The sequence below is a fragment of the Drosophila virilis genome, chromosome 4 (genome assembly GCF_030788295.1).
Source record: "Drosophila virilis strain 15010-1051.87 chromosome 4, Dvir_AGI_RSII-ME, whole genome shotgun sequence".
Classification (NCBI taxonomy): domain Eukaryota; kingdom Metazoa; phylum Arthropoda; class Insecta; order Diptera; family Drosophilidae; genus Drosophila; species Drosophila virilis.
The window spans coordinates 23528461-23671715 of NC_091546.1; the positions used below are offsets into that span (position 1 = coordinate 23528461).

The following is a 143255-nucleotide window of genomic DNA, read 5'->3' on the forward strand; positions in this document are numbered from 1 at the left end:
AAATGTTATAAAGAAAATATTTAATGTGTTTAAGGTTTGACTTATTGTGTTTTTCCTCTTCACAAGAAAACTTTTTAGTTTTATGTTTTATTTTAAACAAATCTGTTAGCTCAAGACATAATTATTGATAAGGAAAATAATATATAAATATATTCAAGTCAACAAGTAAAACATATTTTCCAAATAAATATATAACATTTGTAAAGGTCAACTCTAATTCAGGAAAAATATTTGTTAAACATTTGAAGCTTTCAGCTTCAATTGTTTGTATAATGCAGGAAACATTAATTCGAGTGCGTACAGCTTATAAAATTTTCTTTCGGATAAAGAATTTACTCATGTGTAAACTTAAGCACATTCTGGCTTATAAATAAATTGCAGATAGATTTTAATAAAGGCATTGGGATATTAATAAACTACTCCGGCATCTATAAAAAAAAACTTTATTTCCGAAAATAATTTGACCAAAGATCAACAATTTGTTGAAAGCTTCACATATGACATAACATTCTAAGCCTGAGAATTAGATAGAAACTTACTCACGGATATCATCTTAATGTCGTTTTTCAGCAATAGTTAAAAAACATTGACCTACTTATTGCCAATACGGCAGTTGATAACTTTTGTGTGCCTGTCAAAAGCAGTTGAATATTGTCAGCTGGCAACGAACATTTATGCACAAAAAAGCACAACAAACAAACAACAAAAAAATATATATCGCGCAAATGTATGCTTCACTTATTTAATAGAGAGCATAATAAATATTACACAAGCGCAGGTGCTGGCTGGCTGCTTCCTTGAGGACGTTTCTCAGACAAAGCCGCATAAAATCTGCTGCATTTTCAGTGTCAACAGCAGTGGCAGCAACTGGTAGCTGCAACATGTTCAAGGCGCCGACAAATCGGCTGCTCATTGTCGGATAATGGATAATGCAACAAAGTGCGTACATGTTTCAATAAACCCAAGCCAAAGTCCATGTAAAAGAACTCGTTTAAATGGTAGTCAGTGTTGTTGTTGTTGTTGAGTTTTTCTTTAAATACCCTTTAAAAGGTATTAGGAATTTGTTGGCGAATGTGCTCACACTGCGTAACTATATATGAAAAATTTTTCAATATATATATATATATGCACATTTTGAACAGAGACATAAGTGTACGTCTCTTATTTCTATGTTAACTAGCTCCTCGGAAATGGATTCTCAACTGATATTGAAGTTGGCCCGATCAGCTGTAATAGGTGTTATGGTTGGTTATAGGTCTTTAGATATGCGAGTTCTCTTATTGAAAAATAAACTATTTTGAAAGCTATCTTTGCTTAACTTACTTTTCTCTAGCCCCAATATTACACAGCTCCCACAGGAACTATAAGTCAACAAATTTGTTTATAATATATACTTAATCAATTTCACTATTCCTATAAAAATGTAACTTGAAAATATTACAAACCCTAATGAGTAAATACCGATCAAAAGTTCAACTCTTTTAAAAAATCGATTTTTTGTGTCTTAAGCCATCTAAAGCTAACATTTTGGAAAAGGAATATGAATATCAGCTGAGTTCATCTATTATATGGGAATAATCAGTTTTATATTGAGCTCTAGCCCTGAAAATAACTTTATTGGTCGAAAGACTTTAATATATATTATAGCTATAGCTCAAATAAGCATATTTAAATCAAAATAATTTATGTTTTATATGCCACATGTTAGAGTATTAATTTCTCGGCATGCGTATCTTTAACTTGAATTTTTCATTTTTAAAACCAAAAGCCATTATATAACGCAATCGCTGCGAATGTAACCCTATAACCTTATTGCCATTAATGCGCTGTGCGTAGCCAGCAATGTTATGTTTAACTGTGTTGTAAGTTCTTGCAGCATTTCTATTAAAGAGTCCGAGGCCCAAGGAGCTGTTTGCCGCAACATGCAGTTAAATAATAGCGACACAGTCGCAGCTGCCAGTCGGCCAGGCGACAAAAGAAACGCGCCGCAAAGTGCGCGTTTTGTATTACGCGCCAAACAAGTCGCAAAACCCTTTCCCTTATACCCGATTCCTATACCATATCCATGACCATGTCGTTGTCCGTGTGGCCACAAGTCAACGCTTTAAATGCTCCATGCTGTTCCGGTCAAATGCTCCAATGCCAAGGGGCATAACCATAACAACGCCGCCAACATTTCGCGTCTCTGAAGGGCGGGGTCTGTGGTGCAAAGCGTTTACTCTCGACATATTTAGAAACCAACTACAATGCAATCCCCTGCCCCGCCTCTAACAACAGATGTATTGCATGTTCTGCTCAATAGAGTTCAAAGGTTGCATTTCGCATATTTCCTGCATTTTTAAAACGCTTAAAGCATTTTTGATTGCTTTAATGTGTAATCGATTACTTAATCGAATAATCGAATTATCTAAGCTAATTCTTTGGTGAACCGAGAATCATGAATGGAATAACTCTTAAAGCATCTATTAATATCTTAATAAAGTAAATAAAAAATATTAAAATAGTTATTTTGTGATAAACGTTGATAACAGCTTATCGACTACTTCGATTAATTGAACATATTTAATTTATTGTTTGGTGATAAACGTCGAAAAAACTAATTTTATTAAGATTTCAGTTTGAATATGATTATTTTATCGCTCCTACGGAATTTATCAGCTGCATAAGTATGTTATCGATTGCCTAATTGATAAATCGAAAACATTAAACTTATTCTTTTATAAAATGAAAAATGGTTTAAGATAAACATGCGTAATTAATCTATAGAGATTTCATTTCAAGAAATATATTCTGGAACTTAATAACTCGTAAGGCATCTATTGAGTTATCGATTTCTTATTCGATTAGTCGAAAATATTGAATTAACATTTTTTATTTATTTTCTTATTTGTTTTATTTTTTTTGCGTAAGTTCTTTAATATAAATGTTTCTTTATGAATACTCCCAGGAATTTATGAACACTTAAGGCAACTATTGACTGTTTAAATGTGTTATCGATTAATCGAAAATATTAGACCAACTTTTTGCTGAAGCGGGCAATATGATAAGCATTGATAGTAGCTGATATTGATTTTAGATGAGAAAATTCAAATGTGACGCAATCTATTTTAATGCAAAAGAGAAACTAATTCAAATAAGTTGAGATTGCAGATAAAAATGACAGAAACACACAAAATCCAGCATAAATAATACGTGATGTTCAACCAGTTAGCCAATTACTGTCAGTTAGACTGTAAATCTAGACAACAAAATGTTATAAGCATAAAAATCGGATGTGTCACAGTAGTCTGTAAATTACAAATCAAAATACGGATATCTAATAATAAGCTGACATTTATTGTCTGACATTCCGCAACAACTAATTTAAAAATCAAACTTCTTAGCTAGACTATTAGTTTTTCAGAGAAAATAAATAATCATTTAATAAAGAAATTGAATTGTAGTTCAATTAAGAATTCAATTAATTTGAAATAATTTATTATCATAATAATTATTTGAAGTTCTGCTTATTGATCAAAAGTTTAGAAGTTTTTCTATTTAGAAGTTTTTCTATTATTATATTGTTTTCATAAGGTCTTCCTAGTTTTTTCTTTTTTAAGCTAATTTACAGGCTTGTTTATTTATGTGTTCATAGGTCTGAAACAATGAATTTTGTCAGTCATTTTTATATCCTGTAAAAATTGAATTTTATACCCTTTAAAATTTGAATTTGTGCAAATGTGTGTGGCAGACATATGAGGCTTAATTAAGCTCAAATTCAAGTCGATTTCACGGTCTATATTATTCCTATCCAACCACAAAGTATTTGAACTTAAAAATAAAAAATATATCTAAAGTAGGAAAGTTTTATATTGCGTTCATACATAGGGACATAGAAACAATTAAATAATTTATGGGGTCACAGATGCTTCCTTCTGCCTGGTACATACATTTGCACAAGTACATTTTGCCCCTTTTGCCAAGTTTGAATGGGTTCAGGATATTAAATTGGTAGATTTTGTTTACGTTTTAGTTAATTAAATATTTATTTAAATAATAATGTAAGCGAATTATCTCATTTATCAGTTTATGCCTTCTTCGAAGATTCTCAACGTATATTTGATCTAATTTATGTTTTCTACAACTATAAGAAATGCTTTTATTTATAATTTATTATACTCTTATTAATTAATTAGAAAAATCAATTAAATGACAACAATTTGGTGCTAATAAAGTAAATCCATACCAAAGTTCAGAAAATTTTCTTATTGTGTATTGCCTATAAAAATTTGGGCTAAGACCAGATAGATTTTAGTTGAACACAATCTTAAACAATCTGCATTGATAAATTCCTACCGAATTCTTTTTGAATTTTTCCAATGATTTGTTTTTATATAAATTACATTTGTGCAATCCGCAAATTGAGCCAGGACAACGAACTAATCCCCAAATTAGGGTATAGCACACACTTTATTAGATAGTTCATAATCATCCAAGTTAATCTGGAATGCATGCTACAAATGTAGTGTGCGGTTATGGAAAGTCGGGCATACCCGACTAGAGCACTCTTAATTGTTGAAATATTAAATGAATGCACTTTGATCCTAGTACTCTGCGGGCAAGATGGACGCGACGCAACTCACTGAGCTGATGGGCAGTCATGATTTCATGCAGCTGCAGCAGCAGTTGCAGCACAACAACAACAACTACAACACCGATGGCCACAATGGACTATCGCCGGAATCGGTGGAGCGCAGCTCGCGGCCCGTGCGACGCGCGACGCGACGCACCTCACAGGTAAGCAGCAAGGCACAGAATGGCGAGCAGGCGGTACAAAGCAATCGATTGACTTGTCCACAGCTAAGCAATAACACCTACGACCTGGAGATGACCGACTCCAGTTCGCAGAGCGACGACACCAGCGGCGGCGGCGGCAGCAGCAACGGCGGCGGCAGCAGCACCAACAACAACAGCAACCAGCTGGGCTGCGCCCAGGGCGGGCAGCGGCCATCGAGTCGCGGGCGGCAGCAGAACGCCACCGCCGGCGCCAGCCTGACGCCCAACAGCGGCGCTAACAACAACAACAACAACAATCGCAGGCGAAAGGGGGCGCTGAATGCGAAGGAGCGAAATCTGCGCCGCTTGGAGTCGAACGAGCGGGAGCGCATGCGCATGCACAGCCTGAACGATGCGTTTCAGTCGCTGCGCGAGGTCATTCCCCATGTGGAGATGGAGCGTCGCCTGTCCAAGATTGAGACACTCACGCTGGCCAAGAATTACATTATCAATCTGACGCACATTATACTCTCCAAGCGCAACGAGGAGGCCGCCGCCATGGAGCTAAATGCAGGCGCCGTAGGCGGTGTCCTCCTTACCGGCCTGACGGCCGAGCCAAATGGCAATAATGGCGGTGCTGCGACCAATGGCGCCACCAATGGACTGTGCTTCGAGGATGCCCTGGCCAGCGGTGGTGCCTATGACTGTGCGCTGCTCGCTGCCAGCGATGGCAGCTTATTGAGTGCGGCAACTGTTGCTGCCACGCCCACAATGCAAACACTGCAGCCGCCGCCGGCGATGCACATGCATGCACAGTCTCAAGTGGATCAGCAGGCGCAACAGCATCTGCCACATCATCATCATCCACAACAGCAGCAGCAGCAGCAGCAGCAGCAGCCGCACGCCCAACAGCAACTGTTGCATGCTCACGCGCATTTGGGCGCCAACATGTTGCTGCCACAACAGCAACAGCAGCAGCAGCAACAGCAGCAGCAGCAACAGCAGCAACAGCAACAGCCGCAGCAGCAACAGCCAACTCTCATACTCAATGGCGGCACCACATTAACGGTGGGTGGTGTCGCTGTCGCTGTTGGCGGTGCGGCGGGCGGCGGCGTTTTTCCGGATGTCAATGATAATTTCGATGAGCCCTTTCGAGAGTTTCTGTAAGCATCGATTGGGCTTCTACTGATGGTCTGTGGTAAAGTGAATATAAGTACACAAATAGAATTTATAGCACATGCCGAGTTAGAGTGGAAAATATAACTAGAGCATAATATTTCAATGTCCTGATCAGAACTTCCACAATAAGAGAAAACCAAACCAAACAAAACAAAAACCAAAAATTAATTAATTAGAATAAACGCTCATAAATCTAAGTGAATTTCAAAGTTATCTAAACTCTACCAAACAGCTTTGCTTCAACGCAGCATAAATGGGAAAACCCATTTTCTCAAGTTACAGTCAATGTTAGCATGCACTTTAACCTGCTGTCAGCAAATGTTTTTCCATTTGTTAAAATGAAAATTCACTTTGAAATGTAACCTGACTGTCAAAATCTAAAAAGTCAACTTTTTAATTATTTCTGTTCAATTTAGCATTTTCTAATTAACTATTTCCACAATTTACCAGGCTTTTGTCAAGAGTTGCCATCTTTGCTTTGCACATCTGGCAACACTGCACTCTTAGAAAATTCCATACAGTGTTTGCAAATTAACTTCGTCTTCAGTTACTTTTTTGCAAAAATATTTAACTTCAATGCAAAAATTAAAACCGAATAGAGCTTGAAAATGATTTCAAAACTGGAACCAAACGAAGAAAATTTTTACAAATTTTACAAAAATCTTATTTGAAGAAAGTTAAAATGAGATTGTCAATTTGAGTTTTAGTCGTATCTACAACGGCAAAATTTGAGAAAATGGGGGGAATTAAACGCTGCTTAATTTGCACTCAAGCAACATTTTTCGAAAAAATAACTAAAATAACGAGATCAAAGTTTTATTCACAACTTATTTAAGTTATAAATTGGTCAATTTCTAAAAGAAAAGACAGTTAACAAATTATGTTCGCTTGTGAAAATTAAATTACTTTTTGTTTTGGCTCTTTCTCAAAAAAAAAAAAAAAATTGTATATTACAAAAAAAAAACCAAGCCGACTGTTGTGGTGCAAATTTCAAGTACATACGCAATTATTCAAAGTTGTTAATATACATATTTACGTACGCATAGTTATTAAAGTTTAGAAATAGCATATTATTAACAAATGTAGTTCAGATAAAACGAAACGGACGAATGGAACACGAATTAGCGACAAAAGTAAATCAAACGAAACGCTTGAATGAAACTGAAAAATTGATTAGCCGACAAGTCGAAGGGCGCGACGAAATTCAATATCTCGTACAAATATATGTTTATATATATATATATATATATATAGAGAGAGAGAGAGAGAGAGAGAACATATACAATTGGCAGCAATAGCAGCAACAAAGACGCAGCATCAATTAACGTTAAATAACGGTACTGGGACTTAAGTAGATGCTGATGGCAAATATGGCGACCCGATGCGACGCCAGGAACAGCAAGTGACGCGTCGTCGCTTAGTTAATTTACCACCCATGATCTTTTAATGCACTTGAAATTTAGTGTTGTTGTAATGGCTCAAACTGCAGGGGGGGCATGTGGGCCATGGGGCATGTGGGCCGTGTGGCAACAAAACAATTAACACACAAAACCGTTGAAAAGGCGCATTCGAACTGACACACTTCCGTTAGACCGTTAGCGACCTTTGGTTAGAAAGAGATGGCACACGGTGACGTGCGTACGGTAAACAGTAATAAAATAACGTTACCCTGTGGGTGGCTTGCGTGCGTGTGTGTGTGTGTGCGTGTGTGTGTGTGTTGGACTTAGCAATAATTAAGTGAAAAATAGTAGTAAGGGTGGCTATTTGTTCGCGTGGATGTCAACTTAAGCTTGTTGATTACGTTTGATTAGTCAAGATTTAGCAAGTTAACTGGGGATTTACAGTTCTAGTGCTAGCGGAAAGCTCAAAGGCGCAAATTCAAACCAATACAACATCATATGATATACAGTTCTCGGCTCATCGAGATCGAATTCAATTCAAATTGAAAATAAGCTAAGACAAAAGTTTAACGATATTTATTCGTAGTGTTAATTTTTAGCAAGCTAAAAACGAAACGAAAACGAAAAACAGGGTTGCATTTGGCTTGTAGATAAAAACCCTCATAACGAGTTATTCTAGTCAAATTCAGTATAACGCATACAAAACCTTTCAAATTGCAATATAGGCGAGTAGTTTAGTTGTGTAGAGAATTATTAAGCTAATGTTATCACACAATGCACGTCTATCAACATATTTAATTATATATAAATATATATATATATATATATTGTATAAATTGTAAAAGAATACTTAAACATCTATTAGTCTCAGTGTACATAAAGTTAAGTCTGGTCTAAATGAGCATTTGGTGTGTACAAGCAACAAAGAAAAAACAAGTACTCGTATGTACATAAATATATACATATATACATATATATACTTGTAGCAGCACTGTATAGAGCATAAAGATATCTAACTGCGCCGGAAATAAAGTTAATTAAATAAAGTCAAAAACTATTAAATAAAAGAGTTTCAATTGTTAAAATATTTAGTCTCATCAAGAGTGAACAAATCATCGGACGAAAGGTAAGTTCTACAGAAAACTGAGTTTACGTACCGTTTTAACCCAAAGATTACTCCCAGCGGAGAGAGAAATCTTTTATTGTTTTTTGTTTTTTAAGATCTTTTGCATGTTTCCATCACACCATTGCATCATGTTTGTTCAGTTTCAGAGCTTTGTTATTTTCAGATTGTGTTTATATTCATATATTTTACGTATTGCTTTTCAAATCAAGCTTTAAGCTTTACATTAACACACAAAAAAAAATAAACAAATAAATTATTTGCAAGCAATTGGCGTGCGGTTTGGCCGCCAGCAAAGAAAACTATCGTCACGTTTTTAAATATCGTGAACAGCTGCAGCGCTGCCACACAGTTAGAAAAGAGTACAAACTTAACGACACATGCGGCAATCATGCGGCATTCGTGTTGCTCACTAAAGCTTATCGTTAACCGCCACAGCTTGAATTTCACAATTGACAAAGTGCTTACAACTAACTGTAAATGAGTTTCAAAAATGTTGCTGTGCTCTTTGAACAGAGCGATGTATGCTTATCTGTTGTCATGAAACAGTAATAGCACATCTTAGCAAGTTTTCAAGTGTTATCGAGCTTGTGACGTCACTCTCTCACTCGCTCTCTTTCTCTCTGTGTATATCTCTTTGCAGTTCATAGGCAAGCCGAGTAACGGACCTGCGCTATGCGCTCCACAACAATAACCAAAACAAGATTTTATGTTTGCGTTTGCATTGTGTTTTTGCGCCTTGCGACAAAAACATCGCGAGCTAAGCCAACGGCTAACGAAAAATCAAGCATTTTCAAAAAGTAGAAAACTAGAAAATTGTGATTAGTTAATTGCAAGCCAAAGTGAGTATAAAAAGTTAATAACAAAAATTTTCTGCATACATAAAAAGAATGCAATTAGACTAAGTGTGTGTTGCCTGTGTGCATATGTATGTGCGTGTCTGTAGAATTGGGTGAAGCGCAGAGGTGGGCTGTCAGAGTGCAGTTATTTCTGCTTTTCAGGTTCACTGCCTGCTTCCGTTCTACTTAGCTGGTCTTTTGTTTGATGCTCCTCTTTTATTTTCTCAAGACGCTGTGAGATTCATTTGAGTCTGTGCACACGTACATAGATTTGTATGTATGTATGTATGTATATGGGTATGTGTGAACCTATGGCAGGCAAACAAGTTATAATAAGAATACAGGAACGTGCAGGTAAAATAAGAAAACAAAAACAGAAGCGACCAATAGTTGCATGTTTTTGTTTGATGCTGATCAAAAATTCCTGTACACGCACACACATGCATTTGTATTTACATATGTACATGCATACATGTTGTATGTTTTAGGTAGTGTGCGTTTGCATTTGCCGCTTGAGTTCGTTACAGTTTGTTAACCTCGGGTGGCTGGCGCTGCAATTGGCATTTGGTCACACTGTGCTCCATTTTTGTGCTATTGCAATTTTACAGTTGTTAACACTTTCGTCTATTACGTTTTAACTTAAAATCTAATCAAAAGCTCCCACTCACACACACACACACACACACACACACACGCATATCACAACGGTCAGCTTGGGGGCAACTGTTTAATGCCCGTTAGCCATGTCTATAGCTAAATTTCCGGAATTAGCCGATGGCACGCAACACAAGTTTGTTGTTATGCCCATGCACACATGCACACATGCACACATGCACGCATGCATGTCTGTTTGTATATGTGTATAATTGCTCCAACATCGCAGCCCACTGACCCCATCAACGTCTCCCATTTGGCACGAAACGCGACCACATCAAATATTCTACAGTGTGTCAAGAACCGATTAAATTGTGCATTGTGCAAATATATTCTCTATTGATGATTATATTAATTAATGAATTAGTTATATTAGATATTCATTAGCATCGACTTGCTGCCTAATATTCGCTTTAGATAGCTTCAAGCACTCCTCTAATGTATTGTCGCATTTTCTAGCTGAATATGCAAATCGAACAGTTTTACTTTCTTAGGCATACATTTGATTGATTACTATAAATAGTCTTATGTCATAGGTCAATCGGTTCTGCGTCACACTCTTATCAAAATAAAGAACTAAAATGTGTAGCACATGTTTGACAGTTGCAAGCCCAGGGTACAGTCCCGCCACAGCATTTCTATTGTCCTGTTTACCTGCGTCAGTTGCGGCAGGTGAACAGCTGAACCTTTTCACTTCCAGTTCCTTTTTAGAACTAATTCAATCAATTCACCCGAATGTCCAGCGTTATTAACTACTTCAGCACCCGTCGCTGACACAGTTTCAGGGCGATCGATTCCGTTACGACTTTCGCTGCGATATTTTGTTTATTCATGTTGCACAGTGGGAAATTATGCCTATTGCGTTGGTCAACTAATTGGAACAGTCACCTTTTCTAATTGAAGAGTTCAAATGAAGGGGTTCGTTGGACAAAACTTGCGTTCTTAACTAATAAAATGCTAAAGGTCAGCGGTGAACATTGCGATATTCTGATTAGGTACAAACATTATATTCATATAGTGTAAATGTAAAAAAAGCGCAGATAAATACAACATTAAGTTGGTTGACTAACAGCAATGAATCAATAATGCCAATGTGCCAGAAATATACATTAGATAATGATGTCTAGATTAAAAATCTTATTAAATTAGAATAATCCACACTTCAATATAGAGCAGAGTTTAAATTGAGTTTTGATTATTCAATTTGAAGCCAAAATAATTCTTAGCGCTCTTTCCATATTTAAAATATTTGGGAATTAATTCTTTTTAATATTAGATTTTGATTTTAATTGTTTCTGACAAACATTTTTCGTTTTTCTCATTTCTCGAGTCTTTCAAGTAAGAACTGAACTTTTGAAAGATAATAAAAATAAACTAACAAATAAGTTGATGAAAAACTCTTTTCGACCAGTTCTTTTAAATCTCTTGAGTCAAAAACCTGCCACTTAAGTCCTACACAGCTGCAAAAGCCGCCACGCTGTCGGCATATTCACATCAACTTGGATCGATTTTTATGACAGTTGCATTGAAAGCCCGTTGCACTCGAAACGGGAACAGCTAACGCGTCCTTGCCACCAAAACAATGCACTCAGCTGCAAGCACAAACACGGCCAACAATTCCATATAATAACAAATAATAATGCCTCAGATCTAGGCCACCCAAAGTGAAAATGGCTAAACACAGGCGGACTCATTTCTATACGGACTTGGCCACTTTTGCCGTGCATTGGAACAGGGGTTGTTGTAGGGTTAATCCGCTGCCAGACGAGGCTAGACAGGTGTGGCAGTTGGCAGGTAGCAGGTGGCAGATGGTGGCAAATAGAGACACCTGGACATCGTTTGGGGCGGGCGACGCTGTGGTTTGCGTGTCTGCCACTGATTTGGGGGTTGACTCCACAACTTTCCCATTCGTTTTGTGCGGTTGACCATCTATCGATTATTTTTTAATTTCAATTTTTTTCCTGCCTTGATAAATATTTTCCTCATATCCTTGCAGTATCTACACGGTAACCAGTGTAAAAGGTTCTGACCAAAAATGGCATCCGGCGGTTTGACATGTGTCAAATATATCACTTTTTTCTGCAATCTGCTTTTCGCGGTAAGTTGGCCATAAAATGATGGGTTTATCGAACTGTGCTAATCTCTGTATATTGCTCCATAGCTTACGGGTCTACTGATCCTAACGGTGGGCACAATAGTGCAGCTGAATTATGCGCATTACTCAAATTTTGTCAGTGATCACATCTGGACAGCGCCCATTATACTCATGGTTGTCGGCGCCGCAGTCGCATTTATCTGTTTCCTGGGCTGCTGTGGCGCTCTTAAGGAGAACAGCTGCATGATACTGAGCTTTGCTATACTGGCTGTTGTAATATTCCTGCTGGAGATTGGTCTTGGCATTGCCGGCTATGTGAAGCACTCGGGCTTGCAGCAGCTGATGGAAACCCAGTTCAATACGACCATGAAGCATTATAGGGAACGTGATGATTATCGTGATGCCTGGACTCTGTTGCAAACGGAATTGGATTGCTGTGGCACCCATGGACCCAACGATTGGGATGGCATTTTTGCCAATAAGACGCTGCCTCCGGCCTGCTGCAAGCTGATCAATCTAAGCGAGGCCAAAGATTGCACCACAATGCATGCCATACAGCAGGGCTGTCTGCAAAAACTGTTAGGCATACTCGATTCCAAGACTTTGATATTGGCCAGCGTGGTGCTCTCCGTGGCAGGCATACAGGTAAGTCAGCGTGCATTTATTATATATTCTTAAGAATTCTTGCTTATCCTTGAATGTCCTATTCTACAGCTGCTCACCATACTCTTCGCCTGCTGTTTGTATCGTTCGTTTCGCCGCAGTTACGATCATGTTTAGGCTGCGCAGCGAGGATCCCATTTATCGATTTTAAAAGACAGCCCTTAGCCTAGTTTGTAGTTTGGTCACATGCATGCGATATAACTCGTTGCCGTCTCTCAAGAAGCTCGTTGATAAGCAGAAGAAGAACAACATATAATACACAAAAATACTCAAAACACAATCACAATCACAATTTATACCTATCATTTATGTCAATCGATAAACACTCACTGTTAACCCAACATTTTCACTTTAAGTTGAAAACTTGTTAATGTTATTTCCTGCTCAGTTGTACTGAGCTCTAAAGATAAGCTATATATCTCAATGGTTTTTACTATTTAAAAACTTATTATTGGATTTGTAATCTTTACAATTTTGTACACTTTTCCACTTAAACGCTCTGTATAAGCATTATGCTTTATTTGAATATATTTCGTTGTATTAGTTAAAATCATAATATTATTTGTATTTCGATTTTATACTCATTCCCATTTGCCAATGCATTGCGCCACCACACATGCTCATATGCAGATCAAAACATTGTAATAACATATATATATATATATAGGTATACTCTACACTATATACCGACTGGTTCGAAATTCATGCATCATTTCATCGTTTTACAAAGTGTCCTTGGAACAATTTTTTATATATGTAGTAATTTTATCGCTTTTCGAATTTTTTATAATGTATATGCGTGTGTCTCAGAGTGTGTGTGCATGTGTGGCTCCCCAAAATAAGAACCCACCATTTGCTAATTGTTTTTATATACCCATATTATTAGAACCAATTTATTATATACATATATATTTACAGAACACTGCATTTTACACACAAACACACAAATATATTAGCAACAGACATACATACCAATATATATACATATATATATATATATTTATGTATACAATGAATATCTATGTGACTTGAAATTGTATTGTAAACAAAAGGAAGCGACAACACATTTGGGAGAATTTTACATATCTTGGTCAACTCCTGAAAAACTGTTTGAATATCGAATTTACAGTTGAAAATCGAACTAATTAAATGATTATAATTAAGAAGCGTGCATATAGAACGCAATTCTAAAAACGACCACACATGAATATTACAATTCAATGTTAGATTATCTGAAATGCAACAACCCATATAAGTAATTGTCTAAAATTGCAAAGCTCAGCACGATTTATTAATATTAATATGCATTTGCAAGTATGTATTTTATAAATGATGTGAGCTGAAAAAATTGTGCAGCACTGAAAAACTTAAGAATCAATAAATGAACAATTGAAAACGTACTACTATGAAGTCTAATATATATATATTTTTTTTCAAAGTTGAGCCAATTAAAATCGAGTTTTGGGGTTTTATGGGGTAATTAGAATTTATTTTGCATATGTTAAAAATTTGAGAATAATGATGATAATAAAATTCACAAATATTAATATATTTTCTGCATGTTTCTTAGTTCGATATAAATGTACTCGAAGTTAGTTTCTTTGCTTTGAAAAATTTTAATATGCACTTAAGATGATTTCTTTTTTTTTTAATTATGAAAGAAATGATGATTAATATACAACTTTAAAGTTTAATGTATGGTAATTTTGTTTTATAATGAACCAAAAATACCAACTAAAATTAAGAAAACAGTTTGGGTTCCTCAATTATATTCCACGATAATTAATAGTTGTAAGAGCACGTAAAATTATACAAATAATTACATTTTATGGCCGGGACTTAGTTAACTGTGATAGTAAGAAATCCCGTATGAATATCAAAGGGCAGGTTTTTCGCTTTGGGCTCTAACAAATTATAAAAATGTTCTCGGCAATATTAATAATTATGGTAAATTTTTACCAAGCTAAATATTTGAGAGATTAGTTTCCTATAGTTTCCTGATCAGTAACATACCACAGAAGGTGGCTAATATTGTGCTCGCTTTACGTGTAAGCGCTTGGAGCGTGGTTGTCCCTAACAATTTGATATGTTGTTTGTTCAATAATAAATAATAAACGAACGTAACAAGCGCCGTCAACTACGCCAACAAATTTGTTAGACACACTGCATCAAATATTAGGAATCGAGTTGCATAGTTTTAAATCTAAATATAATACTAATAACTATATCAAGAAACATATAGTTATATTGTTAATAATGGCACAAGCTGTGGGCGCTGTGGCGCCACGCAAAGAGGTAACCGGTTTGCATCGCATGACACAGAAGGGCCTTCGAGATCTTTGCAAGAAGGACAAGCTATATCAGACGCCGCGTCTGAACGATGTGCTGTATTTGCACTATCAGGGTAAAAACTAAATGAACAGCTGAGTTTACTAAGCCAGTAATAATTAGTTATTAACAATTTACAGGCTATCAATATATTGAATGCCTGGATGAGTACACTGAACTCAAGTGCCTGTGGCTGGAGTGCAATGCCATATCGGAAATCGAGGGTCTGGACAAACAGAGCAAACTCAAGTGTCTCTTTCTTCAAAACAATCTGATCAAACGCATCGAGAATTTGGCTTCGTGTCCCCAATTGGACACACTGAACCTCAGCTCGAATCATATACGCCTGATTGAGAACATTGGCTCCGATATATTGCCTGTTCTGAATACACTTAATATATCGTCCAACTATTTAAAGGACAGCGAAAGTCTGGCACATTTGATCGAATGTAAGACTTTGGCTGTGCTGGATTTGTCAAATAATCGCATAGATGACATACTGGTTGTTAAGATCTTTGAAAAGATGCCCTCCCTGAAAGTTTTGGTGCTGCAGGGCAATCCTGTCGTATCCCGTTTGCCGCAATATCGCAAGACCCTGATTTTGGCCTGTGTGAGTATGAAAAGGAAAAACTGGAGTTCCGAAAGCAGACTCCGTTAGCAGACTTATTACATCTGCTGAATAATATCTGTAACAGCTTATTGAGAATCATTAGATTTTGCTTATATATCTATATATAAACATACCAATGCTTGTAATTCGCAACTGGTTAAAGTCTCGTTAGGGGAACAAGCCGCTGGCAATAGTAAAGTCTGCTGATATTGAAACCGGGCAGCACTTGACAATTCTATACAGAAATAACGCTCTTTACTTGGTTTTTTAATAGAAGTAAAACATTTTTATCTAAATAATCAAATACTTAAGTAAAATTGACCAAGTTTGCGGAATGCAAATTCCGCTGAAACGGAGAAAACAATCTTCTTAATTAATTTAAATAACTATTTTGAAAAATTCCTGTATTTTATCACTCGTAGAAGGAACTAACCTACTTGGACAGTCGACCTGTATTCCCACGTGATCGCGCTTGTGCCGAGGCCTGGTAAAAAAAAAAGCCTTTAAAACATGTTTTATATGCAAGCTACATATACATTTCTGTATCTTAGGAAACGTGAAGGCTATGAGGGCGAACGCAAGGAAAATATGCGCTGGAATCGCGCGGATCGCAAGAAAATGCGTGATAGCGTAAACTGTAAGTTTTTGTATTTGCCGTGAGATCTATTCAGTTACCCTGTTATCCTCTTCCTAGATACCATCAAACTGCGCAATCGTCACCGACCGCCGGACCAACAAGATTCGTTGATTAGCTCAACAGATTCGGAAGCGGAACAGGAAGCCGACAAAGGTGCGGAAAAGACACGTGTAAAAGCCGCGCTAGAATACGGCTGCGTGGATGATATATGGAGTGAAGTATCTGGTGACAATAAGGATAACGATAGCTCTGGTAGCTCGGGCACAGCTGATGAAGCCAGCAACGGTTCGCAAGCAGACGATATAGCTGAACAGTTGAGCAATCGTCAGGCCAAGCCGTTGGAGGGACGTCCCAAGGTGCTATATGAATCACAGCTTGCCGATGCGGTAAATCCAGAGGAGCAACTGGAGGTTACCCCCGAACGAGACGATCAGGAGACACGCACAGGCAAACGTATATACATAGAGGAAGTTAAACTAGAAGAACTTGATGTGGAACGTAAGAGAGCCAGGCTACAGAAGGAGGAAGCGACAAAAGCAGAGAACAAAATAGAGGATTCACAGCTTGAAGAAACCCAAGTGGACGCAAAGCCAACTGAGCTGGAAGAAGCAGGAAAGGAAGAACAGGAAAACAGCGCAATCAACGAAGTGGAAGCTAAGGAATTACCGGAGCTCATCAACGAACCAGATAGCGGCTCGGAAATGGATGAAAACAGCGCAGCGGATCTAGAGAAATCAAGCGAGAAATTAGGCGCCATAGCTTCAAACAATCCTGGCGAACCATCAGCCGAGCAAATCAAACAGGAATGTATAGATCGCATGTACGACTCCTATGGCACGGAAATATTTGCAGAACAGCCCGAGTTCAGCAAGACAATGCTGGCAGAGGGAAACGCCAATAATGAGCTGGAGTCTAAGCTACACACAGAGGAAATGCCCAAGTTGCGGTCGGCGGTTGTAAATAATATAGTCAAGACCAAGGAGCAATTGGAATATGAAGAGGAGTGCGACGAGGCAAATGGTATAGTTGAATATAATATAGAAGAGCTCAGTAACCAACTGGACGAGGACTTGGAAGAGCTGCGGCAGCCGCTTCATCAACTGCGAGGCACGCCAGAAGATCAAGCTAAGGAAACAAGCAGCAGCTCCGATGAGGAGAAAGAAGCGGATAAAAAGAAGTGCATTGAATTGACTACTGTGACGCGTTCGCTACGCATAATAGAGGAGTTTAGCGTGCGCAGGGAACGCATCTGTGAGAACATGAAGGATCAAGAGAAAAGAGCTAAGGACGAGCAGGAAACTAAAGTACTAATAGAAGAGATGGAAGCGGAGAAAAATGAAACAGAGTTGGATGAAATGGATACTGCCTTTGCCAAGGTACTGGATGATTGCACAGATGATGTGCCTAGGCGTGTTTTTGGAGCTGGCTGCGACACGCCCAGCTATGAATGGCGAACGGAGGAGTGCCTGCGTCAATTAACAATCAAAGAGACCCGTAGTGCCCAGGTGCCCAACGAAGATGAGTACCAGATTAAATTACTGAGTTCGGAAACAAGCCACGCACAGGCTGAGCTAATTTGTGAGCAGATGAGTCAAAAGCTGGCGGCGGATGAGGCATCGTTACGCGAGCTATTGCAGGAGCTAGAGGATGAGACAGATGTCCTGTACGACATCACGAGCACTTTGGATGAAGACGACCTCACCAAGGCACCAGAGCCACCCATTGACGAGGTGTGTGCCGCACTCATTGATGAGCTAATCGACGAGCTGCAGTATCAGGAGATAATCAAAGGACAGAATATCAAATGCTTTGATTTCGGACTAATTGAATCGGATGAGGAGTATAGCTACTCGGCAGAACCCAAGACCGAGAAGTTAACGCCGCCGGAGCTGGAGGATCCGGCTAGCGGCAAGTCGCTGCGTGAATGCATAGACGCTTTTGGCGATTTTCTTAGCTCTGTCAGCGAACGTAAGAAACTGAGAAAAGCGGATCGAAAAGCCACAAGCAGCTCGGAGAAGGTGCAAGCGGCCAAAGAACTGCTCAAGTCCAGAATGCTAACGTCCTACAAGGAGGAGACACCCGCGGAGCTAGATACCGAATTGGCCAAGCTAAAGGAGAAAACCAAACGTCGTGTGGCGGCAATGGCAACGCGTTGTTTTGCCAAGCGTGATGACTACGAGGACACACTCGACGTGGTGGACAACAAGCTGGTGATTGTGAAAAAGGATACAGGCAACATAGAGGATCTGCCGCCTCCGCCAGCGCTCATCAGTGACAGCGACAGTGAGAGCGAGAGCGAGTGTACCGATGGAGATGATGATGATGCCTATGACACCGCCGAGGAAACGAATGGAGCCACGACTTCTCGCAGAATGTGGCCAAAAGCAGAACTGGAGCAAATGCGCGCAACTGAAGAGCTGAGTGTGGGCGAGCTCAGGGATGAGGATAGTGTGGTCGATCAGTCTATTGATGAATTTTACTCGCTTGAGGCAAGAGCCGCCTTCAACTCGTTGGACTCGGAGTTTCTGGACAAACTGGATCTGCAAAAGGTGATTGGCAGTGATGGCGAGATAACATTGGAGGGCATGCGCAGCTACGATGAACTAAGGGCTGGCCTAAAATCTGATGACATCCATAAGGAAGAGAATCCCGGTGCACTGGCGACACAGGATGAAATGCTGAAGGATTTAATCGAACGCAAGCGACAGCAGGAGGAACGCGAACGTCAGCAACAAGAGTTGGCGAGTTCGCAGGATTTGGGCGCACTCAAATTGAAAACGAAATCGATTTTGGACAAACTTGGAGACGAGAGTAAAGAGGAACGTACAGCCGGAGCCGAGGCTGGGAAAAATTTGCAAAAACTAATGTGTGATTCGGAAAGACCCAAAGAGCTGCTTGATCCCAAAGAGGAGAGCAACAGCGACCAACAGGAAAATGCACGGGAGTTGCTGGAAGATTTCACTCCAATACAATTAACATTGGGTGGCTGTAAAATATACGAATTAAAAAGCCAGCTGCCTAAAACAGGAAACGGGGAAGAGCCAGGGAAAGATATGGAGGCAACAGCAGAAAAGAAAAGCGATGGGAACGATAAATGTAATTTAGAGCAAGAAGCTTTGAAAATGGAGCCACCCATTAAAGAAGTTATAGAACCACAAATCGATGAATCTATCGAGACGTCCAATGAGAAACCGGAAGACACGCCCAGCGCTGATCCAGAGCCAACAAAAATAGCAACAAATCCCAATGTAAGCATAGATGACGATATTATTTCCGATGCATCCACTGACTATGATTCTGAAGAAGAAATACCCGTTGTTGAGCCGCCAAAGCTGCCCGAGGGTGCGCTCAATGAATTGTTTAGCAATCAGTTTGAAGATGGCCAAAAGTTAGAGCGTGAAAGCGAAGAGGCTTTGCGCAAGCAGCTCTTCAGTTTGCCGCTCAGGGCTTGGACAAGTCAGGAGGAAGACTCCATAAATGAAGAGCAACGTTTGAAAACAGGCAATGAAAAGTCTGAAGCGGAATCAGCTCTAACCACAGATGTGGATGACGAGAGCTCGGAGCTGGAAGCCAAAAAGAGCTCACCAGAACAAACCCAGGTCGTCGAGGAAGACGATACAACAGATACTGAATCGAATGGTGCCATTGGCGAACTGGCACGCAATGCCAAGCGTCAATGGGCTAAAATATCACAGAAGCTAAATGAGTTCATTGCGGCGGATGATATGAAATTGCTGGAAAAGAGTCAATTCAATGAGGACGAAAGTAATGGCGAAGACGACTTTGAACTGGAGGCTAGTCTAAAAAAACTGAATACCATTTATGAAGATTGTGAGACGCAAATTAAGAATTCCAATCTAGACAAATCTATTGATAAAACCGAAACACAGATATGCGCAGAGTCCACTGTTGAGAGCCCAGAGAAGAAATTTAAAGAAAATGCACATGAGAATCTAATACTGGAAGACGTAGAGCTGACTATTCAAGAGGCCGTCGAAGAGTTGCCTCAGTTAACAGAAAATCTAAAAGAAAAACTTAATGAAAATAAAAATCGAATACTAGAGGACGTAGAGCTGACTATTCAAGAGGTTGGCATAGAACTGCCTCAGCCAGCTGATGAGAAATCAATACTAGAGGACGTAGAGCTGACTATTCAAGAGTCTGCCAAAGAGTTTTCCCAGTTAACTGAAAATCTAAAAGAAAAACTAATTCCAGAGGACGTAGAGCTGACTATACAAGAGGCTGTCGAAGAGTTGCCTCAGTCAGTTGAGAATCCGTCCAAGCCCATTATAAGATTAGATTATTTTGAAGCTATTGAACCAGATAATGTTGTTGCTGATTTCGATACAAATACAGAGCTCAAGACCGAAGAGATCGAGTGTAACCTGGAGATCCTAAATGATGATGGCGATGCAGTCGTGCAGGAGGTCAGTGTGAATGCACAAGTGACCTACGAGCTTAAATAATAAATTTTGTTTGAGTTTATGTTCAATTACAATTGCATCATTAATTTGTCTTTTAATCATGTCTACAATTTGCACATTTTATACAATACCCATCACCACGTGTAAGAACACTTTTGAACCCATTGATAACATCGGGAGAAGTTCAAAATCGAGAACCGGTTTAAACCGACTTAAAATTCTAGTACATAGCAATTAATAAAAAAAAAAAACAAAAAAAAAGTATATGCATGATTTATAAATATATTATGTCTGATAGATTAGAGGGACTGTATGTTTATTTTGCTAGTTCGATCGCCTATATAAATTGGCACATCCTGAGTTGCTTGAAACCGGTTTGGCATAGCGTGCTAACCGGATTTTTGCTTTGTTTTGATGACAGCCGAGGGCACTCGAACAAGTTATCGGCGAAAACTTATCAGTTCAAAAAAAAAATGTAGCACCTCCCAGAACACCAGCGAGCAGCCGAAGATTGCGTGTTCAGTTTATTGGACCCTACTGTATTATGAATATGTACATATGCATAATTGTATAACAGAGCATAGCACCATCTATATATATATATATATATGTGTGTATTATATTCAACTGACAACAGCTATCAGCTAAGAACTCTTAGGGGGGTCATCTATTATATTCTTGGAAACCTGTTTATTCAAACATTTCAAGAACTTGCCAAGTTCAGTTATACTCAAGATAATGCCAGCTGCCTATTATCGAACCAGTTTTTACCAGTTTGATTTCCAAATTTTATTATGATCATTCGTCATTTCATAATCTTATCTAGATCACACTCTTAAGCGGTCTGCAGCGGAACTTGGGGGGGTAAAGTAGGTCAGTGGTGAAAACGTTCAATGTCCAAGTTATCGGTCAAGTAATCATTTCGGTAGTTTGGACGGAATTCCGTCTTATGTAAGCCCACTTAGACGTTTACAGTTTTGATAGAATATTTTCATTAATGTTTGAGAAACAAGTACGTGAGTAGCGAACCTGATAAATATCGATTTTCAACAACTGTTTTTTTGAGAATATCTTGAAAATGCAGTCACAATTGTGTTGTTTAGGTTCTCGTCTAGTAAAAACTCAAATATATATTATTTATTAAGGTTATCTTTATATTTTGATGGTTGCAGTAAGATTTCTATAAACTGAAGCTTCTGCTTTAATCTGAATGAATATACATACATATATACTATAAAAGCAAGGTGCATATGGTGTTGCTCTTATCGTCAAATTGAATAGTTTCTGCGAATTTCTTAAAATTGTATATATAAATAAATTCCATGACCGAAGTGGACACTAGTTATATATCCTTGTCGAGATACATTAATTATATAGATTATATAAATTTATGCTCTAAATATTAAACAATTACAATGCAAAATGTGTAACATAATTATTTGCTTGACTTAAATGCAAACTTAAATTCAGATCGACATTTTTAGGTATATAACGAGCCGAATTGCATAAGCACAATCAGATAGGTGACCATGGCCGTAAAAATCTATGAAAATCAAATTATTAATTGGATAATTTAACGCATACATAGACTACTAAGCGACCTACCGACATTAGCAGGCTATAGTCAATATCCATAAAGCCCTCGGCGCTAATGATCAAGGCATCCTGTTCCACCTGCATGGCGAACTCGGCCAGGACTGCATTGTATGCCAAAGTTGGCGGTATGGCTTGGCATTGGGCAGCACAGGCCAGACCACGCACATGGCTGCCTATGAGCATGTGCTACAAGTTGATTATTAGACAGAGGTAAAAGGAGATTCATGTATTCACCTGTCGCTTGCAGTACTCGCCGCAACGGCAGAAGGTGAAGAGCAATATGAGCAGCGGCAAAAAGGTCGAGCAGGTCATGTAGATGAAAACAAAGCTATAGATCTCAGTGAGAACCAGCAGCGACCAATATATATTAACGATGCTGTCCAGAAACATAACAACAAAGATGCAGACAATCGACCAGCCAAACAGGCTATTATAAAGTTCAAATAAACGATATAGCTCCATGTAGGCACGCTTCAGGCTCAACAAATACTCCAAGGAGCACATTTGCTCAAATTTAACATTCAACTGCGATTGGGCGCCCAGCATACGATAGCTGTGCACCGCCTGCAGACGCTGATCCAATAGCTCCACATGATAGCCAAGGAGATCTGCATAGAGCAGCAGCAGCAGGCACTGAACACGATTGATGAATACGGCGCCCAGGGAGAACCAAAAGTAGCCAATATAATCAAAGTGTAGCACCACATATACAGATGGAAAGAGTGACACAAAATTGATAATGCCTAGCACAAAATACTTGACATATCTGGTCAAGGGCCAATCCTTAACTGGCTGCTGTAATTCGCACTGAAAACGCAATCTCAGGCACTTTAACTGCAGACAGAATTCGTAGTATCTTTTATGCTGGCACATCACTTGCAGTTCGACAACTGTTCAGAGAGAAAATTCATTAAATTGCATATACATATATGTATATATATTGACTATAAGGTTGGGACTGATACACGCCTGACATGGTCACAATCTGTGAGATGAACACAGTGCAGCTCACCAGCATCGATACCAGTAAATCACCTTCTGGCGAGGCAAAGAATACTATATAGAAAGCCACTCCGATGTTCAGAAATATTATGACAATCGTATAGATCCTTTGCAGCCGCTGCTGTGGCTCTTTCTCGGACCACGGCACCAGACCCAAGATGGCAAAGTATTTTAAGTATCGCTGCAGAGCGTAAAGCATGTTCAGTTCCGAAAGTGTGAATGGATACTAAGTAATGCAAGTGCTGTTAAGGATAGCTACTAGCCACAAATTTAAAGATTATTCGAATTCGATAATGCTTGCTAATTAAATTCAATAATTAGCTAAATGGCAAAGAAGTTGGCCAGAGGACAATAAACACGATTAATTTCGTTATTACGATAGATTCATATAAACAAGTTTCGTATAAATCATGAAAAAGAAATTTATTTTTTGATTAAAAAATGCATCAACTGAAATGTGTGGATATATATTTTTGAGTACTTACCGAACATAAATATATAGAAGGCGCATTCATATTAGATAATGCTAAAATATAAAGAACAATATTAAATTATATTAAAAAAAGTCAAAACTAAATTTAATTATTAATTTAAGACAAAATATTAAAATAATTTTAGTATCTGTTACACAACAAATACTTAATATTTATTTAAAATATTTTTGTTTGTTGTCCAATGATTTAATTAAATTATTTATTTATTGTTTTTAGTTTACATTCAAATAATATGTAAAAGCTCAAACATAATTAAATGCATCTAAGAATTTTTAAGAATTCGCGTGTTCCACATTTAGAAAAACTATTTTAGTTGTATTAAATTTGACGCAAAATAGTAAAATAATAATAAATGTCGCGAGAAGAGCAGCTAGGGCCAGTTGTCGACTATAATTCATAAATTGATATATATATATATATATTATTAAAATAATCTTTCTGATAATCATAGTCTGCCCTACATTAGCTCTTTACATAAACACAATCTAATCAAATCTATAATGAACGTTAATTAGCAACAATTAGACACTGCTTAACTAAATGTGTACAATCCCCTTTAACATATTACTAGGTAATATACTAAGTATTTTTCACACTTTTCTGTTTGTAATCACTGATTACTTTTTAGTTGACTTTCTCAATAACCAGTTCAAACCAGACGTCTAGCTCATAATATTAGGCTTTGCGTTGGTTTCTATTACAAATTGCAATCCGAGTCCATGTAATACCTAGAAAAGCCACCCAGACGAAACTCAAACCAAAAACGAGCCGTTAAATGGCATTGGCTTAAATAATGAATGCAGCTGGTTTTAAAATATTTGTTACCAAACTTTTCATTCACTGGGGCCCGCGCCAAAAATGTACTGATCATGCATAATCATCATGCTTATCAAAATTGCGTTTAGCTGCGACGAGAACTCTGAAGCTTTTCGAGCTGATAAGCGATATGTCCAACTTATTGTTGTTGTCTTCTTTTTCTGTACCTAATTATTGGAAAAGTAAAAGTATATTATAGTATATGTATGTGCACACAAATACGAATACATATTTCGAAACGGTAGCGACCGTAGTGCACGCCTAGGCTGGCATTTTTTTTTTCTTATTACGCGAATCAGCTGATAATATAGGGCCTGCTCTGGGTATAAATACGACCCAACAATGATCAATGCGATTCAGTTAATAGAAGTAGTTCGAGCGCTGTGCTGGCTGCTTCTCAATAAGAATAGTGTAAAAAGTGAAAAAGCTTAGGGAAAAGTAATTCCTATATCAAGTGATTTTATTAGAAAATAAAACTAAGCAAAAGAGGATATAAATTATACAAATAATTAATTTCAAACGCGAAATAACAATGAGTGTTAGTATATGATTTCAATCAGCATAATATTTTTTTCTAATTTAAACTAAATTACGATTCAAAAGAAAAATAGGTGATTCCCAGCTTTTTTTTTTTGACAAGGCATTTCCGGACCCATAAATTATTTATCAGTAAAAACAACCAAATTGATAAGCAATTCCAAGTTTTTGTTTTTGTTTTGAACACATAGTTTTCTAATACCGGTTGCTCTACCATTCAAATATTTGAATGAAAATTAAATTTTTTCCCCATTTTTCCATATTTTAAACAAAGTCTTTGCACAAGAGTCGTGTGTTAATATTAAGGGAATTTAATCTGCTGCACACTTTAAATATTTTTGTGAATTTTCACTCAAAATAGTATAAACAAAAAAATGCACTCGCTAATTATTTAGCCAGGTGTTCCTAGCGTTAAACTGTACCCAAACCTAAAAAATGTAATATATAAATATATTCATGTTCTAAAAGAATAATATTCCATGCTCTATAGTTGACTCGCTTTCTAGTTGCCCTGTAAAAGAGCTTGTTATTTTCTTGACTTGTATTTGTCAAATTGAAGAAATTAATGTTGAAATAAAACTCAGCCTCATATTAAATACCTTTGCTTCTTTTATGACTACAATTTTTTTTTTACTTACCTTTTGATTAATTAAATGAGAATGTTGTGATCCGAAATGCATATTAAATTTAGTTGTATTGCCTTTTTACAGTCCAGTCTGCGCATTGCGATTATTGGCCAGAGCAATTTTGCGGCCGATGTGCTGGAGTTGCTGTTGGAACGTTCCATTTTTCAAATAGTGGGCGTGTTCACCATACCGGACAAGGGCAGTCGGGAGGATGTTTTGGCCAGCACCGCGGCCAGCCACAATATACCCGTCTTCAAGTTTGCCAGCTGGCGCCGCAAAGGCATGGCCCTGCCCGATGTCGTGGCACAGTACAAATCGGTGGGCGCAACGCTAAATGTGCTGCCCTATTGCTCACAGTTCATACCCATAGAGGTGATTGATGGCGCCTCGTTGGGCAGCATTTGCTATCATCCCTCCCTATTGCCCAGGCATCGCGGCGCGAGCGCCATATCCTGGACGCTCATCGAGGTAAGCAGCAGGAGCGCGAATTCTTCGGATCGATTCTAATCCTCTTTTTGGTTTTTAACAGGGCGACGAGGTGGCCGGCTTCAGCATTTTCTGGGCGGATGATGGCTTAGACACTGGACCCTTGCTGTTGCAACGTCAGACCAATGTTGAGCCGACGGACACTTTGGACACCATCTACAAGAGGTTCTTGTATCCGGAGGGTGTCAAGGCCATGGGCGAGGCTGTTGATATGGTAGCCCAGGGCACAGCGCCCAAAATAATCCAAACTGAGGTGAGCGCCACCTATGATCCGGCCATGTTCAAAGCCGAGAACCAGCTGCTGGATCTGCAACAGTCCGCGGAGCGCATATGGAATTTTGTGCGTGGCCTGGACTCGGTGCCGGGTGCTATAGCTACCGTGCTTGAAGACGATGGCAGTGAGCAGCAGGTGCGCTTATTTGGCGCACATATCTATTCCGCTGGACCCGTTAAGGGCGGACAGCCGCTGAAGCTGAAGGGCCTGGCCAAGCCCGCCTGGGTCCACGAGGGCGGCCTGCTAATTGAGGGCACCGACGGCGCCTTTGTGAATGTGCGTCGCATTAAACGTGGCTCGAAGATGATCAATGCCAGCGATTGGTTCAAGCAGGCGGAGCACCAACCCATCACGGATTTCACCGACGATGAGTTGGCCAAACGGACTCAGTTGTCTGGCATTTGGCAGGCCATACTCAAGGAACCCATCGAGGCAACGACGGATTTCTTTGCCGCCGGCGCTGGCTCCATGGACGTGGTGCGCCTAGTGGAGGAGGTCAAGGAGGCATTCGATGTGCCGCTAGAGAATGAGCACGTCTTTATGGCGCCCGTCTTTGAGGAGTTCTTCGATCAGCTGATTAGAAGCCTGCGCCAGGGCAGCGGCGACGCCAGCGCCAAGCAGCTCAACTACGAGGGTTTCCTGCTGCAGGCGAACAAGCGTGAGATTCGGGTGCCCACACAGCTCTTCATCAATGGCGCGTTCATCGATGCCGAGCAGCAGCGCACACTGGACATCATTAATCCCACCGACGAGCAGGTGCTCTGCCAGGTGGCCTGTGCGAGCGTGAACGATGTAGATAAAGCGGTGCAGGCGGCGCACAAGGCATTCTTTGGCGCCTGGAAGCAGGTGTCGCCCCGGCAACGCGGACAGCTCATGCTGAAGCTGGCCGATCTGATGGAGCAACACAAGGAGGAACTGGCCACCATTGAGTCTGTGGACTCGGGCGCTGTCTATACGCTGGCCCTGAAGACCCACATTGGCATGTCCATCGATGCGTGGCGCTACTTTGCCGGCTGGTGCGATAAGATCCAGGGTAATACGATACCCGTGAATCCCGCCCGGCCCAACAATGTGCTGACGTTTACGCGCAAGGAACCGATTGGTGTGGTTGGCCTGATCACGCCCTGGAATTATCCATTGATGATGCTCTCCTGGAAGATGGCTGCCTGCATAGCCGCCGGCAATACCTGCCTGATCAAGCCGGCACAGACATGCCCCCTGACGGCGCTCAAGTTTGCCGAGCTCACCGTGCTGGCCGGATTCCCGCCGGGCGTCATCAATGTGCTGCCGGGCAAGGGCTCTGATGCGGGTCAGGCTGTGGCCGATCATCAGCTGGTGCGCAAACTGGGCTTTACCGGCTCCACGCCCATTGGCAAGCACATCATGAAATCCTGCGCTGCATCCAATCTGAAAAAATGTTCACTGGAGCTGGGCGGCAAGAGCCCGCTGATCATTTTCGCTGACTGTGATCTGGACAAGGCTGTGAAACACGTGAGTATGGACTAGGTATATTTTTATTAGATAATCAGTTGAACTATTTGTTGAGCCCCCGGTTCGATTTTCAAGTCAGGTCTTAATTTAAACAAATTGTTTCCTTCTTGTTTTAATTTTCCTTATTTTCTTTCTTGCAGGGCATGTCCTCGGTCTTCTTTAATAAGGGTGAAAATTGCATAGCCGCCGGACGTCTCTTTGTGGAGGATCGCATTCACGACGAGTTTGTGCGTCGCGTGCTCAAGGATCTGCGCTCGATGACCATTGGTGATCCACTCAATCGGTCCACGGCACACGGTCCACAGAATCATAAGGCGCACTTCGATAAGCTATTGGAGTACTGTGAACGGGGCGTGGCAGAGGGCGCAACGCTTGTCTATGGCGGTTGTCGCGTGCCCAATCTGAAGGGTTATTTCTTTATGCCCACCGTATTCACCAATGTCGAGGATGACATGTTCATAGCACAGGAAGAATCATTCGGTCCGATTATGATCATCTCCAAGTTCAACGGCAGCGATGTCGACTCGGTCATGGAGCGTGCCAATCGCACCGAGTACGGACTGGCCAGCGGTGTCTTTACCAAGGACATTAGCAAGGCCTTGAGCTTTGCCGATCGCATCGAGGCGGGCACCGTCTTCGTAAATGTCTACAACAAAACGGATGTGGCAGCTCCATTTGGTGGCTTCAAGCAGAGCGGATTCGGCAAGGATTTGGGCCAGGAGGCGCTCAACGAGTATCTGAAGACCAAGTGTGTGACCATTGAGTACTGAGTTAATTCAAATTCAACAGATTTCAATGTTCGGTTCGGTGGGAAAGAAAAGACTTACTGCATTTTATATAGATACTACATAATTCTCAATAGGCCTAGGAATACGTTTATAACGTTTATATGTATACGAGTCCTTACTAAAACTCAATAAATATGTTAATGTTTGTAAATACGTGTTCTATAAATCGGTTTACTTGGGATTATAATCGAGTTCTCCATAGAAAATTATATTAAGGGAAAATTTTAAAATCGATTAAAATAAGTATTAAACAACTTGCTTTAAAAAAAAAAAAAAAAAAACGATCGCAAAAAAGTAAAATTTTCTTCCATACAACTTTGAAGTCCCGTCTCCTAATTAGAAAAATGATGAAATTTTGAAAAGTTCTTAAGAAAGAAAAAACTTTCCATTTGATGAATATTTGCGACGATCTTTGGAAATAACTTTGAGGAAGATCGGATCAAAGCAAAAAAACTGTCATACAACCGAATTTCAATAATTTTCCACTCATGTAGTTGGAATTTTCAATATAATGCACATTTGGGAAGATCTTTTTTTATAGCTTTTAATTTTAGATACAACACAATTAACGTTAAGAAAAAAGAAAGAACTATGACAATTAATTTAGAACCAATCGGATGGAAAGTAAAAGAACTTTCATATGAGCGACTTTTTCTACTGGGATTTCAGAAATCTTGTATTTGCTAGTATTTAAGGTTTGGACTGAAAGTAAGCTTTATTGTGATTTATTTAGAATTTCATATCTTAAAACCTAATTTATTGGCTGCGACCATCTGTAATACCAACACAAATGTGTATTGCGAGCACAGTCAGTGTTTAAATAAACGTTTTCGACGCGTAGCGTTTACAAGCAATCATTGAAGTCTAACCAACATTTCCGCAGAATTTCCACTCGGTGAATACAATAGCAATGGCTTAATGCCAAACCCAGCCAACACACACTGCACCCTGGTACCCACACCCGGTCTTAACGACTGTGCAATTGCAATTGGTATCCAACTAAAAATATGCAGCCGCATCGGCAATCCCCGCAAGCAAGCGCAACGACAAACTCTTGTTCCTGCATTGTCAACTTTTCGAGTTAAAAGTTTTGACAGCCAATGTGGGTCAAAATACTGAAAGCTCGTCGCTGGGCGTTAAATGCTCTATTATTGCTTTATGCTGCTCATCATTTATACATTTTCAATGTATTTTTCTAATATTTTTTTTTCGAAAACTTTTGCAAGCATTTCGCATTAACTGAACATATAAAGGCCAAGGCAACAATGTGGCGTATACGTAATATTTGTGTGTGTGTGTGTGTTTAAGACTTTAGACATTTTGTTTGCCTTTCCCTCTCTCTCTCTCCCTTTCTCTCTCTCTCTTTTTTAGTCCCTCTCACTCTCTGTCCCTTCTCTACTCTGTAACATCATGTAATTGCATTAGCCGTTAGGGCATGTGTCCGCCTTTTTCTATTGTTGTGTGCGTGCGTGTGTGTGTGTGTGTTTCTTTGTGTACGCGTACATCCTGTTGTCAGATCCTTCTAAATTTATGCAGCATCTTTTGTAGAGATTCGCGAAGTACGTGTTTGCAACATATATATTAGATGTTGCTTTATGTTGATTGGGGCGTGGCAAGCCTAGGCTTGAATAGCAACCCAAAAAATCTTGTTTGTTTTTTTATCATATTACAATTTTAACGAAACTAATGAATAAAATTCCGAACAGAAATATATAAATATACATATATAGTGCTAATAAAAGCAATCATTTAATAATTTCGTACTTGGTTAAATTTATTTAATGAATGAGATTGATAACGAATATTACATACACACACACATGCAGATAATTCAGATACAGAAAATACAAGCCATATACAGGGTTCCCTTGAAATAATAATATTCGATAATGGCTTTATGGGCTTACATTTATAACCAAAAGGGTATAGAGGCAGATAATAAAGGACAGACAACATATAATTAGGCCTTATCTGTATACATATATATCTTCGTTAGTGTTTCTATATTTATAACGGTATCTTTATCTTATATATTTTTATATTTAGCTCTTAATAACAATATATATTATAATAAAAATTTTAAATCTTTAAATACAAGCACAGATACATTTTCCTTGGTAACTATGCCTTAAAGTGAGAAATTGAAGCTTCTAGTACAGGAGCTTTGCAATAACCGTTATTCGCAAGGGCAAGAAGAAAATAATACTCAAATACTTAAAGCGAATGCTGCGTATATAAATAAAAGCTAAGTAATGACAAATTATGTGTGTGTGTGTGTCTGTGTGTGTGGGTGTGTCTGGGGGGTGTGTGTGTGGCTGGGGAGGATGAAGATTGTTATAGGATACCGCAAGAACGAAATAAACCGCAATAAACACAAAACTAACAGTTAGCTAGAGCTTAAGCAAGAGCGGAATAAACCGCAATACACGCAAACCGAAACGAACGGTAAGCAAGAGCTTAAATGTCAGCCATATAAAGGTAAGGTAAGCATTAAAAACCCAAAATAACTAAAGCCCTGGGATACCAGGGGCCAAGAGGATGAGGTGTGAGATTTGGGGGCGGATGTCCCAGAGAGCTGAAGAGCTGCATTTGGTTGTGTAACAAGCATCGCGTATTTAGAACAGCTGAGATATGACGTAATTGGATGTGAGTGAAACAATATACGTATAATAATCACAGGCCAAACACACCCAAACCCTCCCCCTAATGCTGCAGTAGCAATAAACTCAGCGCGGCCTGGACGTGCGACAGAGATGGGTGTGTGACGACGTGAGTGGTGTGAGTAGAAGGGACTTAATTTTTTTTTTCTTTTTCAGTTTATGTAATTTGCCAATAGTCCGGCTTCTATTTTAACCAGTTGAGAGGAAAACTCTTTGGTGGAAAACTTTGTCAGCAAGTAATCAATAAATATTATATTACTAAACTTTGCGGGAATTTTGTTTGTTTCTCACGCTCTCGCACTCTATTGCCTACGCTCAGGCGCTTTTACAGCGCATGCTTGCGGCAAATTGACTGGAAGTAGCTGTCGCTGTATTCGCCTTGGAAGCCCAACGGTAGCCTTTCCCACAGCTTGGGGGCCTGTGTGCAGCGCTTTGAAATCTAAACTAACTGAGCTGCAAGCTGGAGCTTAGCAAGCCGCTAGCGGCTTGTAGGTCTAGAAATAAAAGCGCCAAGCAGCTTTTAAAAAGCTTAAAAAAACATAAATTAACCAATACTTATCTAAAATGCATGCCTTTTTAATGTTTCCTCCTTTTATATGAGTTTCATGATAATCATTAACTAATGCTGCCTCTTAATACTTACTAAATTTCCTAAGCAATAACTAATTACACTTCTTCTGTGTCGATGCTCTCTTAAATATAATAGACAAATATACAGATTTGATTATTATTAGCTTTTATATTTCTCCTGAGCTATTGTGCATATTTCAAATCAAAGAAAAAGTTCTAGATAAGAACTTATGACTGTAAAAGCACAATGGCAGCGAGAACTACAGTTGGAGAAGCACAACTCAGACGGAAAGCTAAGTAGAAGCTTGACTGCTTGCCATGCAGCTCACGCACGTGGTTCGAGAGCCACTGAATGAGATTGCAAATCGCAGCAGAGGCTGCCGCAGCAGCGGGCACGCCTGAAACCTTGAAAGCTTGCAGCCCAACTGTTTGTTGCTCTCTAGCGCACCACCGGCTAAGTGCCGCCCGCAATGGCGCCACCCACAAGCCGCAAGTCCAGCAAAGCAATCTGACATTCCAGTGACGGCGACGACGGCGCCCAGCTGAGTAAAAAGCTGCGAGGCGTCAAAAAAGCTCTAACTGTGCCTTTTCATACACAATTGCCCGCTGGCCGCCACCCTCTGCTCAACCAACGACTGCCAAAACGAACGACGAGCAGCCGAACGCAGCCGAACCAAAGCCGAGCGTTTCGCTCACAGTTGCAGCAGCTGCGGTGCTGGCGAGCTCTACGCTGAACTGGCACTATCATTGGCGTTTTAACTGTGGACGGTTGCTACTCGCACTCGCTGGCGGATTATAACGGCACATAGATATAAACATATATATATATATACTTATATATATATATATAAACATATATAGACAGTTATTATGTGCATGTCTGCGTAGAGGAGAAGAGGAAGCTGAAAAGCAGCGTTCAAGAAAATCCATCTGTATGTGTGTTGTTATTGGTGCGCCGCTGCGGAAAATACAACAAATTTTCATGTATTTGCACAAAACGTTGGTTACATAAAAAAGCAAAAAAAAAAAAAAAAAATAGAAAAAAATCCTCGAGGTGATGATGCAAAGTGCCAAAAAGAAAAAAAAAATTGTTAATTTTCACGACCTCAATAACAAACATAAAATTAACATAAGGATTAGCAAAGTTTTCAATACAAAACATAAAAAAATAAAAAAGCTTAAGACCAACAGATAAAAGACAGTTCTAGCAGTGATTATATGAACAGCGTCGGCAAGAGCGACGCCAAAGGCGACGCGACGAGGACATTGTGACAGCACCAGCAGCAAAAAAAAAAAAAAAAAATGAAAGAAATCCTTGTAAAACTTATATACATACCGAAATTCGATTTTTTTTTTTTGCTGCTGGTTATATTAAAAAATAAAATACCGATAAAGAAACAAACCAAAATACTGATAAACAAAATAAAAAAAAAAGACCAAAAAAAAGCACAGTTAAAATTGAAATAAAGCAAATAACAAGTAACCTATAAATAGACTGAGAAAAATATACGTGAAAGCGAAAATTATAAAAAAATAAATAATTCAATAAAGACAATAGTTCTGGACAAGATTTTAAGAGCTGAGCTTTAGCGCAGACAACGCCTAAAATATATATACATATATATATTTTGTGCTCAGCTTAAATTAATACAAATAAAATAAAATGCACAGATTTCGCTTCCAGAGTTGCGTTATTTTTGGCAGCTTGCGATTTGCATAAAGTGAAGATTTAGTGCATATGTATGCATAGATTGTGTAATCAATATGCTTATATAAACATTGCAAATTTGAGCTTCAGCTCACATACAACAACTACATATCGTATTTTGAGGCCAACCATCAGAAAGCAGACGAAAAAGAAATGCAAAATTGCATTAAATAGCCATTAAATAGCGACATGAAAAAGAGCATTGCCTACATTTGTGCGCCCTGCCCAGAGCTAGGAAAAGTTACACAGCGCCCGCTAACAGACATAGGCCACAGGGCATAGCTATATCCATAGCTAAAGCCGAGGCCGTTTCATTTGCGCCTTCGCCATGGACGCGCGTTGCGCAATGTGGCAGCGACGTCGCCGGCGGCAGCAGCATTCAAAAGTAAGTCAAGCAATGCGTATGCGTGAGAGCGCAGCGTCATTGTCTTAGTGAGCATTCCTTTTAGCTGGAACAACAACAAAAATGTATATGCCATGATAAGCGCATATCGCAACGTAAAATTAACATATGAATTACAGCTTGTGTGGCCAGTGTTGCAAAGTGTTCTTAAAGCTGCACCAGCCAAGCCGCATAGCATAACCATAAGCTTCTCGAACTGGCAATTCCCGCACAAGCTGTGCTCGCTGTCATTTGGCTGGCGCCCAGCTGGCAGTTTTTATGGCACGGCCGAAATCTGTTTTAACGTTCTGCAGCAAAAAAAAAAAAAAAAAAAAAAACTTCCAATGCAAATTCCAGGCTCGCTCTCTTTATTTGATGTTCATACTTGCTTGCACTGCCTGTGTGTGTGTGTGTGTGTGCATGTGTGCGTGTGCGCACTCTCTTTCGCTCTTTCAGTCTCCCACTCGCTCTGTGCGCATACGCCGATTGGCTTGGGCAGCATTGGATGCCTTTTTCCAATGCTCCTCGCTCGAGATTACATAACAGTTGGCAGAGTGTGTGGCTAAAATCGGCAGGCGACTGCAATTTGTTTTCACGTAAATGGCAAAGAGTTGATCGAATTAGCAATAATTAATTAACCAAAATTCATGAAAAATTCACAAGAATTAATAGCGAGTGCAAAACCCCATTAACCAGCTGCACAATTCAACTAGAAAGTGTACTTTAGGCCATTTTTCTGAATGTGTCCTTGTCGGAAAGCAAAAAAAAACCACGCAACAGCAGCTGCAAAGAGGGCATATCCTTCGAGTTTTCAGTTCAGTTTGGCAAAAGCCAAATGAATTTGTAATGTTTATATAAGCAGTAAAGTTGATTATGGCCCACAATGTCATAGTTTATGCTCGAAAATAACGCTTAGCACTTAAAGGCGACGTTAAAACATTAATTAACTTTTCCGAAAACCAAAACGAAGCTAATTAAACACAATTTAGTTAAACTAATTTTAATAGACAGTTCCTAATTGATGATAGGATACGTAACTGAATTTTTAGAAATGCCAATAGAAACTGCTTCGAAATTATAAAAGAAATATTTTTAAAATAAAATATAGTTTCTATTAAAAGAAAATTAGTCCAGCCCTCTTTTACTAATTTTACCTCTTCCCCCACCCAACAGGTGGTAAATTAGCAAAAATTGATCACTTTTTACTCACAAACCAATTTCTAATTTCAGTAAACAAATAAATTTAGCGCAAATCTTAACACAATACTGCTACGAACATTCAGAAAAAAACCCCATTTAAAAATGTTGTACCAACGCAGTTGATTAAGAAAAACACACAAAAAAAAAAAACTAAAAATTAACATAATTAATAAATATTTAAATAATAAAACGTATATAAATATTTATAACGATAAGCGTTTAAAAACCTAAACAATAAGACACAAAAATAAAAAAAAACCAAAAACAAAAATAAACATATAGTTTAAAACTAACCTAATAAAAACAGACAGACACCCTCCTTAGACCTGGTGCAAACGAATCCTAATCGTACTTAAAGCCAACTAGCAAGAAAGAGGAAAAAAAAAACAAAAAAAAAAAAAACAATGGCCGACAAGAAGATTGGTGAATACTACTCGCCACCGCCAAAGATGGGCAAATGGGAGGGTTTCAGAAAATTCCTATGGAACAGTGAAACTAGCCAATGCCTCGGACGCACCGGTTCCAGTTGGGGTGAGTACATTGAATAAAAAAAAAACATCTTTATTGAAATCAATTTAACCTTAGCAGAATATATGTGAATATACAAGAATTTGATCCTTAAAGGAAAATAATTATTGTCAACAAATTCGAAGGTTTATTAAATTATTATTTATTTAGCTTTTTTAATTATTTTGATTTTTATATTTATTTATATATGTTTCAGAAACTATTAAATAAAGAAATAAAAACATTTTTTATATTTTGTTTTTGCTTATTTTAATTGTTTTTAATACAAAACTAAAACTTTTAGAAACTGAAATATTATCAATCAAGTAAATGGCAAAATGGAAACGTTGTCTTTTCAAGCAAATACTGTACTTAGGTTAAACGCTATATATATATAGATATAGAAACAATATATATATATATATATATATATATATATATATATGTGTATATCGATTATAGTTTACTATCTTCAGCCTGCTCCACTTAATTGGGTTTTTCAATCGCTCAGCGAATCAATCAAATTTCACGCATTGCGCATACGCCGCGTGTGTCAGTTTTCTGCATTATATAAATATGTATATCTATGTTTAATAATAATTATTTGAAGGGACATTCAAGGGCCACTCGAGCAGTATTTAATAAATAATAAGAAATATGATCTGCGATCTCAATTAAATTATTCAGTTAGTTTGACTTTGATACAAATTAAACAGGACTTGAATTTAATTGTAGGCAGCTTTTTATCAATCTCTGTTTGAATCTCAATCTATGATAATGGAATTTCAGTATTTAATGCTTTTGGAAAGTAAGCTATTTGAATATTTTTCAAGCTACTTATGTCATAAAAACAGTATTTTGCTTTTGTATTATAAATTATTGCTAAGCAGAAAAATATATACATGAGAAAAAATGAGTTAGGTGTACATGAGGAAATAAGAGTAGTATAAACAGACGACGAGATTTTAAATGCCGGCGGTAATTAATAAGTAATATTTTTACACTAAATAGATTATTAATAAAGTGCTATTTGTTATAAAAAAAATAAACCCATTTTCTGCCTAAGAGCTGCTTTGGTTTTTTCCATGGCACCAGCTTTGATATGCGGGCATTATTTTAATATCAACCTTTATGTTTACCCTTATAATGCGTATCGATCGATTGGACTCATTCTGTATGCCATGCACAATAAAAAGTCACGTACTTGATGGGCCCAGTAAATTGCTTGGCAGCACTAAATATAGAATTCAATATTACTGCAGAGCCCACAATTCAGCTAGAGCACATGCGCTTTCTGACATTCACTCAGTCAGTCAGTCAGACTGTCCATATATGGTTGATTTTCGATAGCGATTGCATAACAATTATACGAGTATAGACTGGCGGTTGGCCTTAAGTAGGGTGTGTTTTAGGAGTTTGGCCCAACCAACAGTAAAAATGACTAATCATTTGATATCGTGTGTAAACGCCATGAAAGACAACAAGAATGCAAAATTGTCGTAAATTTTTTTATGGCCGAGGCAAAAGACAAAAAGTGAAAATAAAAGGGTCGAAAAAACGGAGGCAATTTGTAATTTATGATGTATTCAATTTTTGGGACTCAGATAAGGCTATTATAAGTACTATATACACATTATATGTATATAAGCATTTGCCGCTTTTTACTAAATAGATAAAAATATTTAGATAATATCGGTGCACTAACTGATATAAAGTTTCTGTCAGCTTTCGTAGGTCAGTTTTAAGGCATAGGCGAAAATTTATTTATCGAAAAATCAAGAGTCGAAAATAAAAAATGAAATATACAAGAATATGTCAACACTTTTTCAGTTTCAAAATAGTTTCTTAATGGTAAATCAACTGCTTTTAGTTAAAAATATTATTTACAGATACTTATCGATTTGTGAGCAACCTGAGGCACTTTACTTTCGAATATTTATTATATTTTTTCAAGCTTGAATTCAATTTCGATCGATTTTTAACGATTTTAGCCAAAAGGTTAATACAAATATTTGTTGGCTGTCGTTACTTATTCAAACTTTTGCTCAAACCACATTTATCAAATTTAGCTAACAATTTTATAAAGCTATTATTTTTCAAATATTTGTAAGTAGGCCACCTTACAGCAAATAGGTATCTGTAAAAATAAATCTTGAACCAATTCGAAACTAACAGCTCACAGTTAACTTTTAGCACCAATTCTGCAGACGTCAAGTGCGCTTTACACAGGAGATTTGAGATAATACCAAAGCGTATTTTGACAATTTATAGCATACGTGTTATTTGGCTATTTATTGATATAGGATTACGCGCTGTGTAAGCTCTAGCTGCCCCTCTCGCTCCATCACTGTCAGCCCTCCGGCTCTCTTTTTTTTTTGCTAGCTGCTTCATCATTCAATCCCAGCTGTCTCAGCTGAAGGCACGTGCTGGCTGTTGGGTTTATTTTTAGCAGTTTCTCAGGGTTTAGTAATTTTTAATGGAATTCAATTTGTGAAGCTGTCGCATCGCTTGACACTATTGAAACATTGATGTGCGCTTGAATGTCATACGAAGCCCAAATTGTCAAGTTCTTGGAAGAACAAAAGTTGTTCAACTAAAATTAGCATACAAATTTTTTTGTAGATTGCATAATGTATTAGTAAGAGGGAAATTCATAGGGAAATTCGAAGGGTAATTGCAAGCTGTTGAGGAAAAATTCTATTTATATTGCAGCTCCTTCGTTGTAGATTGACAAGCATTGCATAAACATATTCAGAATATAAACATTTTTATTGCAATAAATGTTTATAGGAAATATTGCAAATATTGAAAAGAAACACAATCAAACTAAATTGCATATATAAATGGGTCTAAGGAATAACACAAACTAGAGAAAGCACTTCTTTTTACATGAGCTTCAGGTATATTTGCCTATTATATCAGTAGGCTAGCCTTAAGCCTTTTCAGCCTTGTGCTGAGCCTTCTGATATTTGTAGCTCCACAATTGCATGCGGCCCAATTAAATGCGAAGTGGTAAATGAAACCTGCACTATCATGCACTGAAATTGACTCAACTAAAAATCGATTCTAACCTCATTCCAAAAGCACATTGTACACACTGGCTGACAGGCAACAAAACGACGACAAGTGCCGCCCCGGCCCCGGGCGCCACGAAAATGTGGGCGTTGGCGGCAAAACAGACATTTTGTTGTTGCTGCTGCAGCTGCAGCTGTTGCTGTTGCTGTTGCTGTTGCATGATTGCTTTGTCTGTAACCTACTTAGTTGCAGGTTGTGTTGCCTCTTCAGTTAAACACTTAACACGCCTCCAAAGCGAATTCTTTTCAACATTTTTAGCAGGCAAAAAAATGCAAATAAAAGGTCGCTTGGACTGGGCACAAATCCGAGAGAAGCCATAATAGATAATATATTCGTCTGTTCAGGATCTGCATTCCCAAGAGGCTGCAATTCATCAAATTGAGTTCCAAATAGAAATTCTACTTGCTGTGTTTGAATAATTGCGAACATTAGTGAGTAAATAATGCATACAATGAGTGTACATTAAAATGAGTCATCAAGAATTATCAAATGCTCAGTATGTGGCGAGATTATGCGGTAATATAAGAGCTGAACTGAGAAGGGAAGGAAGTTGGAAAGAACATGAATAAACACGATTGTAATGTAGCATGCTTGACTTGAAGAATAATAAAACATGATACGAATATTATACAATGATTTATATTCTTTTATAATTTCATATATTGCAGAAGCCTATTTATAAACCAAAGTTCGAATCTTATTTCATCACATTCTTTCTGAAATTTAATTAAATTTTTAATTGAAGACAAAACACAATTTTCTGTTGCTTATTTTCGTTTCAAAATTAGCTTATCTTCTAGCAAATTCTCATTACTGTGGCCTTTCAGATGAGATAATACCAGCATTGAGGTCAAAATTAGTCGGGACTGCCAGACGAGGGGATATTCTAGACGCATTTTATAAAACTATGATCGCAAAACTTGTTTTAAATCGATATTTATATATATATAATTAAGTTTTACACGTTAGGTTACTATAAAAAAATATATTTCAATTTATTATTTTCACTTAACGGCTACTTTTGTTGAGTACATTCAGATTTGCTTCCCGAATATGAACTGATTTATCTAACTGTTGCGGTCGCTTAGCAAACTTCGCTTTGAGAGAGTTTGAGTCAAAATTGAGTGAAGTTTGAGCTGCGTCAGCAATTATGCGTGGGATAGTACTCTGATGGGAACATTGACAGTGGCGTGATATTTAGGGTGAATTGTTTATGTCTACCAAAGGGGGACAGTTTGATCTTGACCAATGTCGATGTTATCACCAGGCTCTTTGTTTACAATATTAGAAATGTTTATAATTGTGCTTATGCTTATGTGCTAAGATATGTTAAAGGGTGGGTGCGACTATGGATATGTCACTCCCCCAACCATTAGAAAAGTGCCTGTCCTCAGGTGTTTAAGTTTGGATATAGTGTAACATTTTCTTCTTTTACAATTGGTATATCTCCTATTATTGTAGGTGTTTCTTCTACTTTGGGTTTTTTATATTTTATAATTAATTTCTTAGGTATGCTTTTGAACTTATATGTCAAATACAGTGTTAAACTTATTAATATGATTACAAATATGGTTATTGTAATTATCTGGAATACATTGTTAAATTTTGTATGTGCATTTATAATTTGTTTCGTTTGTACAAACGAAAGTGGTTCTAATTTTATAACATCATTGCTTACGTAAATGCTTTGAGTATAATCTAACATATTGTTTGAAATTGAAATTTCATTAATTTGCAATGAACAATTAAAGATTTTTATTATATTGTTTCCTTCTATTGTTATTTCGTTATTTATACAATTATGGTTTAATATAGTTTTTGGTAAATTCCAAGTTAAAATTATATTTGGTTCTATGTAGTTGATTTGAAAATTTTGCAAAATTTTAGTATAACTACATTCTGATGTTATTTGGTTTAAAATTCCTGTTAAACATTCATTATTAATTAATTTTTTTGTTTCTCTGCTATAAACTTTTTTATCTTGGGTAAAATATTTTTCATGAGCTATTTCTGTCAAAATATTATTATTTTCATCCGGGTATGGAATTATTTCGAATACCGGGCTTTTTATTATTTCTCGAGGAATATGGGATATTATCAGTATTTCGTTTGTATCTGATTTAAACCAAGTGGAAGTTTTTGTATTCAACAATTTCTCAGAATTAACATGCAACAAATAGTCATGTTTTAGTAATTTTGGGTTAAAAATTCCTAATCTTGTGAGCTGCATTCCCATCTCAATGTCTTCTATATATTCTGTAAAGTGTTGTAAGTTAAATATAAGGATATCTAATTTCTTTCCTTTTTGTTTCTCTTGATCTAGTTCGTTCATGATTTCTATTCCTTTGTTTATAGCTTCTATTATGTAATTTAATTCGTTAACCTGAACGCTGTTTTCTGCTAAGTTGCTTATTTTTTGTTCAATTTCTGCTTTGTCTTCTTGATCTAATGTTCCAAATAAGTATTTATATGCTGTTCCTACTATGTTAACTAAACCTCTTTTGCTGCGTTTGGCTATTTTTAAGCCGTTTATTTCTCTGTTTAATTTTTCTACTAGGTATTCGATTTGTATAAGGTTATTGAATTCTTTACTTTGTTCAATTAAATTGTTAAAAGTTTCTTCGGTTTTTGTTGAGGTTATTTATTAGTTTTTCTTTATTAGCTTGAGTGTCATACTCTGGTGTACCTGCATATATGAATATGTCCGCTGGTGTTCTGTTAGTCGTTTTGTGCTTTGTTTTATGATTGTACGTGTAGAGTATAGTTTCAAATTTTGTAAGTTTATTTTCGACGTCTGAGTCGCTGTTAATGATTCTTAGTTTTTCGTTAACTGTCTTATGAAATCGTTCTACGTCGGATATACCGTTTTTACTAGTGGTTATATTAATATTTACTGCTTCTGATTTTAGCCATAATTGTAAAGCTGTGCACATAAAAGCTGAGTCTTTGTCTGCCTTTATTTCGATGGGTTTACCCATTTGGTTGAACACTTGTAATATAGCTCGTTTGGTTTCTAGCCAGTCTCTACTTTTTATTTCTATTAATGATGCAAATTTTGAATAGATATCAATGCAAGATAAAAATTGTTTATCTCCTACTATGTAAAAATCCATTACATATTTTTCTCGGATATTAGCGATTTCCGGAGTTATTTCGAAAGTTAATTTTGTATCTCTGTGTTCTGTTTTTGCGATGTTGCAAATCTCACATTCATTTATTAGATTTTGAATTAGATTTTGATAATCTGGGAAATAGTGGGTTTCTTTGAACCAATTGATAGTTTTTTCAATTCCTGGATGTAATAATTCTTTGTGCTTTTTTAATATTAATTCTTTGAATTCTGCGTATGTTTGAAGGTCTATTAATTTTGTACTAGTTTTCATTGCCTTTGTTGAATTATTCGGACTTATTATTTCTAAGTAGGCTTCTTGAAAAATTGGAAAATCTGCTTCGTTGTGGAAGTATAGCACACTTTTCTTTGTGCATAAGTATTCTTTTATTAATTCTTTGGCATGCGTATTAGTCATGTCTTTGTACGTAATTTTTATGTTGGTTTTGTGAAAGTAATTCGTAACTTTTGTTTCGTTCTCGGTTCCTTTTTCAAATTCTATTTGTCGATTATAATAATTAAGTGGTCTTTCTGTGATTTGTAAATGGTTACTGTTGTCTTCTTGAGCACTATGTATTGTTGCTCTTGTGCTAATTGTATCTTCGCCTAAGAAGTTTTCGTTTAATTGAATTCTGGACAGAGCATCTGCCACATAATTTTCTTTTCCTGGGACGTATTTAATTTGGAAATCAAACTCATTTAGCTTGATCTTCCACCTTTGTAATTTCATGTTAGGTTCTTTCATATTATTTAACCAGACGAGTGGTCTGTGATCACTAAGGATTTGAAATTGTCGACCAAAGAGATAGGACCTAAAGTATTTAGTGGCCCAAACGATTGCTAATAATTCTTTTTCAATCGTTGAATAATTTAACTCATGCTCGTTGAGAGTTCTACTTGCATAGCATATAGGCTTATGCTCTTGCGAAAGGACGGCCCCTATTGCCATATTACTCGCGTCTGTAGTTAATGAAAATGGTTTTTCGAAGTTAGGGTATATTAAAATTGGGTCGGATGTTATGAGTACTTTTAGCTTTTCAAACGCTAGCTCGTAGTCTCTGTCTTTTATATTGATTTTTGCTCCCTTTTTTAATTTAAGTGTTAATGGTTTTACTATATTAGCGAAATTTGGTATAAATTTCCTATAGAAACCACATAATCCTAGAAATGATTTAATTTCTTTTGGGGTTTTTGGAATTGGGAATTTGACAATTGCTTGTATCTTGTTGGGATTTGGTTTTATACCCTCAGTTGTGATGATGTGACCGAGAAATTCAGTTTCTTTTCTCATAAACTCGCATTTATCCAACTGTAGTTTTAAGTTAGCTTCTCTAAGCTTCTTAAATACCTTTTGTAGCGACAAAATGTGTTCCTCCAATGAAGTGGAAAAAATAATAATGTCGTCTAAGTAGACCAGACAATCTTTAAAAATTAAATCTTCTAAGAGATTGTTCATACAACGTTGGAACGTTGCAGGTGCATTCTTAAGACCAAATGGCATGCGAGTGTACTCGTAATGGCCATGTTTAGTCGAAAATGCGGTCTTGGGTATTGAACCAGGATCCATTTGGATTTGGTGGAAGCCTTTGGCTAGATCAATGGTTGTGAAATATTGACATTTTCCAAGTTTGTCTAATATTTCATCCATGATCGGGATAGGGTATTTATCATTAATAGTTAGTTCATTGAGATTGCGGTAATCTATGACTAACCGGAATTTTTGCTTTCCAGATGCATCGTTTTTCTTTGGAACGATTATTACTGGTGAGCAGTAAGGGGATTTGGATTTACGTATGATATTTTGTTTTATCATATCGCTTATTTGTTTATTTACTTCCTCATCGTATATTTGAGGATATTTGTATGGACGCTTGTAAATTGGGTCCTCATGTTTCGTTAGAATTTTGTGTTTAATTGTACTAGTGAAAGTCAAATTGTCACCTTCATGGTACTGGATATCACGAAATTCATGTAAAACTTTTTTTATTTTTTCTTTTTCTTCTGAGTTTAGGTGCTCTAGCCTAAACTCATTGTTTTCTATTAATTCATTATTAATAGCGAAGTTAAATGGTCTGTCCTCTGTTGAGGGTGGATCAAGGCACTCTTGTGCGGTCATGTCCTCTTCGACCTCTTCGTCATTATATCTAAAACAAAAGTTAAATTCTCCTAAGGTTACGGATCCTTGTGCATAGTCTATTTTTGCTTGACATGCCTCAAGGTATTCTCTCCCAATCAGAACATCATAATGCTCTGAGAAGTCGTGAATATAGAATTTTTGTTTGCTCGGACAAATTTTGCTTGCTCCTAATCGTATACTTTGTTTTAATTCAATAACACCATTTATGGTGTGAACCTTTAATGTTTCGTTGTAAACTGGAAAATTTAAGCGGTTTGTTTTCATTAGATTTATGGTTGAACCTGTGTCGATGACACATTTTAGAACTTCGTCATTCATAATCAATTTTATGAATGGATTTCTTCTGTTTGTTCCGAGGCTTGCTGATGAAAATTTTCGGATGTATCCATTTTCATCTGCCCACTGTTACTATCTCTTTGACGTTTAGTCGGAGGGTTTGGTGCATTCAAGCGTGAATGGGACTGATTTTGGTAGTTTAAGGGATTTTGGTATCTACCTTGACTTAATTTCTGTTGGAACTCGTGGTGAGCTTTCTGATTGTCTTCGGACTTATTATGCTGTTTATTTTGTGCGTGATAACTCTGATTCGTGTTGGAATAGCCACTTGAAATGGTGGTTGGGTTAGCATTTTGCTGATAATTTCCCATGTTCCTACGATTGTTATTTGGATTTCCCTGAACATTATTATTTTTAGGTTTTTCAGTAACGCTATTTTCATATAATCCCTCTCTTTGAGCTACTTGCTTTAGTTTTTGTGTCGACGTAATGTCGTGTCTGGCTAACATCATGAAAAGCCTATCTGGTAATTTTTTTGTAATAACATCTTTGATTGTGTTATTCATAGCATTTGTATAAAGGGTTGTATTGCTAGGTATATTTTCTAGTGCTAACTTATTTAAAATAACAAAAGATTTATTCTCGAGCTCCTCGATGAACTTACGGACGTTTCCTTGGTAATTCGTGTTGTATAAGCGTCGAAGGAGTTCTTCAAATGGTGTCTGCACTTTGTATTCTTCAATCAATGCGTTTCTCAGCTCCTGCCAAGTGTTGGCTGCTGTCCTTTGTGATATTCTCTGAGCATCTCCTGTGACTTGCAATTCGATGGCTCCGTATAAGATGCTATGTTGTCTAACATCTCGGGTTGGATACAGGTGTAGGATGTAATCTATCCTTTTAATGAAGGCGTTTAGTTGATCCGTTGATCCGTCAAAGCTTGGCACCTGTCTAAGTTGTGAAAGGGCCTGGTTGAGGTGTTGTTCTGATAATTCCATTGTCATCTTGGTGTAATACACTTTTTTTTGAATAGTTTTGAGTTTGTAGGTTTGAACTTTATTGTTCTTTGATTTTGCACTTTTATTTTAAGTTAAAGTTTGTGATGGATTATTGTGTAAATGTTTTTTTTTTTTTTTGTGTGTGTGTCTTAAAAAGACTCAGTAATAACGTATTGCAGGGATCAAACGATATGCAAAGCCAGTCGTTATTAACTGTAGTAGCTTTATTGCCCAAAGGGTCAATATTATTAAGCTACTAATGACCCGAAGGTTCTTGTGCGGATACGTATTCGAGAAAATTTTTATTACACTCCGACAACACTTTCGGTCGCGATTGTGCGTTAGATCTGGGAATTAATTATCCTTTAGCGATCTTTAATTTTTCCCGACGTATCCTACCGGCTGCGCCAATTAAGTTTTACACGTTAGGTTACTATAAAAAAATATATTTCAATTTATTATTTTCACTTAACGGCTACTTTTGTTGAGTACATTCAGATTTGCTTCCCGAATATGAACTGATTTATCTAACTGTTGCGGTCGCTTAGCAAACTTCGCTTTGAGAGAGTTTGAGTCAAAATTGAGTGAAGTTTGAGCTGCGTCAGCAATTATGCGTGGGATAGTACTCTGATGGGAACATTGACAGTGGCGTGATATTTAGGGTGAATTGTTTATGTCTACCAAAGGGGGACAGTTTGATCTTGACCAATGTCGATGTTATCACCAGGCTCTTTGTTTACAATATTAGAAATGTTTATAATTGTGCTTATGCTTATGTGCTAAGATATGTTAAAGGGTGGGTGCGACTATGGATATGTCACTATATATATATCAATATTTTGGAAATGGGTGCAGATAGTGAAATTAAAATGAAATTTTAATTGACTCGTCTGTTACTGACTTAAACACTATACCCCTTCTACACACTTTCAATAGGTATAAAACTGATTCGGTTCAGGTTTGTTTGTTTCTTTTTTTGGCATATGTTTCTGCTTTAAATAGCTTCGCAATCTAATAACACATTCACCTACTAATATAGCATGGAATTCTGTGGGATTCAAACTAGAAGCTGCGATAGTGAGTCTTAAGTCTTACAGCTCTATTGTGTAGATCCATTTTAATATTTTACCAAGTTACAAATTGTGGAAAACATATCCATTTATCGTCTTAGAGAAATCAAAGCCAATCACTGGGCATGTTTCAATTGCTCCACTGCAAATCAATTAAAAACGACAATCATTTCAACCAGACGTCAATGAGCTCAATTTGAGACGTTTTGTGGCACATGTGAGCGATGTTTGAAATGTCTGTTTTTATCGAGGTCCCGCAATTTGCACAGACCCATCAAATTGAGCACTGCGCTAAATAGTATGCCAAAATCCCAGATGCGACACATTGACCTCCATAAGCTGCAAATCTGTTAAATGCTTTGCACTGAAAAGAAACAATTATCCAATCGACACTTCAATTAGCATACGGCCCACTAAAGCTGATTTCATAAGCGCATTATAATGAGCTCGAAATTTACACCCACACTGAAGAATCGCATCAACTGCGTTATCCGTAGACTTAAAGATATCGGTGAAACTTTCCAAGCAATCAAAGTTTTAAATTGAAAAACTTTCAATGCGCTTAATTGGGAAACAATTAAGAAAATCTTATGGGAAAATCGACTAGCAAATACCCTGTTCTATGTTGATGCGTTCAGTTTTGATGTACATTAAAATCATACTTTCGTATCGTAATCGTGTATGCACACATAGATTATATTTATATTAGGTATGTGTTCGACTAGTAAATAACTCGTAAATACTCGTAATAATCTACTCTCATGTAGGGTATTGAAAACCCCTGGCTTTCAACAAATTCCAATAAAAATATGCAAATGAAAATCCCTTGCGTGATTCACAAAAAAGCAGTGGAGATAATGCCACAGGGCAACTAGACAGCTATTCATAACTTTTATAGCGAGGAAATCCCAAGTGCCTGTTATGGCATTAATTAAAGAGTTGGGAATATATCAAACTTACCATGTAACATATAATTAAAATTACATTTCGCAGAACTGCTTATTATGCATGCATTTAAAATGTTGCCTCAGAATCTTGAATTAAATTTTTGTATGAATTTGAATTTGTATAGGCTTTGTTTTTTAATCTACAAGTTTGGGCAATGAAATAGTTTTATATAATCTATTCAAATTTGTTATATTATTAATATTTCAACAAAATTCAATGCTTGTCAACAGAATGGCCAAAAAAATTGTAATAAATAGAGCAAATATTTTATTATATATGCTATAAACTTAAATCAAATAATAAATAATTAAAAAAAACTACTGGCTAAGGTTGATATATCAATCATTTCTCTATATGCGTTATAAACCACAGCCAAAATTACAAAAAAAAGCAGAAACTAGCACAAAATTAATTCAAGTAAATCATTTTTGTACCTTTTGGCTCAAAATATTTAAAAAAAACACAAAATAATAATAAAAAAGCCTGCTAGCAACAACAAATATAAAGTTATATTAAAAAAGTAATGATAAAACGATAAAATGATACAAAATGAATACTATAATTATTATCATACTTGAATATACATTTATTTGGGTGTGTGTGTGTGTGGCTGTGTGTGTTTGCGCGTATGCATGAGTACTGCCAAGCCTAAGGGCTGTTGCGAATCCTGATGTTGACAGTTGTATTTTCTGCTCCATTTTGCTGGACAACATTTTTTTCGTTCTTTTGTGTGCCAGCTACTGTGTGTGTGTGTGTGTGTGTGTGTGTGTGTGTGTGCATGTAATTTTCTTATTTTTCTGCAACTGTCAAAATTAACAGAGCAAATGGGCAGCACTCGTTACGACCCGCACCAACAGCCCAACCCGCACCCACAGCTGCCGCTGAAAGGTAAAATTGAAGCTGAAATTAAAAAAGAGGACGAAGTGGACGCCATTCTTTTGTGCGTGTATGTGTGTGTATATAGCTTGCAACTGTAGCACACATGCAGACAACGCAGTCACACACACACACACACACACACACAATCGCGTACCAGCACAGTTTGTTACATTATTGCGGCAGCTGTGCAAATGGCAAAGTTCAGCCGAGAGACCTACAAAGAACAGGACAGAGAGGGAGAGAGAGAGAGAGAGAGAGAGAGAGAGGGAGAGCGAGCAAGAGAGTGACAGAGAGAAAGAAAGGCAGCTAGAGAGAGAGAGAGGGAGAGAGAGCACTCGCAGGCGGAGAGTGCGCGCACAATGCTGCGTATACTTAATGTTCCACTGAGACCTGCCAGGTGCTCAGCGGCACCATGAGCACGCACACACACACACACACACATAGGTAAGGAGTAAAAATGTTGGCGTCGGATTTTAAGGCAGAACCCACCTAAAGAAACTATCAACGAGGAAAACTTCGAAGGTTCTACCAGCGCCTAAAAACTAATTAAACTTATGCACAAGCCTGCTAATTCTGTATCCATAAACTATCAAGTTTTCTAAAGATAAATATATACATGTTTATATATATAATGCGATGCACATTTGGGTTTAATTAATTATTATAATTACTATATTCTGATATATTTGAAATTATTCAACATAAAATAATAATATAATTAATATTATATAGTATACAATAATGAGGCAAGATACCTCATTTTGGGGCATATATTTTCTGCTATTACTGTTTTTAAATGATTAATTCTACTATTTTATTAAAATTTCCAAATATATATATTTTAGTGCATTATGCAAATTTAAGATATACTGTAAGTATTTCGAACGCATTCAATTAAGTGGGATAAAATTTACGATTACCCTATACGGGTTACACTTATTTCTGTGGGAGCTGAGACTACGGGCCCAGAACTACATAATTTATATGCTGTGTAGTCGAGGGCACTTAACATTTAGAACGGCTTAGCGTATTTGCCTTGCAAGCAAAATAAACCAGCTGTTTTCCCCAAACCACAAAGAGCACATCGCGTAGCCTGAGAAACTCACACCATGCATCCATGGCCGAGCTCTATCTCCAAAAGACCCAAAGCCCCACCTACCGCAGTAGGAAAAGCCACTGCGGCCACTGAAACCAGAGCAACCAGCTCGTTAAGTGCAGAAACACACTCAAGCACACACATGTACACACACACACACACACACATAGATACTAACATACACACACATAGGCACACCCATTGGAATAACAATAAGAAAATTCAGAATAAAAAGCACAACCAACTGCAAAGAAGGCTCCCTGCTGGCGCTGCTTTTGTTATCCCCAGCGAATCCGTGAAGTTTGCTCGAGTGTTGCCATGCAAACGTACATTTTTATTTAACTGCCTACGTAACGTAACCAAATTACGTAAGGCGATGAAAATGTTAAACGTGTTTTCATAATTTCCGCAACTCAATTGACTTGGGAACTCGGCCAGCAAAGCCAATTATAAACTTAAGGATTAATTAAAAAGTCAAGATAAAAATAAATTTCATTCAAAATAATATGTTTAGCTATCAGATTATTATAATTTATGCATATTACGATACAAACGTCGGGCTTGAACCCTGTGTGGACAGTTGCTTCTGAAGCAATCAAGCCATTAAATAACGCTACCATTATCTATATACCAGATATATGTATATACAAACATTTATATATATATATATATATATATGCTTGCTTGTATATGGCCATGAGAATTCGTTAGAGTGCGGGCGCATTGGCAATAGCCAGTTGGGCAGCAGAATTGTGGAGCGCGCATGCGCCCTTTTGCTATTGGCAATACTTGCCAACTAATTGACCGTGAGCAGAATTCTTTTCAAGTATTTTTCAGAAGGTCTTGAAAATAAGCGTACTACTTAACAGGATGTTACATACTATATCTGTAATCGAATTGACAAGTTTTATTTTTCAAAATATGGCCAACTAATATTGTTGTGTTTTATAATTTAGTCTGCATTCTGTGCTTAAAAAAGAATTATTTGTTATTTTTTTATTTTGAATTTTAAAACATCCTTGCATATAGTTTCAACAATCGTCAAAGAATATTGCAGTTCTTATAGCTTATGTTTTTAAATCATTCGAGTCTTATTTTATTTATAATATTTTATTTATGTTCATTTATAATACATTCTTTGAAAACCATCAGAGTTGCGTTTCCCAAATTATTGTAATTCAATTTATTCGTTATTCTAATTGAATTTTATTTTTTTCTGCTGTTTGCCCTGATTAAACTAGGAACAAAAAAAAATCATACTCTTCGTAGTTGCCATTAAGACCCTTTGTTATTTCAGCTCTTCTCTCGTTTATCTGCCTTCACCATTCACTCTTTAATTATTTCTAAATTTAACCCGCTGCCAATCGCGTTTGCTCAGCAAAATTCCCACGGTCCACACTATTCTCAAAGTCTCTGAGCAGATGATTAATGACTTTCGTAAATTGCTGTACAATGCCAATGCCAATTCCAACATATTTTCCTCTCTATAAATTAGTTTATTCACAGTTCGCTCTGCGTCACATGTCGTATGCGTAATTTAGGACAATGTTATCTTAAAAAAGTAAACAACATTAAAGTCAATTCATGTATATAGAAGACAGACCGCACAACCTAAACAGGCTTGGAAACTGAAACTATTGCAAAAGGTTGCGTTCAGTTTTAAAGCGAGCATTAGGACAGGAGCGTGGAAAGGGCAACCTCCAAATGGGGGAAAATGGTGGTCAAAGTTTGTATGTAAAACATCAACCCCAACGCAGCCATATATGTGTTCTTTACGAACGCGAGTTCATGAGTCTATATAAGCTGTCTGAGCGTTGGACTAGCAAGGCACCAGAAATTAAGAGTTTTTATTATTAAAATATACCTTTAAATAACCCATGAGAACGAAAGTTGGGTATCCCGTTAAACCGGAAGATTAAATATAATTTTTTTTTATTTAAATAAGAACAATTTTTAATTTCAACTAATTCGGATGATTTCTTATATGAAGAAATTTTAAATCCGCATATTAATCGTACAATTTCGGTTTGCATTTTCAACATTATGCATTTGACCCGGGAGACGCCGCTTGATTTTTTTCTAATAGCTAAATATAAAATAAGAGCGCTGCAGAGGAGAGCAGGAACGGAACAAAAACTCAAAACTCAGCGACCTTTCAATCACTCTTAATTATAAAACAGAAATGTCAAAATGACAAACTAGTTAACTCTGGCCATGAGTACAGTGCGGAGTATTGTGCGGATATTGGAATGCACAACACACCCATACACACACACACACACACACACACACACTAGCGCGCGCGACCTTCTCCAGATTTACTTGCAGCTGGAGCCAAGAAAATGTCAAATGTCGTTCATTGTGTAATCGTAGAGCAGTGTGGTAGGTACACAGCTATGTGGGGGGCGTGGCAGACAGCAAACTGTCGAGGCTACCAGCCTCTCCACCTACCCACACCCCGTTGCCCCACATTGTCAATTAGCCAAGACATAAGCCAACTTTGCGCATTAACGTCTTACTGGTTATTTGATTTAAAAGTTTTGCTATGGATACACTGGTCGCTTTCAAATTCCAAGGCTCATAATAATCCTTATGAATTAGGCACAAACCTTATTTATATGATATGATGTTATATAGTCCAAGCAAACAAATGGTCCTTGAATCAAATAATCTTATTTCGTTTGCTAGCTTGTTTTTATTTGTTTTCTATGCTCAAGCAGATTTGAGTACGTTGAATCCCTTTGATCCCTTTTATTTGAGACATATTAGGGACCACGATGAAATAATATCCATAACAATACGACAGCAAAACATAGAGAATTGTCTGCATAGAATTTTTGTGTAAGGACATGAATTTAATGGAATTCGGAAATGTTTTTTTTTTTATGATTAACACAGTTTGTGTTAGCCATTAATATGCCGCGCAGGAGGTTATCAAATCGGGCGTGGCAACAGCAATAAATGTGTCATACAAATAGTCCTTGGGCCCACAATTAATTAATCCACCTCTTGGCGCGCATAAAATAAATTTAATTACCTTTTGGCGCTTGGAATTTATACATAATTTTACCGCATAAATAAACTAAATTTACGTTTTGAATAAAAAATATTAAACAACGAGTCTACTTCTCTTGTCTTGCAGCAAAAATTTTACTTTTCTATATTATATTCTACGCGGCGTTAACCGGATTCTTTGCTGCCATTTTTGCGGTGTTCTATCAAACATTGGAGGCTGATAAACCCAAATGGATGCTTGACAATGGATTGATTGGATCGAATCCAGGTAAATTACAAAATTGAAATCGATATTCTAGTAGGTACATGTCATATTTGGTGACTCAAGCCATTAAAACCAACACTTGGAAACGGAACAAGTTATCGAATACCGGTTATCAAAAATACAAACGGACAGACGGACATGGCTAGATCGACTCGGCTATTGATGCTGATCAAGAACATATATACTTTATGGGGTCGGAGGGTTTTATAAGACTATGTGCAACACTCTTTTTGTTGTTGTCGGCGTTTCACTATTCTTGTTAACTTTATTTACAGGTCTTGGCTTTCGACCAATGCCCCCAGAGGCGAATGTTGAGAGCACTTTAGTTTGGTACGAATCATCGAAGAAAGATAATTACATGTATTGGGTTGAGGAAACTGCACGATTTCTGAAATGTAAGTTACACTTCAAAAGTCTAGTGACTAACAATTTGTTGTTTTCCTATATCAATTGTTAAATATTATATATATTACTTACAATTTTATTTTTAGAGAAATTGTGAAAATATTTTTCTTGTTTAATGTTTTTGATCAAATTGTAGTTTCGAAATTTTTTTTATATAAATTTTACATTTTTATAAATCTTTTTTGTACATTTTTGTTCATCACTCATTTGATTTTTGTGAATAAACAAATAATAAGATCACAGTAAGTGAAATAAATGTTCTATAAAAAGTGACTATTGCTAAATGTATTTGAAAAGCTATCCAACAAATGCTAGGTGTACTTTAGAGAACTAACATCAAGTGGTTGCTCTGAGCTTTTTATATAATTGAAATCTTTATACTCTCAGCTTATGACGATCTACCCAAGAAGAATCACGTCAACTGCTCATTTGACCATCCGCCAATGGAGGGCAAAGTTTGCGGCGTTGAAGTTAGTAGCTTTGCGCCCTGCACTGAGGATAATAACTTTGGTTATCACGTGGCCCGACCCTGCATATTCCTTAAGTTGAATAAGGTAATCGACTACAGCAACACAAATAGCAAGAGACAAAGAATTACAAATCGATTTCTTTAGATTTACAACTGGGTACCACAAATTTACAACGATTCAAAAGCTTTGCCCGGTGACATGCCCGAGGAGTTGAAGCAGCACATCAAGGAGAAGCAGAGCCTGCGACCAAATGAGGTAAGCCTGCCTTGGGCTCTTATACATCTAATAACTATTTGCAACATTCTGTTTTTTTTTTGTTATTTATATTATAGACTGGCGTTGTTTGGGTGTCATGCGAGGGGGAAAATCCAGCTGATGTTGAAAACATTAAGGCACGTGATTATTATCCTCGCATGGGTTTCCCCCATTTCTACTTCCCTTTCAAAAACATTGAGGGATATATACCGCCAATTGTTGCTGTTCAGTTCACCGTTGAAAGTAAGTAGCTTTTAATTAATTGAGCTTCTGTGCGAGAGTAACTGCTTCTGGGCTTACTTAAAAATATGAACTCTTACCTTCAAGTATTTCATGCATTTCGTTGAAATTTCCAACAGTCCTTCACTAAAACCATTCGCATGGAATTTCAGTTCCTAAAGTAAAATCATGATATATGTAAGATTTAGCTATTCAATACAAACTGAGATTAATTTCTAAAATAATAAAATAAAAAAAAACTGCGATCATTTTAAAGTAAATATTATACCAATAAGAAAATTATTCTCAGTCAGAGATTGCAACTGAATTTGAATAAAATGAATTAGAATCTCAGGTCTATAAAAACACTGCCAGCAGCCAAATTTAGTTCACGAATTCAACCGGATATTCCCGTCAAAGCTTACCCCTAATTTATTCATTAATTGAAGCACCAGGAGTGGTAACAGTTTCTGCTTTGCATTTAATAAAAGAGGATTAGATAGTGTACAATGAATAAGAGGCTTAGAATCAGTTAAATAAGCATGCGAGTTTTATGCTCCACATGCTTCAGGAAGCAGTCATACAATGGGAAAAGCTGTCTGGCATTTTAATCAAACGCACATCAAATGCCAAACATACGAATCTCCCGATTCCCACCCCAGCTGCGTGCCCAAAGACAAAAGAGCTGCAAGCGACCCGAATGCCGCAAAATAAAACAAAAAAAAAAAGAGAAGAGGAAAACGTCTAGAAACCCAATTTTACGGCACAATAAACTTTAATAATTCCTCAGGTTGAAATAAAAGTTGGAGTGTGCGAATAAAATCTTTTATGTTCCATTTTCTATGGTCCTGTTGCAAAAGCAGATAACTAAGCCATTAACCCGCTTAGCCAACCATTTTAATCGCTACAAAATGGCTTAATCGGATTGGTAACAATTCTAAAGAAAATAGCTGAAGCTCTCAATTCCATTTTCAAACATTTTCAATTGGCAGATATTAAAGAACACCACGCCCAAAAGTAGGCAACAAATATGTGTGCGGAAATATTAATACGTTTGCATATTTCTTATTGTTTAGTGTTATAAATGAATGCAGTTGCCTTCCGTATAGTATATGTGAAATGACCATTAACTAGAACTAGAAAATCTAATATCAAGACTTATAGTTTGGTCAAGAGTTTTCTAGGTGCTTTCCGTTGAGAGTCGGATTTATTGCTTAATAAAAATAAATAAAGAAAACTCCAAAATGCATGAACATTTATAGGAAACATATATATAAAATATATCAAGACTTTGGTATTCATGTTAGGGAACTACTACTTTATGCTAATTGGACATAAGTATTTAATTTAATTCATAATTTTGTTTCACTCGCTAGCCGGCGTCTTGATCAACATTGAGTGCAAAGCCTGGGCTCACAACATCCATCATGATCGCTCGGATAGGAGAGGATCCGTCCACTTTGAGTTAATGGTCGACTAAGAGAAACGCAATGGAAACGCATCAGTAAAAGGCTAAAAGCTACAAGAACAGCAAGAACAGCAAGAAGTGCAAGAAGAAGCAAAGGTATAGCCAGGATCCGTAAAAGGATGCAAATGATGAAGAGGCGTGAATTAGGCATACAAAAAAAAAAAATAACAAAGAAAATTAAATAAATAAATAAATAAAATGAAGGTTAAGATGAAAGTTAAGCAAAGTCACGCTAAATAAAAAAATACAGTGACGGAACACATTCACAAAAACGTAGCAAAGCAAGCAAAACCAAAACCAAAAAAAAACAAGCTAAAGTAATAATACTGCAAAATAAATACAGCAACAACCAAAGAAAAACTAAAACAAAGAGCTACAAGAATAAAAATAAATATAATAAAAGCAAGAACATAAACATGACTAAATATAGCGCTAAAAAGCTAAAAACTACCCAACGCTAACAAAGGCCCCAAACACACACACACAAACACACACACACAGCACACACAGTCACACACACACACACAACTTAATTTGTTAGGAGAATTTTATTTAGTTAACAATTTAGGCAAAAAATAGCAAATGGTTAAAATTGGCAAGCCACATAATTTAGCGCAAATATGATATTATAAAATAAAAACAAAAGAAAAGAAAAAACCAAAAAAAAAAAAAAAAACAAATTGTTGTTAACAAATTCTACTTTGTTTTTGGTGTAATTTAATAATGAAGATATAAACGACAAACAGCGCAGCGAACAAATTATAAACAAATGAAAAATGCAGCAACTGTTCTTAACTCAATGAGAAACGTGTTAAATACATAAAAACAAAAACAAAACCAAACATTAATTATATTTATAATATTTAAATAAATACTTATATATATAATACAAATAAAATGAACAATTGGAATGCGTACATAAACACATATGTATACATACATACATAATTACATAAATTATGAACATCAACCTCCACCTCCCCCTCTCACAACATATAAATAAATTACAAAAAAAATAAAATAAAATAAACGCAATAACAAGAGAAACCCAAACAATTTTCACACAACGCAAACCTATTTAATTTGTTTAAACAGGCCGCATTAATCCCAAAGCATAACGAAATGTTTAACTACAAATTTCTAAAGATAAACAAAAAAAAAAAAACACATAACTGTAGATTTTAAAATACAAATGAATAGAAAGAAGAAGAACCTGCAAGGAAAAGCAAAAGAAGGTTAGATACATAATAAAACAAAAGCATGCAAATGCAAGGAAAACGTAAGCCACAACACATTTAAAATTAATACTCTTCACTTATTATGAAAGCCCCAAAAACAAAACAAAAAAAAAAAAACAAAAAAAAAAGACAAAACAAAAAATAAACAAAATCATTAATGTGAAAATTGCATGAAAATAAAAATAAAATATACAAAAAAAAAAAAAAAACCAAAAAAAGACCCAAAAAAAAACATGAATAAAATATATAAAAAAATTGAGGCAAAAAATCGATAAATATAGCTGAAAGTAAAGTACAGAGTAACTGGTTACAATAAAAACAAAAGGAGTATATAAAATTAAAAAAATATATTATGTATACAATGAATCCCCTCCCCCCCACAACAAACAAAATAATAATAATAAAAACGAACTTAATTTAACTAAATAAAAACCCAACCGTTTCGATATCACAATTTTCAACAGCCATCCACAGCCACAGCAGCTTCTATGCAAAGCAAGCGCGTGGGCAACAAGAGGGGGGAAAATAAGAGCAGCTGCGGTAACCCCTAAAAAGGTCACAAGACAAGCGACCCCAGAACGCACACACACACACACACACACACACACACTCACACACACACACACCCACGCACGGCTTTAACTACTTTAAACACAAGTCGTTATGACCTGGATTTACGATATCGTTTTGGTATATGCCAAAAATTTAATGAATTTCAATTTCGATTTCAATTTCAATTTCTTAGCTTTATTTCGTTCTCTGCAACCAGCTCGACTTGAAAGACAACTTCATTAATAGGCCTCAACTAGCTTTACGATTTTCTCGCTCTCTTGAGACCTTTCCCCACCCCATGAAAAAAATCAAGAAAAAGCAAGCAACACAAAAAAAAAAAAAAACAATTAAAATAAAAAATCGAATAAAAAATAAAAGCTAAATCTCTTAAATGGCATACCAAGCTTTATAACTAATCCCCTTTTACCATCCACTTAACTAGTGCTAGTCTAAATGTAAGAAGCAGATGATGAAAACAAAAGGAAAAAACAAAACAAGAAGAAAATAGAAAAGTGGAAAACACAAAAACGGAAAATGATTATAAATTTAAACATGAAATGTTATAAAGTTTTGCTACACATGCAGCAGAATCGCTAAATAATAGTTTAATGGAAAATGTTATACTTAAATATATATTATAAAAATATTATTAACAATTAATTACTTTTATTAAATGAATTTAACAACTAAAGAAAATCGTATGCAAATGCAGGTCGAATTGCTAATTGAGCGACCTGTTTGCCGGAAAATTGGAAAATGTTCGTATGCTATTCGCTAAGCTTTTCAGAATTTTCCAAGCATTTTAAAGACATATTGATGTTTTTCCAAATTTTAGTGATAGCTAACAAATTTTCCACTGGCGACCGGCGAAAGTACATTTTCATTTTAAAGTTTCAGTTAGATACAAGTAAAATGGAGAAACAATTTTTAGTAAAAAAAAAAAAACAAAAACAAAAATTTTTAAATAAATAAAATTCAACAGGCAACCAACAAATTGTTTACCAAATAGTTTTCTAACAACATTTTCTAGTGCATGTTTTCCTATAAATTAAACAAATGCAGAAAACAACAAGAACAACTAAAGCAATTAGTTAAGTAGTGAAATAAAATGCTGCAAGAATTAAATAAATGAAAAATAAATGAACACGAGTTGTGAGATTCACTCAATTTTTTTGTTTGTTTATTTCTGATGCATTCGCGGGCAGCCGTTAAACTTAAGAAACAAATTCAAATCCCAAGGCTAATTTTGCAAATTTCCAAATTAATTTGTTTTTTTTTTTGCCGCACAAAATTTCACTTGAAGCAATAGCTTGATTTTGATTTGAATTTTTAACCTGGGCAAAGTGTGTTCCCAAAACCGCCGATAAATATTAGTAGTTTATATAGGGTAACAAAAGCTATAAAAATATATATGATAATTAAAGAGTATTAAAACGTAAATAATATTTAATTAAAATATATATTAAAACTGCCAAGTAAATGTTTGACCCTTTAGCGCGTGTATTACAATTTTCAACTACGAACAAATTTGGCTACAGATTTCTTTTAGTAATTAATTTTTGAATTAAGGCACCAAAAAAAAATAAAAATAAAAAAAAAAACAAAACAAAAATAAATAAATAAAAAGGAATGGCTTGCGGATCCAAAGATATGTCACATTTTTTGCACAATTTAGCATGCGGCAAATACTAGAACACACTTGATAAAAAAAAATCTTTAACAAGTATATATAAACTGCCATTTTTTACACCAAGTGTATAAAGAAGAAGAAAAATACCTTTAAAAATAACAAAAAACAAGCAACAACAACAATACTCTTTTTGTGTGTAAACAACAACAAGTTACGTAATCAGCACAAGGCAACTACAATAAATGTTACAACAATTCTCAAAAATAATGATTTGAAAATAATAAAAACAAAAACAAAGAAAAACTACACAACTTTTCTATGAATTCATATGGAAAACTTTCGCAAAATTTCTCAAGACATTTCGAGCTGCTGCCGCTGCTTCTTTGAGTAATCAGTTCTTGAAAGGCTTGCTATATGTATTATAAAAATCAACGAATTGTTTGGCTAACAAATGTGGCAGTTGTTTACTTTGAAAACTTTTCAACAATTGAGGCAAATGGCAATAGCGATATGTTTACGATATTTAAATTCATCAAATCATTTCAATTGACTCAAGTTGCCCTGTTACGACTGAGTATTTAAGTTAAAGCACTGCCACGCCCATATTTTGAGAAAACATTTCAACAGATTTCAGCGTAAAGTGTGCATTTCTTTGGATCACAATTTGCCCGAGAATTCAAACTCACACAACAAGTGCAAAGCGCAGCGCAAAATAGTAATAATAAAAAAATACAAAAATTAAAAATGTTTCAGAAAAAAACTATGAAAAAAATTATAATAAAAAGCTTGCGAATAATTTGTTTTTTATATCATTTGCAAACCCGTTTGGTTTTGGCAATTACATAAAAAAATAGTGAAAAACCCCAAAAGTTGATTTATTATTTACATTTATAATATATAGAATTAAGTGATGTAACATTACGGTATACAGTTATGTATGCAAACATATGTTATATAAATGGTAATATATAAAAGGCAGCATTAAAACTATACTTAAGTACGATGACAACAAATTTTAATTAACAACAATAAACCAAAAGCAAAAACATCTAAAACAATTTTTAGTTCAGCGCAAAGCTTGCCTGGCGAGATAACATAATTCAGTTGAAGAATTGTAATTCTCAAGATTACATTTTAAATAACATTGAAACAACCCCAAAATTAAAAAAAAAAACAAAGGACACAATTAATTTGCTCTTGTTTCAACAATTATTTCAAGTGTAACAAGTAAAAAAAAACCAACAGAATTGCTTTAATTTAGACTTAAAAACTATATGAAAACAAAGAAAAAAAATATAGATAAAAAACCTTCATAAAGCAAATAAAAAAAATAAAAAATAAAACAAACAAAACAAAATAAAAATCATGATAAATTAAAAAAAATATATATTTATGTGTAACAAAAAATGAATGAAAAACAAATACTGCTTTTGTATTGTTTAAGTTTAACTATAAACATAAGATGTAATATTTAACAAAATGAACTTACAACAACAAAGTAACTGAACATCAACAACAACAACAACAACAACAACAACAACAACAGCAGCAGAAAGCTTCATAAACATTGAGAAAGTCATGTATGAGTAACAAAAACGAGAAACTGTTTGAAAAATTTTACTGAATTCAATAAAAATATTATGTTGATATGGAATTAAGTAATTCCAAATAAACAAAAAAAACAAATGTGTATACTTGTATGAAAAGCTTTATCAAGATAGTTTAGAGACATTCTTTGAGTTAAACATTGCATAACATGTTAGCATAGGACCTAGGGCAAGGCTCAGCAAGCATATTCCCTCATACATATGTATGTATGTATGTTAACAGCCATGCACACAAATGTATGTATGTAACTGTGGCTTAGGTAGCATATGACAGAAGAGATGTAAGGGGGGCAGACGATTACAATTGGAAACTGTGCAGCTGTTTGTCTACACTCAGCGATACATCTGATCATTAATAACAACTTTTGTGTCACTGTGCCTGCCAAATCCACCTTTTGTTTATCATTAAACATTTATTCAACAATTACATATTTTATTTGTGCATGTGTCATGTCGCATAAGAGGAATGTTGTTGCTGCACAGCTGTGTTGTAGAATGCCGATACATATATACATATATCGACGTATGCTTAAAACATAGCTCAAAATTGTGCTGCTATTCAATTAAATATAGTCATATATATTGGGAATTTTTATAAAATTCTTAATATTTAATATGTTCATTTTTGCAAGCTAGATATATTAATTTTATGTTCGGCTGCTCCTCAATAATCGAATAGAATGTTTATCGACCGACCACCACTATTTGCTCAATAAACTGCCGCTCAATAAACGCGCGCTTTCCCGGCAAGTTTTTATAAGGGGAAAATTGTGCAGTCCAATCCGTTTTCTTAATGCATATCATATTATTGAAATCAAATGTATCACTTACTGTGCATATAATTGGTTTTTGTATTGCACTTATTGTTTATTAATTTGTATATAACTTCGAATTAACACTCGTGCACATTGTACTTCACATTCACTTCACGACTAAAAACTAGTTCTATGCTGGCGTTCAATTGAATTTCGTTATAATCGATAGCAGTGGTTCAGTGAACAAAACGGAACTAGAACAAACATTTCTTTCGACCGCGTCACTTATTACTTTTTTAAAATAACTTATAACGTGAATTGTTTATAAATAATCATATGAACTTGCCACAAAACGCATAAAAAAGTAACTAAACATTAGTAAAATCAGTGTGCACAAATCGGAACTAAGAAAAGGTCTTATGCAAAGCGGATCGCCAATTTTGAACGTGCAGAAAAGGACGCCGACGCCAAACAGAAATTAAACGCCGCATTCCAGCATTCCCTTATCCCTATTCCAACATATTACAAAGATGAGCAAAGATATTTACTATTCGGATAAATACTATGATGAGAAATTTGAGTACAGGTGAGTAGATATATGCGATTTCTAACTGTTAATGCACTAAATTGACATAAATATGTTTGCGTGTATGTACACATGTATGTACATATGTATTGGCATGTATACACTACCTTTTGCAGACATGTGGTCTTGCCGAAAGAGCTTGTGAAGCTGGTGCCCAAAACGCATCTAATGACAGAAACCGAATGGAGATCAATCGGTGTGCAGCAGTCGCGCGGCTGGATACACTATATGATACACAAGCCAGAGCCGCACATTCTGCTATTTCGGCGTCCCAAAACGGAGGAGTAGCCTTACAAAAACACTCCCCGCACACGCACACAAATGCATACATACACATTCACACTACATCTTACATATACGTATAAGCATACATGGAAGCGTTCCAGCTGACGCGACGGCGCAGCTGCTTCTGCGACTGCGCAAATGGTGGTAGCTGCACAACTGTTGCGGCAGCGGCAGCTCTTAACCAACAACAAATCGAACACACGCACGCATACACACTCATACATTTATTCTGCTTTCTTTAATAATATTCACACACTCACACACACATATACTGCTTAAATCCTGGCACACAAGTGTTTCGTTGCTTTTGAAATACTCTCCACATATAAATTTCGAAATTATGAATACGTTGCCATATTCCTATTATATAGAGTTTGCCATATTTGAAAAATGTATTTCTATAACTGATTCCGCCTTAAATTTGCATTCCGTTTTGCTTTTAGCCATAGCACAGTGGGCCTTTTAATTGTATAATGCTAAGATCGCGAAACGCACCCAGCGTTATGAAAATTGCCTGCACATTTTCATTTAATATTAAAAGAAAAAAAAATATGATTTGTGATCTTGAAAATTTTTATAAATACATAATGCATTACGTTTAAACATAATATAAAGTTATAAATAAAAAAAAAAAAATACAAAAAATAAATATATTTGTAGAAAACTTTAGGCGTTGATTGCTTGAAGTTTTTCAATACCCGAATTCGTTATTGTATTTTTATATCGCGTTTAACTGGGCAATATATGGCCTCATAAAGTAAACTCGTCATAAAATTCAAACTTGTTATTAATTAAAATCAATTTTATAACCCGAACTACTATGAAATCGACATTGATTAGTTCATGTAAACCCTATTGTTAAAATGCTTAACATTTATGTACAGGATATTGAAACACTAAGAAATAAATTTATGAGTGCGATAACTTAGTAAATTAGTGAAAAAAAAAAAAAAACAATCCAGCTCTAAGGACATCACAGGAACAACTAAGGAAGCTAACCTACTGTTCTTCAAGGACCGTTAGGTCTATATCTACAGGATAATGACGGAGGGAACGAGTTCTCCTTAAATGATTCCTTGGGCAACTTTTTAGGGTAAGCGAAAAGAACCCAGTACACTTATATACTAATGTTTTTATGCAGTCGATGCAAACAACAGCTTAAGATAATATTAAATATCTTATACATTTAGCGTATTATCTCTAAAACCTTTGTAATAGCTTTGACAATTAATACGATATCTTGGGTAACATTGCGGAAATATTCTGGCTTATCAGGAAAAGTGTATTTTGTCTATTTTGAATTTTTCACAACAGGGATTAGAAACTGTTAGTAAAAAATATTCTTGGTATAATTTGGGGAAAACCAATACGGTTGGTTTAAGTATTATTCTATTCTCATACGATAATATATAATTTACTTAAAATTATTTACTCTGATGAGTTGTTGAGGATATTATTATTTAGAGATACATCCATACTTTTTATGCTTATAAAAAATATATGTCTTGAATGGGTTAGTATTAAGTTTATCTATTAGGGCTAAAAATCTATTAATGCTGGAATGTTTGTCTGCATTGCTCTTTTCTGATCCGTTTATCTGTTAAACCACTTGGGCATATATTATATGCAACATATGTATTAAAGTCATATGCCTATCAATATTGGAGCGTAAGCACACATTAATAAACCGGAGCGTAATGCTGCTTCGACTTCAGAGTTTCAGTTAAGTTTTTCGAATGTTTATTTTAATTTTAAAATTTTACTTTGCAGAAAATGCATGTAATTTATATATATATGAATAGATGGCCATGTCCGTCTGACCTTGAGAGATATATAGATATCTGTATATTATATATCTTGTACCATTTCTAAAACATGAATTTTGAGATTCAAGCCTAGCTCAAAAATTATAATTTATAAATATTTCAATGTTCGTTAAAATTTCGCAACCTCTTATGACATCGAACAAATTTGAAATAGTCGAGTCGTTAAAAATAATTGAACCCAGGAGATTTTCAAAATAGCTTTAATACAGATCTTTCGAAAATATGTATGGAAACAAGGGAAATTGGTAAACAATTTTGAAAAGCAATGTAAACTGTACTTTTTCACCTTATAAAGATAATTTCTGATAATAATTTCATAGATTGATATTGATTTCATAGATAGATTTCATGATTGTTGGATAAAGGTATAAGGAGGGAGCTGTTTTTATGGTTCAACGATAGTCGTTTTTAGTTTTATGTTTGGGTTGGACTTCCAAAAAAAAAAAAAGAAAGAAAAAAACAATGTGCACGTATAGAAATGTTTGTATATGGGTGATATAGGGTATATTGTGATATTTTCCACTTTTAAAAATGAAGATCGACAGTTCCGGTAGAAATGCTTTGGCACGTTTTCGTACATACTCGTGCGCGCACTATGAGAAAGAGCTGCGAGCTATGGATCTGGTTGTACGCAAGGGTAGCATAGCTGCTGGTTATGGAATTCACCACTGAAAGAGAAGGGACTACGACGAAACGTTGTCATTTGGTCGCCGTTGGGCCCTGTCACTTGTGCGTAGTTATAAAATAGCGACAAAACCCCATAAACGGTTATTTGTTATATTATTATATTATTTGTTGTTGTTTTTTTTGTTTTTTTTTGTTTTTGTTGGTTTTCTGTTCCCACCAGCGTGCGCACGGCTTGGTGTCGCCAGCGGTCAGCAGAACTAGCCCCCAAGGCAAATCGAATTGAAACAGATCAAAGGCAGCTGTGGACACTGCAACAGCGACGCTGATTTTTATTACTATTTATTAAACGATGGCAAGAGGAGGGCCGGAAATGCCTAATTATAGCTCTATATTTATGTCATACTTGGAAGGAATTTGCTTAACTATCTTGAGATCGGCTCTGATATGTAATGTTAACTTCCAATATGACCAGAGTTACTTATTAGTCATTTATTAAAATTAATGGTTAAAGGGCTTTCCCTGCTGGAGCAATTCTGATCCCTCAGGCACCTGAACAACCAGCATCTGGGCCTACATCGCAGTCTAATGTAAGGATGCTTTAGTTTCTAACTAACTAATGCTGGTTAATTAATTGAAACATGTTTTGATATATAAAATATGGCTTTATGTTTAGTTATTGTACTTAGAGAAAATTCACTTCAATTATAATTTCGACAGTCTAACTTAACAGTTTAAAACTTTGTAGTTCAAGAGCCGTGTAAGATACATTTTTGATTTTTTAAGGGATTAATTGAAATTGTTTAACAAACTGGTTCTCGCCTTGGGTCTTGTGTTTTCACCGAAGAGTTAAGAACAATTTTTAGCAAAAGTCTTTATTAATAAATCTCAAACTCAAATTTATTATTTAATTAGTTGACAGAGCTGGAATTAATAAAAATTGTGCCAAGAAATAATATGAAGAACAAAATTTAAAGCATATATTAAAAGCGGTTCAATATGTTTAATTCTTATAAATTAGTAAGTTAGTTCTCCTGAGAAGCAGAAACAGAGATTTGCTGTGTTTCAACTTATAACAACTGATTGATAAATGTATAGAGAACTTGTTTAAGTCTTTGCAAGGAGATAGTAATTTATAGTTATAGCCTTGTATGCAGTTTCGTCAGTATTTCACTCGCAGCCCGCATCCCCTTGGCTCAGTAAACAATAGAAGGTTGATCAGAGCAACTTGAACAATGCGGTAGCTAATGAAGTGGGCGCAAGGAAGTGGGCGTTAAATGCTGACATCAAAACACTGAACTACTTTTAACGACAGGTGCGAGGAAGTGTTTAAAAAAAGCTCAAGCTAGATGTATATATATATGTATATATATATACCTACCTACCTAGCGCAAATTGGTGATAATGAATTTCCTTCAAAATCGCCAGCCAAAAGAAAGCGAAACTAAGCATGCATCGCCGTGCAGAGAACAAGGCAGCTAATTAAGCGATGCCGCGGCAGAGGCGGCAGCGGCAGCGACAACGCGTCGTATGAGTTACGTGGCGCGCTGCATTGCAATTGATAGGCAGAGCAGCGACTGCGACGGCAACAGCAAGAGCGACTGCGACTGCGACACTGTGAACGCATTTGATGAATGAAAATAATCCAACACCCACAAACAAACACACACACATGCTCTGCTGACGCTGGCAGCGCAGTTGCGCATAAATTTTGCGCGCTCGTTGGCTACGTTTCGTATTTGATTTTGATGTAGTTTTTAGTACTATTTTATAATCAGGCAAGCCAAGTTGAGTCGTGTTTGGTTCTCTCTCTCTGCCAGCGAGTGGAATCTGTGGGCACATCTCATCTGTGATCTGTGATCTGCGTATGAGTCTGCGTTCAGTCGTGCCAACGTCGCGTGCTCGACAGCAACAACAAAAATATACTAAAAGCGCGTTCTTCTCACATATATACATATACATATACACACACACACATATATATATATATATGTAAATATATATATTTACGTGTGCCCACAATCAACTGTATTTTGAATTAACCGAAAGGGTTGAAACTTATGCAAATTTATGCATATTTCGCTCAGTCTGGAGTATATTTCCATGCATTAATTTGTAAGTGTAATGATATATATACATTTATGCAAAAACATTTTCTTAGATATGAAAGTCGAAAAAATCAGATATAACATAAAAAAAGACAAGAAACAGTTGTCAAGTTCATCTCTATATGAATAATAAATAACAATTGCAAATTAATGTGACATTGTGTACTGAGTGAATGAACAATATTTAACACACTTGTTTATTTGATTTTATTTGATTGATAAATGCATCACTCACTCTCTTCTATAACTCATTGAACATATTTGTTAGATTTTTATAAACATAATCCGTAATGGGTAAGTTTCCTTATATTCGGAAACCTGGCAATTCCTGTGTAAAAATGAGTCTTTAAGGACGCAATACTTCCTTTTCAGACGTTTGGGAACAACTAAATTACTCAAAATTCTATTCCATAAATTAAAGCATAATATATTTCATGGCAGTTTTGTACCAGTAGAAAGGACCTCTATTGGAATCTTTTTTTTTTATTGTTATTTTAACCATCTTCAACAAAACGAACTAAATATAATATTTAACTAAAGTAAAGTACATTGTCATTTTTAATATTTCTTTATGTTATTTTAAAAAAAACTAAATATATCCGTAAATGAAGAGAAATGAACATGAGTTGTCCAAATAATCCTGACATTTGGACTCCTGGTAGATTCGCAACTAAATCCCAGGCTTATGTTGGATAGGGTTTAATCTCGGCTAATGCTAGTTGGAAAGTTAAAACGATATATAATAATGATTGAATCCTAAAATAAAAAAAAAAACATTCAAAAGCCATTAACTTAATATGATTGTTATTATTTACCTTACAAATAATAATTTGTTTGAATCGTTTCGGATAGTTGACTTCCCTGTGATCCTTTATGAAGTTCAAGTTTTATAATTTTAAATGAATACCACATCTGGCTAAACCTTATCAATATATCAATACTTCAGGTATATACTTACTTTCCATCATATTTTCTATTTATGAATATTGACACTTCTGAACCTGTAACCTGTCTGTTCCATAGTCCAGCACATCCAAAGATTATGTTTAATTTGTTAATGCATCGATTTTCGCTTACTGCGTTAAGAGAGAGCGTTGCAGATGTCGATTGTTGCTGCTGATAAGCGCTCGCCGCATCAGTTGCAATGTCGAGGGAGGGCGGGGAGCGGGTAGGGGCCAACCCGTGATAGGTCCAAGGCCCTTTACCCCCCTTCCTTTTTTTGCTTAAGGGTTGGCCGCACTTCAACTGGGATGTACCACAAAGTTTGTTTTTGTTTGTTTATTGTTTTGTTTATGCTTTTTTTTTTCGCTTTTCATTTTACGTGTATTTTGTTTTTGCTACTTTTTTTTCTGTTGTTGCATTATTTTTAGCAGCTTTACTATTTTTGATGCAAATTTCTGTCATGTACAAAAATAGTCGTCTGTCTGTCTGTAGAACGGGTAAATGATGTATTTAAAAAATTCTAGTTGTTTTTCCTGATATACGCTTCAAATGTTAATTAGTTATTTTTACGAGTTTTTCTATTACACATAAAAACTAAGTAATATTTTTTTAAGTTCTAGAAAGATCGATTGAAAGTTTCTTGTTTATACAATTACTATTTAACTTTGTTAAAATATCTTTCTAACAGTGAAATATTTTTGAGAGTTCGACTAATTGTTTTTTTCATTTTTTATTTACTTAAATGAAGTTAACATATCCAATTGTAATTCGTCCAATTTACGATTAAAATACACTACATTTATTAAGAACTATATTTATATTGAGAAAATCTTTCGAATATTCAGTAACAATCATTTGCATCGCTAGAAAGTATATATATTCCAGATTATCAGCAAATATTTTTTTTTCGATCCGTCTACTATATTAACTGCGTAGTTCCCAAAGAGTATAGGTATAGGAAGGGTTACGAATGCATTTTGACTTTTGTATAGATTTTAAAATTCATCTATTTCATTATGCATGTCCGTATTATAGCCAATTTGCAGGGTATGCTCTAGTCGACACTTCCTTCTGGGTCACTTTGACTTGTTTATAAAAACAAACATGATGTGCTCGAAGACAGCTAGCAAAACTAATTTAATATAAACTTACGTTCATCAAAAACAACATCAATTGTTCTTCATTAGAATTCTAACATTTACGCAAATACATGTGCATAGCACACATTTTCATGTGCACACACCTTTACTGAGTCTTCAATTGTAAAAAAATATTATTAAATATGTTTTTTTTTTCTGACCATGAATATATTGGCCTTACTTAAGGCTATTACAGGGTATACAATGCATTTAAAATAAATACAAATAAAATTGGTTCTGTTTAGTTTTAATAAATGTGCGAAAGTTTAGTTGCCAAATTCTAATTATAAGCACAAACGAAACTATTTCGCACACCATGTCAAGATGATACCCAAATGCAATTATGATATAACATTGGTACTCATAAAATAATTATGTTGATTAGCTTAGTTTCCAACGAAACCTTAATAGGTTTGCTGAAACAGAAAGCAGCTTTAAATACTATAAATTGGCTTGAAGATGGATTATAAATTGAACAGTTAATCCTTGTATTAGTCGAGAGATGCCTAGTTTTGGCTTTACAAAGGTCAAATAGGTGTGTTAAATCGAATATCTAGAATCAATGCAATTAAAATGCTGGACACGATTTTATGTAACATTTTTTTAAATGCTGTTTGAAAAGCTATTGTATCTGTTATGAATACTTCGTAAGTGGCAGTAGTTCGAACGCGCAATGTTAGATGCAAATAAAGCTCATTGTCAATGTTCTGGGCACACAAATTGATTTGCATTGCAACAACAAGCACAACGATAACAACATGTAGGCGGTCAGTCTCATTTGTTTTCTTAATGAGATGTAGGAATTAATTAAAATGCCGTCACATACTGGAAAATAATCGAATGACCCTTTATAGCCACGTAAACGCTATGATATATGTGTTGCAAAATTAAGTTAGAGCTAAACAAAATGATTTATAATTCACATTACTTTACAAATATGCTTACAACCTTGCAAGGCGTATTTTGATAGCGTTGAAATATGCAAATTGCAAACATTCAACTCCGAATTACAGGCACAATATGAATGCATTAAGTGAAAGCTGTTCAACGAGAAAAACTGCGCAATTTTTCTATGTAACCTATGATTTTCACATTCAATGATAGAAATCTAGCCTAGCATAGCCTTAAAATATGTTCTATATGCTTGATTTCCTGTTATTGAGAGTAATCATATTTCTCGCTAAATAACAATAATTAATTGTATACTATATTGATTATGTGTTGATAAAATACTTTTAAATGCGCAACAAAACTCAATGGTAATTGTGTAAATAATGCCAAGTGTGAATAATTTTATTCTTGATTAATCTACTCGAATGCATTTATGCAGATCTACACATCAGTCTGGCAGTTCAATTAAGAGCCTTCACGACAATTTGGATCAGTTTTCGCACAGTTTGTCGGCACATGATCATCCCTATTATTTGGCATTGATCTCAGTCAAGTGCTGCCTGTAATGGTTTCGTTATTCATTACTTTTCATTAGGTGATGGCTTATGTAAATTTATTTGTTCTGACACGCTTATGACAAACGAAAAAAATAAAAAAAAAAACAACGAAAATATTTCTCAATTACACTCAATGCAAACAATCAGCACAGATATATCAATTGAGCTGCATTCGCAGCTAGCTTTTAGCACATTTTTTCAAACAATGCGAACAATGGGTGTTAAATAATAATTGTTGCTAAATACAAGTTTTTTATTATGTTCACTGTAAATTTACCATCCAGCTTGTCAGGTGGGCCAAAATTAAATTGATTAAATTAACTGTTTTAAATTAGAATATGTTTTACATTTCATAAAATTAATATCTTAAAAAAAATGTACTGAGAGAATATTAAGTTATATTTGTGTTTTCTCTATTTAAATTATAGAAATACCTTTGGTAAGTTAATCAAGTTGGCTTAGCAGCTGCACCAAGGTCCAACGGAAACGCACTTCTGGTAACGCCCGTGTGTACGGGCCTAGGGTAATACTTACATAGAGTCACAATGACGCGACCCAAGCAGGATGCGAACAAATTTAAGAGCTTTTTGCAGGAGAATGTGCTCACAATGGCCACCGTGATCGGTGTCTTTGTGGGCGGTCTCATTGGATTTATAATCAAGAACAGCACCGGCGAGTGGACAAAACGTGAGATTATGTATATATCATTTCCGGGCGAAATATTTTTGCGGTAAGTTCTCTAGCTGACCAGCTTGACATGTACAAGCATTGATTATAACTCTAATTGTTCGAACAGCATGTTAAAGTGTCTCATAGTACCCTTGCTGGTGTCCTCCATAACAAGTGCAATCGGTGGACTGGATCTGAGTATGTCCAGCAAAATAGCGACGAGGTGAGCACTGTTCGGCGCTTGGATAAAATATCGAAATACATCTTTGGCTTTTTTTTAGAGCTATCACCTACTATTTTGTAACAACAATATCGGCAGTTATTTTGGGCATATGTCTAGTCACAACCATACGACCCGGCCAGGGTGCCAAAATTGTGGAGACTCGCACTGAGACTATTGATAAAGCATCAAAGGTGTTGACACCAGACACTTTAATGGACTTAGTGAGGTACGTTTTGTGCAGTTTATCCTACGATAATTTTTTAATTTTTTATTCTCTTCTCATTCTATTAGAAATATGTTCACGGACAACATAATACAGTCAACAATGTTTCAGGTATGTTATGGGAACAAGCTCAATTTAATTAGATTACAAGCTACACATTTCTTCTTTTCATTGTGGCAGAGATGGCATGGCTTTATAATATGCTAAAATTTTGATGATATAACAGCAATAATATTTGTGTAATAAAAGCTTGTTAAACTCTATGGGGTTTGTTGTGCTAATCAGCATCAAGAATTTGTATCTACTGCATCGCTTTTCTATTCCCCCAAATATAGTTTAAGAGTGAGAACAGCTTTTAAAATACCACGATGCATAATTTTTATACTTTTAATTAGCATATAAAATATTCAGAACTGTTAGACTATCAGCCGAGTCTCTTTTCAGTTTCATATACGTGCCGCAATCCATTAACTCAGAGACTTAAACGAAATTTCAACCACTGTTAAAGATAAGAAAGCTATAAAGAAGCGATATTGCTTACGTTATGCATATCATACTGGAAGCGTTACAATTTTATCGGCCGCGATATTCAGTTTGTGCCGAGCAGGTATTTAGATATATCTTTGCTGGATTTTTGTCAGAATACGCATTCGCTCAATTCTTGATTGCAACTGTGCCAATTATTCAATTGTGTTCTGTTGTTTACATAATTTGATTAAAGCACAACGCGGCACATAATCAAAACTGACATGATAGGTTACTCCAAAGCAAAGTTCTTTCCGTTTCAATTGAAATTGAAAATTATAGGGGGGGGGGGCACAGACATACATACATATCTATGTCTGTATTTTCTGTACGCGTATGTATAAAAAATACATATCTAATTTACGTACACGTTGAATTTTCAATTATCACCACAGACGCAGTCTCAACTACGAAATTTGCTATATATGGGCATATATGATATGTCTGATATATATATATATATATATATAATCAAACGCGAATTGAATGAAAGTATTCCCCTCGGATGTGTGTTTGTGTGTAAGCGTTTCTTTTATAGGTAAATATGAATGCATATTCATTTGCGCAATTAGATTATTGTCGTTTTTATTTTTGATCGTGCATATGAAATTGAATGTACTATGCTCTTCCACATTTTCTACTGGTAAGCTACATTTCATTACAAGATTTGTAAAACCTAGATCTTTTGTATATGAATTATACCCAAAAAGACTGAGAAGACACTGAAACCTTGAGTGATATTTTATTTATGGAATAATGAGAGTTTAGAGAAGGAAAGGGAATATGCGAAGAATAGACAAAAATAGATTTAATTTGGTTGAGGGGTTTTGAATAACTTGCTTTAAAATTTATTTACAACTCTAATCTTCCAGCATCGTACGGAAATATTCGAGAATACCAGCATTTCCCCAGCACGTTAGTAAACACACTATGTCAGCCAATCGACTATATCACTAAACTCTCATTCTTATAGAACCCATGGAGAACTGGGAGTTCAAGTCGGCGCAGCGTGAGGGTTCCAATGTACTGGGTCTGGTCATGTTCAGCGTAATACTGGGCACAACAATCGGTCGTATGCGTGAGAAGGGCCAACTGCTGCAGGACTTTTTTACAACGCTCAGTGAAGCTATGATGACAATAACATCATGGGTTATTTGGTGAGTGTGCAAAAATATAGGTCGATTCTTGAGGATCTGGCTAAAGTGAATCGACGATTTTTGCAGGATATCACCGCTGGGCGTTGCCTTTTTAATAGCAGCCAAAATCATTGAGATGGACTCTATAGCGGCAACAATACAATCTTTGGGATGGTATTTCATAACCGTTATGATAGGCCTCTTTCTGCACGGCTTTGGTAAGCGGCTCCGTTTAGATTACATCTTTTTTGAATAATGATTTTAAATTTTGTATATATAGGTACCATTGCGGTCATATTCTTTTTGGGTACACGACGCCTGCCGTATCGTTACATAGCCAAATTGAGTCAAGTGTTGGCTACTGCCTTTGGCACGGGCTCCAGCTCGGCCACCATGCCGTTGACTATTAAATGCCTCGATAATATGGGCATAGACCCACGTGTTACCCGCTTTGTCATACCTGTTGGCGCAACGATCAACATGGACGGCACCGCCTTATATGAGGCGGTGGCAGCTCTATTCATTGCCCAGTACCGAGAGATGAGCTACTCATTTGGCACCATTGTGGCGGTCAGCATAACGGCGACTGCTGCTTCAATTGGTGCAGCAGGCATACCACAAGCGGGCCTAGTTACCATGGTCATGGTACTCGACACTGTCGGCCTGGAGCCTAAGGATGTCTCGCTAATTATCGCTGTCGACTGGCTGCTGTATGTAAATGCTAGAACTTTATGTTTGGTCCTGGATATACATTTTCTGTTCGATTAATTTTTAGTGATCGTTTCCGCACCACTATCAATGTCATGTGCGATGCTCTTGGTACAATTTTGGTTAATCATTTGTCGAAGAACGATTTGGCAAGCGTTGATCGGGTAAGTTCATATGCCTACACATAAAATTTTTATTATAAATCGATTATATATATAAATATATATAAATATATTATGTACATATACGTATGTATAGCTAAATGCCGAGCCCCATGAGCTGCTCGAACTGGGCACAAATGGACATGAAATGAAAGAATGAAGGCAGTCTTCGCTTGGCGCCTATAATCGCAAACGATGAGTGTTTGAGGACGAGCACGAGCACGATACCGAGAGCGAGGATGGAATGGAGCATAATGATTTGATGTACTCTCGTTATCGTCGGCTTGCCTCATCATTTGTTTTGCGGCTAAAAGCGGCCAAGACGCACACAATGTCAAGCAATTTGGAACAGTTGTAAAAGCTGTCACAAAACATCAATGAATTTATTTGAAACGATTGTCTGCAATTAAAGACACTCAAAAGATCAATAAGAAACAGGAAAATAAAAACAAACAAATTTGGATATTATTCCATTCAACGTATTAATTAGCATACATCATGATGTAAATAATTATGAATATAATTAAATTGAATTGAGTTCAAATTTAAATTACTTTTTCATACTTAGTATTAAAAGAAGAGCAGATAAAACTTGTTACAAACGCCTATGAAACGCAAATATATAGTTCTTGCAATTAACCCATAATTATAAAATAGTACATTTCAAACCGAAAGTAGAGATTGTTATATTCCACTCGATGAAAAGCTTCACAAAATATAAAGTAAATGAAAAAATCAATAATTTGTATGAGCAACAAACTTTGTTCAAAAGTTTTGTGTTACAATATTTGAACAAAGAACAAATACAAAACAAAAAAAAAAAGACAAATATAAATATTTAACTTAGTTCGCTCAAATATACACAAATATTCAATGCCGTTAAAAGTTCTTGTTCGGAGTTGAGCTTTGTAAATACTTAATAGCTTAAGTATAATTAAAAATATTAAAGACACACAAAAAAAAAAAACAAACAAAGTAAACAATTTCCAATCACCAAGCGATGAATATTCAATGACAATAATAATACGCTGCGAAAGCTCCAATTAAATGCAGCGAATAAATCAGCAAATGCGTTATAATGCTAAAAATTACAAAATATTAAACGATAGTAATATTATTTATTACACGCTATTAATAAAATTAAGTTAATGAATTTCAGAAAATTACAACCAATTGACAATTCTATTCTAAGGTTTGCCAAAGAAAAAAAAAACAATTTAATCAAATAATCTTTATGTATGAATACATATGCCATTTGTAGTTTTGTGTAGCCTAAATGTTTACAAATAAAATTTTCGAATCTGTACATGTACTTATATAAAATTGAAATTAACCTTATCAAATTTAAATATCCCTTGAAGGATATTAATAAATTGTTGCCATATCATTTCTATACCAAAAACATTAACAAAAAATCTTGCATAAATTCCATTTAACAACATCAATCATTACCTCTACTTTAAGCTTGCCATTAGTAGTTTATTTTATCAATATTAGGGTTCAAATTCATAATACACACATACATACTAAATACTCATTGATATAATTATATAGCAACTTAGTCAACCGCTGAATCTTTCTTAAATCATCGTCAGTATCATAAAATACACAGATTATATATCGACATACCTAATTGTTATCAGGTATTAAGAGTCTATCGTTCTGATGTATGCTGATGTTTGTCTGCACATTTAATTTTGTGGGTTCATGTGAACTTTTGAAGATTTTTGTGCAGGTTCCACAATAACCGTCCTGGGCTAGATATACGATACCTGCCCCTTTTAACCTAAGTTGCGGATGGTCGCTAAAAACATGTTTTCATTAGCTTTTAATGCAGAGCTTTGAAACCTGTCGTACAAAATATAAGCCTTCGTTCAAGTTTGGAACACCTCGCAAAGAAATTTGAACAAAGATCTTTGAAAATTAGTGCAAAATTTGGGCTGATCGGACAGTTCACAAAAAGTTTCATGCAGTCAGAATTTCCCGAAACCGCGAATTAGCGTTCTCCTCCATCAACTAAGGTGAAACCGCGTGAAAATCACCAAACAGTCAGCCATTCAGGACGAAGAGTTTTATATATTGAGTTAATTTTCCATATTTCTATCTATAGTTTTTATGTCTGAATGAAATAATATTGCCATTTTCTTTTAGTAAATAGTCACATGTGAATGCAAATTAATTATGATTTTTTTTATGTTTTTTATTATGATTTAACTTCTCGTTTCTGTTGTACATATAATATACATTTTGTTAAATATTTTCGAAGATTTTTCTAGTCTTAAATTTCATTGGCTTTCGTTCACTTTTCGATAAATTTCTTTTGAATGCATTAGAATTGACTCTGTAGAATGTCATGTACTGCACTTTTCCAAACTGTTTCAGTATAGTTCAATACAGTTGTCGAATGACCGTCTGTATGCATCGATAAGCTGTGATTGTGAATACATTACACATGCACAACGCACATGATGAATCGATTGCAATATTCTATGAATAAATCTGCATCACGCTTGCTTTTCCTTGAGTGCGTTTCCATCTGGGTTATTAGCATCGGCGCAGGGACAGTAGGCATTCTGCCCGCCGTCACAAACGATAACAGGTGGCGGCTTATACGGTATTCCCGTACAGGTCGGGCAGTTGTATCCATCTCTATCAAGGAACATAACTCCAGCCGCCCCCACGTGGCTATGTACCCTGTACAAGCATAGCAGTCGATGGGCAACAAACAAGAGGGGTAGAAAAAGCAAGGCGCAAATCAATAAGCCCAACCAGAATCCGTTCTACAATTGAAGGAATATTGCCATACATAATTTCATGATATTTTTGTAGAGCTACTTACAATGGGATCGACCAAACGCTCGCAAACCAAGTCAATACTGTGCTGATACATGTAGGCAATGGGTCGGCAGGATCCAACATGCAAATTACACTCATCGATCACATAATTAACATAGTGGTTAATTTCCTCGTTTACCGCTGAGGTTAAATTATTACATAACATATTTACATAATCACTGCCGCGACTTCTTATAAATTCTTCTGCTCTTGCAACTGAATCCAATAGAGGCTTAATTGTATTGTTAAAGTCATTATTGTTTCTTGTTATAAGTTTGTCAATTTTGATCAATCTGGTTTTTAACTTTTCCATGTCCTTTAGTATATTTGGTTCAATCGCTGCAATGTTGTCTATGTCTAGCCCAATTTTCCAAAGGCTAGGATAAGTGGACCATAGTCTGACTTTCATATGTTGATCATGCTTATCTAGTGGAAAGAAAAAATTTCTATTCCACTGATAGTATTTCGGTTTAAATTCCACAAGCTTCGAACTAGTTAATTCTGTGCACAAATGTTCTGTAGCTAATCTGCTATGATAATTAGACAGATTTCCGGTATGCGCCTTATTAATCTTAATTATATCATTATCCCTTAAGACTTTTACGTTGCTCAGATCAGCAGAAATTGCCGCTGCCGCATCGACCGTCGATATATTGCGCGCAATTTCTCCCTTCATATTACTTAGGTCAAATAATTCATACTCAAGCAGCACATCAAAAATGGTTTGATTTTCCTTGCATGTCCTTGTTATGCTTGGCCCCTGTGGATTTTGTTCGTTTGCCTTAGGTTCAATCACACGGAAGAGACTCCGTCTCTCCTCATCAGTACGGGGTATACATACACCATAGTACATTATCATTCCCAATAAAAAGTAAAACAGCATAACGAGCAGTAGGAGCGATAAAAAGAAGAATATCAGTATAATAGCCCTACAAAAAAAAATAGCGAAAGAGAGCGACAGAGACAGAGAAATAGAGGAATATAGAGATAAAAAAGAGACAGAGAGTTTTGTTGGCTACTCACAATAACAAGCATTTGGATCCAGTGTTATCTCTTCGAATACAACAGCCAAAAATAAATGCAACAAACAATATGACGATTATCTGGAACGGAACGGCCAAGGAATTCAGTTTGTCAGGAAATTTATAAAATTGTAACATATATTCATGTTATAATTATGAAGCTTTTACCCAGACATTGCCTAAAATTCCCCTTCGAGAGCCGCAATATATTTTAAATATTGTCTATATATACCTAAGATATTAAGACAAGTCTAACAAACTTAAGGCAAGATTTGCTATAAGCATTTCTTTTTAACCATTTATCACAACAATAGCCACAGGTCCGAGACTTATAGAAGCTTTCTTATATACAGTTTTTAAAGATATGCTTAACCATATTTATGTCTTACCGCTAATATTAGTAAAAACAAGATGACGCTTATTATTTTCCGATCAGGTCCGTATGAATCATTGAAATCACCAAAAGATTTTGTGATGCGCGCATTTTGAAAATAAATATCACTCATTATCGAATTGATGATGTCGCATACTTTCTCGCCCTGTTCCTTGATAGTTATACCAACTCTGCCAATCTTTGTGATTAATGGCGGAATCTGCGGATTTACGACATCCTCGATCATTTTGTTGACTTTATGATAGCGTTCTATCCCATTCCTTGCTGCTAATACCACCTCTTGTTCTATAATATCTTCAATGGCCTCCACATAGTGTGTAATGTTCGGGAGCTGGAACGAATCGAATCGAATGAATTGCACATTCTCATCTTAAATCATACCCACATTATCCACGTGCAGACAGGGCTTAGTACCCCACTTCGGAATTTTATTTGTCCTAAGAAAATTATTGCATTCATAGTAGTCACACCAAACCGTATGAAGATAGGTAATATCACGCTTCATACCGCGCACACCTTAAATGTTATACGATAAAATAATCGTTAAGATACTTACTGTATAAAAGAGAAATCACATTTTATACAATTACCATCTCGGAACTGGGCCATAAGAAATATAAGCGAGTTCTTGTAGCTCTCCGCCCGTTTCAATAATCTTAATGCTTGCGGCATGGAGGAGAAAATAAGTTCTATTTCTGATAATGCAACTAGACCAGAACTCTCGGTAAGATCCATAAATATATGGGTATCCGCCTCTGCAAAAAATGCACAAAACAAACGTTAGCTAAACAAATAAGATTGATCTAGTCGGGAATGCCTGACTGAATGATATATGTGGGAAACATTTTCAAACGGGCTCGGGATGCAATTGTGGTCCCTACCATTTAGTGAAGCTATTAGATGCGTTTCCAATTCTTCAAAGTTGTTAGTGAACAAGTGATTGACATGATCACAGACATCCTTCAAAAAGGCGCACGTGTCATCGGCGTGGCGGTGCATGTTCTCGATGCTTTCTTGAAGTCCGCGATGTATTAGCTTTTCATTAAGGAAAGCTATGAGTAATCCCATTCTAAGTTTATGCCACATATTAAAATTGGCTAAAATGAAATATAACTTAACTTACAGTATTCCCAGAATGAGCAGCAGCATTAATATGCTGCAAAAAGTGCGTTTTGCAGCATGCGAACCTTCAGCACATGGTGGACAGACGTTGGGGCAATGGCAGCAGCAAAAGCAGAAATAGCAGACTCTGTTTATCGTTGAGGGAGCATTTAATTAGTTTATGTGGGTACAAAAAAAAATTTATGAGGAGGTCGGCTAGAAAATACCCTATACACAGCTGCTAAATTCGAATTGTCACACCTATACAATAACCATCAATTTGTTATTCGACATAAAAACTAAAATCTGTTATGTATAAAAAAGACGACCAAATTTGGTTGCTTTAGATGATTTGTTATTTGAGATACGCTCAGGGAAGAATATTAAATCAATCACTTGTGTAATTTAAACCTAAGTATTACTTACGCGACGAACGGTACGATAATGATAAGAAATAAAATGAGCAATATCCAGACGATCAGCAATTTGTTATTGGCAAGCAAATCCATCCAATCATTGGTCTCGACCTTGTTTCCAAGGTGCAGAGCATTCGAGTTATTCGCGTTCTCAATATAACCTATTATTTGATTATTTGATTAGATCAAACGGCAGCTGACTTTGTAAATATAAGTACCCACCTCTTGGTATATCGACGTCGTCTCCAAACATTATGTGTGTCAATTCGTGTATTGGGCTCATATACATGCTATGATAGGTGGGATCTACAGAATAGATAGGCTTAGACTCATACTTGGTAAAGTTGGTGAACTCAAAATGCCGGAGTCCTTCCTTGTCATTTAGCATGCCAAAGCCTAATTCGTCTTTATCCCATTCGGCAGTACCAACTGATGGTATAGTCGTATTGATCGCAACAACAAATATGATCACCTTGATAATGAATTTCATCATATGTCGCCATTTTCGCCTATTCCTGATCTTAGGGCACATCGTCTTGGAGACCTTCCTAGATGAACGCGCCATATGTATCATACTTGAGCTGTTACTGGCATGTCTTCCGTAATCGATCACATTCAAATGCCACTTTAAGCAAAAGCTAACTGACCAGACAAATAGGTTTTAGGCTAAAATGTATATATATATATATATATAAAACTGTTTGTCCTGACTGACTGGCTGACTGGCGATCAACCGTAAACCGTTCACCTCAAACTCATTTTCAAAGATATTTATTCAAATTCCTTTGAAGGTAGTCTCACACTTTTTGAAGAATTGATATGGAGGTGAAATAGTTGATTTCAAACTTTTTGCAGAATTCAAGCTGCCTCGCTGGAAAGAGGATTAAAGCTTTGTGCGATTTGCTCTAAGGAATATGTGCAATTTTGGGAATTCCACACGCAACTGTGGAAATAAAGCGGAAAACGATTGCACGCAACGTTTTTATTTACCATCGGCTCGGGCTCAAAATCATTGTCAAAGATGTTTGAAGTTTTTTTTTTTAATTCCTGTCGCTCTTGGTTGAAAAATGAGGGTTACGGTTCAATGGTTATACGTTGATTTTTCGCCTCCAATATTGTCACCGCAAGACTAAATCTTGCAAGGGTTGAAAGTAATTTCTAAAATTTTTAATTTCTGTCAAAGCCTGCCACGGGCAAGGCCGGCCCGCGATTACGTTTATGTGTAATTTCAGGTAGTTGTTAATAAAATCAGTCTTACCGACAATCTTTTACGGTTGTATGCCACTTGAGTTGGAAACCAGAAAAGTGATTGTTTTGGATCTTGTGTAAGACGTGGTCCCCGTCTGCACTTATCGACTGATTAAGTCATAAATTCTGAAATGCATTCACGAAACTTGAAAGTGTTGTGTGAAATTCGATGAAAATATCTTAAAATCAAATGTGTGTTTCAACAGAAGCACAAAGTGTTGTTTTCTGAAATAGATTTCAAAAACATAACAGTTAAATCAGAGAAATTATTTCAATGGACTGCAATTTCATATGTGCGATACATATCCCCCATGATGTATCTCCACTCGATTTTTCAATCAAACATATTATTTACTTGGCAATAAAAAATTAGTAGTTCCAACTTAACGAAATTGGTCATTTTTATATATACAATGTATTATATTAATTATTGTTATTATTATATACAATGATCATGTAACAAATATTGTTTGTATTGGAATATCTCCAGGACTGAACAAATTATTTGACCCCAAAATTATCGAGAATTGACGGCAACGAGCAGATCCAAATTTCCAGTGAATTAAAATCCGAACATCGTTAATGAACACATACAAATATAATAAATTAGATCCAAAAATTATTACTCTAGGAACTCTCTCAACGCCAGTCAATCAAACGCAGGAGCAATCACCATGCCCACCACCATGGACCAGCTTCAGCAGCTGAACAGCAGCCAGCTGTGCATCTTGTGCTACAATTATTACATTGCACCGCGTCATGTCGCAAATCTTAGTCGCCGCCAATTGGAGCGCCGTCTCCATGTGGCCATTATTGCAGAGCGTGCCAAATGGCGTGCACGCAATTTACTGTACAGCTTCCAGGGTAGTCAGCGCCCGGGCTATGTGAATGCCTGGCAAAACGCTGAGAGGCCAAATATTGGACATCGCGACCTGACGCTCTCGGAGTGGCGCTACTTGGCGGCGCATGAGCGGGCAGCCCGATCACAACGGTATAGTGGCGGGGATGAGCTGCAGGAGCAGCTGGAGCAGCTGCAGGAGCTGGCTGACTACCAGGCGGAGGACGAGCCCGATGTGGAACCCTACGAAATTCAGCAACAGAGCGAACCGGAGGCGATCACAAAATACTCATCCGATCACCAGATGCAGCCGCGGGAACAGAACAGAACGAGAACAGACTTTCCCCTTCAGGCATACACAAAATACTCATCGGAGCACCAGATGCGGCCGTCCGTACAAGACACTAACATTGCATTTCGGCCCATCAGAAGATCCTCATCTGAGCACCAGATGCAGCCTCCCGTACAGAACGCCAACTTTGTCTTTCAGGCAATCACAAAATACTCAACCGAGCACCAAATACAGCCGTCCGTACAGGACGCCAATATTGAATTTGAACACCAGCATCCGCAAATCTTGCTCACAGAGTATTACACGGACTGGAGTGGGGACCAGGACCCGGACCCGGACACCGATTACTTTTCGTTTTACAGCACTACAGATAGCAGGTCAAGCATTACTGTGGATGAAGATGGCGCTGGCACCTTGGAACCTTCGTCGGCGCATTGTGTAATGAACCAATTGCAAAAGGCTGAACGATTTACTGGCTGGGAGAGTCCTATGCAGTGTCCCAGTGTCCTGACGCATTCTGAACCCGAACCGAATATCTCCTCGGAGCGGGAGCTTTGCACCGTCAACTATCTCAGTCAGGACGAAATGACTGCGATCAGGAACACAAACAATTGCGGCCAACTGTTAAAGCTGATCAGCCAAACGCAGCTCCGCAAGGAGATCGAACTGATTGGCGATGCCCTGACAGCCAGAAGGATTCGCAGACGCCGGCGACCCGCCTTCTGGCGCTACCTTCTGAATTTGCTCTGTTGCAATGCTCAGGGCAAGCTGGATGCCCAGAAGTTGCGTTACACCATCCTCTGTTGTGCCATGGTCGTTTGCACCTATGTAGGCGTCAAAATGCTTCAATAAATTACGCCGGGCATGTTGCTCTTGGCTCCAGACGAGTACCGCCCTTTCTATTTGCAATATACACTGTTCTGAGTGTCAAACAGAGTATATACAATTTTTCTCTGCTTGATAAGACCTTGCAAGAACTTGCTGACTGTTCGATTGAGGTTAGATCGTGAGAAAAGTTAAATAAAACACCAATCTCTGGCGCGGTTATAGAACATGCCTGGAAACTGATGCTTTAAATAGCTCGGAAGTAATTGGCCAATATTTTTTTATTTTTTCAATTCTTATATATTTTCTTTTTACAATCCTGACATTCCATGTATTTTAACAGGGCCCAAGTCTGACATGAAACCATTCCAATGTTAAGGCCCTGTTAAATTAATGGTATTTCCGTTGAATATTAACATTGGAAGCCAGCTAGTAACTGTTCGAGGATAAAAACGCCTTGAAGAAAGCTTTTACCATCAAAGCTATGGCATAGCTATAATTTTATTTTCTATATATTTCGAATTGAAATGCTTAAAATGACGTCTTACTGTTAATGGCATGTTAGCAAATGAGTATGAGGCTGTGATTGTTTGACTAAAATGACTTTCCTGGCTTCGCTTGCATCACTCATACGCCATGTGCTCGCAGCAAGTGCCATTTTCAAGTACAAGACGGAAATGAAACTTTAATTATATTTATGGTAAGCGTCAGTAACAGATGGCAGGCACTGCTTGGGCTAAGTGCTGTGTGTAGCCAAGACAGCAATATTATGAGTGCAGATAAAATGGGATTGCATAAAAATAAGCCATTCGAATCGTCAGCATCGCAGCCAGTATTGCTTCTTGACTTTCCTCTACTCACCTTGGGTAGCAGGTGAGAAAATCTCATTGCTGTTGCACCGATGCACAAGCTTAATGACTTTTGGCAATTTCCCCAACATGAATCTGGTTACTTGCCTTCGTCTTGCCAAAAGCTGGCGACGACTCCTCGACTTCCGGGCCAACCTGCTGCTGGCGCGCTGTTTGCCATAAATTTTCTAAAATGTCGTAAACTCTGAAAAAACCAAACACACACACACGCACACTCTCATTATTTGGTTGCCAAATAAATGGATCGGATAATGGCATAGAGAATTGGGCGCTTCAAGTGACCGTTTCTATCGACCAACAGGATTAAAAAGTTGCTGGCTTAGGAAATGCTCTCAAATTGCTAAAGACAAGTGAGAATGTGGTCGGGGCTGTTCTTTAAATTTCATTATTTTAAAGGAAAGTTAAGTTTTGCATAAGCACTCTCGTTCAATAACCAATTTAACCATAATTTTCTCAAAATTTCAGACAGTTGCTTATTGTAAAACGTATTAAAGGCAATTGGCGTAGCCGAATCAGGCCATAAATACAACTTTGGTCATAAAAATCAGAGTTATAAAATCATCAATTTAATTGGCCACAAATTTGGCTATCTAATTCCTAAACTGAGGACCCGTGAGCCTTTCCCTTTATCGACCATTACCTCAGCTCTGCACATAAAACATCTGGTTGTCAAGTGTGCATTGCTGGCATGGCTTGACTTGAATATACCCTGCAATAATTACATTATACTTTGATTTCTTTTTATTATAACTTCTTGCTCATTTCAATTTATTTTCACAACAGTGAGATAGTCTTATTATATTATTTATTTATTTATATACACATATGCACATATCCAGCTTTTTTCCGCATGAACGCCAGAGCGTTGTTAATCAGAGTCGGATATGTTAAACTTTTTTTTATCATACTGCTTTTTTATTGTCTTTGGTGCAGGGTAGCAAATGGTATTTTAATTTTTCAAGTAACCATTAAATGCCAAAGTGCCATTAACTTGGCTAGCCTAAACTTAAAGGCCCACTTATTTGACCATAAATTCAGAAGCTGCCTTGTTTCGTAAATGCAGCGAATAGATTTGTTAAATTCGGTGGGCACATTTTATTTAATTTGTCATCGAATGTGGTGTTTGTCAGGCAATTGAGCGTTGCGCTCCACTACATATTTATCTGGGGTCTTTTTTTCTAACATAACTCGTAGAAGTGTCCAGCTTTGAGGCTCTGCAACTAACAGTCCCAAAGTCTGGGGCCACAATGTTTCAGCCTGCTGTCAAAATTATTGTTACAAATGCTTGCGCTCGAGGCGCAACAACATTATACAAAATTTATTTGGCCAACGTGACTCTTGACTCAAATCTTTGTCTAATAGCAGCTACAGTTTGGCTTTGGCCTGGCTAATGGTTTTGCTTGTTTTGGCATTGCTTTATGGTTCGTTGGCGTTGTCCCTATCGCTGAAAGCCGTTCAGCATACTTTGAAGTTTAATTTTCTGGCAGCTCTTAAGCACCGTATGAACAGGGCATATTAGTTACGGACCTCGGACGTGACTTAAAAAAAGCATAAAATGAATAATTCATGTGAAAAATATATATAAAATACACTATGTTGAAGTGAAACTAGAATTCAACTATCGTTTATTGAAACTTACACAAATTCTTCAAAATGCACTTTCTTTTTATTGTTCCACAATAAAAAGAATTTTGAACTCTTAATTTAACGGTTATTTTTTCAAATCGTACCAAACTGTCTAGACTGATGATATCTGATGATGGTCTCATGTCTAATGGTTTTTGCCCAGCTTGTTTGTACAAAATCTATCAAACTAGTTGTATATTTACATTGTGCACCATGTCGTATACGCAATATTAATCGTTTGACTCTTGCGAGTGCCTTTGCGTCATTCATATCAAAAGTGTGAGCTTGCTCCCAGATACGTCGTCCGACCTTTTTAACAACTGAACTTGTACTTTTGCGGCAGCTTTCATCCCATCGAACTGCTTTTTGTCGCAGGCAGACTGTTATTCGATATTGATTGATTATCATTCAGTTTAAGTCGTCTGGCCTCAGTTGGTCTCCGATTGAAAAATGTATGTGCTCAAAACAAATTATTACAAATTTAATTAAATAGAGTCTTAGTTTTGCCAGTAGTAGTTGTATTAAAGCATATAGGAAAGAACACTTAAAAAGTCTGGTCGAAAATTCAAATTTAAATAAATCTATTCAAATTCAAAGAAGCAAAGTAAAATGAAAAGGATTCAGTTCCGATTTCTTGGTCATATATACAATACATTACTAGTTTTCGAGCTATCTAGATACGTTTTAACATAGATCCGTCTTATTGTCATCCCTAAATAATGAACTATATTATGCTTAAGGCATGTACAAAGCTGCACAAGTTGGTTCGCTTTGCTCCCAAATGACCATCGAATTGATGCGGTAAAGTCTTCAAATCCAAGTATCGAAAATTATTGACAAATGATTTTTGAAATAAGCACTTACATTCTGAAAAGGAACCTTTTCACTAAATCATACTGAGTCGAGAAGTTTTAGTACACTTACCTGCGTTTTAGAAGTCAAACGATTATAAGGCAGAATTTGACTGTAGATCAAATTCCTAGTCAGTTTGAAAAAAAATTTTGAAATGCTTAAAACAAATTTCTTATTGTTTTTGGCCATTGGCGGCTTATTTAGCGTAAGTTTCAAGATCCTTGGCAATATCTTAGACTTTTTTTTTATAAATAATATTCAACAATTTTTTTTTCCCAGTTGACTCGTGTAGACTATACAGCTGCTGCCCCAACGAAAAATGCTGCCAATGCTGGAAGTAAGATGTTACTTCCAACGGAAAGCTTCCAATTAACGCACACTGCTACCAATCAGAATTTACTTCCAATGGCAAGCGGCACCGTTAACAATAAGAATTTACTTCCAACAGCGAGTTCACACATAGCTGACACTGCTAAAAAGCAAAGTTTACTTCCAACGGAAAGCGTGCAATTAGCTGATAATTTAAAGAATCTGGATTTACTTCCAATGGAAAGTGTGCAAATAGCTGACAAATTGATGAATCAGAGTTTACTTCAAATGGAAAGCGGTCAATTAGCTAATCAGAATTTACTTTCACTGGCTAGCTCACAAATAGGCCAAATTGTGGATAATCAAATGAAAAATTTGGACACTTACAAAAATCAAAGTTTATTTCCAATGGAGAAACTACAAGTCGCCGAAAGTTCCAAAAGTCACAGATTGTTTCCAATTGAAAACGTGCCACAGCTTGCGATTCCAAGCGAAGTAAACCATGTCACACATAACGCAATGAAGTCGTTAGATGCAACAAATGATGATCTTCAAATATTTGGCACACGCTTATTACCGCTGGGCTATAAGCTGAAAGCTTCCGATTTGAGAGCCATCCCTTCTCAGCCGCTATTCAATTATAAGAGAACGTCTGAGGCTCGTATGCCGCAATATGATCGATTCGAAACTCAAAAAGCAAGGATCGATTATTACCGACCATTAAGCTCCTATAGGGAAAAATATTATATGAAAAAAGATGGGCGCGATTCTGATTTTCAGATTCCATATCTAAACTCGAACGACAGCGTGCCTCGAGAACTCGTCCAAAATTTTGACAATTTGCTTGCCGAGTCCGGCGACAAGGAAGAACCCGACAAAGAGATAACTATACCGTTGCCGGAGAGTGCTCACAACGCGACTGAGGTGCAAATGAGGGTCCAGGCGCGTGCAAGACAAAACTATTACCCAGGGTGTGTATCTTAAGTTTTCTTTTTAAACAATATATCGCGAAATGTATTTTATTTATTTTGGAGACTCCATGAAAGACTACTCTAGGAAAGACATGTTCACTTCACTTCACTACATTTACTGTACAAGAATGTTCATATATTCACTTTTCAATTTTATTGACGTACACAAATTTTTAACATCTCGTTTTTTTTTCTTCTATCCATTACCCATTAAAAAAAATATTTCAAACAAATTCAAAAATTATCCGCTCTTGAGGTTAACTTAAAAAATCTTTGAAGCACTTACTCATTTTTTTTTTTTTTTTTTTTTTGAAGTGCCTGAATTGAAATTATTAACTTCAAATGAAATTCACAACGATCTTTGAAAGTGAATAGTTAGTTATCAGCCAATTTTCCCGTACTTGTAGGAATTTGCGTACCAAATGTCATTCGTTTAATTTCTTGCATTTATCATATGCCCACAAAAGTTTCGCGCCATTAATAATGTAATAATTTGTTTAACCTATAGTGGAAAACTGGCTAACGTATGTTTGGGAAGATCGACTGTATATAATAAGCCCAGGGTAATGAATTGGCTTGAGAAAAAAGTGTACATGTATTATAGCACTGACGATCATAGCAATGATGTTCGTATAAGCCTTGCACAAGAGGTTAATCGTCCCATGTATTTTGATCTCAGGCTTGAGCTCTTCAAAAATGGAAAATCCGAGGAGTGTCACGTACCAAGCTTAGACAAATGGAGACAATATCTAGAATGCGCTCTAAGGCGCAACCAACGAATGGAATACATGATACCAATGTACCCTCTTCACCAAATTGGATATAAATATCATTGGTCGCGATCTATGGATGAAAGAGGATATAATAATTATCGATCATATGTACCAAGAACTGATTTTGGGAAAATGTGGTGGTACACGCCGTACCCTGGTTGGCAACAAAGCTGATATATTTATTTTATTATATATTTATTTTATCTGGTTATGCGCCCATCAAATCTCGGCTTAGTAATGCGAGCTATAGCACGCAGTCACAACGTTTCCCAAAATAAAATACTAATAATTAGGCGCAAATTTGTCCAAGAGCGTAGTTCATCAGTGATGTCATCTGAGCACTTTTTGCTGCTGCTGCTGCTGCTGCTTGCTGATGTTTGTTATTGTTATACCTGCTGCGGTAATAGTTTTGAAAGTTGTGTGCGGTTTTCAAAAGTTTGGATTTTGCTGTTTAGTGAAGTCAAAATTTACCGCCAACGGGCACAAACTTGACAGCTTAATGCTTTGACTGCCTGAGAATCAAAGCTTGGTATTTTGCTTTTGGCTATTTCATCGTTTGTTGCATTTGTGGTCTGCTTTAGAGCTCGCTTAAAACTTGGCATCAGCTTGAAGAACTTTTTATGCCAAGTCGCATTTTTAATCACACAAAAATAGAAATTTATTTATGCAATATTCATGATAAACGCTGCAAGTATATTCTTGATCAGCCTTATATTATAGCCAAAGTCTGTCTGTATGAAAATAGAGAAGCTGGAGACTTGAATATTTGAAAGTAACTCCTATTTAGAGATGTGCTCGGTTTAAGTTTAAGAGGCCATGCCTGGCACCAGCACGAGCCCCAAAAGGCGTTATTGAGGATGTTATAATATTGTCAGAAAATGTGTAGAAGGTAAAATTAACATTTATTCTGCATTGATTTAACCCCTATCCGTCCGTCAGCTTGTTTCTATGCAAGCTATTTTATTAGTCTAAGGGCTATCGTCTTGAAACTTTGCATAGGTCGGTCTTTCTCATTTACTAGTTTCACTATGAAAGAAAGCTTTTCAATATGAATTAAGTATATCCTATAGCTTTAAGGAATGACTCGCTCGTAAGTGAGTTTTTGTGTAACAAAATATTTCATTTTTCAAGACAGTTTAACCACACTCGTGTCTATGAGTTTATTTTATCTAATTTTAATTTTAGTTTTTCGTACTCTTTTATAGTTTCTGCGACGAAATTCTTGATCTTTTTTATTTAGCAAATAGAGCAGCAAAAATTCGATGCATAAGTAAAGAATGGCGGGCAGACATACACATACATACATATGTACATATCATATTTGGCGATTATCTCTTTATACATACATATGTGTGGGTCTGTACTCTCTGTCGTTGCCTATGCGTTATCTACCTTTGAATGGCGCTCAGTCGAGTTTATGGTTTGCTTGCTCAATTTGCTGTGCGCCGGTTTTTGTCCACTTTGCGTCTGCGCATCTAAATTCTGTTTTAGTTGAACGCCAGCAGTCGGGCAAAGCTGTATAAATTGTAAATATATATATTATAATTAAATATATACCGTTCGTATAGTGTAAGTTGTCGGAGTCGAATGGATCAGGTGTTTTAATTGTCATTACAACAAAAATGGCAATAGTTACATCAAAGTTGCAAAATCTGGACAAGTACGGATATCAAAATTTAAAGTGAGCGTTATAGACTTTTACAATCATAAATTTCTAGAATCAGACTTAATTTACGTATAGGCAGCCATTGAGTGTTAATAAGAAATCAATAAATATTTCATTTTATAAAAGAAACCCGTAAGCAAAAAATTTACCAGCATGCATACATGTATAAACACATACATCTGTACATATGTATTTGACTATCTCCTCGCATGCACTTATCTCGTGATCGTCTGTTTTGTTTTTTGTTCGCTTTTTGCCTTTGAACCCAGTAGTCAATTGCGCATTCTACAATTTAACTATAATGACATTTGATGCTTTTACTTTCAAATTGAATATGAATATATTTATAGGAATTAAATTTCTTGTTTTTATTCTATTAAATTTGAGATCTGTACGGACAAAGAGTGTGAATTGGCATGCTAAAATTCCAATTTGCAAATTTGACCAAATTTAATCAAAATATAATGGCATGCATTATATTCTGCATATATTGCAGAATATTCTGCAAATCTTGAATTGATTACTTTTATCAAACTTGTATGTCGGAATTAAGTTGCGCGAACGCAAAGTGTTTAAAAAAAATTGGCGCACAGAAAGTAGAGTGGGTCTTGCTTAGAGCGATTGCGTGTGTGCCCAATGCATACGTGGATAATGCAGGAGCACACAATATTCTCTCTGCATGCACTTGTTCAGGTGTGTGTTCGCTTGTATTTTATCTACATACGGCTTATGCATGGGGCTCTCACGAATTTTTAGTAGCGAGACTTGCTTAGTTTTCTGTGCGCCCATATTCTTTACGCTTAACGTCCACGCAGTCGTAAGAGAACGGAGAGCAAGTCTTGCTTAGAGATAAGAAATTTGTGTAATCGCAATGCATACGTAGGTTAATGCAGAAGCACGCATATACAGACGTGTACATACATATATGCCGATTTCCTCTGCTTTCTGTTTTATCTACATGCATGGCGTTCACGAGCTCATCTTGGGATCGTTATTCAGCCGATTTTCTGTAACCCCAGCAGCCGTTTAAAGCCCTTTATTTTTAAATTATTATAATTTCATACTCGAAAATGGTAGAACGTTACAAGATTGTGTGACATTTACGCCAGTTTTAGCTATTTAAATATTTTCGCAAATATTATCATAAAACAATTTGAAAAATCTGCAGACTGTGTGGACTGTAAGCGCACACAAAACAGATCAAGTCTAATTTAAAGTAAAGAACGCATGTGCACACACCTAAATATATGGAGATGCCGTCTGCTTGTACATGTTTTTGCTTGTGTGTGTACTTGTACGTACCTATTTGCGCATGTGTGTGATCGCTACACAAAACTAATCTGCGTGAGCGGCCCAAAGAAACGGCACACAGAAAAGAGAACAATTCTTGATGCTGCTCACAAAAGTGCGGGAGAGCCCAACGCATACATATACACGTGCACTTGCACGCTTTTGACGACTCGCTCTTCATGTGTCTGTTTATGCATGTGTGTGATTGCATGTACGGTCTCTAGCTTTGAATTGCGCTCAATCGTATTAATGGGCTGCCTACTCAATTTGCTCTCCGTTGGTTTTCGTCTACTTTTGTTGCGCTCAAAATTGTTGGCTTTAGTTTAACGGCAGCACTCGAGTAGAGCTGTTTAAAAATATTATACGTGAAAATTCTTGCGTAAATACCTTTTAAATGTCATAAAGGTGTATTAATTTCGGACTCGTACGGATCGCGTGTATCATTTGAAATTTGAAAATATTCGCTTATCGAAAAAACATGTAATTTTTCATTTCGTAAAATAGTTTGTGAGAGGGCGATGCATAAGAATATAATACACTAGGCATAGACACATACAAATGCACGTACATATTTGGCGATTATAATTAAAGAGAGGCCGATGCATGAGAACATAATACACTAGCAGGCAGATACACATACATATGTACGTACATATTTGGCTATTATCTCTGCATACATATGTTAAGGTGTGTGTTTTCTGGAGTGATATATACTTATGCTTATGTGTGTGGTTCGTGCGTTATCTAGCTTTGAATCACGCTCACACGATTTTTGTTTACTGCGTTTCGTCTCAATGAAGAATTTATCTTGTAAGCATCAGCCTTTGGTCACCTACCTTTGCATCGCACTCACTCAAGATTTTAGCTGCTCAATTTGTCGACTCTGCCTTCGCGCAGCATAGATCTGATTTAGTTAACAGTCGTCGTCGGCTGTTAAAAACATTTTGAGTGAAAATTATGGTATACGTATTCGGACTTGTACAGATCGATTCAAATTAAAACGAGTCTCAAACGGTATTTCCTTCAGAAGTTGGACGTAATTTAACCGATATAAGTTTACAAAATACGAATTAATTTTTATTTTGTGTTTTTCAGCGCATAACAATAATTCGTATGGTTGATAGCTAAATGGCCTCTAAATCCATGGATAGACACTTTACAAAATATCATTCTAAATGTTGAGCAGAACGGCAAGTGGTTTGGTGCTGAAATAAATATGTTTAGTGTACTGCCAATTTTAGGGGATTTTCGATATGACGTATATTTTCAGAAACTAATATATTATTTTGGGTCTTTCAGTCGAATCTGCCATGAGCATGGACAACAATATATTTGGTACCCTTGGATGCCTAGATGTCCTATATATTATTGCTTATTCCATACCTTGGATAAACAAAAAATGTAAAAAATCGTATTCTAAAGTTTTTGGATCTGTTATAAAATGAAAATTGTTGATGTTCTTTCGATTTAAAGGACTTACACGGAACCTAAAAGGTATATCTTTCTAAAATCGGATGCTATTTGTAATTGTAATTATTTTAAACTAATATATTTATTTTTTTATATTTCAGTCACTTCTGCCACGCCCACGGGGAACATATAATAAACAAATAATCTATAAATTTGGTACCTAGATGACCTATATATCCTTGGTTATTCCATACCAAGGATATAGTCCTAGCGAACCTAAAGGACCGAGCTATTGCAAAATACGCAATACCATGGTCCAAAAAATTTTTTTACAGCCGCCCCCACCATCAGCCTTGCCCCCTGAATGGCTCCATGTTGACTGTTTATCCTTGGTTATTCCATACCATCGGTATAGTCCTTGGGAACCTAAAAGACCAGATCCCTGCGAAATGTGCATTGAAATGGTCCAAAAACATGTATGCTTTTTCTTTCAGCAGCCCTTGTACACGAGCTACAGCATCAGCTGTTGCTTAACATTCGCTTTTACAGCACTCTTATTACATGAGCCATTACTTAACAGTACTCATTTTAAATGAGTTACATTTCTGCCCCGTGCGGGTATGCAATGAATATTTTTATTCGACGATTTTCGTCGACCTTCTGGGCATTTCTGTTCGCCTGGTATTTCGGTGAAATTTTAGTACAAATTTGGGACCCAGCCGCCGATGGGGGCGCCCCTTTCGGGTATGCAACAAACAAATTTCGACTGCAGAAAAATTTTGTCGACGTTCTGGGCATTTCTGTTCGCCTGGTATTTTGGCAGAATTTAAGAAAAATCTCGGCAACCAGCGACCGTCAACGGACGCCCCTTTTGGGTATGCAACAGATTTTTTTTTTTTTTTTTTAGAAATAAAAATAAACAAGAATTTGTCACATAATTTTAATATAATTATTTATTTGCGGTAAAATTTACAAATTGGTTGTTTTTTGCATGATTTTCGATTTTAGCATAAAATGGCTATATCTAGCTTAAAATACGTCCGATCCTGGAAGGAATAGACTCGTTAGATTCGTAAATGTCCTTAAAATCGTTTGGAGTCCTAGAATCCTTCAACCTGAAAAGATAAAAGGGAGTTTTATTTAAAAATGTCATAAGAGGGATATAAGAGTATTTAGGGAAATAAATAGCCATAACACGGCCATATCCTTGCAAATTTTCAAAGGACATAGTTCGTTAGGATCGTTCTGACCAGCTGCACCGAGCTGCATCAAAATATTAGGGGGTCATCTAAGAATCCTGGACTTGTCATTTTTCAGTCGCGGGCCGCAATGAAAATTGACTGAAAACACAGTAAAATCAGCAAAATCGTTATATCTCTGAAACTACAAGGACGATCTTGATGTCCTTTGGCCAGTTGGTAGGCCTGGCCAGTACAATTTTTTTGACACATGTCCTATCAGGATACGCAAGGATATAGCCGAGTAATGGCCTATTTTCTTTATTAAATTTTGTCCTTAAAACTTCTTTGTTTGAAGGACTTTCGTCCTTCGGGTTGTATATTCTTAAATGGAAGGATGAGGACTATCTGCTGTCCAAAGGACATCCCGATAGTCCTTCAAATGGCGAAGTTAGTCCCGAATTTTTCGATTTTTGGCCATTTTCTGACTAAACCCCTGTAATAAATTTTGATGAAATTTTTTGTCGAATCCTGGAAATCCTTGAATGCCAATCGATAGTGCTGCTTCTCACGAGTTCGGAAAGGTATATCCTTCTGATATCCTTAAGGATATGGCCGATATATGGCTATAAAAAGAATGTCCTTTTCAGAAAAGTAGTCATATCTCTGCAACCAGAAGGACGATTTTGATGTCCTTTGGCCACTTTATGGTCCTTATCAAAACGGATGATTTGGCGTAGGATTTGACAGGATATGCAAGGACACAGCTGAGTTCTGATCTTTTTAATGTACAAAATGAATATCCGTATATCTTAGCCGTTTGAAGGACCTTCGTCCTTTTCATTATATATTCTGAATGGACAAGACAAGGACGGTCTGACGTATAAAGGACAAGACGAAAGTCCTTGAAGCGCTCAAGTTATGGTCACTTTTGCAAAAGTATCCTTTCCAGAAAAATGGGCATTACTCGGCCATATCCTTGCAGATTTTTAAAGGACCTGGTGCGTAAGGATCGAAGTGACCAACTGCATCGATCTGTATTAAAAAATGACGAGGTCTTCTAAGAATCACGGACTTGGTAAAATTTGTCGCGATGCTTTAGGAAATAGACTGAAGACAAAATTGTTGATAGCTTGAGAACTACACGGACGATTTGGATGTCCTTTAGTCAGCTGGTAGTCTTAGTCAATACTGTTTTTCGACACAGAACTATTCAGGATTCGCCAGGATATGACCGAGCTATATGCTTATTTGTGTGTACAATAAGGTCCTTCCTGCGGGTATTGATTACTATCGTCCTTCTTAAAGAACGTTTTTTAATTGGAGGATGAGGACAGCTGACCAAAAGATACAGAAATCGACCTTTTGGTTTCCAGGATGTTCTTATTTCTCTGAACAGGACAATTGACGTTCGTGTTTACATGTATTTTTGTTTATGAAAAAATGTGTATTTGACAAGTACTATTTGTTATTTATAATTTATATACGAAAATACATTAAATTTCTAGCAGCACATTTTTTTTATACATTTTTTATGAAATTGTAATGCACTTTGTATGAAATTTAATACATTCATTAATTATGAGTCAGGGAGCAACGTCAGGGCGCAACATGTCCTACATTAACATAATATATGTTTGTATAGAGAAATTGTATTTCAATATGTATTGATTCCTAATGAGCATCAACTAACTATGTCTGGCGGGCTTATTACCATTTTCAATTTGATCCAAGCCAAATGAACGAGTACTTTATTTAACCCAACATGAGAATTTCAATACATTCGTAAGCGGCAAATATAAATATTTGCTTTGTATTTTGGTTTTGGGCTTGCAATGCACAATATGCCCTATACTTGTTGTGGGCGTGGTTTATTTATTGGTTCACAAGCCTGTGGGTTTTCAAATGGAGCCCACATGTTGTTTACTCAGGCAGCGGTTCCTGACACTTTGGCCTGTACTCATTAATTACATTGTCAATAGATAGAAATAGCCATGGTCGTGTGATTTGAGTGCGATTTATGAACAAAGCTGAACATCAAATTTATAGGGGTATTTGCAAAGCTCAAATTTCGTACCATGGTAATATCGACTGAACACAGTAAAAACGGATCGAGCTTAAAATTGATGATGCAAAATGTTACGTCAGAAGATAGACTTGAGTGGTTTCTTTTTGGAAAATAATAACAATCAGAAGATTCAAAGAAAGAAAAGGGAAAATTAGGCAACATTTCTAACAATCCCTTACAGATACAAATACTCTAAAAAGCAGCGAAATTTATATTTGTGCAACGGAGTTCATATTTTTATAACCGTGTTGATGAATCCTTTTTTTCCTGTATAATTTCCTTACTTAAAATAAAATTAATTTATTTTAAAGAAATTATATAAATATTAGCATAGACTTAAAAATGCAGATTATCTACCAATCCAACCCCCAAACAGAACTTTGTATGATTTGTAAGTACGATTGCCATCTAATAATTATATTATATTCACATACACTAATTAAAAACAAGAAGTGAATAAACACGCGTTTGACACTGGCTTTGTCCGTTGTGTATGCATGACATACGCTTATTTCGCACGCATATCACAAAGCCAACAGCATGTTCCATAAAGGGCTTCGGCACGCTCGCATATACAAATCCTGCAGAGAGCGAGTGTAAGCCGTCATCCACTGGTGCATACATTAAAGTATCAATGGCTTACAATAACAGGAACAGGCAGTAGAGACACGTGCATGCATATTATATGCATATATGGCTCACTCTTCTGGCACCAAAACACATTCTCAAATTGAAAACCGATGCGCGCGTATTTACGAGCTTAGCAACTGAAGCCGCCAAAACGGTTGACAGCCGCATTTAAAGTCGCTTTCAAACTGTGTTTGCACGCGTGTAAAAGCCTTGTAAATATTTGAGCATCATAAATGGAAAACTTTTGCATAAATAATACGCGCACATGTGTGCACATGCATCGAATGAGTACGGTAATCGAACAGACTTGAAATAAGTTAATTCCTAAAACAGTACAAAATCTCAGAGAAAACTTTATAACTGCGCTGCCACATGATGAGAATCTATTAAAATCAGTGAGAAAATTTCATTCTCCAAGAAACATAGTCAAATATGAAAAATTAGGCGAATTTGCCTGGACTATATGTAGAAGTATATCTATTTATTTTTGTTCTTAAATATGATCGAAGAAAAGTTAGGAACCAATAGCACAACAATTTATCAAACGGCTCAATAAACCGCCATATGCCATTATATTGCGTATACGCAGTGCAGGCCGGAAAATGTCATTGATAGGAGCAATTGGATTACGAGCATTCGAAACCATTTTCGCAGTCGTGGCAGCATAACAAATTGATAAATATCACAATAGCTGCTTTATTTTTTTATATTGTGTACATGTGTGAGTGTGTGTTTTTTTTGGTGAGGGTGTTTTGTTGTGTGGCTTTTGTGGTTTTGGACCGACTGTTTGTGGTTTAATTTCTGGGGATTTGCGCTGTTGCCGTAACTCGCACAATAATCCGTTAATACGCCCAAGCAAAGACGCACAAAATTTGTGGAAATGTGTGTGTTTTCTCTAGCAATTGATGTCATTCTGAGTTGCAATTGAAAAACGTACAGATTAAAGAACTTTAAAGGCGTCTAAAAATATTCAAAACTTGGGTGATTATTTTGAGGAAAACAATTACTTACAAAAATTATTACAATAAAAATTGTAAATGAATTATTAAAGAATATAAAATCGTTTAGAAAAAATGCTTTGGTAAATGGATATGCATCTATACTACAGGTTCTATGGTTATAGTTACAAGTTACAAGTTTCTGCATCTGCCCAACCATCATCGCAACCTTTAGCTGCACAAGGCAGTATCTCCAATGTTGCCCTTAGGCTATGCTGTCATATTTCTTACAGTAATACCGTCAATAATAATACCTTTAATACCAATCAACAATCAAATGGGACCCGAATCGAAAGATATTTTTTTATCGGGTGTTGAATTGTTCTACGAATCAAGCTTTTTTCATTTGAAGGATATATCTTGATATCACCGTATTTCAGTTAACCAAACTGGTTTCCATTGACTGTGTATTGCAGACATTCCCAGGTGTAGATGTTGTCAATTAATATCAAATATGTCACGTCAATTTGAGCTTGCCCAAAAGGGAAAATGTTCTGACAGGAAAACCAGCGCATGGCCACAACAACAACAACAATTTCCATTTAATGTTTTTCTTATGAGTCCATGCGGCGTATACTTAATCAGTGATACCACACACGCACACACACACAAACAGGGCTGTCCACTTAGCCAATTGAGAGACAATTTTCGATTCAGTTAGGATCCAATACATTTAACCCACTAATAGAATGGCACCTCACGCAACGCCCCCTCAATTCAATCAACCAACACGGCTTTTGGGGGGCTCTGTATGTGTATGTGTGTGCGTGTGTGTGTGTGTGTGTGTGTGTGTGCGTGTGTCTTGGGCGGGCGCGTTGATGTGTCTATTTAATATGCAGTGCCAAACACAAATTAAAACTCGGTTCCATATACACACACACACACACACACACAGCCACACACCAACACGTAATAACAACGTGGCAACAACTAACTGTTATTGTGTTTGTGTGTTTTCCGTTATTAGATTTCCCGTTGCTGACAAACTTCACTTGACGCCTGCGGCAGAAGTTACAACTGTGAATCTGAGTGTGTGCTTGTGTGTTTTCCCTATAGACTTTCCTTGTATAGCTGTGTGTTAGGGAAATTAAATCCATGACAAATTGGAAAAGGCTTTAGCCGAAAACTTTGTCTGTAGTGCGGCTATCGGCTTGAACCAGTGGCACGTGCTAACTTTGATTTCGATCGAATCATAGTTTTGAAACTAAAAAATACATGGCATAACAACATATTTTTTATAAGAACTGTCTTGCTTTAAGCCTTGGCTTATTAAGTGAAGATTAAGCTAATCTGGTTCATCAACAAAAATAAATTGTTGCGTCTCATTATCAAATTTGAGACACTTAACTTGAAAACAACACGTTTCACAGCTTTAACTGAGAAGTATCTCGTATTCAAGTTAACCCAAGTTAGCCGTCCGCTTAAATAAGAAATGTATGTACTCTAAGATTTCTCAAATGTCTATTAATACTCTCCGCAAGGTTAACGGCTACATTTACAAATAAATGCCAGGCTTCAATTAGTTACCCAAAGTAAATACCCAATAAGCTCGAGTGCCAAACAGAAATAATTTTCAATTTCTTTCATGAAAGAATAAAGTAGAAAAATATAATAATTCTTTCAATTGATTTTCATATTTTTTTATATTTTATTCATTTCTTTCATTGTGTGCATGCCACTTGGGCTGACTTTCAATTTGGTACATGAAACACCACATCAAATTACGATCCAGGGACCAAAGCTGCCAAAGCCTCTTTGACCCTCCAGTAGGTGTCTGTGCATGTGTGTGTGTGTGTGTATGTGCGGGTGTCTGTGTGTGTGTGCAGCTTCGGCCTGTTTGTAAATTGGCTACTCGAACGGTTGCGCCTATGAGACTTCTCAGCACTGATAATTCAGCTAATTTAAGGCTAAATTTAGCCATTTTCTGAAGTCGTCAGATGGAAACTTTTAGTTTAGGTGCCAGCCATACTGGCTATTTGTAAACTAATTGAGGTGTTTCGCATGATGAATGATTTAGTTTATATTCACTGTTTTTTTTTAAATATATGTGTCATTTCCCTTTATCGTCTATCAATAAGGCAATTTGACATTTTTGTCATCACAAGTTTAACATATCCTTCTTTTGCTGAAAATAAGCAGCTGCTTCGGATTTTGAGGATGAGTAATCATCAAGCAGTAGAAAATGTGTAACCGAGTCTTAGAAGCATTAGCACTAGGCTACCAGACAAAAGTAAATCACAAGGCGAATGCTCCAACTGCTCAAAATAAAACTGGGAAAAAAGGCACCTCATAGCATTTTCAGATTTTTTAACTCTATTTTTAACATCTAATTTACTTATTTCTTAAGTGTAAATTTAGATCAGCGCTTTTTAGTTTGCTTAAATATCAGCTCCATTTAGCTTGCTTAAAATGGGATTCAGTTTGTTTTTTTTAGTTTTTGTTATATTGCATGTAGCTACTTTTCTAAAAGCTACATTTATGTAGCTATTTTTAGCTTTTCTCTTTAGATATCTAGTTTTTTTTTTAACCAATTTAATTTAGGTATGTGTAACATTGGTTTAGCGCTTTTTAATATTGGACCCAACTTCTTTATGAAAGCAATTTTTTTTTTTTTTCAATAAGCTATTTTAAATTTGAATTCAGAAACTTTTTGAAGCCTATTTTATCGAACTATTTTGAGCTATTCTTAACATTGAATACAGCTTTTTTTTTAAGCCAATTTTATTCAGTTTTTTTGCACGTTGTATTTAAATAATTGTTTGAAACATGTTTATTTATGCTGTGGTTTATTTTAGCTATGTGGTTAATTTAACTATTTTGAACTGCGTTTGACGCAGGATTCAGGTACTTTTTTAAATTGAATTGACATTTTTTTTGGCTCCTTTTTTGCAACGAGAATCAGCAGCACTTGCACTCACAATAGGCACTGGGCGTGGCTGCCTATCAGCTAATAGCCGAGTAGCTGGTGAATATGTATGCTGAAGGCTTTTCAGCAGCTTTTCAACTGGCATCAGAGCTGACAACTAGCATTTGACTTTAGCATATATTAACTTAGCAACAGCCTTTTTGGTAGGCAATTTAAAAAAAAAGACTGCCCGAATAGCACCTACGTGGGGTTGTTTGTGTCTGTGCACACCTGACACCTGACAGCTTTGTTTAGCTCACGCATTTTGTATGTGCCCTGAATTTGAAATGAGCTTCCGTTCTGTGAAAAATATTCACAGACACACACACATACATACGCACGCATTTTACTGGCACATGAAATCTTATAAGTCCCTCTGATCGCCAACTTTTCCACTGAAATGTTATTCGTCCCAATGGCCTTAAATATGGCTGCTTAATGTACTCAATAAAATATTTTAATATGCTCTTGTCTGAATAAAAAAATTAAAATAAAAAATATTTTAGCTTTGCCACAGGCACTGACAAGTTAAATAAAGCAAAAAGCTTTACGCACACCCACAGACGCATACACACACACGCACACATACACACCTGAACAATATTTTTTGTATTTATGGACTGTATTTGTGGACTGCGCACTTCAATTGGCTGTCCAATTGAGTTTGCTTTGCCTTTAAGGCGCTTTTTAATACCCTAACATATGGTATTTTCATATTTTCATCGAAAATACAAAAATTTGACTAAATAAGAATTTGTCATTGATAACGAAAATAATAATTTTCTGAGCAATATAAAATAATAAACAAATTATTTTTATCAGGCTTAAGTGAATAATAAATATATTTTAATTTAAATTTTAATGCACTTGCTTAAGATAATGTGTAAAAATACTCTGTAAGAGTATTACATTGTCGCCATTTGGTAGAATATACTTTCTGCTTTTCTATAATTAAATTTGTACTTCCCTAACCTTGCCTTCATTTCAAGCTTTCTATATTTTTATGGCACACTATCAAGCGCTTGGTACAGGGTATACTTAAAGTCCTTAATGCTGTTTTACAAAGGACCTGGCTACTGCCTTGAGGCGCTTTTAATTTTATTAGCTGTCTAATTTGAATTGTTGCGCAAGGTGAAAAGTTTTTCATTCGAATACAGCAATAATGTATTTTCAATATTTTAAAGGCCTGAGGACTGTGGCCATAATAAAGTTTTTGATTTAAAGTTGAAATATAATTATGTTAAAATGTATTTTAGTTCCCTTTTCACCCTTACCTTATCTTTGTCGAATTGTTATGGACTTTCTGAGAACTCTAAATTGACAACTGTCAAATTTATAACGCCCTTGTTTTATTTAAGCCCAGCATTAAATACGGCCATTAATTAAATTAAATTATTGCCACTCACCCCAGTTTGTAATTTAATTACTGTGATTGATTTCAGTTAGATACTCATTTCTTTAGATTTCGCAAAATAGGGACATAGCAAAAAAAAGTTTCCACTTGTTCACCAGTGAACAAGTTTGCCAATATCCTAAGATTCATGAGACAATTTCCAATTCGCCCGCGAAATAATTTGCAACAAATGAAGCAACTCGAGCGCATCGGTATAATCGACCGGCGAACAAAATGCTCAACAAATCGTTGAGTTGAAACAAATCACGATACAATTTAATGAGCCCATTTCAAGAGGCATCGCAAATGCCAGGAATATGAAATGAATTTCGCTTGACAATAGAGGAAAAAACGGGGAAATTCTGGTGGCCATTTGCTACGAATTTACTCATGATGAGTGCGTGATGAAAAATGTAAACAGCACGACACGATATGCACAAGTTGATCTAATTATCAGTGTTAAAAAAAAAATAATAATAATCATGAAATGGTATGAATGTTGCGCAGCTCAGGTACCCCTAATGGGCGTGGCAAAAAACAATTGACACTTTGCGGATATACAGGAGTATATATTCCAAATATAAAGTTTCAATAATACTATTCATTGAAGTAATACTAATAATAATAATAATAATACTAATAATAATAATAATAATAAAAATAATAATAATAATAATAATAATAATTATAATATAATAATAATAATATATGAGAATATTTTTTATTTAATAGTTCTTTGGGTATGCACGCAAGATCAGGCACGAAAGAAATCAGGAAATCAGGCGCCCATCTCTAATTGTGTGCTCTAATTGGTCGTGCGGGTAGCTGAGCCACTTCACAGTTTGCGCTCCACCAGCAGCGCAGCCGTCTCCTGTTGTTTCTGTTGCTGTTGTTGTTATTAATTTGCTTTTGGAAGTTTTCGTGCATACGCCGGCTTTAAGCTACAATAACGCAATAGTCTGGGTGGGTGGGTAGTGGGGGAGGGTGGAGGTGTAGCTATGAGGTACGCCCCCCACGCGCATTGCCTGAAACGTAGTTGCTAAGCGTATCTAATGTCCACCCACAAACGAATCCTGTGTTGAGTTCAGGTTCCGGTACGCTCGAAATCTTAATGCCGGTTTGCACGCCCAAAGCATAAGCTACAGTTCCGACCGTCTCTTTGGGTTATTTGTTGGCTTTCGAGGTTGCGTCATTGACTTTGTATGTTCCGGGGCTCCGGCTTCCCGTTGTGCAGACAAACAATTTATTTATGAGCAGGAAGTAGGCTGCATTGTCAATGATTTTATATCAGTTTTGGGCGGTAGGTCATATATATTGATCTAAATAAGTTTTGGGAGATAGTCGTGTGCTCAGCAGAGAGATAGATGTGTTGAGATGTGAATGTTGTTATTCCCATGAAATGTGTAATCACAAAAAAACATTGTCAATTGCCAGAACTGATATTATTATTCACATTATACAAAAACTTACAAAATTATTTAGCATACCTTATTAAATGCCTATTAATACAAATTATTCGAATATTAAGACGAATTTTAGCAAAAATAAAAGCAAAAGTGAGTTTAATTATGAACATTCATACAATTCTACGAATCATAAATATTCATTTTCATAATATGTCACACACTTGCACGCAGTAAATCAATATCAATTTGACAGGAAATATACAAAATAACAATAACAAAATAAATTGCACCATTGGAAAAAGTTGACAGAAAAGTGAAAACAAACAGAAAACAAAAGTGATTTTTTTTATGGCACCTACTAAGTATAAAGAGCATTAATATTCCTTTGTATTAATTACAGAACCTATTATTATTGATTTCATCTTCACGCTCTTGGTAAGAATAAAAAAATGTAATTATAAATTCATAAATATGGCACTGATTGGCCGAACACAGCGGCATATTTTAATTAATTAAAATAAATGTGAGCTTTAACTGTCAGCTTAAGAATCTTTATCTACTTCCTGACATACTTTTAATATAATTTCTTTAATAATTAACCATTTACAATAAAATATTAAAGCTGGGTTAAAGCAGCTGCTTGTTCTTTGAAATACGTTAAGAAGTATTTAATAAAATTTTGGCAATAATTCATTTTAAAATCCCTCAACTAAACACAATGTCTATTGAAAAACTTTCTGATGCGGCCTAAAGAAGAAGAAGCTCGCTCGAAATTCAAAACATATTCATGAAAGTGAAATGTAAAGCCAACATGCTTATTTGAAACCCATAAATTAGTGAGTTATTCAAATTAGCTGACAATTGTTGCTGCCAAAGAAAGCCGAAAAACGAACAAAAAGCCATAAGAAGCAACAAAAAGCGTTGAGAAAGCAGTCAAAAAACTGTTCAATTTATGGCGCAAAATGATGGCGTGCTTGTGTGTTTGTGAGTGTTGTGCAAATCTTTACTCACACGCGCAAATTGCCACACATAATTATGTAAACGAGTTTTGAAGAGACGAGGGGCAAAGAGGGTAAAGGGTAGCGGGCGAACGAGCACATTTTAATTACCAGGAAAATGTAAATTAACCGAACCACCTAAGACAACAGAGCAGACAACTGGGAAAACGCACAGCAGCAGCAGCAGCAGCAGCATCCCACCACCAGCAAAACAAAGCCATGAAGCTCAAACTGTATGTATGCATATCTATATGTTCTGTTTATAAGTGTGTGTGTGCGTATGCGTGAGCCCTCACAGCTGAAAAGTATGCTACAGTAAAGTTTGCATGCGCTGCCTGCTCCTCGATGATAACTTTTCCAGTTGCCAGTTGGCACAAAATGACACAAACGTTATGATAACAAACATGAAAATGGTAGTTGGGGTGCGGGAAAGAGATACCTCGATATACCCTACAACCAAATCATTTGTTAGCGAGGTTATGAATTTAAACAATATAAATATATTAATATAATTTTGCAATTTTACTCTTTGACCCACCTTTTTTATGTTCATTTCAGCTAAATATTCAGAAATATATTTGAAAGGAATTGGACACTGATTGTCCGAACGAAAGCTTAAAATTGTATGCAACCGATTTACCAAAGTTACGGCTGGAATTTCTAAAAACACTAAAACTAAAACTAAATAAAGTGTTTGAATTCGAAACTTCGGCCAAAAGGAGAGGTTTTCCGCAAATTATCAGCACTTATAGCTGTAATAGAAGTAAAAAATAAAAGAGATATATGTATAATAGAGAAAGAAATACAGAAAGAAAGGTATATACCCTCTTAAGTTTGCATCCCCCAAGTTGAATAAATATGAAATTTAAAGTCTATTAAACGATGGATAGGCACGAGCTGCTTCCGGCGCGTCAGCTAAGCAGCTTTAAAACGCCGCCTGCTTCCTGTCAGCGACGGTGATAATTACACCACACACTCACACACCTCCGCACTGCCTGCCAATGACAGCTACTGATGTGTGCGTGTGTATCCCAGTACATATATATGCACACATGATGAAAAGTTGGGTCCAACAACGGACAGAGATTGGGGTTTTGTTGATAGGCGGCTGCCTTTTTACGGCTCATTTGAACCTTTACAGTTTTCAATGCCTGACACTTTCCGGGTTTTGATTAATTTTAATTGTGTGACATTTAATTAATTCGTGCAGAATGAAAGATTATCACAGCACTAACTAATTACATAATCGTTAGCTAAATAATATACAAGCCTCACCAAATCCATACCGAGCTTCTCTCTCTTTTAAGCAAACCCTTGTGTTTGCACCAGTAATTTAAGCTTTCACATGTTGTTTTAAGCGTCGAAGGATTAATCTCTACCCTGCAAAAAACAAAAAAAAAAAAAAATAAACAAACACGCGCAGCGCAGTGCAAGCAACTACTGAATAATTTAATTCAATTAAAAGCCAGCGGCGCTTAGCAAGTTAAAATGCCTCACATGCGAGTGCTCGACTAGTTAATACCTCACATTAAAGTTCTGGTACAAATATAAAAGCTTATATATATACTATCAATTAAAAGGTATCGCGAGGTAGACAGAGAGGCGATACTTTAGAAGTAAGTCAGTTCAGTCAACTTCCAATGGGAGATTGTGGCAATAGTTCAACAGAAAGATTTGCGTAAGATTTAACTTAATCAATGTTGTTTTCTATAGTAATAGAAAGGGAACAAAGCGACATCCCTTTTTTTTTTTTGGTCATTATTTAATGAAATGTTGGCAGATTAATTCTCGCCACAATTGCATGTACATAATATTAGTGTGGATCAAATATATAAAGAGAAGATCTCTCTCTATGTCGTTAGTGGTTTCTCCTGCATGCCACAAATATCTACAATATCTGAAGCCCTATTTGAAGTCATTTGGTTACTTTAGGGTATTTTGAAAAAAAAAACATTAAGAATCGTAGAGCCATTTAAGCAATTAAATAATTGAAATGTAAGCGATAAAAGTCATTAAATCAATTTAGCAACTCTGCAGTAGAAGCCACACCAACACCAAATAAAATCCACAAAAAAATGGTAGTTCACCTCTTATCTGGGTGAAATTGCAAATATATGCAAAATACTTTATAAAATTCCACAGAGGGAGAGAAGAAAGTGCATTAAACTTTAACGACAGTAAAGAGCAGGAGTTCCAAGCGGTATGAAAGATGTGCACAAAGAACTCGTTACGGTGCAATTAACTCCCAAAAGAAAAAGTGCTGGCATATCAAATAAGCGAAATAAACAAATTAGCAACTTGTGAGCTAACTAAGAAAACGACAACAAATACAAAATAAATAAATAAAAGAATAGAATCAAAAATTGTTTTCAATGGGAGTTGAATAAACTACGAAGGTCGAAACAAAGCGTAATCAAGGGCCATATTATAAAGTCAGCAACACCTAAGGATGCCCACAACAGCGAACACTTTGCCTAATGTCACAGGCCAAATTGGTTGGCACTCAAAAGCAGCTGCACGAACATCCTGTGCATCCTGTGGAAGCTAAACAACATAACAATAACCATTCTCGCCTGACAGTCCCTGCTGTTCTACCACTTTAACCCCACGAACCAAAGCATAGACAATTCCCAACACACCCACACACCCGCACACACACACACACACACACACAGATAGAGAGAGTATTGTGTGCCACTGCGTTGCCCATTCGAGTGTGTAAAGAGCAAAGGCAACGCCAGAAGCGGCTATCTAAAATTTGTTCAACTGTCAACTTTGCAACATAAAAGAATTCGGTGTGGAGTTGGTTACTTGTATATTTATAGCATTCTACGTATATCCTGACTGTAAGTGTGTCTGATTTGTTCATGTGACAGGCAGCGTATGGATATCAAGAGTGGCAACAATAAAACAGAGTGCACATCAATTTATTATCAACAATCAAGAGATGGACTTCTTAACTGGATATTTACATGTGTTCTTCTACAAGAGTTTGCGAATTTTTGCCCGTTTCAATAGGTATAAAAAATAAAACCTTGCGCTCAAGATTACTTTGAAATTCAACTAATATATCTACATTATATTCAAATGTACTTTAACTTTTCTTGAATATTTTCATTTTTCTGTTAAATATATATTCTTTTTTATAAATTATCCTTTGCTGAGCTAATAAAGTAAAATTTCTTTACACATAGAAGGAAGTTAAAATGAAATATTTTTTTTAAAAGACGATTTATTTTAGGGTAGCTCATTGGCGGCTGTGTTGTCGCTAGTTTGACTTTCTTATTACCAGGTATCCAGGCAATACACAAAAACAAAAATCAATAGATAACAGGTGGCACAGGAGTCACAGGAAGTCTCCGACTGCTGCCACTGAAATCGTTAACGGCAAAAAGCAACGAGCATAACAACAACAACAATAGCAACAACAGCAACAATAATGCCAACGGAAATAAAATTGTTATGAAAACAACATAAAAATATTCAATATATTTGCATTTTATGTGTATGTGCATATATATATAAGTCTATATATGTAAATATATATATATATATATAAACATGGGGCGTGGCCTGTGTGTTGACATTAAGTAAAAAGCGCCATTAGCTATAAAAATACTTAATATGGAAATATGGAAAATGCGCAGTGCTTTGGGGTATTTACGTAAGCAAACGACTGAGAAAAACAACTAAAGAAACTGTCGCAAAAGTTGCCGCGTTTCCTGCTATAAAACTGAAGCAGGGTCAGTGGCAGCAGGCGGCAGACAGGCAATCGTTAACGGTTCATACATTTGCACCTGCCCCAGCAATCGCAGCGTTGCGCATACACGTGCGTATACGTAATATTTGCTGTCAGAGAATTTTAACAATTTGTTTGAACATTTTTTGGCCAATCCGCAAACTGTCAACTAAAATAGTAAATACCTATAGAGATTTTACGCTGGCAACTCACACAATTTAAGTTGTATATAATGAAAATGAACCCTCACGTAACAGCAACATTATAATATCAAAATGAGTTCGATATTCCCTTAAGATTATTCGAAATTCCCGTTACCAAGATCGATAATATATATGTATATATATATATACATTTTTCAAGTTGAGTGTGTTAGATATTTCGCAACAAAAAACGCTGCTTGGGTTAAAAATAAGAAGTTTAATTATAAAATGTCTTACCCAGGAGAGCGCCGAATAAAATGGATGCCTCGTTGCCTGTGCCAGGAGCCGCCGCGACAATGAACCAACAAACTTGTCAATTTGCATTTGATGTTCATATTAGGTTTACTTAGGACCAATCCAGATGCCGGCCTCATTGTCTTTAAGCCAACCCAAACTGGCAGTCGGTAGCTACTACTTCACTTGGCTCTGTCTGAATGGCTGCATTTGCCTCACGTCAAGGACAATTACTTAGGCGTCAATGGGGATTATCAGTAAAAATGTGCGGGCGCAGGATGAATTGCTGCAGACCAGGCACATGGGGGCGAGTGTGGGGGGGTGTTGTATACATAAGTGCATGGCTGAAATGCCACGAAACTAATTTAAATATTAAATAAATGTATTTATGCAAATGCGTCTTCTGACGCTCTGAGCATACAAAATTGCTCAATTGCCTTCAATTGCGCACACTTAGCGCCAGTCCGCAGTGAAACATCTACGGATCTGCTAGCAACAGCAAGTAGTGGGCACTCTCTATGCCACATCTATTTGGTGGCTCTATGCTCCCCAGTGCCACAAACAGTTCCAATTAAACTTTTCGCGTTGCTTTTAATAACTTCAAATTGTTTAAGGCCTTCGAATTGAATTTCAAGCGCTTTGCTGTTGATGTAGGTTCCAATTCGAATGCTGCAGATGCTTCGCCTGGCCCGGCACTATATGTTCTATAAGCAGTGCAGAGCTTTCTGTGCTCAGATTCTCCAATGAAATTCATTTGACTTGGCACTCACGGCATTGTGTGGTGAGAATGCGCAGACTGGTCCAGAGAATCAGGCATGTGGTAGTCTGATAAATTACACTGAGAAAAAGCATTTTGTAGTTAGACCTGTAAGTAAAATAATAAAAAGTATTATATTAAGAATATTTCACAATTTAAGACTAAGTTAAAACAGAAAATAATATTGATTTTATTAATAAAATTTTGTTATTGAAAATTATAGGCCAATTTGAGAGCTTAAAATAAATAAATTGTAAGCACAAATAAATATTGTTTATATTGGGCTACAACTGAGATTATGTATCGTAGTTTTTAACCAAGAGATATAAAATGCAGTAGAATAGGTGCAAATTATTACATGTGCTTAAATTATTTATTATGTTTGAATTTAGGCCAGAAGCCGAACCTTGTAACGGATAAGCTCCACAAATAATAGTCAAACCTTAAGGAGGATTAAATTCTTTTCCTTCAAGCAGAGCAAAGTGTTTAAAAAATGTTTAAAATTGTTTTGTTATTTTTGACAAACTAACCAATTTCGATAAATAAAATTTCATGGACAGAATAAAAGGTGGATTGAAAATTAGTAAATTTACTATAATATAAGTGAACATATTTGTTGTGGATTGCTTGAATTTTTAATATTAAACGTTTAAATTACCCATTTTAACCGTAATTATCTTAGATCAACATTTGAACTCTAATTTTGCATATCAATCGCAATCCAGTTTGCTGCAGGGCAACATAAACTAAGCATCCTTTGAGCATCTTTTCTACCCATAATGCCACTCGCATGAATGGGGACTTGGCAATTACTTAACTAATCAAAACTAAACACATTTAGCTGTGGCACAAACGATGCAGTAATTGCCACATTTGCCACTGGAGGGCAATGCCATGTGCCACATCATCAGAAGCGTAGAGTGAACAGCAGGACATGCAGTCAGCTCGGAACGAAACCTATCATAATGAGAACAAGCAAATTTCATAGCAGACCAATGCACAAAGCGAAGTGAGAGCCAGAGACTGAGTCTGGCAAAGTCCAACAAATATACAAGTGCCTGAGCGAAGCATAGACGACCACATAGTCGGGCGACTTTAGTGCAACTTATAAAACCATTAAAAATGACAGCAATTGCATTAGAGCCAACAGTTTAGAGCACACGTATGTTGGCGATGAAGCATTCTGTGGCCATTGTTGCATCCACACACATACACTCAGACATACTCACAGGCAGACAACCGCACGCTAAGCACCTGGCCGCGTGCCACACATGTATATATATATATGTCGTGTATCCAATAAATTATTGTGAGTATTATTTTGAATGCTAACGATTAAGTGTTAGTAAGAATCAGAGAATTTGACAGAAGGTACTGCTATTTAACATAACTGTCCTACTTGTATTAGGGTTGCTACTGAAAGCATGGTGTGAGACAAAAAAAGATAGTCTCTGCCGAGCATGGCCCGAGTGTGTTGTATAACGTCCAGTTTGCTATAGTGTTGAATGTTCACTAACAGTACTAAAAGTCAGAGAAGAATATAGAATGACAAGAGCATGAGTAGTATGCTCGAGGACGATGAAAATTATTCATTCTAAAAGTGGAAGTCATAGAGAACAGACGTGCTCGCTCCTAAAAATATAATTATTTTGTGACTATAACGACACTCGGGACTTGCTGTACTGCCAGTATGCCTAATTGCAAAGAAAGTGATTTCTCTGTTCCGACATCAGAAGTGGGATTAGGCGATGCCCCTCCACGAGGCAATTCTGACGATTCGTGGCGTCAGCTTTTGGAATCTCAAAATCGAAATATTCTTGAGATTATTAAAGCAATGCAGATGTCAAATTCAGCATCCTCAACAAAGAAGAGCATCTCGTTGCCAAAGTTCAACCCGGACATTGCAGGCGCAGATGCAAATGCCTGGTGCAAAACTGTGGACATAATACTTGACGATAATCCTATTGAGGGCAGTACACTGGTGATGACCCTCAGCGGCTCCCTAGAAGGAAGCGCCTCGCCCTGGCTTTCTCAAATATGCTATACTGGAATGAACTGGCAAAATTTTAAGGAATTGTTTTTGCAACGTTTCGTGGGAATGGAAACATCGGCGGCAACTTTAATGAACATTTTTAATGGCCGACCGAATGATGGCGAATGCCTCTCCGTATATGCGAGCCGTCTTGTGACCTCACTTTTATCCAAATGGAAGACAGCGAACATGGAGGAAATTGCAGTCTCAGTTGTTTTGGCACATACATCGAAAATCGACAAAAGTCTGCAACGTATGTTATATACGACTAATATTAAAAGTCAAGACGAGATGCAACAGCATCTGAAGGCCTATGCTTATGGAAGGTCAAATGGAGGTCTACAGCCAAATATCCCAATGGAACCAGATCGCAAGAGATCGAAAACATATGGCATTAAATGTCATCATTGTGGAAACCTCGGACACAAAATGGTCGAATGTCGCAAGAGGAAGTATGAAGAAGGCAACGTGTCAAAAAACTCAGCATTACCTAAAGTTCGATCTGCCGTTACCTGCTTCAAATGTGGCGATGCTGGCCACATTGCGTCTTCATGTACGAAAGGAGTTTCTACGAGCGGTGTTGGATCACATGACAAGCGTATAAACATCTGTTGTGTGTCCGAGCCAAAAGGAATCCTGCGTCAATCTGGTGAGCTCGTTCCATTTTGTTTTGACTCTGGAGCGGAATGTACGCTCATCAGAGAGAGTTGTGCCGAGAAATTTTCCGGAAAAAGAATTAATAATTTGATAGTTTTGAGGGGTATTGGAGAAAATCCTGTGTATAGCACTATGCAAATCTTGGCTACTGTTAAAATTGATCAGTACTCCTTAGAAATATTATTTCATGTAATAATGGATAAGTTTTTGAAATACGATGTATTGATAGGCCGTGATATACTCGGATTAGGCTTTGGAGTCTCCATCGAGGCCGACAAATTTGAAATGTACAAAACCAAAACTGTTGATGTACTAATAAAAGTGCCAGATATAAGTTACGTAGAGCATCTGAATAACGATAGAGCATTAAGCAACACTGATAAGAATCGTCTGCTAGAATTATTGCAAAACTATGCTGATAAATTTATTGAGGGTATTCCTCAAACGCGAGTGACTACGGGTGAACTTGAAATCCGCCTGCTTGACCCAAATAAAACTGTACAAAGGCGTCCGTATAGGTTAAGCATAGAAGAAAAAGAAGTCGTGCGAAATAAAGTAAAAGAATTGTTAGACGCAAACGTTATACGTCCTAGTTGCTCTCCATTTGCAAGCCCAATGCTGATGGTAAGAAAGAAAAATGGAACCGATCGACTATGTGTCGATTATCGGGAACTGAATGCTAATACGGTCGCTGACAAATATCCGCTGCCTTTGATTTCTGATCAAATTAATAGACTGAGTGAAGGCAAATATTTCTCCAGTTTAGACATGGCAAGTGGTTTTTACCAAGTTCCAATACACCCAGACTCTATCGAGCGCACTGCTTTTGTCACGCCAGAAGGACAGTATGAATTTTTGGCCATGCCTTTTGGATTAAAAAATGCTTCCTCGATTTTCCAGCGCGCAATCGTGAGAGCATTGGGTGATTTGGCTCAAACGTATGCCATCGTCTATATAGATGACGTGTTAATTCTAGCGAAGACAAAGGAAGAGGCACTTGAAAGGCTACAAACGGTCTTGGAAAACTTGTCTAGAGCTGGATTCTCATTTAACATTACAAAATGCTCGTTCTTGAAAACAAGCATAGAATATTTAGGATACTTGGTTGAAGCGGGTCAAATTCGACCAAATCCACGCAAGATACAAGCGTTGGCCGAATTGCCGTCACCGCAGTCAGTAACGCAGGTGCGACAATTCATAGGCCTAGCCTCGTATTTTAGGCAATTCGTACCAAAATTTTCTGAGCAGATGAAAGCTTTATATAATCTCACCTCCAAGAATAATAAATTTGTCTGGAAGCCGGAATATGAGGAAATTCGTCAAAAAATCGTATCAATTTTGACTAATGACTCCGTTTTGACAATCTTCGATCCACTAAAGCCAATTGAATTACATACAGACGCAAGTTCTATTGGATATGGTGCTATTTTAATGCACAAGATAGAAAATAGACCCAGAGTCATTGAATATTACAGCAAATGTACGACAATGGCTGAAGCAAAATATCATTCATACGAGCTTGAGACCCTCGCAGTTTACAACGCAGTAAGACACTTCCGCCATTATTTACATGGTCAAAAATTTATTGTGCATACAGATTGCAACTCCCTGAAAGCAAGTATCAAAAAAATTAACCTTACCCCAAGGGTACATAGATGGTGGGCATATCTGCAATCATTTGATTTCAGCATTGAATACAGGAAGGGAGAACGCATGTTACATGCTGATTTTTTCTCGCGCAATCCGTTGCCTACTGATTATAAATCCTCAGCGAAAACGGTTGAAATGCACATAAACCTAGCTGAGATAACCGACGATTGGCTTCTAGCCGAACAGCAACGAGATTCTGACATTGCTTCCATAACCTTAAAATTGCGAAACCATAAGATGGGAGAAGCTATCTCAGCGTCGTACGAATTGAGAGCAGGAGTATTATATCGAAGGATTCAAAGAAATGGCAGCACAAAATGTTTGCCTGTAATACCTAGAGCCTTTAGATGGTCAGTCATTAACAATGTTCACGAAGCCATAATGCATTTAGGGTGGAAGAAAACTCTAGACAAAATGTATGCCAACTACTGGTTCGAGAAGATGTCCAAGTATGTGAAAAAGTTTGTAGAAAATTGCATTACCTGTAGAGTGTCAAAACCACCATCTGGTAAGCTACAAATAGAAATGCACCCGATTCCTAAAGATGACATACCCTGGCACACTGTGCATATTGATATAACCGGAAAATTAAGTGGCAAAAACGACTTAAAAGAGTACATCATAGTTCAAGTTGATGCATTCACAAAATTTGTTCACCTTCAACATACGCTGAACCTTAATACGGAAAACTGCATTAAGGCAGTCAAAGAAACTGTTGCACTATTCGGAGTGCCGGCACGCATCATAGCTGATCAGGGTAAATGTTTTGCTAGCACAAGGTTTAGGGAATTTTGTTCTTCGCAGAAGATAGGTTTACACCTGATTGCGACGGGCGCCAGTCGAGCAAACGGCCAAGTAGAGCGTGTCATGAGCACCTTGAAGAGCATGCTCACAGCGGTTGAGAGTAGTCAGCGATCCTGGCAAGACGCTTTAAAAGACATACAGCTGGCAATAAATTGCACGACAAATCGTGTAACGAAATATAGTCCGTTAGAATTGCTAATCGGTAAAGAGGCAAGGCCGTTAGGAATGATAACAATATCAGATGAAAAAACAATTGATAAAGATTTAATAAGAGCACAAGCGAAAGATAACATGGTGAATAACGCTAAATATGATAAGGCTAGGTTTGATAAAAATAAAGCAAAAATTGTAAAATATAAGCTTGGTGATCATGTCCTACTCAAGAGGGAAGAACGAAATCAAACGAAGTTAGATCCCAAGTTTAAGGGACCTTTTGAGATAATCGAAATACTTGATGGAGACAGATATTTATTAAAGTCATTGACGAGTAAGCGCACGTTTAAGTATGCACATGAGTATTTGCGAGCTTTTCCAAGCAACAATGTATCGGAGGAGTTGATAGATTTGAGAGATGATGAGTGTGACAATGTTGAGGACATTGCTCAAGACACTGTGGCACTAAGAGAGAGTGCGGTTGGGCTCATACACGATGGCTAAGACCGCACCATAATACTCACGCCGTGCACAAGTGCTCGATCATGGCGTGCTGAAGCGGGTGATATTATGGCGGGGGTCAGAGGTTGAAAGACCTGTATGGATCCGCTCCATATTATCGTTGCTGGGCAGCAAGAGCCTATAGACGTGTGATGACAGAACAACAACAAAAAAAAAAAAAAAAAAAAAAAAAAAAAAAAAAAAATAAAAAAAAATAAAACCTACAATGACCGATGATACTGCTGTTTGTAAAGCTATTCTTAAAGTAAAGTAATGACTAATAAATTTTACCCAACAATTTTGACTATGGCATGATCTAAGCGAAATGTACACACGAGGACGTGTGAAATGTCAGGAAGGCCGTGTCGTGTATCCAATAAATTATTGTGAGTATTATTTTGAATGCTAACGATTAAGTGTTAGTAAGAATCAGAGAATTTGACAGAAGGTACTGCTATTTAACATAACTGTCCTACTTGTATTAGGGTTGCTACTGAAAGCATGGTGTGAGACAAAAAAAGATAGTCTCTGCCGAGCATGGCCCGAGTGTGTTGTATAACGTCCAGTTTGCTATAGTGTTGAATGTTCACTAACAGTACTAAAAGTCAGAGAAGAATATAGAATGACAAGAGCATGAGTAGTATGCTCGAGGACGATGAAAATTATTCATTCTAAAAGTGGAAGTCATAGAGAACAGACGTGCTCGCTCCTAAAAATATAATTATTTTGTGACTATAACGACACTCGGGACTTGCTGTACTGCCAGTATGCCTAATTGCAAAGAAAGTGATTTCTCTGTTCCGACATATATATATCTGTACATATATATATCGGTATCTGTGTAACTGTAACATGATGCGCCTTGTTATCCCAGGCATTAAACTGTTTGAGCACGCCCATACACCCATGCACACGCACACAAAAGCATAGCCTGAAGCAATGAGCCAGCCTATTCAGTAGATAACAATGACAAGAACGTCAACAGGGGATCAGATACTTAAATACACACAACCATTAGCTGTCATTGACGACGCACAAATAGCCAAGCCAAGTGCAAGGTTTAATATTTTATAGTCCATTAGCTGTCGGAAAATTCTTAATCCCTTTAAGAGCCGCTTCAATAAAGATATAAGTTATACAGCTTAGCAAAAATATTCCGTCTACCGTTCTTGTATATATTCGTGCACTCCTAACTCAAATTAAAAAGAATATGCCAGAAATGTGCAGGTTTGCCATCGTTTTAATCGAATCCAGAATATATAGAAATTTAATTGTGACAAACTGGAAAATAAATAAGTACCTTAAAGTTGGAAGTAGCCGACTGTGAGATACTCTTTTACAGAATTTAAAAAATATGGAGGGTAATTATTTTATACATTTTAATACATTTGCTAACTAACAAAATAAGGCTTTTGTGGGGCTATAATTAAAACGCGTTGTCTAATACATAACATCGGTCAAACTCGCGTTAAAAGTAAACAAACCCAAGAGTATACTTTTCCTTACATTGGGAAGTGAGGTACGAAAATGAAATAAATTTATTATCAGAGTTAGTAGAGGATAATACACTTATGTGTTGGTGAAATATATGTAATATAAATAACTGCAGAAGGCAACTCAACTTGCGGAATGGCTCTAACAGCTCGCATATTAACTGGAAAGTGCCCGATTTCTGCTTCAGAGAACTGCTGCTCAGTCGTTTGACAAGAGGTGTGTTCACAGTTGAAAATTGTTCGGGCATGAAATATTTTATTACCCCTATAAATCTTATTTATGTATGTTGCCAAAAAGAGAAAAAAAAATATAACGAAAAGGAATGAACTTTCTAAAGGCGCCTTGGCTTAGATACCCTAGAAGAAGTTAATTAAACATTTATTTAAACTCATTTCATAATATTATATTAGTTTAAATTTATCTACTCTGCATTTTATCTTTGTGTTACTTTCAGCTAATTTTCTGAAATATTTAATTTTATAAATTTATTTAATATGAGCATAAAGTAAAAACTTAGGTTTTAAGTAGAAACAAGGAGATTAATCAGATGAACGGGTCGGTTCAGCTAATCGTTCTGATCGGAAATATATCTTTAAGAAGCTAACAAATTTTGTAAATAAAAGCGAAATTCCGTTAAACTGAAAAGGCAACATTACAAAGCGCAGATTCAAAATCCTAACGCCCCTTAAAAAGACATTTAGCCTGACGTCAAAAGGGGTAAGAGATGTCGAGTGGTGCCGAGTTATTGGCACAATGACTTAGCTTGTGTTTTTATTGGCAAAAATCAAACCAAGAAATTCGATTTAACCTAATCGAATCTTTGGCACCGTGGAGCGTAATTTAATTCAAGCAGCTAGACACTTTTGTCAATATGTCGCCTCTTTCAGACAAGCACAAGAATAACAACAACAACAACAATAAACGAAAAATAAATAAAAATACAAGAAAACAAGAATAAGAACAGGAGCAAAGCCAACGCTAAAGTTACGACAAACGACGGCAAAAGAGAAAACAATGCTAAATTGAAAGGTAAATGTGAAAATCGTGTTTTAAATGTTTGAATGTCAGGTGCAGCCAAACCAGGGACAAACAGCTGAAATCTGAAGGCTGAGCAACGCTCTCAACTGGGGCCCGAGGACTACAACACGGGCAACTGGAGAGGGGGCCTAGGGCTGGAGGGGTAGCTTTTAAGACTAGCAACTGGCTGGCACTTTGGCATTTATCAAGTCTGTGCAGCTGACAACTATTAAAATTTTGTTGGCCCAGCTAATTGAAATGTTTGAGCCGGGCAACGTGGCGAATGCGCAATCGGAAAATGTCACGGCTGCCAAAAGAGCGACGGAAAGAGAGCGCGCGATTTCTCCAACTATTCCTCTTTGCACATATGTGCACATCTTATTAACCGCATTTAAGTACATGGCTGAAAAGTCCTATATGAGCATGAACTAGCCGCGGGGAGTCGAATATTCAATACTCTTATATAAATAATATAGACAATTTAATTATTGAATAATCATACTAATAATAATAATAATAAAAATAATAATAATAATAATAATTATAATAATAAAAATAATAATAATAATAATAATAATAATAATAATAAAAATAATAATGATAATGATAATAATAATAATAATTATATAATTATAAAGAGGTATTTAAACGATTCGATAAACTTAATGGACTTATGTTATTTATTCCTCTTGCGGTCGTTTTTTGTGTTTATCCATAAATCAATTTCCCATTACCCAGCGTTTGACTTTTAAAATTTACTGAACTCATGTGCTAGATAAACTTTGCATAGATGCGGCAGTTATTTAACCAAATCTGTAACTGAACTCTGCCCAATGTATTTTTAAAGCCTTTTCTCTTCACTGTTGACTCTGCTATCAAAGCCAATGTTTGGAGCAGCTGCAATTGTTACACAAATTTGGTGCTCATGAGTGTGAAAATGTGTTTAAATGCAAATTTTCCTCATGCAACACACCCGTCCCATCCTTCACCCTTGGCCAGTGCATTGCCCCTACACACCCCTTGCGGTACTACACACGCCCATAAATTATGCATGGGGCTTTTGGGACCTGGGTGTCATCATCGGCATCGTCATCATTGTTCGGCTTGTGGCTGACCGTCGCTCTTTATCTTTGTTTGGGTAGAAGAGGAGGCAGGTGCCGTGGAATGCTTTGTTGTTGTTAGGTGCTGCTGGCGAAGTGTTTGTTATTGTTTTTCTAATAGCTGAAAGCGTTGACTTTGCTTATGTAGGGACCCTGCCCTTATAATATGCAGCACACACCAACGGATAAAAATGAGATGCCAAGCATTGTTGCAACTGCGACTGCAACTGCGGATGCGACAGCTGTCACGACGTGCATTTCCATGTCAAAACATGACACAGCCTTTAGCGGAAAGGTAGACCAAAAGAAAAATAGGGTCAAACATGGAAATACATTCGAAATTTTGCTCGTCGCGTGTCAACATATAACTCGATTAGTAAATGTATTTGTATTAACCACTCCTTTAACTATTCTTAACTAACCTGTAATTTAATTGTATATTTTAATGATGACATTTAATGATGTAATAACAAATTTGCAAACAAATTAACATAGGAAATCAATTTTACTGTTAAAATTTAAAGTTGGCCTAATGCGATTGCAGTGTTGTACCCCAAATGTACCCCGTCTACTAATCCCGCAAGACCTTCCAGACGATTTCTTATTCAAATTTATGCAAATAGAGCTGTCACGAACCCTGTCAGAACCTCAACCGCAACCACTGTGCTCGGCCCTGCTCTGCACCCGGTTGTATGCAATGATGCCGACGACAGCGCATTTGGCATGCGACAATTAGCGTGATTTTTAGCGGGCACAGGATGCGCCAGAAAAACACGAAAGTTTCAAATCGCCAGTCGAAGTCGAAGACCGAATACCCTTTTATGTTCCATCGAGTTTATGACAGCAGAAGTCGATCACATTAATAATAAATTCAACTTATTGCAAAGGGAAATCGAACTAATGTATCTGTAAATCTGGCATTCATAAAAACAAAACTGAGAAATTAATAGTATACAATTCAAAGGATCGTCCAATGAAGCTACAGAAGTAGGTCCATCTACTTATTTACAATAAAATAAACAATAATCAAGACTATTTGACATATTTTATCTATTTCTCTTATCAAGAATGCACTTTTTTCTTTAGGAATCAAATTATTTAGACTCTAATGCGTAACATATGATATAACAAGATGAAAGTACTCGATGTGAGGGCAACATTGAAACCTCAACGACAAAGTCAACGTCGCCGCCAGTTGGTTCGCCATTTGTATGCGCTGCACAAAAAATGCACGAATTCAATTTGTCTCGAGGGCGGCAGCTTGAGACGCGGCACAAGTATAGCCAAACGGAACTGCACCAAAAAAGGTGGGGAAACGCAACCGGAAGTGATGGCCACCTTTGACAAGCCTCGATAGAAGCTCAACAGATCACGTAGAATGCGAATGAGACCACATCGTGTGCAGCATCCAGTAGATGACACCCAACATTGTTGTTACCTTATCCAGTTATCAGTTGCTACTGTCGGTGTCATTGCTGTTGTTGTTGTTGTTGTTGTCGTTGTTGTACTTGCAACTGTTTCTGTCAACCTGTCGTGAGTCGGAAAATGGGCACATTTCAGGCAAAGGTACAACTTTTCATGGGGAAAGTTTTATGCGCACGATTTGACAAGACAAGTATCTCTCTCTCTCTCTCTCTCTCTCTCTCTATCTCTTTATACCCTGCACTTATCAAGGTCCAGTCCATCTACTTGTCTGTCAGCAAACACACGATCTTATGAGAGAAATTGGCCGAACAGCACATCTTATCAAAGTTAAATTTTCAGTTTGTTTATTTCGAAAATAATACAAATCATGAGCACAGTTCGCTTTCATCGAAGTATCATTATCATTGTTTTTTGTTGTAAAATTCATGTTTAAATGAATTTTAAAGGCATCACCAGCATTTCCAGAATAAGTTCCAAGTTTTTTTAGCTTGTACGACTCATACTCGTTGCCAATTTGAAAGTGACTATATTTGGCATAACGTGCGTTATTCTCGAAATCCGCAAGGTATACATATAGTTCGTGGGGCTGCGATAAAGTCATATGGTGTAATTTCTCTAGTCCTATGAAGAAATTTCCATGTAAATCACCGAAACCGGCCTTGTATTGGTCCCAGTCGCGATTGAAATCCACGCTTCCATCCACGCGACGCTGAATAACAGTCCATCCGTTGTCGGCCAATTTTGAGTCACAGGGTACAAGGAAGGGCTCTATGTTGGGCACCTTAATCGTATAGATATCTGTCAACTTTCCCAGGCAGCTTGAGGGTAATGTGTTCGCCTTGATTAGGTTTTCAAGCTCTGAACTGATCTTGGATTGCAATAGCTGTATTTCTGAATTTTTCTTATCAATTTGAGAATCTTTTAATTTTATTTCAGATTCCATTTTAGTTATTTGAGCCTCATTTAACGCAAGTTGCTTCTTAATTGTAATCAGAAAATCATTCTGAATTAAAATGGTTTTATTAGATGTGGCGGTTAGATTGTCCTTTTGTCTGATAACCTCCTTTAAGTATGCGATAAGTGCATCTTGATTATCTATTTTCTTTTGTAACTCTGAGAACTGCTCCTCCTTTGCTCTAACAGAGGCGGCATAGCTTAGAAGCGGCTTTACCACTTTATAGCAGTAAAATTCACACTGCAAATCGTTTTCCTTATTGTGTTTCGACGACTGCAGAGAACATTATTAACTTTTAATAAATTCTTTACACTATATAAGGCACATACCCAGCCTTTTGTGAAATGTTTATTTGATTGCACTAAAAATGACATAACAAACACTTCCAATAAAGTATATGTATGTATTTTCATTTTATTTAATCCGAGATTGCCAACCGTTTCACTGCCACAAATCTTTAAGAGTGATAGGTATGTATATAGAATATACTTGCGTCGCCGCTCTGTTATCAGCTTTTGACTTATTATATTTATAAGTATATACAAATTCCAATTGAATACAATTTTTTTTTCAAAACATTGCCCTTCCATCGTGTATTTTGTATCACGCTCAATCTTGAACAAATATATACTGCATCTGAATATTTTTTGAACATTTGATTTAATATATTTTTTCTGTAAAGCTAATCAAGAACTCCAATTAATTGCATGATAGCTGCAAGTCGAGCACATGCATCTAGCACATTCTGACATGTCTTGCGTGCGGTTACAAAAAGTGCCGGAACCGGAAGTTAACTGGCGCTCCGTGTATTCGGTTGTATCTGTGTATGTGTGTACGGGAATGCCGTGCGCGCAACTCTGCTCTGTCTCTTTGTCCATTGAGTGTAATGAGTGTGAAAAGTTCATTAAAATTGCACGTGTGAAATTATGTACACGTACAATACACACACACACACACACACGCACACATGCATACGTGCACTTTTAAGTGCATGACTTGGCTGTTACAATCCCGAGCAAACCTCTTTTCGGATTCGGTTTGAGTTTGGTAGCACAAAAGCGCAAATTATTTTTCGCAGTCAGTTAAAGTTGTGTACACAGTTAATGACTGACGGCATTATAGTCATTATTTTCTCATTAGCTTATATATTATTAAATTACTTTCAATTCTGTAGTATATTGCACGTGCCATTTATAATTCATGTGATTATTTAGTTACGTGTTCTTCAGTGCACTTCACATGCTTTGTTGCAAGAATGTAACTGATGAAAGATTACTTTGAAAACAAATTTAATTTTTTGGCATACACATAATATATTAAAATTTTTTAGGATGAATGCTAAACATTTTGCAATTCTTTAAAGAAAATAAGACTAAAACCAATGAAATTATATATATATTATTATTCAGACTACTTTTATTTAATTAATAATGTGTGTCCTTTGGTCCCTATCCCTTGCTTCTAATCGTTTGATTTCTTGTTTTTACTTATTTATTATATATATTTTTAATATTTATTAATTTAAAAATTATACAACTATCAACTATCTATTCGATTCTAAACGTGAGCTCTTTCGTTAGCGTGTAAACTGTTAATATTCAAAATGATAAAATCGAAATTTAATTGGTAATTATCTTTTTAAAATATTAGTCTATTAAACCAAAGTTTTTTTTTTAAATTTTGTATTTTATTTTAATAAAGATAGACAGCGGGTGTATTTCCTGGCAACCCGTTTAAAAACGCCGCGCACAAATTTGATTGATTTTTCTAAGCGACTGATTTCAATTACACACAATCCCTATATTTTATGCAAGCCCAACAGTTTTCCGATCCCGTCGCACAAACTGTCGTGCACATAGCTCGAACTGTAGCAATTATGGTAATAAATACGTTAGCATTGCCAATTTAACGTGCTGCCTTGCTGCACGTCGCATTCAATAACAAAAGTCACGCGGTGCCACCTTATCGAACCCCAACTGGATTCCCCATCGCTCTGGTCATCAGCCGGGCAACTTGTTGCTTTGCAAATCAACTGGGATTTTCGGTTCACTGGAGAAAATGCCAATAAAAATGGGCAAAAGGAAAAAAAAATAGAGGTGACATCTACTAAACTGTCATTGACACTTACAAATTGAATTCTCAATAGGAATCCCCTTTTAAAGCGGACATCCCCCTCTGCTACACACACCTACACAATTATTAGAGCCGTGCACATGCCAACCCTGACAACGATAATGTTTGATAGGCAGTAAACATCGTATTAAAGGAGATCTTTGATAAATAATGCGGCATGTAAATAACAACAAATCAATTTTTAAATAGACAGCCTGGCAGCCAGACAACCATTGGCCAGAAGCAAACCCAATATCAAGCAGCGACAACAACGAACCCTATTCAAATGCCAGTTACACAGTATATATGGGTGTGAGAGTTTGTGTGTGTGTGTGAGTGTGAACTTGCTGTCGTAGACCTGCCGCTGTCAGTTAGTCAAGCCTGTTGGCCCCATTCCTTAAATACAAGCTTACAGTTTGAGTCAGGTAACAGATAACATGGCTAGATAATTGTTGGCATCTCGGAATTGGCTTCTGCTTGGACGGATCCTTAAATTGATTAATTGCGGTTAATGTTATGTTAATTTGTTGGCACTTTATGTCTGTCTACAGCTTTCCATTAGGCCCATCTGTGTAGTTTGTTAGGTCCTTTAAACAATATCTAAGAGTAAGTCCAGAGCCTTCGTATCTGGCATCAGAATTTAAAAAATAAATAAGTGACTTGAAATTGTGTTCATCAACCGAGCTATTTAAGCCCATAGTAATACAAAGTAATATAATATTTGCATTAGCATATAACTCACTCTATAGAAATTGGAAGAAATGTAGACAAATGTGTTGAGTATAGCCATTAGCTACACCTCGGAGCAATTAGCTAATGCATTCCAAAATAAATTTGGGTAAATAAATTTATTATATTTACGCCTTTAAGGCCCAGCCACAACTAGCAATTTGGGCTTTCAAAGTTTTATAAATTTGTTACAAAAGTATTAATGCGTCGAAAAAGGCACCTCCAAGAGGCCAGATGTGACAACAAAATCATATTTATGATATATAAAGTTTGTGCTTCAAAAAGATTTTAGTAGACACCAATATGCCAAACTAATAGTTGATCTTCGGCAGGCCGAACATTTCTACTCATTATTTTTCTTAAGATTCCCCAAATATATAGATATTTTGAAAACTATATCTAGGGATACTTTAAAATGTCAATAATGAGTATAAGATCGTGAGGGCAACTTAACTGAAGGCTAGAATTCCAAGCAAGTGTAACTAAGCGCATTGATCAAAATATAGATACAAAATATATGCGCATACGTATGTAAATATAGACAGTGCCAATAATATATATATAGCTTATATGTACTTACCCTTCGAAACTGTTGTTTACCCAAATATAGTGCAGCTCTGCCCATAGTCAACAAAAATCCAAAATAAAAATGTTTTTTCTTTTTAATGCAATATGCAATCTATTTTGTATTCCTTTATGTGTCATTAAATTCCTAAAATAAATTAAAAAGTTTACATTGCATAAACATTAAACAAATAGGAAAAAGCAAGCTACAGAATACTGAAAAGGGTTTTATACTTGAGCCAAAGGAAATTCCAAAATTGTTGCTATTTTTATAAAATATAATTTATAAATCTGTTATACATAAATGTAATGGAGACGCTGTCCATTAGCATAGTCGCTTTTTTACAGCTGCTGGGCTACTCTTACTTTATCAAACAGCCGGAGGATCAGTGCTCCCCCTCACCGCCCTTCGGCAGCTGGGTCTTTCTGCTGGCGACACTCTGTTTTCTATGGGACTTGAAAATCTATCCATGTCGCTTTATGCACATGGCCAGGCATTGGCAGCTGCTTGTCGAGATTGTGGGCGGCCTGTTGCTGACCGAGATCGCAACACTGATCGTTTGGTGCGGCGTGGAACGCGTAATCTTCTGGCTCACACAGGAGCTGATTCATCTACTTGACCTTGATGACTGTCTACACGGGCTGCACGAGTACTCGCTGCATAGCCTGACCCCTGTTGCAGTGAGTGGAGCGCTACTGTGGTTCATTATCGAAGCCACCGATACCAAGTATTGCCTGGTCAACTCCGTGCGCAAGATGAGGCGCAACTGGCAACAAATGCTGCGCATGCTGAGAATCGTCTGCCGCATGAACAACAGCGACAGACGCCGCACCCTAAGAGCCTGCAAACTGGCCATGTTTCCGCCCAGACGTGGACGCTGTAAGCAGGAGGAGGAGGATGATGACGAAGAGGGGTTAGGCCTGGATGATGAAGCAGAAGATACCGACTGAATTGGTGGGTCTCCCACTAAACAAATCATGTCCTCGCAATTCCGTGTTGTGTTCTATCTATTTGGAATTTATATTGCGATTGCATATCTCGACACGACTTTTACGCTACACGCAACGGAAATTTACTTTCCTCCAGTCCCATTTGTTGCCCCACGCCCCCCCACCATTTTGGCTATATCTGTAACAATAAATTTCGTTGCACGAACAGAACAAGAACAAAACATGAGAATTTGCGGGTGCTGCCAGTAAAGTTCTCTGACTTCAGAGCTAGGCCTTTAGTTGCCTGCCAAATGTGTGTCACTCGGCGCAAAACGGGTGGGTCGGCAATAGCTGTCCAGTGTGGAGCATATTAATGAGATCCCAAATCCGAGTGGAGAACAATTTAGCATATAAACAAACATACTAAGCTCGTTAACTGTTGAATGCTATTTACAGGGCGGGGCACACGTCCATTTAATAAAATAATCAGTTATGCATCGATTAATTAAATTGGAATTGTAGTGTTTCTGTTATGCCAATAATTTTGGCGAGCTTATACTCATTGATAGAAAAGGAAATTTCAAAAGCAATAAGCCAATAAGCAATAAGAGGAAAATCTGTATTAGATGTGCGCCTGGTGTCAAGTAAACTCATGCAGACTTAAATATAATTTGGTAAGGACGTACTGTAGACGATTTGATTAGATTCAACTGCTATGGAATGGAAAATGAATGGAAATCTGGCTCTTAATTTTTCTTTTTTCAGTTTATATTTTTCGTTGCAAAATTTCGAAGAAATAATAATAACATATGCGAAATGAGTGCGTTTCCAGCACTGTATTTCAGTCTATAATTAGACTGGGAAATTGAGTAGAAAATGGGGGCACAACAAAATATAATATTGATGAAAATCTTTAATATCCTATTAAAATTATCAAGTCTTATTAAATATTCAATCTTCGTTTTGGGTACTTGTTGAAAAGCCTGTTGTTAATGTAAGTAACTTTTACTATAAAGTTATGCTTCAAAAACATTGCTAAATACCGATCAAGCCGGTCAATATACTGAGTATAAAATTACTATATATAAATTAATCTTTTGTGAAAGTTGTTTTTCTTATGTTTTATTTATCCCAAGCTTGACCAGCTGACGAAAACACTTCATATTATTTAATCCAACAGTTGGTAGACAAATAAAAACCATCTGCCGCTGCCGCTGCCGTTGTTGTTATTGTTATTGTGGGTTTTGCGCCTGTAACGTTCAATCATCGTCAATCATCGTTAGAGCACATGGCAATAGAAAAAAGTGTGGTCGCTGCACAACACTTGGAAACAATCGCGAAATAAGTAAAAAAAAAAAAAAGAACATTCACAGATTGTATTGCATTTCCAAGCAGGACAGGCGTAAGCACAGGCTACATCTGCTAACTTTGATTACTCGACTAACTTTCACTGGAAAAACAATTCATTTGATTAGCTTGGGCACGTAGCTGACGAATAAATAAAAAACTGGCTGTGTGAAGATTTATTGAGTCAAGTATGATTTAACGGCTTACATTTGACCCTGCATTTTGTTACGCCTACTCAGCTTGATTCTAGATACTGCGCATCTTTGCGAATTAGGCGGAAATTTTCACTGGCTCTCAAGCATTTTCGAAATTTTCTCAAGAAAAATTGGTCAATGTTTGACAAGGCTTAAAATCATGTCCTTAAACAGAAACAAAGCGACTGTGATATTATTTCAAATAGGGTTAAATTTGAGAACTCTCCAGTTCGTTTTTTTCGTACAAAATAAAGTATTTTATTTCTATACAAACAGGGTACAAATTTTATTAATGTGAAACATTATATGAATCACTAATAAATATTCATTTAAAAAATACCTCTTTTGTATCCAAGGACGAAGCTATGAATGTTACTAGAAAACATTCCCTTTATTTGCAGCTAATACTTTTTGTTTTTTGTTTTTTATTTTTTAATATCCTGTACCCATGGAAAATGGGTAAGGAAAGGGGTATAATGGTTAGAGGATGAGCTGAAACGTATAATACAAAATTTGGCATAGTTTTAAGAGCTTAAGGGATATTTCTATTTTTGGAAACTTCCCCTATCCCCCACCATAACACAAAAAAGAAGTATATTTTAAATATAGATCCTTGTGATTAGGTATATAGACGCATTTGAATGCCACCTATGCACTTAACATAAAATATATTATAATCAAATTGGTGTATACTTGACTTGCAGAATTCCAACCGCGCCGCTAAGAACAGTATTTAAATTTTTTCTTAGCTTATTCATTTTTCAAGTCTATGCTTTGAAAAAAAAAAACCCTCAGGATTCAATTTAAATTTTGTTTAGGTTCAACGTATTGCCTAGCCAAGCCACCTTTTTGTTTACAGTATGCTTGCCTATTTTCTTATTCTTGTACCAAGGGCACACACGCATATTTTCCATGAAATATTAAGCAGCAGGTCGAGATTTCGGCAACCGAAAACCAGAAACATATGCGAATAGGGCTCAAAGTGAATTATGCCAAATAATTTGTCGGCAGGCAGGTGCTGCTCATTTATCTTGTGCTCGCTTTCGAGTCGCCTCTCTCGGCGGTTCTCAGCCGCCTCCAAGCTTAGCACACTCTTGGGGCCACCCAGCCACAGTCACACACATGCACGTACTTTCACATAGATAAGCTTCTCACTTTTCGTATCAGCTTTTTTTTTCTACCTGCCTGGCGGTTTTATGCCTAATGGATTTGCGCTTTGATGTGCAAACGGTTTATACCGTATTAAGCATAACAGTACGTGCGTGTGTATTCATGTGTGTGCTGCAGTCCTCAGCCTATTTTTTCGCCCCCTAAAAATGCGGCGTACATAAATTTGTTGCGGAATGGCCATATGAGGGCTATGTGGCTATAATTTCTAGCCCTTGCTGATTCGTCGTTAATGGCTAAATGGCGGCTGGTGTGTTTGCTTTTAAAATTAACAAGAAATAATGGCCATTGAAAATGCGGAAGATAAGATACCCTTTAAAATACACAAATATAAATGGTTTACATGTCTAGGCATAGTTTTATATCCAACTCTTAAAGAAATTTTAACTTAATGCATTTTAACTTAAGTTCTATGCATATTCAAATGTTACACTTAATAAAACTTTACTTAACTGAAAATAAACTTATGTAAGCTGCACAGACGAGAAATTCGTCTCTGATATTAGATAGCCTTAACCATCTTAACCATAACTTTACCTTTATCTTACGCTTTAATTTTTGACTTATTTTTTAAAAAAAGTACCGCAAATATCTGCACTTCTCGCAAAATGAAAATGCCTTTTTCAAGGAAATAGAAAATAAGGCTGTTTGTTGTTGACAAGGCTTCCCTTTGCGTGCTGTAAGAAAAAAATTGAATTACCTTGTTCCATAGCAAAATTACCATGTGTATGGGTGTACGTGTTTTGGTAGATTGCTGATGAAATTTTGCAGTCCTTGGTTTTGTGTATATTCAAAGAAATTTTATTTTTATTTTTAAAATTGGAAATTTTTTGCTGTCGCACACACACCACAATTTGTTAATTTGTTTAAATATAAATTGTGTTACTGTTAACATTTAAAAGTTTGCTCAAATTGTTGGGCTTTTTGTAAACAATTAATATATATATATATATACACATATATATATATATATCTATATGTATATTGTAATTTAATTTTATTACAATTTGGTAATGGCGTTTTTATTTATGGAAGTACAGTTTTTTGAGTTCTTATCTTCGTGCGTTCAATTAATGCAAATTGTATTTTTTTATCATTATTTTAATAGTTTTTTTTTCAAATACTATATTTTATATTTACATACAGTTTTTAATCCAAAAAGTGGTTATCCTTTATATATTAATTCACCTGGTTTCGATTAAGCTTCATGCTAATGGGGAGGGCAGGTGAATTGTTATATTTATAATTACAGAATTTGTTCAACTGTATTCCTGCTTTCCATTTTGACAAAGTTTGTCGTTTTTCAATTTTTCAAATTAAATTTTGCTATGCAATAACGCAATTAAATTACTTTTCATCATAAGACCAATTATAATTTACATTAACAAAATGTACACAAATGTTTCAATTGAAGAGCCATAGCCAAACTGTAATAATTTCTATATTTTATATTACTTTATATCAGTAATATATGAACGTTGGAGTCTGTTGAATTACTTAAATTAACAAAGAGTAATGGGCTATATAGAACAAAGTATCACTGCTGCTGTTGAAGAGGCTTAAATAAATTTGATACTTCAGTTAACAATATTTATACCATTCATTAATTACGAAAACAATTATCATTTCGTTATATAAATTTCTTATGTTTTAAAATTGATTTTATTGAATTTTAAATAGGTAATAATTAAAATGTTTCTTCATTTTTAACGAGATTCTTGAGCCTTACTAATCATTTGTTTACTTATCTACTTACTATATTTCCTACGACGCATCATTCGATTTGGTTTACATTTATATAAGTATATACTTTCTGCAACTCCTTTAGTTCTTTTATACTCTATCTCTTTGTTTTGTTTTCTCCCAAATTTAGTTTTCGCGTTACATTTCTGCCGTGTTGTCTCTATTTAGTTTATTACACATCAAAAAACTATAAGTATTGGACCAAAAATTACGTTTGAACCTCAGATAAGTTTTAATGGACATGCGCTATTTAAATTTTTCTTGATACCCTGCCCTAAAAATTAAAACAATATTTACAAAAAGTATTCTCTATTTTTTTCTCTTTGACATATTCGATTTCCTATTTATATAAACCACTTTAATTCAGTAAAATGTTAAATAGTCAAAAACTTAAGTCAAATCTGCCGCTTATCAGTCGACCAACTTAATATGTATATATCTGTCTGCAGCCACGCCTGGGTAAAAGCAAGGAATGGGAAAATGTCCTTTTTGGGGTAGAATAAAATTTAGCTTGGCGCCTTGTACTTTTAGCTTTGGCCGCCATTGTGTCGACATTGTATTGTACCCTGTGTCAGTTATAACAGACAAAGATGATATATAAAAGAAGGTTGGTGATATTTCTATATACATATACATATTAATATAACAAAACTAAATTGAAATCTGATTTCATTCAAACTACTCTTTGCTGAAGTGTGCTATAAATGATTGCATTGCGGTCTGTTTTTGCGGCTATCTGTCTGTGCCAAAAACCCTCATCAATTAATAAAATATTTCTAATGTAAATATCTATCTATTATTCAGCTATCTATTAGTGACCCATTCGTGCAGGAAACTAAACGAGAAATAGTTTGAATCAAACAATGATAACTTGATAATGATAATGTAAATGATAATTATAAGGATACTGATTATGATAATGATATTGTTAATGATATTGATAATGATAAGAATAGTAATAGCAATAGTTAAATTATATTAAACTTATTAAAGCTATCAAATTATTTCAAAATGATTTTAAGCAACTGAAGTTCTTAAAAAACTTAAGACAAACACTGTTCGGTATATTTCTTTGAGACGTACTTGAATGGCATTATTTGTACAGGGTATTGTTTTGTTATCTCAGTCTGTTCTAGTAACTCTTACTAGTTATTTGTAAGTTCATTGAAATGGTGGACGTCAATGCGTCAGATAAAAATCCCGATTGACACTCTTTATTCGAACTTTCAGTGAGCGTTCCACTAAAAATCGGACAGAGGAGAGCGCAAAAGATGGAAAAGAAATAGGTGAAGTTTACTCGAGTGTTAAAATTTATAGTTCCATGTTTACAGCTGCCCAAGATTTATACAATGAACACCTTGGCGTGTCAGACACAGTCACTGGAGACCCGATTCGAGAAATAAAGCGGAAAAAGGCAGGGAGCTGGCTTAACAACTATCCCCACCCCAGACAAATAAGTGGACACGTTTATATGGATGATATGTTTGCCTGTGTGCACTGTCCGGCTGTGTGTTTGTCTTGGCATGAAAATAGCCAGTCCCTTGCCGGATGCTTAGATACATATATCTCTGTCAATGACAGTTGTCAACATGACAGTTATAAGGACAACACAAATGTTACGGATGCTCGCCGCCATACTCAAGACATGTTTGGCTATTGACCGAGTCTGGGTCGTTTCCAAAACGTATATTTATTATTATTAAACTTAATTTCCACCAGATGATGGAATATAAAACAGGCAAGCATTTAATATTTTGAACACTCTCGAGTGGTGGGTAATATTTACACATCACGATATGGGGTATATTCAAGGGAAGAAAGAGGAATATATTTCTATTCCATGAAGATTATTAATTTAACACAGTTTAATTCATTGGGAGTTACATGATATCCCTAATACTACTAAAAATAGTAAAAATAGGGAACTGACTGCATACAAAGATATATTATTCTTTGAACCTTCTCCTATATTTTTTCAAGCCGGGAGAGTCAAAATTATATAGGAAGAATGCATAAATTTCATTAAACAGACAGACAGAGTTTTTTCAAAATAATTATCAAGTATGAACTCGTTTAGAATTTTGGAAAAGGAACAAATAAATTATTATTAAAAATGACAAAACGAATATAAAAAATTATCAGTACTTTAAGTATAAAAGATAGCAGTATTAATGTTGGCCACGATATTTAATATTTCTGTGCACCAAATGCCTTTAAAAGCTGAGGGTCTATTACTTTGCAATCATATAGAAAGGGTATATAAGTTAGCGACAAAATGCGGAATATTGTTTACTGGGCATGGCCTGCATATACACAAACACATATGAATGTCAACATTTGTACGTACCTAGCATGGAAATTCCCATTTAATGGCCAAAAATCAATGGGTGGGACCAATGTAAATGCCACCCAAACTGTCACCGCTATCCTCGGCAGTGGCGCTTTCCTGCTCGACTTCCTGATTCGCACAGGAGCCATTGTTATTGCTGGCCTCGTACGTATCACTGTCATCCACCAGGCAGCAATCAGCGCAGTCATCCGTTGAGGAGTTAACCTCATCGCTCAGATCATCAAGAAGCGTAACTTTGGGCGCCTTCAGTTCCTCTGTACAAGCAGCACCAGCGGCACCAGCTACTGAGATTTGGATATTGCAGTTGGTCGACTCCAGACCGCTTGACCTTGATGAGCCCAGGTGCTGATAGTGTTGTGGTATGGGCTGCTGGATGGGCGCATGCGTGTGCGTATGTGTTGCCCGGTAGCTGAGATTCGGTGTGCGCTGCCCCATGCTGGCCATGCCCGGCGGCATTTGTGTGTGCGTCATGCTGATGGTGGGCGGCACATTTAGTACGGTGCCTGCTTTGGGCCCATGGGCATGGCCGGCGTACAGTTGATGCGTATCCGAGGCCAAGTTGTGAGCGGTCAGCTGCAAAGGATGCTGTTCTTTGCGTTCTGTAAATGAAAAGCAGTCGAACGAAACATTGTACTTAATATATGTTGCCACTTTAATTTGCGAGCAGACAATGGCGAAGATACCGACGGAAACGGAAGTGCAAGCGCATGTCAGCGCATTGGGTTATCACCCGGGACAGTGTGCAGGCAGCTGTGTGCCCACTGTGCTAATATTGACCCAAACTGTTATCAGTGGAAACTTTTGCACAGGACACACGAAACGAACCGGCACAGCTGGCCACAATGCAGATGCAGTTGCGGGCAGAGCCCGCCCCCGCCACCGCATAGCCTTCCACTTTTGTGCGGCGCTTTGAAATGGCATTTCAACAATGGCACTGAAAGCATTTGGCCCAAGGGCGCGTATGTGGTTACAAGTGGGTTCAACTATGTTGTCTCCCTCCCCAGCCGCCCGCCTGCTTACACAATTATCTATCAGAAAGTTATGCGGCCTTACGAAATTATCAACTCACCCAGAGGCGCGACAAGTTTCGGCTGTAGAGGCAGCATAAAATCATGTCCAGTGGTTGCCGCTCTCGGCTGTAGACTCTGAACTGCCGGCACGCTTAAGTAGTCCGCTAAAAGGCAACCAGTATAATGTTTAAGTTGTGAGGCCAGAAGTAAACAATGTAACGCCGGACAAAAAGTTAAAGCAAAAGTTAAAAAATGAAAAAAAAAAACGAAATTGCAAACAATCACAAGTCCTTCGTGGCCGTGCGAAAACTTTAAAAAGGCACGCAGGAAATTCTGTACTTTTTTTTTCCTATGTATGTTGTTAAAAGTTTTAAAAAAAAAATCTAAAAGTTATAAAATCAAATTTTTGTTCTCTTTTTGTATACATACACATTATAATTTTCATCAAAAGGCAAAAGTTTTTGCTGGGGAAGTGAAAATGTGCATAATATTTTTCGATAAGTGCGCAATCAAAACTCAAATTTTACTTCAATGTATTTTAAGGACATGCAAAAAATGATTAATGTTATTTATGTTTATTATTTGGAATGCAACATTTAGGTTTACTGCAAAAAAAAATACCAACAAACATTTCATAAATAAAATACTACAAATAGTTATATTATTTGCTTTTTAAGTCTTTCTCTTGCAATATTTTACAACATTTAGTTTATTTTATAAACTTCGTTTCGTAAGAACTTTGATTGCTTACTGCTATTTAATATATTACTTAAATATGAGCCTATTATATTTTCTATTATAAATACTTATATTTCTCTGCAATTTTCCCATTTCAGGCGGCTTTTCGCTAGCCATTAAAAATGCAAGCGTTGGAAAACATGCGCCCAGAAAAGCGCAAACTTGCCAGCAAGTAGTGTGAAAATATTTTACTTGGCAGTTTTTCCAGCAAAAGCAACAATTTAAAATACTCGCAACAAGAAATTACAAAAACTGTTGCTGTGCCGGCCAATAAATACCCTTACATATGCAGGCTTTATTAACAAGCTGTTCTAAACTAAATAAAATCTAAGTGTAATAAAATCGTAAGAATTATAATTTACATATGTTTTCTTGCTACTTGTTAGTCAGTATTTATTTTGATCATGAATTTATATACTTAATGGAGCTGAGCAAGGTTAGTGATATTATTAAAGTACCCGATGTAAGGGTGTAAAAATTAATTTTCGCCGCAGCTGCCAGGCACCATGCACCAAGTGGAGCAGGCAACACGCCCACCAAATGGGCGTAAAAATAAATAGAGGCTTTTCTTCAGAAAAAAAATGGCGCTACACTCTCTCCAACCCTCACTCTTTCTTCAACAGAATGCCTTTAGGTATTTTTTAATGTTGCAATGTCCAGAGCTGATTCTGACGCAATTGCATTTAAATGCTTGTGCGTTGCTTGCATGCAAATATGCACCACTGTGCGCACCACTGTGCCCATAAATATGCTGACGCCCCCGTGTCGCCACAGTTGTAGTGCGTTGCCCATTTTAATGACCACTAGAAGTCGACAGAAACCTTGCCACAGTTTCACGCCCACCAACTATGCCTGCTAATGATTTACTTGCTATTTTTATGCTCTTTGAAGTTCGTGCACAAGAAAGAGGGTCGAGGAGAGCTGTGGAGCAGTCACCTAAGTGAAAGCGCAAGAACTGTGCTTAAAACTTGTGCCAAATACTCCTGGCTGCAGCACGTACTACGGTATTTTCCGGTCACAGCGAAATCAAATTTTTCACAGCTCTCGCACAGAGCGCAACACATTTTAGAAATCTGCAGGAAGTGCCAGCAGGAAAAGGAAGTGGGTGCGGCTATTACGTTTGAAGATGTTAAAATTATTAAATTACAGTTCAGGTTTAGCTTAAATTTGAATAAGTCAAGAGTGGGAAGATTAGCTAGAAATGTCATAGAATAATTTTTAATCAAGTAACTGGAATAAAATTAATTATAATAATAATAATAATAATAATAATATTAATAAAAATAATAGTAATAATAATAATAATAATAATAATAATAATAATAATAATAATAATAATAATAATAATAATAATAATAATAATAATAATAATAATAATAATAATAATAATAATAATAATAATAATAATCATAATAATAATAATAATAATAATAATAATAATAAAAGATATATAAATATAATAATAATAATTATAAAAATAATAATAATAATAATGAAAGTAACAATACTTATTATATCGTTTGTTTTGACAACCAGCTTAAAGATATGTACTGAGTGTCATTACTTTGAAACTTTGACAACATTCAAGACTTGTCAAATGGTACATTTTACATATGGATTTACCATAGAAATACAGGAGGTAAGAAAGGTAACAAGAATTGTTCTGAAGACACAAAATTTTTAAGTTTTTATTGAAGCAAGAATTATATGAATTTCGGTCGAATCATCATTTGTACCGTCTTTATACGATGAATTTGACCAGCCCAAGGCATCCAAAAGATGCCCAAGCCTGGCTGAACACTTGGTCCAGGGTATATGCCATTGAGATTGCTTAAAACATAAAGAAAATCAATAAAATCAAATTAGTCTAGCTATTCCAAATTATCATTTAGCTACCTGTAGGTGCAAGATTTATGCCACCAAGCCTGTAACTTAACGGCGCAATTTGTTGGGTGTTCGTCATTATCTCTGTCATGGGTTGAAAACTTCATGAGCTTATTATATATTAATGCGTCGCCGGCATTTCCATAATAACTACCCAGCTCTTTTAATGCATAACTCTCATCTTCATTGCCAACGACAAAACTATCGTAACTGGCAAATCGATTCTCATTATTGAAATCTGTTAGAATAATGAGTAGTTCATGCCTTTGTTGGGTTGTTATTTGGTGCATCATGTTGAGACCAATAAAGAACTCGCTATTGGCATCTCCGAAGCCCTCTTTGTATTCTGTCCAGCTGCGATTGAAATTAACTGTTCCATCCAAACGTCTCTGTATAACCATGAAAGGAGAACCGTGCTCAACCTTACAACGCACCAATATGGGTTCCATACTTCCCACTTTTATAAGTTGAGTATTATCCAATAAGCCAGCATAAAGTAAACACTGGCTGGGCAGATGTTCATGTTCCTCTCTGTACTTGTTTAGAATATATTCCTGTTTTTCAAGTCGATATTCTTGCTTTTTCACTTTTAACTCTAATTCGGCTATGCGTGCTTCCTGATAATGTTTATCAGCAAGTTCAGTACTGAGATCTACCCAGTCTTTAAAGTCAACACTGGCTAATTGAGTTTCGAATTCAATTTCCAGCTCAGATAATTTTTGTTCGTTCTCCTGAATACTTTGTTCATATTCTTCGATCAATCTGTTCAGCTGCCAAGCATCCAATTCAGTGTCGGATGAGTGTAAAGTATTTACGTCTAAAGATTGCTCAGAACAGCGCGTACTAAGTATTTGCAGAGTTATCAGCAATATAAAAAACTGTTTAAAATACATATTCATTTTTCAACACATTTGCTACAAGCACTGCACTTTCGCATAGACAAATTATTTGTATGAAAACACGACATTCGCCAGCGGCTTTTACGGCAACCGAAATACTCGATGTTTTTTATGCCCTAAGTCGGGGTGTTTATGCTATGTCATATGATTTAGCATCCACTGATATTATCAATATTGTCAGACTAAACAGATGCCATTCGAACATTTGTGTTTAGCTGATTTATATAACTTTACATAAACTATAAGCCTCAATTGAGGCTTGACTTCTTAGAAGAACTTAAAACTCCAAAAAACTTCCCCTTTAATTTTAAATATTATCCTACAATACATGACAAAATTTGTATTTTTAAATAATAATTAATTATTTTGAACTTAATGCCTATTTTTATAAAATTTAAACCTTTTATAAAAATGAATATGTTGTTTTATAAATTTTTAAGGGTACATGTTCTGCAGCATGTATTTAATAAAAAATATATTTTCCATTTAGGGCCGAACCGAAACTTGAAGTGTTCAAGGCTTTATTTTAAATTAAATCGTGCGAGTGGGTACCTAACGTACTAGTATATATTATACACCTGGGTGTCATATGTAACCCCTGAAAATGTTATAAGTATTTGACTATAAATTCTAGAGTACATTTCGCATAGAGCAGCTGCCGCATAAATCAAGCACACCTGCGTACATGTGTGCATGTATGTATGTATGTATGTATGTAGGAAGAATGTATGCTTCCAATGTCAACTTGACGAGCGGTACAGGGTATTCTTAGTTGGGCTTACCCAAAAAGAACTGTCTGACATATTTGCATTAGCAATTATTCTCACACGATTGATAAGGTTTTCTCTATATATATTTTTATGGAGAGAGCATCAAAAACCACTCGCGTTGCTCAAATTACGTTTACCGAGATAAATCACATTTAAAAAATAATGGCGGGTCATTGACCACAATATGAAATGAAGATAATATAATGTTTATATATAAAATATGTTCCAGCACTGTGCACAGTTAGTGAACAATTTGATTAACTCAGTGAAAATATAAGTTCGTCAAGTTAATCAGTGACAGCGTGAAATTCCTCAGGCGCCAGGAGCTAAGGAACTCGGGAAAGCACTTTACGGTTGACTTGCGTTGCAGTCCTTAAGTCCTTTAATTAAAATGCACATCGAGCGAACTGTGAAGCTTAAATTTTTGGACACGTTTTTACATTGGGTGGACGTAACAAATTTTTTGCTTCCTTTTCAGTTTGGGCAATTTTTCCACAGCTTTGCTGGACGAGCAAATGGAAAAAGTTTTTCAATTTGTTTGACGGTAAATGAACTTTTCTATGGTGCCAAGCCTTTGGCTCAGTGCGTTTGTATGTGTGTGTGTGTGTGTGTGTGTGGCAAGATGAAAATGGCCATTCGAAATATGGCATAAAAGAGGCATTTTGCTATCATAATAAAATTGTAATTAAAATTAAATAGAAAATTGGGCAAAAGGATGTGTGCACAGAGAAATGCGAAAAATGCTTTCAAAATGCTAACGAAACATAAAAAAGTTTTGTCCTTATTTTTATTGACTCAATGCTCTCAAGTGACAAAATTATAGCACTCAAATTTATAGCATGCAATAAATTTCAACAAGCCCCCCCCAGCTCACCCAGCTCCAAGCGCCACACTAATTGTGCGTTGGTGGACCTGTGGCTGACAAGGGGTGCTCCATAAAAGTTTTTACCAAGCCATTAAAAGGAAATTGCGTATGTCTTTAAAAATATATCAAACATTTCATGCCCATTGCAAGGATGCATGCGATTGTGTAAGTCGGGGTCAGACTGGGTTGCTGGGGACAAAAAGTATAAGAATTCTAGACAAGACATGGACAAGACAACACTTACAACTGATGTACGAGGGGCCAGGAGCAAGAGCAGGAGCAGGGGCAGCAGCACCACCAGCGGCCGACAGCAGCAGCGGCGGCGGCAGCGGCGTCGACGTCGTCGTCGTTGTTGCTGTGTAGCCCGCAGACATGGCGGCCGTGGCGCCGTTCAGCGTCGTCGCCTGTGGCCCATGGCCATGGCCACTCGGAGCTTGGCCGTGACTGTGGGCGTATGTTGCATACGCGTGGGTGTGGCAGTTGGCCGCGCAGGTCGTTGGCGGCGCCCTGTGCAGATGCAGGCCAATGACATTCACGCCGTTCACGTTGCCTGACACGCATACATTTGTAGTTACAGTTACGAGTTACAGTTACGAGTTACAGTTACAAGTTACAAGTTACAGTTACAGTGACAGTTACAGTTACATAGCACACACATACACACACACACACACTCATAGCATCAAAAGCAATTGGGGGCTTGGGGGGAATCGCAAACAAACAATACACGGAAAAACAACATCAACAACAGAATGCAAGGAAATACAAAATATTCAATATGCGAATAAACACAAATGCGCACGCAAATAATAACACATACACATACACATACACACGCACAGGTCGCTGGTCAGTCTCTGGTTATGTGTATTGGTATGCGTGCGTCATAAATATACAGTTTTAAGTTTTATGAGCGTGTGTGTGTGTGAGTGCTAAATGGAACATGTACATAAAAAATAATAATTAAACTAAATAATTCCAGAAAAAATAAACAATTATTTTTCCCTAAAAGGCACAATTAATTAATATCATTAATTAATTGAAGTGGCTTATAATATGATATACATATAGTTTCCGCAGTTACAAAGGGGTTCGCATCTACTGAAATCTTTTCTAATTCGGAGAAATGTTTATCAACTAAATTAATTACTATGCTTTAAATCGATTTTAAATACATCAATGATTAAAACAAAGTGTTACGAATTTATGAACAAAAGAATTTGATTTGGAAAATTGGATTAAATCCATCATGTTTTAGCTAAAGACATAATGATTTTGTCAAAATGTTATAGGCTTAAGAAAACAATTTTCAATAATTTTAAAATATATAAAAATAAAACATAAATATAAAGTTTGAGAACAAAAAAAATAAAATAGAAAACTAAATGGATGTAAAAACCAAATACCTATTTCAATACGACATTTTTTTGAGTGTTTTGAGTAAAAGAATTTGCTGTGCATCTTTTAATTTATTTCATAAAAAATTAAAAAACTAAAAGCAAAAGGATTTTTAATCCATAATGTGCATAATTAAATCTAAAGACTCTTCCACAATGTCTTGAAAAAAGTTAATGAAGTCAAAAGGGTGTCAGCCCTACTCTCAATATCCAAGGCTGAAAGTTGTTTTTGCAAAATTGATTTAACGCGGTATGTACGGGACTTTGCATCATTCGAATCATTTACTTAGAAATTAAAAGAAAATGATACAACAAAAAATGTAGCAGAATATGCAAAATGTTTTCGACTCAACTTTAATTAGCGTCTGGCTCGACGCCAACAAAGCACTTTAGATGAATAGCTCCAGAGCAGCTAACGCTGATGCACATACGCAACTGAGAATGCTTTTAAAATATAGCAGTAGCCGTCGAGAGTTTGCATATTTAGCATAAGATGCCCCTGGGGAGGAGGCAAAGGCCAAGTGGGAGCGATAGCAGCTGAGCCTTGCCGCACTGAAGGGTGCATAAATAATAAAATAATTAAACAATAAATTGAATGAAATTAGTTTGGCCTCCGGAGAGCTTAGCATGCTGTGCGTATGTACATATGTGGCATGTATGTGTGTTGTGTGTGTGTGTGGTTGTGTGTGTGGGTGTGTGTGTTTGTGGTACAAGAGTGTGAGTTGACCAAGTTTAGTTGAGCCTGTTCTGTTGTCTGGTGTCTGCATGTTTGTGTTGGCTGTTGTGGACTGTTGAGAGAGTTGCCAGTTGGCCGTTGGCTGCTTTAGACAGCTGCACACACAAAAAGCCACAACGGAAAAACAATAACAAATTATAAACAACTTTTAGCAACAAACTACAGCGACTGGCACAGTGTGTGAATGAGATACACAATTGAATAATAAGCAGCACAATGTGTGTATGTAATAGAATAGCGAGCTAGCGTATGATAGAGGAAGAGAGTGAGCTCTACTCACCAATTTTGGCGCTGCCAAATGCATCCTTGAACATGGGCGTAGGCGCCTGTATAGTTGTATGGCCGCCTACTACGCCCGGCACCGTCGGCGTTGTCTGTTTAATGGCATTGGTCCGGCCTCGATGCGGTGCCGGCGGCTCCCGTTTGCGACGCGGCTGCTCCACGGGCAGCACTCGGCGGCGTTTCTTGGGCAACTTGGAGCGGGCCTGCAGCGAACATTTTTCAAATTAGTAAGCACAGCGCTTGCTTCACACCACCGTCTGCCCGTATAGTCACCTGGGTGTGCGAATAGAACATGGAGAAATTGCTAACGATAACAGGTACGGGTAGTGCTATGGTCAGGACACCAGCCAGTGCGCACAGTGCGCCCACAAACATGCCCGGATACGTTTTGGGCGCCACGTCGCCATAGCCCACTGTGGTCATGGTAACAATGGCCCACCATAAGCCCAATGGTATGCTCTTGAATTGGTTGTCTGGATTGTCCTGCCAAAGAAATTTGTGAGAAATTAAATTAAAATTAAAAAATAACATTTGGCATTTAAGTAACTCCAATTGGTGATTCAAATATGATAGAGTATTTCAATAGTCATCAAACCAATAAACGTATCAAGCGAATTCTCGCCACAAACAATGTTAAAACACAATTATGTAGTATACATTTGAGGGCATTGGATTCTGTAAAACAACAGTACAATACACCAAGGAAAATCCCCTATAAGAGGCAGAGCAGACACGTGAAAAATTCAATAAAAATGTGTGAATTTTTAATACTAGGGATATATAACTTCTGTCTGGATATTAAAGAACATTTTTTGAGCAGAGAAATAAATACTCTAAAATTAATAGCGAAACTTTAAATTATATCCACATCGAACTATTTCTCGGCTATGCAGAACATTTTGCTAGCTGCAGAACTTACCTGTAATTTTTCCGCATAATAGGCCAAACTGGCAAAGAAGACGATGCCGAGAACGAGGAAGAACACGAGCAGAGTCAATTCCTTGGCCGAAGCCTTGAACGTGTGTATAAGGATGCGTAGTCCTGGCGAGTGACGTGTCAGCTTAAAGAGACGCATTATGCGCACTATGGAAAATGCCTCCAGCAGGCCCGTATATTCGCCCATGCGCTGCATGACATCCGTATAGAAGCTCAACGTGGCCGTAAAGTCGATAATGTTAACGGGAGACTTAATGAACTGCCACAGATTGGGTGAAACCTGGCGAGAGTTGGGAGTATATAAATATATATATACATATATAGGGTCGAAGTGTACACACAATTAGCCTGATGACAACCTCGATGAAGAACCAAACATTGCATACGAGCTCCACATAGAAGAAGGCCTTGTGCGGCTGGCCGTAGGTCTCGATCCAGCCGTGCTGTCTGCGTCCATTCTGACCGAGTAGCTTATCCTCAAGGAACTCGTTCAGGCTGCTCGTGTTTAGGTCACGTTTCAGACGCTGCCGTTGCTGTTGGCCCTTTATGGTGGCAATGGGCGTGGCCTGTGCAGCGCTCAAGTTGCCGCTGCTGTAGCTCGTGTAGTTCGTGACACGAAATGTGGGACCAATGCTGCCACTAGGTGGCGTTATGCTATGTTGATGGTATTGATACTGCTGCTGCTGCTGCGAATGATGATGCGGCTGCGACTGGGACTGTTGCACCGGCTGCTGAGGTATGGGCGGCGCCAGCGGATCATGGCCAGACGCAGGCAGGCCGGCGCTGTAGCTGGTGGGCAGGTCCACGCGAAAACCGGGATGGGTTTTCAGGCAGAATGATATCACAGAAACAAATATAAAGAATACCGACATGCCAGCAACAAACTGCAAACATAATATAGTTATTATAGTTATATGTATCGGTCATTCTTCTTTAGCTTCACCTTGGCGCCCGTTGAGCTCGACGGCTCATCGAACATGGCCCAAATTTTGGGCTTTAGACGTTGCCAACAGTTAAGCTCGCCGTTGCTTAAAGCCTCCTCGAAGCCAAACAGACGTGCTATTTGCTCCTCCGTGGGTTTCTCATTTTCAATATCTAGTTTATCTAATATAGCTAAGGTGTTCTGCAATATAATAGGCAGCTCTTGATTGTTTAAAGATCTATTCCTTGGCATTTGGCTCGGCTACTCACTTGCGTATCGCGATGTATGCTATAAGTTGACCAGCAGCATGGTTCTACCTGATTCGAATCGAGTCCCCAAAACTCTAGCTCCTCCTCAAACAGTGGGCCACAGACGTCTGTCGGATAATGCAGCTTACCAGTTCTGAAAATAAATGAATATTACAATATATTTCAGAATATTAAAGACCAAATTCTGATTAAAAATAAGCATTACAGTTAATATTCGAACTAATTCTAATTCAAAATATTCAATAAAAAATCTTGAGGGAATAGCGAAACTTTTGCATATCCCATGCATATCCATATCTCGGGTAAATTCATGGCTGAGAACCTCATATGTATCCTCCCCCAATTGTTTCATTATGACCTCTGCAGGTGCAACAAAAACAAAGAAAAAAAAAGAAGCCCTTTTGTTTTTCGTGTGCAAATTGCTGCAAATGGTTGCACGTGCGTGAGGCATGATGAATAATGGCGG

General features: G+C 36.6%; 13 protein-coding genes, 3 long non-coding RNA genes and 1 other non-coding gene across 36 annotated transcripts in view; 11 read left to right on the plus strand and 6 right to left on the minus strand.

Moving 5' to 3' along the window:
* The first annotated feature begins 4599 nt into the window (after positions 1-4599).
* On the plus strand, positions 4600-6552 carry dimm (basic helix-loop-helix family member dimmed). The gene is made up of 2 exons (XM_032437690.2): positions 4600-4776; positions 4840-6552. Exons 1-2 carry the CDS (start codon positions 4603-4605, stop codon positions 5920-5922), a joined length of 1257 nt encoding a protein of 418 aa, XP_032293581.1. The 5' UTR covers positions 4600-4602; the 3' UTR covers positions 5923-6552.
* A 2605-nt stretch (positions 6553-9157) lies between these two features.
* On the plus strand, positions 9158-13258 carry Tsp39D (Tetraspanin 39D). The gene is made up of 4 exons (XM_002057853.4): positions 9158-9299; positions 11947-12048; positions 12112-12690; positions 12760-13258. The coding sequence occupies exons 2-4, from the start codon at positions 11986-11988 to the stop codon at positions 12823-12825; spliced, it is 708 nt and encodes a 235-aa protein (XP_002057889.1). The 5' UTR covers positions 9158-9299; positions 11947-11985; the 3' UTR covers positions 12826-13258.
* A 1609-nt stretch (positions 13259-14867) lies between these two features.
* dtr (defective transmitter release) lies at positions 14868-20937 on the plus strand. Its single transcript, XM_032437691.2, has 5 exons — positions 14868-15112; positions 15177-15646; positions 16069-16133; positions 16198-16283; positions 16341-20937. The coding sequence occupies exons 1-5, from the start codon at positions 14965-14967 to the stop codon at positions 20747-20749; spliced, it is 5178 nt and encodes a 1725-aa protein (XP_032293582.1). The 5' UTR covers positions 14868-14964; the 3' UTR covers positions 20750-20937.
* A 1250-nt stretch (positions 20938-22187) lies between these two features.
* Positions 22188-23556, minus strand: Gr39b (Gustatory receptor 39b). Its single transcript, XM_032437725.2, has 4 exons — positions 23273-23556; positions 22538-23193; positions 22313-22489; positions 22188-22250 (listed from the first exon to the last, which is right to left on the minus strand). Exons 1-4 carry the CDS (start codon positions 23502-23504, stop codon positions 22188-22190), a joined length of 1128 nt encoding a protein of 375 aa, XP_032293616.1. The 5' UTR covers positions 23505-23556.
* A 234-nt stretch (positions 23557-23790) lies between these two features.
* On the minus strand, positions 23791-61469 carry LOC116651491 (uncharacterized). The gene is made up of 3 exons (XR_004304498.2): positions 61385-61469; positions 54160-54234; positions 23791-23831 (listed from the first exon to the last, which is right to left on the minus strand). It is a non-coding gene; the product is annotated as an uncharacterized lncRNA (long non-coding RNA).
* LOC6634053 (cytosolic 10-formyltetrahydrofolate dehydrogenase) lies at positions 24994-28968 on the plus strand. 2 transcript variants are annotated; one of them, XM_002057850.4, is made up of 4 exons: positions 24994-25153; positions 25863-26246; positions 26308-28029; positions 28170-28968. In XM_002057850.4, exons 1-4 carry the CDS (start codon positions 25148-25150, stop codon positions 28797-28799), a joined length of 2742 nt encoding a protein of 913 aa, XP_002057886.1. In that variant the 5' UTR covers positions 24994-25147; the 3' UTR covers positions 28800-28968. The 2 variants fall into 2 exon arrangements, with proteins under 2 accessions (XP_002057886.1, XP_032293820.1); XM_032437929.2 differs by lacking the exon at positions 24994-25153 and having other exon boundaries at positions 25786-26246.
* nrv3 (nervana 3) lies at positions 32804-58607 on the plus strand. 3 transcript variants are annotated; one of them, XM_002057849.4, is made up of 8 exons: positions 32804-32979; positions 35368-35868; positions 52572-52712; positions 52985-53104; positions 53502-53668; positions 53729-53839; positions 53917-54082; positions 55435-58607. In XM_002057849.4, exons 2-8 carry the CDS (start codon positions 35742-35744, stop codon positions 55536-55538), a joined length of 936 nt encoding a protein of 311 aa, XP_002057885.1. In that variant the 5' UTR covers positions 32804-32979; positions 35368-35741; the 3' UTR covers positions 55539-58607. The 3 variants fall into 3 exon arrangements, with proteins under 3 accessions (XP_002057885.1, XP_070065598.1, XP_070065597.1); XM_070209497.1 differs by having other exon boundaries at positions 35645-35868; XM_070209496.1 differs by lacking the exon at positions 32804-32979 and adding an exon at positions 34680-34733.
* Positions 61293-62882, plus strand: Cks30A (Cyclin-dependent kinase subunit 30A). Its single transcript, XM_002057848.4, has 2 exons — positions 61293-61894; positions 62011-62882. Exons 1-2 carry the CDS (start codon positions 61839-61841, stop codon positions 62180-62182), a joined length of 228 nt encoding a protein of 75 aa, XP_002057884.1. The 5' UTR covers positions 61293-61838; the 3' UTR covers positions 62183-62882.
* A 3513-nt stretch (positions 62883-66395) lies between these two features.
* Positions 66396-74886, plus strand: Eaat1 (Excitatory amino acid transporter 1). Its single transcript, XM_002057847.4, has 11 exons — positions 66396-66744; positions 70695-70996; positions 71063-71158; positions 71217-71384; positions 71450-71492; positions 72779-72821; positions 72880-73063; positions 73130-73260; positions 73323-73752; positions 73818-73914; positions 74009-74886. Exons 2-11 carry the CDS (start codon positions 70812-70814, stop codon positions 74069-74071), a joined length of 1440 nt encoding a protein of 479 aa, XP_002057883.1. The 5' UTR covers positions 66396-66744; positions 70695-70811; the 3' UTR covers positions 74072-74886.
* On the minus strand, positions 67292-68079 carry LOC138911300 (uncharacterized). The gene is made up of 3 exons (XR_011416801.1): positions 67696-68079; positions 67553-67606; positions 67292-67493 (listed from the first exon to the last, which is right to left on the minus strand). It is a non-coding gene; the product is annotated as an uncharacterized lncRNA (long non-coding RNA).
* A 1221-nt stretch (positions 74887-76107) lies between the features above and the next one.
* LOC6634114 (prominin-like protein) lies at positions 76108-81159 on the minus strand. Of its 2 annotated transcripts, none has more exons than XM_032437930.2 (11): positions 80938-81159; positions 79902-80317; positions 79690-79840; positions 79286-79411; positions 79044-79231; positions 78753-78917; positions 78548-78678; positions 78158-78493; positions 77770-77849; positions 76751-77675; positions 76108-76691 (listed from the first exon to the last, which is right to left on the minus strand). In XM_032437930.2, the coding sequence occupies exons 2-11, from the start codon at positions 80251-80253 to the stop codon at positions 76416-76418; spliced, it is 2730 nt and encodes a 909-aa protein (XP_032293821.1). In that variant the 5' UTR covers positions 80254-80317; positions 80938-81159; the 3' UTR covers positions 76108-76415. The 2 variants fall into 2 exon arrangements, with proteins under 2 accessions (XP_032293821.1, XP_002057882.2); XM_002057846.4 differs by having other exon boundaries at positions 79902-80321.
* Positions 81160-81601: 442 nt separating this feature from the next.
* Positions 81602-82909, plus strand: LOC138911208 (uncharacterized). Its single transcript, XM_070208952.1, has one exon. It carries the CDS (start codon positions 81602-81604, stop codon positions 82907-82909), a length of 1308 nt encoding a protein of 435 aa, XP_070065053.1.
* Positions 82910-86275: 3366 nt separating this feature from the next.
* LOC26531441 (uncharacterized) lies at positions 86276-88582 on the plus strand. The gene is made up of 3 exons (XR_011416647.1): positions 86276-86434; positions 86509-87509; positions 88018-88582. It is a non-coding gene; the product is annotated as an uncharacterized protein (transcript).
* Positions 88583-89770: 1188 nt separating this feature from the next.
* LOC116651422 (uncharacterized) lies at positions 89771-93624 on the plus strand. 8 transcript variants are annotated; one of them, XR_011416648.1, is made up of 4 exons: positions 90509-92274; positions 92334-92456; positions 92538-92732; positions 92810-93624. It is a non-coding gene; the product is annotated as an uncharacterized lncRNA (long non-coding RNA). The 8 variants fall into 8 exon arrangements; XR_011416650.1 differs by having other exon boundaries at positions 90512-92274; positions 92334-92428; XR_011416651.1 differs by having other exon boundaries at positions 90512-91882; positions 92334-92428.
* Shawl (Shaw-like) overlaps positions 93591-143255 on the minus strand; it is a 103649-nt gene continuing 53984 nt past the window's right edge. For 3 of the 9 annotated variants that reach the window (XR_004304510.2, XR_004304509.2, XR_004304511.2), the window contains 12 exons: positions 142790-142922; positions 142542-142721; positions 141940-142482; positions 141582-141878; positions 140936-141145; positions 140661-140865; positions 138492-138797; positions 133151-133255; positions 132079-132680; positions 124367-124498; positions 108404-109265; positions 93591-93763 (listed from right to left, as the gene is read on the minus strand). Coding sequence is in view for 2 of the 9 variants with exons in the window: in XM_032437974.2 (XP_032293865.1) it covers positions 132112-132680; positions 133151-133255; positions 138492-138797; positions 140661-140865; positions 140936-141145; positions 141582-141878; positions 141940-142482; positions 142542-142721; positions 142790-142922 (2548 nt within the window). In the remaining 7 variants the exon portion in view is untranslated. Of the gene's footprint in view, positions 93764-108403; positions 109266-124366; positions 124499-128822; positions 130298-132078; positions 132681-133150; positions 133256-138491; positions 138798-140069; positions 140476-140660; positions 140866-140935; positions 141146-141581; positions 141879-141939; positions 142483-142541; positions 142722-142789; positions 142923-143255 lie in introns of those variants that run through there. The other 6 variants (XR_011416645.1, XR_001449853.3, XR_004304512.2 and 3 more) reach the window with 6 other exon arrangements.
* Positions 119591-121415, minus strand: LOC6634112 (fibrinogen-like protein A). The gene is made up of 2 exons (XM_002057844.4): positions 121275-121415; positions 119591-121218 (listed from the first exon to the last, which is right to left on the minus strand). Exons 1-2 carry the CDS (start codon positions 121356-121358, stop codon positions 120262-120264), a joined length of 1041 nt encoding a protein of 346 aa, XP_002057880.4. The 5' UTR covers positions 121359-121415; the 3' UTR covers positions 119591-120261.
* Positions 124513-125756, plus strand: LOC6634111 (uncharacterized). The gene has a single exon (XM_002057843.4). The coding sequence runs from the start codon at positions 124660-124662 to the stop codon at positions 125299-125301; it is 642 nt and encodes a 213-aa protein (XP_002057879.1). The 5' UTR covers positions 124513-124659; the 3' UTR covers positions 125302-125756.

Excerpts from the sequence above, each read along its gene's own strand:
- nrv3 (XM_002057849.4), top strand. The coding sequence starts at position 35,742 with ATGGCCGACAAGAAGATTGGTGAATACTACTCGCCACCGCCAAAGATG. Across the intron at positions 35,869-52,571 it reads ACGCACCGGTTCCAGTTGGG|CAAAAATTTTACTTTTCTAT; the intron begins GTGAGTACATTG and ends CTTGTCTTGCAG. Across the intron at positions 53,105-53,501 it reads AACTGCACGATTTCTGAAAT|CTTATGACGATCTACCCAAG; the intron begins GTAAGTTACACT and ends TTATACTCTCAG.
- LOC6634053 (XM_032437929.2), top strand. The coding sequence starts at position 25,827 with ATGCATATTAAATTTAGTTGTATTGCCTTTTTACAGTCCAGTCTGCGC. Across the intron at positions 26,247-26,307 it reads TATCCTGGACGCTCATCGAG|GGCGACGAGGTGGCCGGCTT; the intron begins GTAAGCAGCAGG and ends GGTTTTTAACAG. Across the intron at positions 28,030-28,169 it reads TGGACAAGGCTGTGAAACAC|GGCATGTCCTCGGTCTTCTT; the intron begins GTGAGTATGGAC and ends TCTTTCTTGCAG.
- Gr39b (XM_032437725.2), bottom strand. The coding sequence starts at position 23,504 with ATGCTTTACGCTCTGCAGCGATACTTAAAATACTTTGCCATCTTGGGT. Across the intron at positions 22,490-22,537 it reads GCGAGTACTGCAAGCGACAG|CACATGCTCATAGGCAGCCA; the intron begins GTGAATACATGA and ends ATCAACTTGTAG. Across the intron at positions 22,251-22,312 it reads ACTATAGCCTGCTAATGTCG|ATTTTTACGGCCATGGTCAC; the intron begins GTAGGTCGCTTA and ends TGATTTTCATAG.
- dtr (XM_032437691.2), top strand. The coding sequence starts at position 14,965 with ATGGCACAAGCTGTGGGCGCTGTGGCGCCACGCAAAGAGGTAACCGGT. Across the intron at positions 15,113-15,176 it reads GCTGTATTTGCACTATCAGG|GCTATCAATATATTGAATGC; the intron begins GTAAAAACTAAA and ends AACAATTTACAG. Across the intron at positions 16,284-16,340 it reads AATGCGTGATAGCGTAAACT|ATACCATCAAACTGCGCAAT; the intron begins GTAAGTTTTTGT and ends TCCTCTTCCTAG.
- LOC6634112 (XM_002057844.4), bottom strand. The coding sequence starts at position 121,358 with ATGAAAATACATACATATACTTTATTGGAAGTGTTTGTTATGTCATTT. Across the intron at positions 121,219-121,274 it reads AACATTTCACAAAAGGCTGG|TCGTCGAAACACAATAAGGA; the intron begins GTATGTGCCTTA and ends TGTTCTCTGCAG.
- dimm (XM_032437690.2), top strand. The coding sequence starts at position 4,603 with ATGGACGCGACGCAACTCACTGAGCTGATGGGCAGTCATGATTTCATG. Across the intron at positions 4,777-4,839 it reads CGACGCGACGCACCTCACAG|CTAAGCAATAACACCTACGA; the intron begins GTAAGCAGCAAG and ends ACTTGTCCACAG.
- LOC6634114 (XM_032437930.2), bottom strand. The coding sequence starts at position 80,253 with ATGATACATATGGCGCGTTCATCTAGGAAGGTCTCCAAGACGATGTGC. Across the intron at positions 79,232-79,285 it reads CTGCTCATTCTGGGAATACT|AATGGGATTACTCATAGCTT; the intron begins GTAAGTTAAGTT and ends GCATAAACTTAG. Across the intron at positions 78,918-79,043 it reads TCTAATAGCTTCACTAAATG|AGGCGGATACCCATATATTT; the intron begins GTAGGGACCACA and ends CATTTTTTGCAG.
- Cks30A (XM_002057848.4), top strand. The coding sequence starts at position 61,839 with ATGAGCAAAGATATTTACTATTCGGATAAATACTATGATGAGAAATTT. Across the intron at positions 61,895-62,010 it reads GATGAGAAATTTGAGTACAG|ACATGTGGTCTTGCCGAAAG; the intron begins GTGAGTAGATAT and ends TACCTTTTGCAG.
- LOC6634111 (XM_002057843.4), top strand. The coding sequence starts at position 124,660 with ATGGAGACGCTGTCCATTAGCATAGTCGCTTTTTTACAGCTGCTGGGC.
- LOC138911208 (XM_070208952.1), top strand. The coding sequence starts at position 81,602 with ATGCCCACCACCATGGACCAGCTTCAGCAGCTGAACAGCAGCCAGCTG.
- Eaat1 (XM_002057847.4), top strand. The coding sequence starts at position 70,812 with ATGACGCGACCCAAGCAGGATGCGAACAAATTTAAGAGCTTTTTGCAG. Across the intron at positions 71,385-71,449 it reads ACTTTAATGGACTTAGTGAG|AAATATGTTCACGGACAACA; the intron begins GTACGTTTTGTG and ends TCATTCTATTAG. Across the intron at positions 73,915-74,008 it reads ATTTGGCAAGCGTTGATCGG|CTAAATGCCGAGCCCCATGA; the intron begins GTAAGTTCATAT and ends ACGTATGTATAG.
- Tsp39D (XM_002057853.4), top strand. The coding sequence starts at position 11,986 with ATGGCATCCGGCGGTTTGACATGTGTCAAATATATCACTTTTTTCTGC. Across the intron at positions 12,049-12,111 it reads TCTGCAATCTGCTTTTCGCG|CTTACGGGTCTACTGATCCT; the intron begins GTAAGTTGGCCA and ends ATTGCTCCATAG. Across the intron at positions 12,691-12,759 it reads TCTCCGTGGCAGGCATACAG|CTGCTCACCATACTCTTCGC; the intron begins GTAAGTCAGCGT and ends CCTATTCTACAG.